General features: G+C 40.6%; 3 protein-coding genes across 3 annotated transcripts; all 3 read left to right on the top strand.

Moving 5' to 3' along the window:
- The first annotated feature begins 8,635 nt into the window (after positions 1 to 8,635).
- On the top strand, positions 8,636 to 20,361 carry ZC3H15 (zinc finger CCCH-type containing 15). The gene is made up of 10 exons (XM_027721054.2): positions 8,636 to 8,834; positions 10,797 to 10,898; positions 13,051 to 13,162; positions 14,769 to 14,921; positions 15,318 to 15,409; positions 16,112 to 16,294; positions 16,989 to 17,135; positions 17,328 to 17,432; positions 17,670 to 17,796; positions 18,484 to 20,361. The coding sequence occupies exons 1-10, from the start codon at positions 8,757 to 8,759 to the stop codon at positions 18,675 to 18,677; spliced, it is 1,293 nt and encodes a 430-aa protein (XP_027576855.1). The 5' UTR covers positions 8,636 to 8,756; the 3' UTR covers positions 18,678 to 20,361.
- A 12,202-nt stretch (positions 20,362 to 32,563) lies between these two features.
- ITGAV (integrin subunit alpha V) lies at positions 32,564 to 77,232 on the top strand. Its single transcript, XM_027721052.2, has 30 exons — positions 32,564 to 32,755; positions 36,202 to 36,329; positions 47,604 to 47,695; positions 48,174 to 48,288; positions 49,513 to 49,574; positions 51,117 to 51,162; positions 52,697 to 52,822; positions 53,506 to 53,550; positions 53,706 to 53,749; positions 53,837 to 53,893; positions 54,300 to 54,352; positions 54,736 to 54,938; positions 57,005 to 57,196; positions 57,317 to 57,362; positions 57,947 to 58,048; positions 58,298 to 58,356; positions 59,342 to 59,496; positions 60,801 to 60,938; positions 61,661 to 61,728; positions 62,875 to 63,022; positions 63,946 to 64,038; positions 65,067 to 65,146; positions 66,261 to 66,341; positions 66,699 to 66,804; positions 67,657 to 67,815; positions 68,672 to 68,785; positions 70,025 to 70,138; positions 70,232 to 70,339; positions 71,353 to 71,475; positions 71,820 to 77,232. Exons 1-30 carry the CDS (start codon positions 32,571 to 32,573, stop codon positions 71,913 to 71,915), a joined length of 3,138 nt encoding a protein of 1,045 aa, XP_027576853.1. The 5' UTR covers positions 32,564 to 32,570; the 3' UTR covers positions 71,916 to 77,232.
- Positions 77,233 to 80,236: 3,004 nt separating this feature from the next.
- On the top strand, positions 80,237 to 114,815 carry FAM171B (family with sequence similarity 171 member B). The gene is made up of 8 exons (XM_027721057.2): positions 80,237 to 80,472; positions 100,517 to 100,750; positions 101,454 to 101,546; positions 101,841 to 101,999; positions 103,778 to 103,945; positions 107,611 to 107,727; positions 108,275 to 108,398; positions 108,669 to 114,815. Exons 1-8 carry the CDS (start codon positions 80,301 to 80,303, stop codon positions 110,002 to 110,004), a joined length of 2,403 nt encoding a protein of 800 aa, XP_027576858.2. The 5' UTR covers positions 80,237 to 80,300; the 3' UTR covers positions 110,005 to 114,815.
- The last annotated feature ends 13,627 nt before the right edge of the window (positions 114,816 to 128,442 follow it).

Here is a 128,442-nt window from a genome sequence, read left to right on the forward strand (position 1 = left end):
GGAAAAAAAACCTTTAACAGCATAAGACATATCTAATTTAAGCAGATGTTTTAGGCTCTAAGACCCAGCAGAAATTACCAGAATTGTATGTTACCAACCCTGGATTGATTTCACCAACACACCTCCCTTGAATTACCTTCAGCAATTGTATGGCTGAGGAACAGCTGTTTGTAGACACAAAAATAATTCTACTACTTGTGTAGCAAGACATGTTCTTTCCCCACAGTGTTTTGCTTAATGATCCAATTAGTGTTGATACCACTGGACTACACCTTCCTAAACCAAATCCTGATTAACTGGAGAATAACTTCTTCCTACAGTCATCTAGGTTTAGACTTGAGTACATATGTGACAAGTCATCACAAACCTTTCCAGCGGGGAAATTCAGTGCTCATTTAATGGGAAGAAGGTACATCAAAGATATCAATATTATTTAAGCATACTTAAATCCATACTTCTCATTTCTGCTGTGGGTTGATGAACAGAACGAGATGATGGCAAACAATGACAGAACTAAGACTAAATAGTTTTATATATGTCTTGCCTATTTGTTGCTCGAGCCTCTTTCAAGGATCCTCCTGCATGTCTCAGAAACAGCGTGAAAATAACAAATGCTATTAATTGCAATGCATCCTAGCCTGGAATGCCCTTATGACAGAAGTCAAGCTTGTCTAGACCCAGCAACATCTTTTTAGAGGATTTCATTCCAGCTGAAAGAATACTTATTTCCACCTACAGGAATGCTAAAAAAATCATTTGAGAAAAAAATAATCACAGAAGTAGCAGAAATGTCATTCATTGAGTGCATTACACCGTGAAAGCAAGTTTCTAAAACACCATTTTTGATAGACACACTGCTACTGCAATAAATATTACTGTAACAATTGAGAGAGTATTCTAACAATTATGGCTCCTTCTAATTGCCCAACATTTTGGCATAATGTAGAAACAAACCTTCCTTTCCCTTTCCTTCAGTCCTGTTCCAGGTGCAATACATTAAGTTCCAAGAATACATCACATGAAAAAATTCACCAGGGAATAAAGTGTAGGTTCATACCTGTTTGGATCTTCCCTGTTAAACTTTGCTCTGGATCCTGGTCTCTGAAATTCCTTTGTTGAACTCCCATTACTTTCATTATGTAACCAGAAACTATCTACTTTCTTCTCTCTGTCTCCTTCCTGGTATAAAAAGACCTTGTCCTAAAGCTAAAAATCGTGTTAAAAATTCACATACATGTGTATGGCAACCATATGACTTTTCAGGAACTCAACTTGCAAATTGTGAACACTTGTGATCACTTTGCAAGTGACAGCAGAGTTTGTACAAGGGACACCAGTTTCTGGGACATGGTCTTGAAACGTGGGACAATTATGACACCTTATTGCTGGTCCTGTAATGACGTCCAACATTTTAAGGGTAAACAGGTAGAAAAAGCAGAGACTTAGGAGTTTTAAATCCTGGTGAGGTCACAGTGTAGAAGTAACTCACCCACTGCCACAGCCCTGTTTGCAGAAGGGTTCCCCAGGGCAGGAGATCCCATTTTGTGCCTGGAGAGCCTTCTCAGAGCTCCCTTCACATTCAGCCACGAGGCTGCTCTGAGCAATGCCCAGCACAAGTGGTTGGCAACAAGCTGGCACCCCAAACATTCCATGACCCCACTGCTACCATAGCAACAGGCTGGCACCCCAAACATTCCATGACCCCACTGCTACCATAGCAACAGGCTGGCACCCCAAACATTCCATGACCCCACTGCTACCATAGCAACAGGCTGGCACCCCAAACATTCCCAGCAGCGCTGCCTCCTGGGAACCAAATGGTGAATCCATGGTTACCACAGGAACAGCCTCTCACCAGAAAGCAAAAATCAAGACTCAATCAAAACACACTCTTCTCATCCTGCTGCCAACTTCCTCTCAACCTCATCATTACTTTCTGGACATTCCTCTACCAACTTGGTTTCATCTTTCTGTATTAAGGGGAAAGGGGAGGGCTCCTCAATTGTTTACAGCATCTTTGCAGCTAATTTCAGTACAACGACTCATGATTATTGTTACCTCAACCTCATCACATACAACACTATGTAAAATGGTCTCTCCACTGGAATAAATTTTCTGTCACCACTGATCAGCCCATTGCAATTTACAACTGTCAGAACAAGACCAATGTTAGATCTACTTATTCTCTCATTCTGATACTGAGACAAATGAAGAGTCAGCTTAAAAACTTATTGCTGGAAAATTAATGTTCTTACAACATTAAATAAAAAGAAAAGACAGATTGCAGCTCACTCAGGAATGTCATTGCTGGGTTACTGGTTCACCTAATTCACACTCTCAAAGAAGCTCACGAATGCTCCCAAATAAAACACATTTTAAAAACGAGAGCCCTGTGGTTTATTCCAGTGCTTAAATGCATCTGAAAACCTTCTAATTACAACTCAAGAAAGAAGTATAAAGGCATTGATAGAGATTGTGCCTATTTCCCATTTTTTTCCCCATCCAGCTCAGAACAGGTCTATATACACACAGCATGTACACATATGCAGCAAGCTCTAACTACTGGATATGATTTATGAGTCTATCAAAGTAAATATAGAATTTTATTACCATTTTAAATCGGCTCCAAGCCACCTAAATTCAATCCAACTGGATGTAAAGCTAAAGAGAGTGCAGAGCACTCAATATTTATGTATGTCTGTATTGGAAAACGTGAGGTGTTTCTCCTTTTCTCAAATGAGTCCACAGCATTACTGGAATAATTCTGAGCTCTAGCAAACCATTGCCTTTATATTTCCATGTACAAGGATTTGGGCTTTGTTAATGGAGATACTTCAAGTTTAAGTCTGTTTTTCTTCATTTACAGCTAAAATATTTCTATGAAGATCAAATCTCTTTCAGATGCCATTTATTCCCATCTTGAATCCAAATCACTCACATATAACATAAAACAAGTTTACTGCATTTCTACTGTAAATGATATCTTTTTCCCACCTGCAAGTTAGTTACAAATACAGACTGTAATTTTTGCTCAAATTTCCAGCCTTGACAAAGCAGAGTTTCATTTGTACTCTGGATTCCCATCTTATGTCTATCCATAGAGTGTAAAAGTAAATATATAATGCATTCAGTTCCCCCGATTTTTTTTATACATTAAAATGAAAAGGAAAAACCACCAAAACACCCCAGACTCCAAAAGCACTGAGAAGTAAGAAAACCTTTTGCATTAGCACAGCTCACTAAGTAGTCCAGTTATTCCACATAGCAACTGCATCTTGCTCATTTACCAAACCAGTCAATTTTTGTCATGCATAGTATATTCATCAATATATAATTATTTCCAGTTGAACAATGAAAATACTCAGAGAGGTGCTCTGCTGGCCTTGGCAGACAATCCTATTTCCCCACAGCATCCACTTCTGTGAGCAATTCTTAGCCAGCTCTTAACACATTTAATGTGGGATAAAGGACCAGAGGAGTTTCACCTTTCTACGTTAGGAAATCACAAGGTATTTAGACCTTTTGAACATTTACAAAACACTATTTTAACCTTTAAAGATCAGAATTTTCAACTTGTGTTGGCAGTGTTCATTAAAATCCTTTCTTTGCAACATCCAATGCTGTTAATATTGCTAATATCCATCAGCTTATAAAGGACAGTCCTACAAACTGTTTGTTCTAAGCCAAACACCACTGAGACTGAACCAACAACATTCTGAAAGATTTGATTTTGCTGTTGCAAATAACACTTAAATCAGATGTTTCAAAAAAATCTACAGTCTTGGAGATGTGAACCTTAGCCAAAAACATTCATTTCAGTTTTAAAATTGATTCATGTTTTAAACCTCTGTTCAAAATGCCTCCCCATTTGTTTATTCTTTCATGTTTAGGGAATGTTACCCTCAAATAATATTGTGAATTTATAATATTCAGTTCTGCAGAGAGATTACAATGTTTTAGGATTCCTCTGTAAGGACAGTGCAAGCCCCGAGAATCCAAACCCAAATTAATATATTCAGAGAGAGAACCCTTAGAGCACTCAGCCTTGTTTGGGAAGTGGTACAAGAACAACACACAAAGGGCACAGCACACTTCCCAGAGCCCAAACCTTGGAATGGTAACACCATCCAGCACAGCACCTCTCAGAAGATCCAGGTTATAACAGGTTTATCCCAGACAGAATGCCAGGCTTATCCCAGGGATGCCACCATCATGCAAATCCAGGGAAAACCACGCTACTGCCTCTGGAGACAGCGACACCTTCTTGGAACGTGGGGCAATTGTGACACCTTATGGCCGTTCCTGTAATGGCCTTCAACATTTTAAGGGTGAACAGATTGAAAACTAAAAAGTTAATAGTTTGAAATGCTGGTTTGGTCACAGGGTACGAGTGACTCACCCACCACCACAGCTCTGTCTCCAGAAGGGGTTCTCCAGGGCAGGAGATCCCACCAAGACCATTTTGTGCCTGAAGAGCCTCCCCAGGGCTTCTTCCACACTCAGCCACGAGGCTGCTCTGGGGAGTGCCCAGCACAACTGGTCAGCAGTGGACTGTCAACCAAACATTCCAGTCACCCACTGTTACCATAGCAACAGGCTGTCACCTGAATATTCACATAGTAACAAAAACGTGTGGGTACCTGGTACATCCTGGGCTCCTCAGCATAGACTGTGGGAGTTCATTCCAGCCTTTCCTCAAGCTTCCCCATAAGTAAAAAGAGATTATCCATAAATTAACATGTAGAAAGTCACCACAATACTCACTCTTCACTAAATTTCTAACAGGAATCACAGGCTACTGCCCCAAGAACACTATTTATACCCTGCCTTTCCCTCAGGCTGTGAATTTACCCATAATATTATGCAGGTGGCTCCCACCATCAGCCAGAATGCCTCCAGCTGACTTAACCAATTAAGTTAGGTTTTAGCTTATAAAACTCTTCACTGGAAGCTGGGGCAGCTTAGGGAAAGGTGGTATGGCTTGAAGAGGTTACTGTACCTTTTTAGGCTATATTAGAGAAAGCTTCTTGAAAGGAGAAGAAACAGTGTCATGTTGTCTTTGTCAGGTTTTATGTAACAGGTTTGAACTTTTACTCAGTTTCACAGGGTAATTTAGGTTGGAAAAGGTGCTGGAGATCAACAAGTCCAACCCCAAACTACACACCAAAGAGCCACATTTTAACTGTGCGCTTTTTAAATCTCTCCAGGAATGCTCACTCTGGTTCCCTGGGCAACCTGTTCCAGTAAAGAAATTCTTCCTAATATCCAATATAAACCTTCCCTGGCACAACTTTAGTCTGTTTGCTTTTGTCCCTGTTAGCTGGGAGAAGACATGAACCCCCAGCTGACTGCAACCTCCTTTCAGGTAGTTGCAGAGAGGGATAAGGTCCCCCCGAGCCTCTTTTTTCCAGGCTAAACACTCCCCATTTGGGGAAATTCTGTCAGTGGGCTAGAGCCCTAAAATATTCTTTAAGCACAAATGTGAGAATGGGCAGCTGGGGAGATGAAGGTTAAATGAGTGTCCTTGCTGGTGGGGGGTGGTGTATTCTACAAATGCAAAAGAAATACTCAGATGACTACGAGTTACAACTCTACAGCTGGTTTCTGACAGAGAAGGAAGGCTCTGAAACCTGCTTCTTGTTCTGATTTGGATGCAAACAGCAGTTCCTTGGCTGTGCTTCTGTAGGTTCATCATCGCTTAATTTTCTCACTTGAAATACATGGCTAGATTTTTATTTGTGGGGGAAGAACAGTACTTTGTATTAAACCAGGTTTATTTTTTTAATTGTGGCAGATGCAAAGGTACCATAATGACACACGACATTAGTAAAGTACAATGGGCTCTTGGACTGCCCATAAACACCTTGAAGTTAATTATTCACTTGTCATTCATTCAGTTATTCATAAAGCAATTCATGTTCATTAGAACTAGAGTAATTGTTGAGGTATGGCAAAGAAAGTGGCAAAAACTCAAGAAGCTTGAGTTACGCTAAGCCTGATATTTCTAAGGTTATTTAGGATTTTTAAATTAAATACTGTAGATATTTCTCACTTGTGTTTGCTCATAATTCTACCCTCAACTTGTTCTAAATCTAATGCTGGATGTAGGTTAAAACGCGGTTGCATAAATTCCTAGAAACTGGAATGGATGGATTAATATTTTAATTATGTGTTTTATTCATGATAATCCTCATTTCCACTGTTTTTTTCAGATCACAATGAGAGGAAGCAACAGCATGGGAATTAATTTTTCCTTTGAGTTGGAAGATACAATGAATTATATCACAAATGAAATATATTTCACAAGAGATTCAGACATTACAGCCTGGCTGCTCATACAGTGGGATCACAGTGACATTAAGGAGAGTGTGACTGACTTAAGGCAGCAAGTTGTCCCAATAGCTCAAACCAAATGGTCTCATTTCTAGACTGAATTCCACCTGTGTTAGGTTCCCACCACTGTGTGCTACCATGTATTTGCTGATGGATCAAGGAATCATTAGTTATTACAGATCTCATCCAATGTAATCAAGCAGGGATGTTAACCAGTTAACCTCTTACACCTTCCATTGCCTCATGCTTCTTTGTGATTCTGAGCTTAAACATGAAACCTGGAATTGTTCTCTGGTATCCTGCAGACTACATAGATCCCAAACTGAAGAACCAAAACATTCCATCCTTTTTGAGCATACAAGCAGTGACATGTGTGACAAATGGCTGTTATGGTTATTTAGCTAAGCACTGTGAAAATTAGGATATTTTATCGAACTCATTGGATCTTTCGTGCTTCAGATCTGTGAGTGCTGAAAGTCTTGTAGGAACAGCTCACTGTTTGCTTACAGAACAGTCTGGTTTTTACCTCCGGCCCACGAGATAATTTTAAAAACATGCCTTGTTATTAAAATATTTTTGGATGCAGATTGTACCAGAAACTGTCAAACTTGGTGAAAAACAGAAGCTTTACTCAATCTACAAGGTATGAAACTACATCCATCACAGCAAGACTGAAGTACCTTACTCAAAATGAGAAAAGGGTATTTGTGCTATAGTGGCTGAAACAGATGGACCTTAAAAATCTGTCATCAGCAACCAATATTTTGATATTGGAACATTTTTCAGAAATCAAAAGTTGGCAAATCTGGATATGTACCATTACACATCCCACTTGTTTTCTTCCAAAGCATTTTTCTTCTAGTATCCAGGTACCACTCTCAAACAGCAAACATAGGACTAAAGTTTTGTATTTCTTCCTGTTGCAGAAATTCCTGTATCTGTGGGAATGAAAGAGCCATGAAAGGCCATCTCATAGAACCAAAGTGAAAATTACACTTGTGGAATGCCCACAGAACGTGCATCCAAGCCATAGCATGAGAAAGCAGCAGTGCACATCAAGGCTAAGAAATCCCACGGGACTTATGTACCAGATCGTGATCCTCCTTAGGCATTTGGAGTCAATCTGGGCTTGTTTCACCCCTTCTACAGAAAGATTTGTGCCATCCTTGGTGAAACCCAAACCCAGTCTTGGCTTTTTGTGAGGAAATGGAGAGGAGAGATGTAAAGCTCGTCTTCGCTCAGGCTGACAGCCCGTTTCACACCCCCAAACCTGACCCGCCCCTCCCGAAGCACAGCTCCCCTCTGCACACAGCTAGGCTGCTTATTTCCAGGGAATGGCTCCTGGGCACAGTTCCCTGGGCTGCAGTAGCTCATGTTCACACACCAGGGCTCCCTGCACTACCAAATCCCCTCCCGTTATTCCCTGGTGAGAGTGTCAGAGCACCCAGCACACAATCGGAGCTCAGCGCTGTGGCTGCCTCCGAGCCTGTCTGAGGGAAAGACTTAGCCCTCAGAGGGAAAACACACCACAGAATACTGCAAGTTGGAAGGGATCCACAAGAATCGTCAGGGTTGGAAGGGACCTCTGCAGATCACCCTGTCCAACTCCCCCGCCAGGGCACGGCCACCTGGAATCGTGGAATCATAGAATCATGGAATCATAGAATCAGCTGGGTTGGAAGGGACCTCCGAGATCATCAAGTCCAACCCCTGATCCACTACCGCCGTGGTTCTCAGACCATGGCGCTAAGTGCCACATCCAGTCTCATCTTAAACCTCCGGGGACGGAGAATCCACCACTTCCCTGGGCAGGTTTGGAATGTCTCCAAGAGAGGGAGACTCCAGGACCTCTCTAGGCAGCTTGTTCCAGCGCTCTGCAATCCTCAGCGTAAAGTTCTTCCTTGTGTTGAGGTCAAACTTCTTGCGTTTTAATTTACGGCGACAAACATGGATCATGAAGCCCCTGAACAGGACCGTCCCCAGCAATCCCAGCCCGTGCCCGAGGGCGCTGTCCAGACGCCCCCTGAGCTCTGCCAGGCTCGGTGCCGCGCCCGCTGCCCAGGCAGGGGCGGGATATATTGACCGCTTAGATGTGCATAGATCCCGTTTTTACCCCGACACGAGGCTCTGCGGTCCGCGTGACCTATAGGACCCTCCGCCCCCTCACACCGCACCCCCTCTGCCCCCACAGAGCTCCGCCCCGTCTGCCCCGCCCATCGGTGACGTCACGCATCCACGCCCCCTCCGCGAACGTCACTGCGCGCGCGCCTTCCCGTCGTGCCCCGCGGGACCCGTTGCGCCTCCCCGGCGGCGGCGGCGCTGCCCGGCCCGGCCTGGTCCCGGCTCCGAGCCACTCCCGGCCTCTTCCCGAGCCGTTCCCGGCCTCTTCCCGCAGTCCCCAGCGGGAGCCGCCCCGCCCCGCCATGCCCCCCAAGAAGCAGCAGCAGCCGGCGGGGGGCAGCAAGAAGGCGGACCAGAAGAAGAAGGAGAAGATCATCGAGGTGAGGGAGGCCCCGGGGCCGCTCTCCCGCCGCGGCCTCGCGCCGGGCCCGGCCCGGCCCGGCCCTCCCGGCTCCCGGCGGCTTTCCCGGCTGGAGCGGCCCGGGGAATGGTCACAGAGCCACGCGCTCGGCGTTCCGGGGGTGCCGGGGCGGTGCCGCAGCGCTGCCCGGGCTGCTCTGGGTCCAGCGGGGCATTTCCAGGCCGGAGCTGCGTTTGCTCCGGCCGTGATCTGGCAGCGGCCCTCGGCCTTCTTCTCCCCTCTCCCTTTCCCACACCCCTCCCGGTGCCCTGCGTGTTCCTGTATTCCCCCAGTCCGGCTCGCCGAGGTGTGGGTTTGCGTCCTTGCGGGTTGGACCAGGTGCTCTCTAGAGGTTCCTTCCAAGCTTCACAACTCTTGTGATTTCTCGCTCAGTTTAAAACACGGGTGTGGTTTGTTTTGCGGCTTCTTGTTACAATTCGACCCATGTGATCAGATTTTTTTAAAAGGCTACAAGAGGGGTGTCTGTGTGTCTATGTGTGTGGCTGGCTGTGTGTCTTGGTTATTAGGACAGTCACACCTTATGCTAACAACGACAGAATTTATGTTGAGAGCACAAGCAAGGCAGTTATAGAAAATTACATATTTACCTGAATTTATTGGCTTAAAAGACAGCAGCTGCTCAGCTGTTAAGGCAGAACATCCATGTGATGTGAGTGTTCTTTGGCATCTGAGGCTGCAGGATGTTGTTTCTGTGCTCTTTGGAAATAAGAGGTTAGAGCAGTTGGTCCTGCCTTCTCTTGGCTTTGGACTTTCTGAGGTTCCTGCAGAATCCAGCTGCATAAGAAAATTCTGCTTATTGCAAAGACATGCAGCTGAAAGGGGAAAAGCTTGCCTTGATTGTTAACAATAACTTACTGTATAATTCAAATATAGAGGGATTATATCTTCCATATGGCATTTACAGTGAAAATCAAGCATGTGAATGATAGGTTTTCTTTCCCAAATGATTATTTCGACTTCTCAGATTAGCACAAAGTAACAGAAGACCAGCTGGTGTTGATAGAGGATATGTTGTAAGTGAATCAGAGCTGTTTATTCTGTAATTATTTTATCACAGATTTTTGGATTGTTAGGGCTTCCAAAATTATGTTTGAACTGAAGTGTTACCACTAGATGGAAGGAAAAGAACGTTGATATCAAATCAAAGGCACAGGTGGTTTTTAATGCAGGTATTTCAGTAACTGCTGCCTCAGATGCTTGTGTGAAAGTGAGATGTATGGGGGGTTTTTTGTAAGTTGTTTTTACTAGGTTTGGTATGGAAACATCTCGTTATCAGTAAAATTGAAGATCTAGAGGAAGAATTGGTTCAGGCAGTAAACAGAAACTTCTGGCAGTGGGGTTTAGGAAGTAGAAACACCTGTCAGGACTTCATGTAGGGGAAAGACTTAACTACAAATTAGTACAGTTAGAAAATGAAAAGCTTAAAATACTTGAAATAAAGAAGTGGTATGTTACATGTGGTAACAGGCATCTGCATAACATACATCACATTTATATGTGAATACTTGAAGACAGAAGTAATAAGTGATTTCAGGTAGATAGAAGGAAAAAAGACAGCATTTATGGCTAATCAGTCTTCATATTTTCCTCAGATATTACTTGGGTAGTGTCCAAAAATATCTTGTCCTGTTGCCTTGAGAATACTGTGTGTACACACTGACACTGGGACACAGGAGAGCTGATCATAAAAACAAGAGCTCACACAAGACAGCATTTAGGAGGTGTGTCAAAGGTTTATTCTCAAGATATTGTGAGGAATCCACATTTTGTCCATACTATTTCTTGGATTGCTTGTGTTGCTGGAGGAAATGATCTGTGTTTCACTGAAAACTTGAAAGGAGTGGCAAGGGTGGGATTTTTTTATTGTTTTGTTTGGTTTGTTTTTTTAATTCACTATGGCTATGTTTATCTCTTGATTTAGGACAAAACGTTTGGCCTAAAGAATAAAAAAGGTGCAAAGCAGCAGAAGTTTATCAAGGCTGTGACTCACCAGGTGAAGTTTGGTCAGCAAAATCCCCGTCAGGTAAGCATTTATTGTCCAGTGTTTATTTTAATTCTAAGTGGAAACAAGTCTGAATCTATTTGGTGTACTGTTTGGTCCAAGAAACTGAAATTCTGAGCCACTGCCTGCTACTTTGCTCTTCTGTATGATGAAATAAAATGAGGTACAATGGTTAGATTATACTTAATCAGAAAACGTGGATTTGGTGGAAATATTATAATGGAAATGATGCAGGTCTCTTATTCTCTCAGTGCTGGGGAGGCTGGTTGTTAATTATTTACAGAGCTTTCTGTTCTATGAATAAGCCTGTAGAATAATTATATTTTGTCAGCTAAAGTCACGAGGTCACGTTGCATTCCTTGAATAACATAAGGATGAACTAACAGATGTCAGGTACAATTTGAAAAGTAAAGCTGATATTCAGGTCATTAGATCTAGGAATTTCTTGTAGTGGAAAAGATTTCTTGGTGTCACTTGAAAAACACTGGTGATGTTCAAACAGTTCTTCTGAAACTTGTCTGTGAAATCCGTGGATCCGTGGCATATATAGGAATACCAGTGTGTAAATGAGCCAGCCTAAAGTCATTTATTTCTTAAATGCTGGTAGCTATGGACTGATGGATGGCAGAAGCAAATTTTTAAACCTGTTTATATTTCTTACCTTATAAAATAGCTTTCAGTTAGGGCTGTCCTTGAGAAAGAAGGCATTTTAAAGCAGTTTTCCTTGTGTCCTGAAATGAAAATGAAAATGCTGTCAGAGTTTTGGCCTTGGTGTTTGGGGGGTTTTTTTGTTGGTTTGTTGTTGGTTTGTATTTTTAGTTTCTTTGGCTTTTGGGGGTTTTGTTTGGTTTTGTTGTTTTATTTCTTTTTTAAGACAAGCTTCATCTTCATGCCTTTAGAACCCGAGGGTGAAACAAAAGCATTCTGAAGTATTACTTTCTGTAGTTGACATACATGGGTCTGCATGTCATATAGAATAGCATTTGTTAACCTTCAGTATAAAAGCTCACCAAGCTGCTAATTCCCTTCTAAAATTTTTTTGAGAAATTCACAGAAATTCTAAGAACAAAGATGCTTTTTTAACATTACACTGTATTTCAGAAAAAAGTACCCCACATACTCGTACAGTGGTGTTAGTCTCACCAACTCCCCATAAGGGTGAGTGTCAAATAATCACAGAATCACTGAGGGTGGAGAAGACCTCTGAGACTGAGTGCAGACATGACCCAGCACTGCTGTGTTCATCACTAAACCTCATTTCCAAGTGCCATATCCACACATTTTTGAACACTTTCAGGGATGATGACTCCACCACTTCCCTGGGCAGCCTGTTCCAATGCTTGACCACCCTTTCAGTGAAGGAATTTTTCCCAATAACCAAGCTAAACATTCTCTGGTGCAACTTGAGGCCATTTCCTCTTATCCTGTCACTTGTTACCTTGGAAAAGAGACTGCCCCCCACCTTGCTACAACCTCCTTTCATATCTAATATAACAATGTTTCTCCCATATCCTCTTCCATCTGGTTTCAACCCACTCTGGCAGGGATACAGGCCTTCTCTGGCTTATCCAAAAAGGGTGAGGCAGAGTCAAGTTTTTTTCTTTATACATAAACTTTTTCTTTCTTGGGTGAGCTTGTTTTCCAGTCCTTGGCCCCCAGGGCCTATAGAACGTGCTGGATTATAGACCACTTGAGACTGTGGGATTGATGTAGATTGCAATGGTGTTTTAAAAGCAGTTCCTAAATTCTGTGGAGAGCTTTCCTGGGACTGCTGCTGGTCTACAGGAAGAGAAAGAGCAAAGCAGCGTGGAGGGGGCTAAAAGGAAAAGGCTTTTTGCACAGTTCTGGAAGGGGCTGCCCTGAGTAGTTGCACTGCAAAAGAACAATGAATCTCTGTCTCTCAGTGACTTTCCTATCTTAAAGGTGGAGTAGAGGTCACTGTGGTGACCTCTAAAGGTATCTGCCAGCATCCCACTGCTCTGACAGATTTGCAGTCCCTCCTGTGTGACAGGTCAGTGGACACAAGGGCAGCAATTCTGAGCCTTCCAGGCATCACAGGTTCTTTCCTTTCTCCCCTCAAAAACTAATTGGCTGTTTTAATGTGCAGTTCTTGTGAAGTCAGTCCTGGCATTCTAATTTTACATTTGTAACTTTGAATTTGGGGTTGTTATAGGCTGCTCAAACAGAAAGTGAGAAGAAATTAAAAAAAGAAGACAAGAAGAAGGAATTACAAGAATTAAATGAGCTCTTCAAGCCTGTGGTTGCTGCACAGAAAATTAGCAAAGGTATGACTAACTGATTTCTCTGCATTTATATTCTCTTATTCATGTAGCTACTTGAGGTAGAATAAACCTTTGAAAACACCAGCTGATATTTTAATAAAGTAAATGTGACTGTTTCCTTCCCCATCTAGTGTACCAAGGAGTTTGTCAGTAATTATTTGACTTTTTTTTGGAAGTTATCTGGGGTCATTAGATCATTAGAATATCAAAAGCTACACTGATATTGACTGGGAAGCTGAAGATACTTTGATGTTTCTGGTTCATCAGTTGGATGTTTCTGGATGTGTAGCATGATTTTTGTGTGTGTGATGGTATTTAAAGCAGCCTGTCTCCTCAGGGAAGTGTGAGCATCCAGGTATTGCAAGGAATATGAGATGGTAACTTGTTTTCACAGAAAACTGCTACTCAAATCAGAACAGTAAAAAATTTCCAGTTCTTTCCGTCTGACCTCACAATTAGCAGTGGTGCTTGGTTTTGGAAGCGTGGTTTGTCTTGAGCTTGGTTATTGAACAAACTCAGTTTTGTGATGAAATCTTAAGTTTTTGTTATAACAATTCTGTGTTTAACACTTGGAGGAAAACTCTACAATTGGCTGCCATGTGTGAGGAAAAAACGTAATACCTGTTGGAGTGAACTAAATGTTTTCAACTCTATTGTTTTCTGGAACACACAAAATCACGTGCAGTACTTTTTGACAAAAGAAGTGTGATTTCCATGCATGTTTTTAAGACAAACCTGATACTTGCTCCTTGTGATCAGCAACAAAGGACAGTTTCCTGTTTATGATCTGCAGTGATCAGCTTTCTCTAAATAAAATAGCTTTTGACTTCAAGTGATTTCAGAAGACTAATGTTGCCTAGATTTTTTTAGATTACATTTTAAACAGGTGTTGCTGTACCTGCTTTTGTCACTGGTGAGTCTCACCAGGAGTGAAAGCAGCAAGGGGAAAAACTAGAGCTTAAAATCTTATATGTGTATTTGCTGAATATTGCAAGTCAAGTATTTCTCATTTGATCATGTCTCATAAATACATTTCTCTCTGCTTTCATTGCTTTTCCTAATGACCTCCTAATGGTCAAATAATTCTTTAGTGCCATGGCTTTTACTTAACCTGTAGTTAGATTGATTGAATTGTTTGTTCTATTATAGAAGTTGTTTACTTTGGGGACTATGAACCCATCTTATTTCTGTTACTGAAGAAAGTGGTCTGAATGGGCACAGGTTAAATTGTTATAATTTTTTCTAGTGATTTCTTGATCTGTTGGGGAAGGGGTAACATTCAGAAGATGCTTTACTGTGTATTAGAGACAAGAATAGGGAAGAAGTTGCACAGTGATCTCTTATGTGTTGTATTATATAAATAAATAATTTGCTCAGGCACACTGCTGTCCATATTGCTTTAAATAGTCAAGTGCCAGCTTTGATACTTAATGCAAATATCATGCAATAAAAGGAAGTATGGCATGTTATTTTAAGAAAGCATATATATTCACGTTATTTTAAAAAGGCATTTTCATTCTCTATAAATCCTAGGTATTTTTCTCAGAATTTCTAATGTATAGATTTTGCTGAAAAATAATGTTAAAATGTAAAAACTTTCTTCACTCAGGTGCTGACCCCAAATCTGTAGTTTGTGCTTTCTTCAAGCAAGGACAGTGCACTAAAGGAGACAAGTGCAAGTTTTCTCATGATTTGTCTTTGGAAAGGAAGTGTGAAAAACGGAGTGTCTACATTGATGCCAGAGATGAAGACCTTGAAAAAGGTAAAATACTTTTAGAAAGTTTGATCCTCAAGTTATATGATCTGACCTTCTGGATGTCGCTCTCCAACCTTACCTTTTTTTCAGTTGTCATTTTTTTTTTTTTATTTCTTTTCCCTTGTTCATGCTGAGTACTGTACAGATGGAATGACACATTATTTAGTCTTTAACTGAAACACATTCTATGCATTTCAAAACTCAGGCTTTTCAGGAAATTGTCTTGTGAGTGGCATTGGGGAATTTGAAAACTTTAAGAGCCTACATTTATTTTCCATTGTATAAGCTAGCTAAAATAGAAGAATTGCATACTTTATAAAACTGTTACTAGGCAGAAAAGCAACTTGACAGCAGTGTTCAGTACTTGGAATTCTTGTGCAACCATCTGTTTTCTTTTTCTAGATACAATGGACAACTGGGATGAGAAGAAGCTGGAAGAAGTGGTGAACAAGAAGCATGGTGAGGCGGAAAAGAAAAAACCCAAAACTCAAATAGTAGGTGGTCTGTCTTTCTTTTCTTTTTTTTTTTTTTTTTTTTTTTTTTGTAATTGAGCTGTAGTAGAGGAAATTAAGTGCAGACTGGTATTAGATATGTTAATCTAAAGATTTTGAATGGAATCTCATAGCTATGTTCTGAGGACTGGGCTGATAGTATCTCTAATAATATTTGTTTTTAAAAAAGGCAGAAAGCCCACAACCCCAAGGCTCTTTTCAGTCATTGTGTGTTCTCATGTAAGTTACAAATGGATAGTAGGTAAAGTGCTTTCAAAATAGAAATGCTAAAGGACTCAGTAATAATCTAAGGCAACCTACTTGGTTAGAAGATTCACATATTGTAATTAATTAAGTCTATCATCTCATTGCAGTGACTGCCATATATATTGGCTTATTTTTGTACTGGGTGACATACAAGCATTAGAAGTTTTAAAATTTTCTCCTTTGTGTTGGAATTTGCTGATTGAGTCATTTGTAATTCCTGGGCTCTAAGTTCAACAATATTCTTCAATTTTGCAGTAAATGGCATAATGTGTTAATCCTTTTCTTGTTCTTCTTCGTTTACTTTTTTAATAGCAACGCATGTCACACGTTCCTTCTGTTTTGAGCACAGCTGACTTCTTGAATTACTCATCTTCTGGGGTGTAAAATGCTGGGGATGAAAAGAGAAAACACAGGGTTAATCACCATTGTTTTATACAGGTCTGCAAATATTTCCTTGATGCTATTGAAAACAACAAATACGGGTGGTTTTGGGTCTGTCCAGGAGGAGGAGACAACTGTATGTATCGCCATGCTCTGCCTCCGGGCTTTGTATTAAAGAAAGACAAAAAGAAGGAGGAAAAGCAAGATGAAATTTCCTTAGAAGACCTAATAGAAAAAGAGGTAAAGTTGTCAGACAGATACCTTTTGGTGGTAGTTGTTTTTACTGTCATTCTACTCGGAAGAGACAGATGTAAAGAACCTGCTAATTTCTAATTAAAAACTGTAAGATGTTGTTACAACTGTAAGAGCCAGGGGGAAGATGTGTACTATTGGTTCATGGCTTTGTTTAGAAAGCATTACCTAGTGAAGAGAACTAACTATAGCAGCATATGCAGCTGTTGCTTATGCTTTTTTAGGAGCCTTCTATTTCTTACTGCTATTTCTCATTTATCTATTACAACAAAGGCTTCTGGGGCCTTTCTCACCCCCAGCTCAGTCTCCTTAGTTCTGCCATAACTCTCTAATGAGGAAGCAACACCAAGAGAACAAGGCCTTCTGAAGGTGTTGCTGCTCTGCTTATTTCTGTCCCCATTGCTTGGCAGTGTCATTGTGACAAGAACTGAGCTATTATTGTTACTTTCTTTCCCCCTTCACTTTCCCTGTTAACTTCCAGGTCAACTCATCTCACTAACTGGAAAATCACATGTTGAGTCAAACAGTAAGATGATGGTGCAGGTTTGACAGTGCAAAGAGTCAAGAAAGAATTGGAAAGAAATGCTTGCTATTGGTTCCTGGGAAAGTGTAATTAAATTTTAATTTGTTAGAGCCTTTGGAAAGAGTTTCTAGCATTAATCAGCCTCTTTCCTTGTGACAGCGTGCTGCCTTAGGACCAAATGTTACCAAAATTACTCTAGAGTGTTTTATTGCATGGAAGAGAAGAAAAAGACAAGAAAAAATTGATAAGGCTGAGCAAGATATGGAGAGGAGGAAAGCAGATTTTAAAGCTGGCAAAGCATTGGTGGTAAGTTCTACAGTCCATGTCTTAATGTAAGGAGAGGGAGTAAATACAGTTTCCTAATAAGGTAGCTGGCCTGGAATTGCTTGGCTTTTTTTGGTGTCCTTTTATTTTCCTTCCTTTTTTGTGGTTTGGGGTATTTTTAAGCAGTATAAATTCCTTGAAGTAATAACTGAAGATTTCTTCTCCTGTGAACAGATTAGTGGACGTGAAGTATTTGAGTTCCGGCCAGAGCTGGTTGATGCAGACGATGAAGAAGCAGATGACACCCATTATGTTCAAGGAGCAGGAGATGATGATGAGGTAAAGAACAGGATTAAATCAAGTAACGTTTCAGTTGCATTCAAATTTGAAAGCTTTTCATTTGAGAACTCTTATTACAGGGCAGTTAATAAGCTTGGTTCTTAATTTAATACTGCCACAGAGTAGATTTGATCAGAATGTTTGTGTCGAAGGTGGGAAAGGTCGTTGGCAATTGTGCAGAAGTGAGGACTTCTGTGGAAAAGCAGTTCCTGCAGAGCACCCTGGTGTATTTTTCAGATGGAAGACCCTGTGTGCATAAATGATGTGGATTTGAACCTGTATGTCCCCAAGGCAGTGGAGGAGACTGGTATTACAGTGGCTAGTCCTGAGCGATTCAGCACGTACACTTCAGTAGAAAAAGATGGTAAGTTCTTCACTGAGGCATCACTAACAGAGCATTGTTAGCTGGGAGATTGCCCAAGGTAATGGCAGTTTGACTCCCCCACCCTTTTTAAACCAATAATTCAGTTCTGTTAGTGGTACATGTAGTTACTAAAGCAAAGGCTTATAGTAAATGCTTTGTACTTATCTTCTTTATGGCCACTTCTAGTACGTCTCTAAGGGGATTGTTATAAGTTCACTTTTTTTTTTTTTGGATTTTTGTAAACCATAGAATGAACAATATAAGAAAGATCCCAGCTTTTATTTGTTTGGGTTTTTTTTTTTCTATTTAGCTTGTAACTTCTTAGAGCAAAGTCCTGGTCTTGGTGCACTTGTGGAATGCATGCCCCGATCTTTAAGAGCAAGAATCTTTCAAGTGCAGACATTGGGTAGGAGCAGCTCATTGTTTGAAAATAGCAGTTTGAGGAGATGGGAGTTGGAGTTTGTTTGTTTGTTTGTTTTTTTTAACCTGTTTTCATAACTGGTTATCCAGACCTGCATGTTAATCAGGTACATGCAATTTAACCAATATAAGTCTACATGAATTTCAAATAAAGTAACTTCTACACAGTCTCAAAACTTGAAAGCAGGTTCAGTAGGATTGTGAGTTCGAATTGGTGATTAGGAAACTTGTGACACTGAAATCCCTAAGAATTATGTTTATTTTCAGATAATAAATTAAGTGAAGCTTCTGGTGGTGATATAAACAGCAGCGAGCAAAATGATTTAGAGGAAGATAATGATGGAGATGGGGAATTGGAAAATGGAGTAATTGATGCTGTTCCAGTTGATGAAAATCTGTTTACTGGAGAGGACTTGGATGAACTAGAAGAAGAACTAAACACTCTTGATTTAGAAGAATGAACTAAAAAGCTCAAGTGAGGAATTAAATCTATGTGACAAAGTGAAAACTGACTACATTTTTTCTCCTTTTTGAATAGAATTCTTAAACAAGATGTTTTTGGTTATGCAGCTGAATATGATGGGCACGTGGTATCCCAGGAATGTTTTCCTTCAATCTCATCTACTCCAGTCTTGACTATGCTCACAGTAAAACTTTCAGAGTAGGTCAGAATTACTCGACAGCTGAATTTGCAGACAGTGAGATTAGAACTTTCAACTAAAAGTAAGAAGTGTAACTGCTTTGCCAGTATGCAAGTGGGCAATTTGACACCAGGTACAGTATAAAAATCCAAGTATTCATTCTTCACAGAAATTGCATTTTTATTAGTGATTGGTGTTGATTTAGAAACTGCCTGAAGTGGTTTTTAGGCAGGACACTCTAATGGAGCTGATGCAGATTATGCTTCTTTAAGTGGTGATTAGCTTTACTTGATCAGCTGGATACTGAAGATTGTCAACTGATAGATCATACAATACAATGTGGTGCCCTCTGTTTAAAATATTTTAAACTTTCTCACCACCTTTTGCCAATAAATCTGTAAATAAAAACTATCAACTTTAAAATACCTGTGTTGATTTTTCTCTGCTGAGTTAGGATATCAAACCAAACCGTTAAGAACTGGATTTTCTAATAGAGTGGTAAATGTTTTTCTCTGCAGTCTTGATACAGAAGTGATGATGTTGGCTTCAGTTAAATTTGGACTACCTGTAATTACAATTTTTTTGCTTACACTTGATGCAGTGTAAAATTCAGCAGCCAGCTTTTCTCCCTTCCTGTTCTTCCTTCCTGCCCACCCGTGTACTGATGTGATACCTGCTGTGCATCACTCCCTGCCATTCCAGCCTCGTCCTTTCCCCACTGTCTTTTGTAGACTGGTGAAGACTCCAGGGATGTTGAGGTGCAGACAATGCCTGGCTTGCCTTTGGAGCGCTGGAAATAGCAGGAGGTTGTGCAGGGCTGAGTTACCTGAGGGCAGAGCAGTGCTGTCAGGCTGCCATCCACTCAGTGTGTCCTTTCCCAAAGGATTGAGGCCCTGCCATAAAGGTTTCTCAGTGGTGGTGCTTTCACAGGCTGTGTCTCCTTGCCATAATACCAGTAATATCTGCAACAATATTGCTGTACTGAAGATACCATTGATATCAATTTTTCTAAAGCCTTTTAAGTGCTACTTAAAGACCATTAAGAGTCGAGGTGTTGTTAGTGAGCTCTCCCGAACTGCTCTTGGGTGGGAATATTGGCTTCATAATGGTTATTTCTGGCACTGCTGAATTGACTCTTGTACCCTGAATGCTATTTCTAAATTAGCTGACTTAGACTTTTTTTTGCCCTTTTTGGGATCTTTGTGGAATTCGTTTTCTCCTGTAGGAACAAGAAGCAGTACTTGGGAGAAAGAGGCCTGCAGAACTTGACTTCTAAATGTAAGTGTTTAAGGAAAAGCTAAATATCGGATGGAACTATTTATTTATGCAGATTTTCCTCCCCGTGGCCATAAATAAACAGTGTTGATGGATTGTTGTATTATACTGGCCAGCAATAAGATACCTGGCTATTGGGACACTTAAGAATGCAATTCATTTGAATGTATGTTGCATAATTTTTCAAAGTTGTATATTTTAAATGGGAATAAAAGTAATTTAATCATTATCAAGGATGAGAATGCCTTTCTATATGTTGTGACTTAAAGGCTGGTTTTTTGCATATAAATACTCATTTCTTTAGTACTGATCTGCTTGACAAGTATAAATAGCTTAAGCCTTTGCCAAAATTGTGTGTTTGTTACTTAAAATTTGTATTTTACAGTGGAGGAATGACAGGATGATTCATACTAATTTCAGCTAATAAAACACAGATGAGCAGAAAGAGAGTGTCCTTTTGGGTCTAAAGGGCTTGGTTGTGGTGCACAACTCCTTTTGTGCAGGTGTTGGTTAAGCACTAGGACAGTCACCTTGCTTAGTCCTGAAATACATTGAATATCCATGAGTTAGTTGAAGAAAACCTGATTTTCCTAGGCAGGAGTTGTTGACATATGGCTTCATGTGGGCAGGAAACAATAGTTCTCTGTTCCTGTTTGGTTTTTACCGTCTTTCCTCTCAGCTTACTCTGGCTGAGCTTGTTCTGGCCCCTTGGCTTGGTTGCTCTGCCTAGATTTCCACCTGTGAAAGCAATGACTGCTTTTAGAGAGTTCCTTGTTAGTGCTTATTCAGACAGACTCCTGAAGGTGAGGTGCAATGTGTTGCTACATGTTCCTTCTGCTCACAGATAGGCTTGAATATAACATGCTAAAGATCCTGAATTTTCAGAGTTAAAGAAGCCCAGATTTGCAGCTGACGGGGAGTTTCAGACAATAAACGTCAATTTTCACGTCAACGTAAAAATGAATGCCAAGGCCTTGCTTGGGGTAGATGAACTATTAATGTTTTGGAAAGGAACACTGTGATAGGAGGGAGTTTACCTGGGTATGACATCACTAAGTTGTTCCTATTGATGCAAACTTCACCAAATTAGTCTGATATCAAGTGAACGAGTCACTTCTGGAAAAACGAGATATAATCTGAATCCTAAAATAATAGTGTTTTCATTTCAGTGACTGTCCGGTTATTATGGGTCAAAAATAGAGTATTTCCTTGTTCCAGGAGCAGGAAGGCTCAGTTCAGGACACACTCTGGGTTCAGGTCAGGCTGTAAAGCACCATAAGTTGGGTAAGTTTGTAGCCCTTGCAGCCTGGGCCCTGTTTGTGTCATCTTGGTGTTCTCCTACCTTAGGTGAGCACTCCATGAGCAATGTGATGGAGCTGTGGTTTGAACATCTCCTGAGGGAACGCACTGGTGTAGCACTGCCTTCACAGCACCTTTGGCACTGGGCACCTGTGGGGACAAAAAACAATTTAAAAAAATGCTGCAGTAAAGCCATGCCTTTGCTTCCTGGTGTTTGCTGTTGTGGGGGTGGAGTATTTGTTGACTTTCAACTTGAGTGTATGTTAAAATCCCATTTCAGTCATGCACACAAACTGCTTGCCCTGCTGTAACTGGCCAGCTTTAAATTCAGTCAAGTTTGGGGGGTTTTTTGAGACCTGTATGATTGAATTTTATGCTTGTCACTGCTTTGTTATTCAGAGCTCCCTGCTTTTTTTTATTTTATAATAAACACTGTGCACAAAGGGCTGGAAAAAATTTGGTTAAAAATTAAAGATAAAAACTGACCTTAAATATTACATTATCTATGAGTTGTTTGTAATAGAAATGTTACTGGTTTTTTAGTGGACAATACTCCCCAGCTGCTTTTTATCAAGGGGAGCTTTTACTATTGATAAACTTTGGACCAAGCAGTGGTACTCTTCTTGGCAATCCGGTATTGTCATAATAGCTTGTGCTTGTTTGGTGTGTTGATTACAGAAAGAATGTACACATACAAACTAGTATGTTTATTCATCTTTCCTTTCACAGTTCTTTAGTCAGATGTGGAATAATAAACCCCTACATCTCAGAGATTCTGAATGCTGAGTTCTAATTCTTTTGCAATGCTAATGCTCCTTTTTAAAAACTACCTGAATGTAGTAAGTAATGCAGGCTTAAATATTTTGTAAGCTTATATATCTTGCAGATAGCCTACTCGGAAGTTTTACAAACAGTGTTTGTTATTCCTGTTCCCTGTGCTGCTTTGTAATAACTTACTGAAACTGCAGAGTGATCAAACAACTAAACTAAAAGATTAAGTCTTTGTTTTCCTCACAGTGAAATTATTGCAGCCCTAAGCTGAGAGGAAGGAATTGCTCTCATATGCAGATATCCCCATATATATTCACCTGAAGTGTCTCAGGAGAAATTCCCTGAATAACATGAATAAGAATTGGAAATACAAGATCTGGGAAGGCCAGAGGAACTGCCCAAAAAACCTGTGATCGCAGCTGCACTGGATCAGCCCAAGAGCCTGTTTATCAAACTCCAAAAAGCAGAGCCATGGCGAGGGAGGAGGTAAGAAAAGCACAAGCCCCTGCACTGCTCAGGAGTGCTTGTCATATGGAGCTTCCAACAGTTCTTAATCTGTAAGATTTCCTCTTCTAGGTGTTACCCTGTGGTGGCTTTCTCTTCTGAGTGTCTTCCCTCTTTCTCCTTTGAATCCTTGTACGTTTTTATCATCTTTTGGAAACTTGAGGGTTCCACAGCTCTACTGCATTTTGTTTTGAACATGACTCCTATTGCTGTTAGATCTCAAGGGAAAAACACTTGAGAAAGTCATATCCTATGCCTTTGGCTTGATGCCAGCTAGAGAAAGTGGCTATAAAAAGAGGAGTTAATGTCTTTCAGTTGTGAAGAACAGAGTCTCTTGATGTATTTCAGTGCTAGAAACAGGGGGGGTTTTTCCAAAATTAAAAGCTTTCTCTCTAAACATGCTTCATTTTTCTGCTACTAATGGGCAAAATAAAGGAAATGCTTCATGAATGAAGTATTTGAATGGAGTCTTTGCTTCTGGTTGGGTACCAGGGGTGTTTTATGTAGCTGTGACCACCTAAAGTGCTTTTGCAGTGATATCTGCAAATCACCCTTCTCTTTTTTTCTCTCACACTAGTATTAGAGGTTCAGAAGAGATCTTGGCTTAGCCTGTCACACTTAGTTCTTTCCTTTCAATAGATGCTCTGTCTCTTTACAGAGAGCAGCTGTTGCTGGTGTTAGCAATAAGGCCAGGATGTTTTATTCATTTATGATGTTACAGCCCTAATATGTGACCACAATAGGCTCCTTCATAGCACATTATTGAAATGAATGCCAAAAATAATCAGTTCTTTCAATCATAAAACAGCAACAGCATCTCATTTGTGTTTAGGGAAAGAGACCTCAGAGATAATCTCATTATCCTACATTTTTGATTTGAAAATGCTTATGGAGTCTTGTAATACATTTGGACATAAATTTGAGCAGGGCTGAATTAATACTGAAGAGATGTTCCTGAAGTTACCCAATCAGACTTTAAAAGCACAGTGCAGTCCTAAATTAAAGGAAGATGAAATGGAAAAGAAAGCATCACGGCTTTCCTTTATTTCTTGAAGGAAAGAAGAGGAAGCAATCCTGAAGGGAAGATAGAGAGAATTACTATAAAGCTTGCCAAGTCTAAACAATATTCATTGGACAGTCAGCCATTAGGGAAGTGTGTTCTACAGATGCTGCATCCTTGGACCTGTGCTGGAATGAAACTGTGGGTGTAGCACATCTCTTGTAGCTGTAGAAATTCAGTTTACACCTTACATTTCTCAAGCCTCTAATGCATTTTGACAGGCTTGCTACTCTAGGGGAACTTTTGTCCTCTTCACATCTCACCTCCATTCCTGTTTTGTTCCTTGGTTTACCTTCTTGTGCTCTTAATATGGTGTACAAAGACTGGATTAAAGACATCCCACGACTTTGGTCTCTGCACAGTAACACAAATCCATTGCAACTCTCATTCACTGTTTTCTACCAATCTTGGTGTCAAGTAGTTCAGCTGTCTGCTTTGGGAGCAGTGGACTACTTCAGAAAGAGATTAATTGACCTCCACTATAAAAATTCCACAGCTACAACTTCAGGCCTCCTTAGAATCAGCCAAGTTTCTGGGCAAGAAACCTTTTTAGTCTTCGCTCTCCATCACTTCCCCCTGCTGTCTTCTCCCTGTGCCAAGGATAAACACTGCAGAAGGGGGGCTCTTCTGACTGACCTCCCTAATCCATCCCAGCTCTCCTGGCAGTGGCTGTGTAATCCAGCTGCTGCCTTCCCCCTCTGGGCTCTCTGCACAGAGCAGGGCACAGTCTCACCCAGCGCTCCAGGGCTTTGGTTATCAAAGGGAGAGAAGGAGGATTAGGGAAGTGGGACAGAATGAATAGAGCAAAGCTCTAGTTCCTCAAATGTCTGGCAGACTAAAGTCAGAATAAGAGGGGACTTATGAACTGTGAGGGAGTAATAGAAGTTTAACTGCTGTTGTCTCATCTTGGTGAACTGTTTCCTTGAATAAGCTTCCAGGAGGTGTCAGAGCTGCACTTTGTGGTGGTGCCACCAGCCCTACACCACGAGCTCTTCAGTTCTTGTCAACACAAAAAGACTATTCTGTAAGCAGTGGTTCCAAATACTGTGTCCCACACAGTGCCTTCCACACACAAATACCGAGCTGCAGTTCTGCACTCTTGTTATACAGGAATAATTGCCCATTCTTTATGTGTTTGGGGGGAGCAGGGAGAGGCAGAATGAGGAATCTTCCCCCAAGACAGCAAGAAGGAGGAAGCTTTTAAATGTGCTCTTTATTCAGGGCACGGAAGTGTCTGCAGTTTTCCACTTCTGATAGCTGTTGTCAGCATTAACTGGCAGACTTCAGTCTGATAGCTGCAAAAATAGTTCTTTCACCGGCAGCACCCAACTGGGAATAGATTGGAGTGACCTCCTGGCCACTGCAGGCTGATGGCCTAGAAGCAAATGGTAAAAACTTTGGGAACAAAACAGATCCACAGCAAACCCCCTCACCCCTCTGGGCAAACCCTCTGTTAGAATGGTTAAAGATCTGATTCTGTATTGGTCAATGTTCTTTAGCTTTATTCCTTGAGAGAAACACTTTTCATTTAACTTGGCAGGCATAGTCACCAGTTCTTGGTCACCATGCCTTGGTTTAGTATTTATGTCAGACAGGACAGGATTCCTTAGACACAAAGGAGCAAAATATAATGGCTTCAAGTTATGGGTGAGTTGGGGTTCTTTGGGGAAAAAAACGGGTATTTTTGCACGGGGAAGAGGGAGGATGTTTGAACTCAGGGGCATTCTGTAAGATGGAAATGTGCCTTCTGAAGGCCAGAGGCTGGAGCTGATGGCTGAGCTGCTCTCAAGGCCTGGGGTGCCTGGGCTGGAACACTTGAAACATTTCTTGAGAGAGAAGGGGAAGGAAATCTCTCTTTCCATGTCAGTTGGTCTTACTGCCATCTTTTAGTGCTTTTGTATTTGAGTAAAAGAATATTCAGAGCATTGGGTAGAAAGGAGCCTCCTCCACTGCCTTTCAATAATACTTGCTCTGCATCCTGTTATTATTTTGCTGTTCAAGTCTTCAACATGTTTTAAGTCTGAGCTTGTTACTAAGCACAGAGCAGTTTGAAGAATTATTTCTTTCCCAGGGAATTCCTAAGTTTAAACTTGGTTTTGTTCCAAATCTTTTGTCAGGAACGTGGAAACATTACAGGAGCACTAGAGGACAGATGCTCCCAGGCAGATGTGGTGGCTTTATGTGCCTGGAATGATAAATTAAAAAATCAAGATGACTGCTCTGTGAGTCTGACCTTTGTTAGATTACTTTGAAAATGCATGATGGAAAAAAAAAATCATGGCAAAAAAAATCAGTGAAAAATTCCCCAAAAATAGAGAGATTAAAAAGTTGTACATAAGAAGCTGTCAGTTGTGCTAAATAGGAGGTTATTTGCACTAAAGACAGGGGTGGCAATATCTCAAGAATATGACAGGAAGCAGTGGTCTCTGGTGTTTCTGTATAACCAGAAGCAGGCAAAAATGTAAGAAAACAAATGTGTTCATTTTCATTGAGGTTGTGCAGAGAATATTACAGAGCTTGGTTTTTTGTTTTGTGTTTGTTTGTTTGGGGTTTGGTTTGTTTTGTTGTTTGGAGTCTTTTTGTTTGGGTTTTTTCTCTGATCTGTTTCTCCCTCATTACATTACTTCCTGTCAATCCTTTATTCTCTGGAGTGAAAAATATTGTTTAAAAATATCTTTTAAAAATATTTAAGTCTTTGGGGGCGTTTACTGAGCGACATCTGGATATGTGTGTTAATCTGCTGAAGTGCTCTGTGATGCAAAAAAAATGAGTCACCCATGTGACTTATAATGACAAACTCATTCTGGCTGAAGAAATACGAATCCCTGGGTATGTCAAGCAGTGTTGTCCCTGCACTGGATGCTGTGGAATCCTAATGTAAAAAAAGGCCTGGTGAGTAAGGAGTATTCTATAAAAGAAAAAAAGGGGATGGTGGGCAGACGTTGACTAACACTGGAGTAATACAGATCTCAGCATTGAGCAAATCAGAGAGGAACCCTGGCACGACTCACTTCCTTTGGAACTGGGAGATTCCAGGCTCTGTGCTGGGAGTTGTTCACCAGCAAATCCAGCCATACCTTTGTTGTCCCAAGGGTATGTCCTTTGTGCCCTATAGCCCTGGGCTAAGGATAGCTTTTGCTGACAGCTGAAGGAGATGGGGCTGATGTGGTGCATTGCTCATAGGAGCAATAAAGCAAATCAAGCCTAAACATCTCTGCTGGTCTTGTGTTTCTCACCCAGTAATGCTTCCACAGCTTTCACATTTATTCCTTCTTCCCGAGGAAATGAACATTAAAGATAATATTAAACAAAACAGAAATAAAAGGCAGCCACAGAGCACACCAGAGTAATATGTAAAGTCCATCTTTTTTGGTTAGGTTAGGCTTATTTTCTACTGCCTTGTTAGAAACTGAGTTATTTCTTGAAAGATCTCTTCAGAGCAGCTGAGCCTCCTCATAAATCCAAGCGTCTGAGTGGCAGGAGAGCAAAATATTTACTGAAACTCTCCCATCAGTGGAAGCTTTTTCTGGGAGAGTAACAGCAGTATTGATGAACAAAGCAGTGGTGATCCTTGCTGTGCTCCAGATATTCATCCTGCTGGGACTGTAAAGCACTGGATCTGCAAAAAGGCTGAAGCTTATTGCTTACACACAAGACATCTTGCTGAGGCTTTTCGGGTAGGACCACTGTGGTTTGCACATGTGCAATTTTTACTGAATTGTAGCACTTTGTCCCTTTCTTGCTGTTGAGTGTAATGCCATGAGAAGGAGATATAATTGCAAAGGAAAATGTTCTGAAATACCTGATCCATGTTGCACACTGAAAATACATGCTGGACACTCAGGCAAAAAGTAGGCAAAAAAATAATACCAAAAGGTGCTTTGCATCTTGCAAAGTTTTATTCAGCTGTCTTAATAACTTATTGTAGAAGTTAAAAACTAACAAGACAGATTCCTTGAGTTTGAGTAAAAATTAGCAAGAGTAATAAGTTGTAACATAAATATTAGTTTCATCTGTTGAATAATGGAAAGCAGTTCTTTGGACACCAAAGAATTCCAAAATAATTGTGTTTAACACTGAACACAGACAAAAATTTTGGTGTCTTAGAAGGAATCCCAATCCTACCCACTTCTTAGTGGTTGATTTTCACCACTGAGTATCTCAGCTTGTCAGTCAGAAACACAGGTAATAGGAAAGTAAATATGGAAGCCTGTAATTCATGTGTTTACATCCTGTGATACGATCTCGGTGGCTGTTGCTTATCTGTTTGTTAGTCACGCTGAGAGCTGAACCAGCCAGGAAAGAAAACTCCCATCCTCGCTAGAGGGGTGTTTCTTGCTCTATGTTAACACCTAAGTCTGTTTTTTGGCTCTATCCATGATTGTGTCAGGCAGAGCAGCTCCATGCAGGCCATGGAATCAATCCCTTGGCTTCTCCTGTAGTAGAAAATACATTCCCTCGACTTATAGATTGGCTTTAATTGAAAGTGTATCCCAAGCCTGGGATATGGAAAAAGTCTTTTTCCCCTGTTGGGGCTGGGGGGTAAAATTTAATGCCATCCAGGGAGCTGTGGCTCCACTCTGGAGCTGTCTGGACTGCTTGGCTCTGGTTGGGCTCTGAATTAAAACTGAATTGGTGGGAGCAGCCAGATATGCACCCAACAGCTGTCCAAAGAGGAGCCATCTGGGAGGGAGGAAATGGTGTGAAAAGAGACTTCCCAAGAGCTGAGTAACCCCTGACTCTGTGTAAAGTCTGAGTTAAGGCTGAGTTACTCCTCTGGCCCGTCTCAGCAATTTGTTGGCAACAAGCAGTAGGGCTGCACAGCCAGTTCCTAGGAAGCCAAAATTTATCATATGGTAAAAAAATTCTAGTGTCTCCAAAAAATTCTAGTGTCTCCAAAAAATTCTAGTGTCTCCAAAAAATTCTAGTGTCTCCAAAAAATTCTAGTGTCTCCAAAAAATTCTAGTGTCTCCAAAAAATTCTAGTGTCTCCAAAAAATTCTAGTGTCTCCAAAAAATTCTAGTGTCTCCAAAAAATTCTAGTGTCTCCAAAAAATTCTAGTGTCCCTCAGAACAATTCTAGTGTCTCACAAAAAATTCTAGTGTCACCAAAAATGCTTAGTGTCTCCAAAAAATTCTAGTGTCTCAAAAATTCGAGTGGTCTCCAAAAATTCTAGGTGGTCTCCAAAAATTCTAGTGGCTCCAACAATTCTAGTGTCCGCAAAAAAATTCTAGTGTCTCCAAAAAATTCTAGTGTCTCCAAAAAATTCTAGTGTCTCCAAAAAATTCTAGTGTCTCCAAAAAATTCTAGTGTCTCCAAAAAATTCTAGTGTCTCCAAAAAATTCTAGTGTCTCCAAAAAATTCTAGTGTCTCCAAAAAATTCTAGTGTCTCCAAAAAATTCTAGTGTCTCCAAAAAATTCTAGTGTCTCCAAAAAATTCTAGTGTCTCCAAAAAATACTTCTCCTTTGCTGCTTGTGTAATGCTATGAAGTTATACAATCAAGTAGAGCAAATAAATCCTCCCTTTCCCTAAGCTACTTTCTCAAGGTACTCATAAAACCCTCTTTTCTCTTTTATTGCCCTATTTGCTAGAGTTTGGGAACTTATTAACTCATATGCTTCGATCAGGTCTGTAGTACAAAAGCTGTGGGAAAAGTTAGTAAATAAAAGTTAATCTTTGGTAATGTTTCTTTTTTTACCAATAAGGAGGCCACAAAGTTATGAAAATTAGTAACAAGTATCAAGTCTAGGTATAGGAACTCTCCCCCATTTCTTGATAATAAATTATTTTTGAGTTGGCTTCCTGAAGGAATTATCATCAATTAATAGGAAGAACGAGTGACTGGAACACAGGATTACCTGGGGGGTTTTGGTGGCTCTGCCATGGATTTACTTGAACAAACCACTTCTCTTCTGTGTGCTGCTGTTTTCCAAGCTGTGACAGACTTTTCTGCAGACAGGGAAGTTGTGGGAGCAAATAAATGAAAATGTTTGGGAGTTCTTCCTTTATAGATCATGAGATTGCTGCTTAAAAACTTACGTTTGAAATATACTTTTCTGGAAGTATAAATATATGAAAATATGTATTCATGTATGTATTAAATATGTCTAAAATATTCTTCCAGTGGACAGTGCCCCAGGGTTGTGTGAGAATGAAGGTGACTCATGTCTGTCTAGATGGGTGGAACCAGATCAGACATAAAGCATTTTTAAAGTGGAAACCCCTTAATTCACAATCTCTTTCCAATGAAATCCTCTCTCGCTTTCTACCCTTCTATTTTTCCCCTTGTATTGGTAATTTTTCTGAATGAACTTGTTAAAAATAACCCAGCAGGTAAGTAGCAGCAGGCAAGAATCCACGGTGTACAATCCAGCATACATATTTTACATCCAGCTTTTCAAAGGTTGCCATGACTCAGTCTCTTAGTCTATTGTGTTTTCTGACAGCTTCAAGACTACTTAATTTAGCTTTCATTGCTAACATAAAATCTGACTGTATTAAAATAGAACAATTAGAGCAACCTAGTGGAAGGTGTCCCTGCCCATCTTTAAAGTCCCTTCCGACACAAACCATTTTATGCTAATATTGAAGTTTTTAAATTAAAGCTATTTTCTTTTTTTGTTTAGTGAGAAACTGAAGAGATCACCCAATATCGGTGTTCAGTGCTTGCACTTGGAACCTTTATACATACCTTTTTCTTGTAAGCCCACCTACCATGGCTGGGTGAATGTAGGCTGATGGCCATCACTAAAGAGGAAGAAAAGCAGGCAGACAGCAGTGACTGTAAATTTCCACTCTGAAGGAAAACAGGAACCTGCTTCTGAGATGTCCTTCTTTGTGTTTTTTTTTTCTGTTAAGTCCTTGGGTTCTTCAAAGGAATAATTAATGAAAAGACAGTGTTAATGCACACAGTTGAAAGTTTTAATATGCTGCTTTTGTCTACGCTGAATTAACCCAATTCCATCATAACTTTGGGAATACTCAATGATTACTAAATCCTGTCTCTTTGGTAGGTTAACTAGCAGTTCTGTGACAAACATCTTTCTTCTGGCTGTATTAAGTGGCCTGCCATTATTCCTGATCATTTTAATTATTTTCTGCCATGATGATTGTTCTCCGTTGAAAGCATTCTCAGTAAGTGGCTTCTAATTTTGCTCACTCTGAATCTCGTTGGCTCTGCCTGATGCATCTGATCTTTTTAGAACTGAGCCTGTAAAAGTCCACTTACAGCCAATTTAACAGATTTAAAAGTAAAATGATCTCTTTAGAATCTCAGTCTAAAACTTCACCAGTGGTACCCATATCCGTATCCAAAGAGTGTGTGGGAGTTATACCAGTATTTTAGGAAGTCTTTCTAACTGGTGTAACTTCCATTCTTTACACAAGCCCCTTAGGATAGAGTTTTCACCTTCTTGTTGCAGCTATTGTGCTACAATTAATCCTCTCTATTAGAGGCCTCAGCACAGACTCTCTACATGATGTTTTCTGAGACTTTTTCTTTGATTATTCTGTGGGTTTTCTTGTACTTATTGCTTAAGTGTTTTTCTTTTGGGACTCCTGTAACACTGAATCTATCCCTTGGTAAATATGTGTGGGATATTTTAAACTTTTATTTAGGGCTCGAAACATCATTATTTATTTTTACTTTTTATCGTGCTCCCATGAAAAAAAAAAGCAAACCTAAAAGTTAAGACTTTTTGTGGCAATAGGGGAAAGATCATTAAACTACAACCCTATTAGGGCATACAAATTAATATTCTGAATTAATATGAACTGTTTCCACTTTATAGGTGTTCCAGCATGGTTTTTCTTACCTGGAACACTGCTGTGCTGAGCACATGTTTGACTGTGTTGGCTGATGCTGGGTTTGATAGCAGCCTCCAGCTGCCTGAGCTTTGCTGATAGTGCTGGAACATTATTAGTGACAGATGATCCGAGGGCCACAAACTGTGACTGCAGAGACTGAGGCTGCACCGGATGCTGCTTCCCCAGGTGGGTAGGAACAGGAGCCAAGATCTCCATTAGGGAGGATTTACAGACTCAGCTCTTCCCAGCTCTGCACCTGCTGCTGGGCATCCCTGTTGCTGAGGAGGAGCTGTGCCCCTGGGATTAAAAATCATTTAATAGCCTTTGTGTTTGAAAATATGTTTTTGGGTGGTTTTTTTTTTCTCCATGGCTGGGTCCACACTGGCCCTTCCTTCACTCTTTGCTTGTGTTAACAGCTTTCCTTAAAGACCATCTCCCAGCCTTGTTCAGAAAGGCTTTACCAGACTTAGTGAGACCAGGCACGGATGTGTCCCACTCTTCTTATTTCTAGCGCTGCTTTACAGACTCACAGAATGGTCTGGGTTGGGAGGGGGGACTTTAAAGATTATCTATTTCCATCCCCCGTGCCGTGGGCAGGGACACCTTCCACTGGGCCAGGTTGCTCAGAGCCCCATCCAACCTGGCCTTGAGCACTGCCAGGGATGGGGCAGACACAGCGCCTCAGGGAAGAATTTCCTGGACTTCTCCCAGCCTTCTGCTCCGGCCCCATCCCGGTGCGGGCAGGGCCGTGCCCCCCCGCGCTCCCGGCGGAAGGAGCGGCGGCCCGGGCGCGGAGCGGAGCAGGGCCCGCCCCCGGCACCACATGATGCCGCCTCTCCTTCCTGCCGGCCCGTCCCGAGCCGAAAGGGGAAGTGGCTGCGCTCCCTCCCGTCCCCGCCCCGCCGCGGGAAACGCGGCCCCTCCGCCCCCTCGGCCCGGGGCCGGCGCGTCCCGTCCCGTCCCGGCAGAACCGCGCCCGGAGCAGCGGGGCCGGGCCATGGCGCGGCGGGGGGCGATGCCGCTCCGGCTGGAGGCGATGCCGGTCCTGCTGGTCCTGCTGGGCGCCGCGCTGTGCCCGGCCGGTGCCTTCAACCTGGACGTGGAGCGCCCGGCCGTCTACTCGGGCCCGGCGGGCAGCTACTTCGGCTTCGCCGTGGACTTCTTCGCTCCCGACCCGTCTTCGTAAGTGCCCGTCCCGCTCCTGCCCCCGCCGAGCCGCTCCGGCGGCGCTGGAGCCGGGGCGGTGTTGTCCTGGCGGAGGATGGGCAGGGCGATGCGGCGGCCGGAGCAGCCCCGGTGCCGCTGGTCCAGCCGGGCCGGGAGCGCCGGGATGCTTTGCTCAGGCCCCCCCCGGAGGCTCGGATGGAGCCGCGCCCGTCCCCGGCCGTGCCCAGCAGGGACCGGTCCGCATCCCTCCCTCCCCGGGGCGGCTCTGGATGCCCAGACCCCCTTCCCGGGGAGCCAGACCCAGTCCCGGGCTACGGCACTGTGGGATTTTCTGCGTAGCCTGGTCTCATGCAGATGGTGGTAATGGTAAATACAGTGTAGGAAGGTGAATTTATGAGATTTTGCTTTCTGAGGTGGCATTTCAGGAGTTCTGCCGTTCTCTGGTTTGACTGCTTTGCGGCGGTGCCGAGTTTGGGTTGTGCGGTGTCTGTGCGGGTCACTGACCTGCTGAGGAGGCAGCAAGGGGAAGGAAAAGTTCCATGTAAGCACCTTCCACATCTACTTCCTCCGTATGTTCCCGTTTCATGTTAAAGATTAGGCAGTGGGTAGTAGCTGGTGCGTTTCAGACCTTTGAATCCTCGTGTTGCCAGAATGAATCAGGCTGTGGTTCTCAAGCGCGAGGCTGCAGTAACATCCAGATTTTGCCACTTTCCCCCCCACACACACTCCTTTCCGATCTTATGAAAGTGCTGTAAAACTGGAAAAGCTGCTGGCTTTTGTCGTGCTGAGGGGATATTCTCTCTCTCCCTCTTAATCTTTAGCTCATAAACAAGTATATAAGTATTGAGCAAGTCTTTTTGCAGTACATCGTCTAGCCTTGTTTGCATTTCATTAATGCCTACATATATTAGAAGCCGTCCTGTCTTAACTTGCACGAATTGCACCATCTTTCTGTGCTATCTTAACCCTGTAAGTCTGTAAGTCTTTGTACTAAAAGAAAAAAGGTTCTATTTTTGTCCCTCCCTGTATTTTTAAGTCAGCATGTGTGGCTGCAGTTATCAAGAGACTGGTAAATGCCCGTAATAAACTTTCTTACTTGCTTTCTGATAAGGAATTATGTGACTCAGGTCTCCATGAAATCATTATTTGGAAGCTTTCCATTATTTTTATAAGAACTATTGACCTTAAAATGCACTGCTGTAAAAGAGAACAGTGTGGTTTTCACGCAGCATGGTAGACTCCTGCGTATTTGTAGGGGAATTTTCTCCTCAGCTTTTTTGTTGTCACTGAATGTTTGTACTTGCTAAGCTAAGCACTTTATCTTACATTTAAGCTCTTAGTTGAAACAAAGTAGCTATGCAACTTTTACGGGAACAGACTCCAGTGGTGTTCAATTTTGAGTTTGTTCCCGTGGACACTGATATTTTGCCTCCTGAAGTAGCCAGAAATACTTGTATGCAGGGTTTTGTTGAGCATCATGTGTGTCACTTGGTTGGTTCCTATGCCTTTCTCTTTGCTTTGGTGAATTTTTATCACCTCGTTCTTTACACGAGTGCGAGAGATCAAGTCAGTTTAGCCAAGCTAAAGCCTGACTAAAGGATTGGCTAGCCTGACAACAAAGACATGTTATTAGATCTCGAATGCTCTAACTGCTGTTTCATAGTCTATTTTGACCTGCTGGATGCCCAACCAAAGCATATTTAGAAGTCCAGGATGGAAGTCCTATTCCAGGAGTGATAAAATCTGCTTGTTTGGTCTATGCTGATAGAAATGCAGTTTTTTTACTTTGGGAAATGACGTGACTAAAGCTTTGTTGTGTCCCATAATGATTCCCGTGTTTTTAATCTTATTAATAAACTTCATCACAAAGATTATCCTAAGAAAAATTTAAAATGTATTATGAGAATGGTAAAGATTTAAGTCTTTAAACACACGTTTCATTTGGGGGTCTTCTGAGAAGCTAGTGGTGCAAGAGTAAAACAGGAGGCAAGCTTGGTAGCTTGTTTAATGGATTGTAATTATAGTAATTGATGTTTTTCTTTACTTGGCATTATGGTGTTTATTTTTAAGCACAGAGAGAACATTATAAGTTGATTAAAGCGTTTTAAATTCCTGTTCTTGAAATCTAGACAGTCTATGAATGGCAACTAAGGAAAACAAATGGGTTGCCAATGAGCCTGGATTTTCTGTCAGGGTGCACACCAGGAAATTTTTGAATTCACGCAGGTTGAAAACTAGTAGCTTGTGTTGGTCTTTGTCTGAATTGAGCTTTGATGAGGTGCTAGGTGTTTATACCTGGTATTTACGTGTTAAGAAACATAAACTCAGCTGCGTACCAAAAACAACTTGGAGCTCTTTCCATCTCCAAGCCTGGGGATGACTGTGAAACCAGAGCAAGTTTGATAAGCCTGGATTTGCTTGCCTGTAGACATTCTCTCCAACCAGTCCTGCAGCTTGTTCAGCTAAACCAATTTCAAAACTAAAGAACCATAGTGCCTGATAAGACTTGCTCTTGGAAGCTGGATCCTCTCTTAGGCACTCTAAGGGGAAGCAGAAAGGAGCAGACAGGTTCTGAGGAAAGGAAGCATTTAATTTTATGTCTTCTATACACTTCTTTATGCTTCAAATTGACTTCCTCAGTAAGTGCTGATGAGTGAAGTGCATCTCAGACGTTCTGAGGTTCCTGGAAGATTTTGGAAGACACCAAGAACCTCGTTTGATCCGTTTCTTGCTTTGCAACTTCTGAATTTTGCCACCTGTGCAGGCGCAGTTCCTGCTCAGGGTGTGCTGAACCCGCCTGTGCAAGCAGAGATGTAGGAAAGCACAGCAGATCCTAATAAGAAAACGATGACTGCGTAATGAATTTCGGTAACGACTCATTAACATACAAATCTGCGGCTGACGGTCGCTTGGGGATTGTTTTTACCAGAGCACTCTCTCACAGGAGGCTGACTCATCACATTCGGGACGTGCTGAGCTCAGAGTGCGCTCCTGCTTTGTTTATACATCGCTTCCATTTTTGACTGATTTCCTCGAACTACCCTTACACACAAAATTAACCAGAAATTATGTCAACTGATGACTTTGGTAAATTACAGAAGTACATGGTTTCCTGTTCTGCTGCATACACAGGGGGTTTTTTAAAGAAAAAAAAAAGAATATAAAAGGTTTTTATTTAATTTTAGGTATCATTTTAAGTAGGATCTATCTTCTTTGTCTTCTTCTTCTCTATCTTCTTTGTCTCTTCTTTATGGTAAACATTTCTGGGGGTTTTTTTGCCTCCTTAAGGACCCAAGATCTAAGACCTCCTATGAATTTTTCTGAAACTCAGAGTAGTTCTACTCAGATTTATATTTGAGTGGGCAAGGCTTTTGCTGTATTAACTCTTCAGGTGTCATAAAGTGATAACACCTGTGCCTTAGTTGTCTAAACTTTTGTTTTATTTCTTCTTTTTACTGCAGGACATATCTTCTGGTGGGAGCTCCGAAGGCAAACACCACCCAGCAGAACATCGTGGAAGGAGGGCAGGTGCTCAAATGTAACTGGAACTCCAACAGGAACTGCCAGCCCATCATATTTGATGACACAGGTAACCTGGGGGTCACTGTGAGGGGAGATGGGCTGTCTCTGCTCTACTGCTGCTGTGGGGAAGCAGAAGGGATCCAGGTTCATGGGGGATTTCTTCATGGTCAGTGTTAATGAGGCCATTTTTTGACTGACAACTCATCAAGGCCTGTTTGTTTTTTCTTTTTCCTCTACTCTCTTTTTTAGAATTTTGTTGCCCTTGGTGTGTGCTGAAAGCCTGAGTGAGCAAACATTGTTCTTCTTGTGTTTTAATCTATTTATATTTCCCCTCTGTACTTTACAACAATCTTAAAACATTTGGCAACCTAATTAATTTCCAATAAACCCCAAGGGATTTTTTGCCTGTTAAGAACGTGACATGTGAGAAAAGATACTTTTCAATATCAGCAAAGGTAGTATGGGCAGAAATAGAAGTTTCATCTGAAACCAGGAGCATAAACTAACAACTGTGGAAAAATATGGGATTTTTTAGTTTTTTCCCCTCAGATGTAGCATCATAATATTTGTGGCATCTGTGATAGCAGCACTCAGGTGCCTCAGGTCAGAGGCATTCCTCACCCATTTTCTGAAGCCCAGAAAAGTCAAGCAGCAACAATGTGGACATTAAAGATTTCAGTCACTCTTCATGCTCTGGTGCACCCAGTGATTCCCACAAGCTGTGGCAGGTCATGTGAGAACACACTGCATGTGCTTTTCTGCTCCAGCCACTCAGGGTTGGATCCTGTTTTCCAGTGGAAAAACCTTCCCGTGTCATGGGAGTGGATTAGCAAGACCCATGTGGTGAAGGAGAGGAAGCACCTGTGCTGTTAAGGTCTGGTTGGTTAAAATTCCTTCTTACCTCTGCTTCTGTTTTGACTTGTCAGTCTAAAGGATCTTAGCTTGATGCAGCCTTTGTAAATCCTGATGATGCAGAGGAGAAGCTCTTCTTCTTACCCATTTGCCAAGGTGTGCCACAAAATGTTGTTGGTGTTCAGATTCAATTCTCTTGCAAAAAGAAAGAAAAAGAAGGTGGTACATAATGGTACAGACAAAACCCAAGTTGTCATCGGTCTCCTTAGTTCACTCTGCAGGAACATTTCTGTCGCATTACTGAAGATCTCTCCTAAGCTGCTAAGCGTGACATTTTGTCTGATCAGTGTCAGGCAGAAAAGTTGCTTTTAATTTATTGTTTGTTGTTTTGTTTATTTCACTTTGGGCTTATTGTTAAACAACACGTTTGTAGTCTAGGAGGTTGGGTTTTTTTTCTTTAAAGAAAGAACCTAGCTGTCCCTAATTATTAAACATCACTAATATTATAGCAAAAAAAAAACTTTTGGTGGGGAAGGATGAGCTGCTCAGGTAGGTTGTAGATGCATCTTCCAATGGGAATTGCAGTGCATTTGTCTGTTTATACTGTGAATATTTGCTTTTACATGTGCTAGGCAGAGTAGGCAGCCACAGAGGCTGGGCTGCTTTCCTGTGTGTCTGTGTTTAAGGTATTTGCTACTGGGCAAACAAACAGTGTTTTGCTCATCATTTGCCTTTAAGTACCAGGCACATTAATCACTTGAAATTTAACAGTAAAAATAGCAGGTCATAACAGGCTTGAGAGGATTTATTTCGGGCCTACTTTAACTCATTCCAGCTCTGAGGCAGCGGATGGGGAAATAATGCATTTGTCAATTATTCTCCCAGTGAAAAGGGGCATTGTATTTCAGCACCATAAAATAATAAAGACCCTGAGACAAAAAAAAATGTGTTTTTCTCTGTACATAATGACAATGGTCGATTCCCTGCGTTCTGGTGACAGTGTCACTGCCCACACAGTGTAAACCCCCACTCCTGCCTGTCCCTGCCTCCGGAGGGAGCAGGGGCTGGGGAACACTTGGGATCCACTTTGAGGAAGCAGGAAGTGGAAGATTTGACCACTGACTTGTGGTGCTGATGCAAAGGGGATTTTGGCAGATGACTAAATGCAACCTCTGCAAGAATTCAGGTTCATCCATCACTGCTTGAAATGGCTGTAATATGATTTGTAACTCCAGAGGTATTGCTTAGTCCTGCAATACAAGGCAGATTTTTTTATCCCCCTCCCCAGATTATTTAGCTGTTTTGTTAATGGAAGAAGCAGCACAGGTTCTGCATCATTACTTACATATGTTTCTTCAGAGTTCTTTTCTGATTTTTTACAGCTAGTGGGGAACCTGACATGTGAAAATAGGTTGTACTCATGACTTTCCCCTGTTTACTTGTCAATGCCAAACCCCATATGTGGAGCTGGATCCCCCATAATTAGTAGAAGTCATGCCCATATTCCTTCTCCTGCTCCCCTCTGCCAGGTGGCACAGCTGGAGGTCCTGGGCCAGTCCAAGGCACTGTGTCTTGGGTGGCAGTGTGTGAGCACAGGGCAAGGCCATGGTTCTGTGCTGGAAACAGGGGAATGGAGGAGAGAGCAAGGCTTGTTCTGTGTGACGTTATGTTTGTCCCCTTTGTCTCATGGTTGTATCACAAATAAATATGAGAGTAGGGTTTTAGAGCAGTCCAGCAAGCAAGTTTTTTTTCTCTATATATTGTTATTAATACTAATAGTATTACTATTACTTCTTCTTGAGCATTCCATGGTTTTTATTGGAGCTTTTCTCTAGCTTTATGGGTCCTTTTCTCTTCCCCATCTCTACAAAGGCCACACTGAACTCAGCTGCACAGCAGTGACTGCATGGAACTGGGTTTTATTTTCTAACTCTTGCTTTTGTCTTTAATGTATTTGCACAGCAGAGTGGTCATTTATGGGAGCAAATGCCAAAGCTCTTACGTAGCCCAGGAGGGAAGGTACCAGCTGCTTGATGTTAATCTTTGGAGGAGTTGTTCCAGCCCTTAGGTTGCTTGTTGCTTGCATTTGCCCTCACCTCAGCTCCCCTGGAGGAAGGGGATAAGTCATTAAGCTGATATTTCCTGTAGTATGGAATTTACTACTTTGTTTATTCCTTCCTGTGGGTGACCGCTCAGCTCTACCAGGATGGAGCTGGGCAGCAGGAGTCCATTAGTGGAACTTGTGCAGCTCTTGTCCTGAAAATATATGTATTTCCCTCTTTCTCATGCTCTCCTCCCTGCCCCCCACCTGTGACATAAACAAAACCCCAACATTAAAGCATATATTATAATTTTTAAACTTCTGGCTAAAAAAAAAAAAGAATGTTTTTTCACTGTTCCTACACAGCATATTTTCTCAGTTGAAAAAGCAATATGTTTCATAGAATCGTAGAATGGTTTGGGTTGGAAAGGACCTTAAAGATCATCTAGTCCCAACCTCCTGCTGCCAGGGAAAATTCTCAAAGGGGAAGGGGGATCTCCCAGCACAATGGTTACACTCACATAAAAAAGTACACTGGAGAATCCTCTTGTCTGTGTGTCTGTGTGTGCTGCTGTGCATATTATACTAATTGCTTTTGGCATTCTGGTCTCTTATGGTGGCTTTGGAAGGCAAAATGTTTGTATCACACATTAACACTTCCCAAATGTAAAGATGCTTCGCTGTGGGGCTTCTCAGCGTTTGAGCACTGCCATCAGTTGGGTTTGATTTAACGGAGTCACGATGACTGCGTGAAAATTGCACAGAGGACACGTGTGGTAGAACGTGCCCTCAAATTCAGGGGTGCCTAGAGCTGTGCTGCATGTGCTCATGTCTAGGTGGCCAGAAAGGGAGGATATTTTCTAAAAAAAAAGGCTTCCAAGTATCATTAGGCATCTCCTTCAGGCTGCCTTTTGCTCTTAGAAGCATGTAAAGATTAAGACTGAGAAAGGACCCAACCACCAGAACCAGCTTTCTCACATGCACCACGCACACCTTGGTTGGTCCTGGTGCCAAACTGAGCTATGAGGCAGGGCTGCTGTTACAGTAACAGGTAATCCTGCAAGGTAATTCTACCTCCAATGAGGTACAATCTCATTGGAAAACTCTTTTTTTACTTTGTTTCTGTTTACCTCCTTAATTCGATAGCTGAGCGTGGCTCTGTCCCAGAACTGAAGTTTCTGCTCTTTGTGTTCTTGTGTATCTTGACCTCTTGCTACAATTGCCTCGGCATTACCACAATTTCAATTGAATCATTGTGTAAAATCCTTGGGATTTTTCCCCCTCTTTCTCAGTTAACTTTCAGAGTTTCAGAACGTGTAGGAGGCTGCATTCTTTCAGGACAACCACTGAGGGGAAATTTATATATACTCAAGGTGGCATGTTCTTCATAATTGTAACAAGCAGAATCAATAGCAATAAATCCCTTTCTTTGCAAGATGTTGCAGAGATTTCACATTCAAATTATCAAAAATCATGGGTTATAGCTCAAGGTGGGTAAATATTTATCTTCATGCATTCTTATCCGTTCTCCACACTAGATAAATTTGTGACAGAAAATTTAGTTTATTTTTTTGTTTGTTTGTTTTAATCTACAGAAATAGGGAAATGTTCTGAATTTTGTCAAAAAGAAAGTATCTGGGAAAGCAATTGGTGAAAAAGCTGTTCTTATTGCTGGCCAAGCCCTTGTACTACTCTTTCTGCAAGGCTGACTGGAGAGGTGGCTCCACTCTTAGAAAGCTGAACAGTTGCTTCATCTGGCAGCTGCTTCACAGCTTTTTCCAGGAAAAACACACTTCTTGTGGATGAACTGTAACGGGAATTCACTTCATACAGCAGCCCATTTTCTGTTTCTGATCAGTTCTGAGAAAAAGGTCCAAAACCATTTTTAAAGACATGTCAATCTCGCTTCCCTTGGGTCCTTCCACAGCCTTCGTGGGCTGCAGAGCACAGTTTTCACAGGTACTACCAAATATTCCCAACAGGTTTTCAGTAATCTTGCTCAGGAAAGAGATTCTTCAAAACTGAAAAGGTTTCCCACAAGCTTAACTTAATTTGTATACCTGTCCATTTTTTGTGTATAAAATTAAACGTGTCTTTTTATGTGCAAGAGGAGGATCAAAAGTTCACTGAGCCAGACAACAAAACCAGTGAGCAGAGGGGTGGTCAAATGTGCTTTTTAGGAAAAAATCGACAACTCAACTTTATGTTTTTACCAATGTGCTTTACAGTTTGGCATGCAAGGAATGGCAGGGTTGGTGCACTTAGCTGATTGTCTGACATCTAGATAAATACCTCCATTGTTTGGCCATGGAATTTTAGAGAGCAGAATCACCCTGAGTTTCCATTCCAACAAACAAACAAAAAAATTCTTCACAGGCCCATGTAACCAGTTGGAGTTAATCAGGCTGTACACACGTTTAGCAAATTAATGTAAATCAAAAGAGTTTCCTATGTGCTTGTTTCCCAAAAGGAAATAATCTTTGTAATTATTCATATTATTTCTCTTTTCATCTTTGGGGTCCTAGCTCTTCATCAGTCAAGAATGGGTTGGTAGAAATAGCATTTGTTCATGTTCCTGTGGCTTTTCGTAAAAATATAACAAAGTTATTTTGTTACCTGCTGCTTTTTTAAAAGAAAACCTCAAGTGAGAAATGTACCTGCTGCATTACAGGATGCTTGAAAACACAGCTCTTTGTGTCAGCATCACAAAGTGCAGTGCTGAGACTGTTTCAAGAGCTGCTGCATTCAGAATGATGAAATGCAGACAGCTCTACGAACTGTTACAGAGGAAAATATGCTCATAAAACAACTTTGAACTTCTATGCTAATGAATTGCAGATTTCTCGAGCAGATTTCGTGTTTAGCCCAGAAAGATTTGCTTGCTCAGACAATGCATTGTCTTGCTCTTCTGAGATGTTTGGTAAACCATGGATGCACGGCTGGGTGGTCTTCCCTTCTCCTGAGGAAAGCTTTCCCTGCTGCCTTCATTCTCCGTGGCACATCTCAAAATTCAAGATTGGGGAAACTTAACAGGAGCTGTTGAATACTAAAAACTAGGAGCATTTCAAATGTTTTCAGCTCTACGCGGTGTGTTTTCATTACTTTGGGAAAAGAATTCAGTGTGCCCTGTGGCTGGAGAAAGTTTTGTCCCTGACAATTGTACTGTCCCTCCCTCCTCTTGCCCCTTCCCATGTGTTTTGACACAGCAGAGTGATTTTTAGGGAAATGGCTTGTTCTTCAATGCTTTTGGATAAAATTCGTTGGAGACTGGTTGTTTTGATCTGTGCTGATGGAGGAGAAGGAGGCTTTCGAAAAGGAAAATGTTTATAAAGAACTCTCCTGATTCCTCCTTATGTTTACACATTTGCCTTTTTTCTATCCCCAAGTGGGTGATTCTAAACAATAGAAGGCTTTGTTTGGAGGCCTAAACCACCAGTTTGGCATGGCTGGATCTATCTGTGACCTATTTAGCTTGAAGTGGGTATTTTAACTGCCTTGGGCAGCTTTGAGCTGTAGGATTGCTCAGCCTAAGACCTGCTGAAGTTGTCGAAGTTGTGACTGGAGCGGGTGCCACGAGCTTACATTTGCCTCGTGGAGATTTTGACTGTTCCTAACTCCATCATCTCCACTTATGGAATGAGGAAGAGTGGGATGGGTGAAAACAGCTTGCTTTAACGAAGTGCTTTTTATTTTTAGCTGGTAGTTGTATTGGTATCAGTGTGATTTCAATCTCCAAGGCTATTGGTTTGGCCAACAACAGAGCGATAAATCTTGTGAAGCCCATTCATTCATCTGTACTGAAGTGGATTGCTTTTTATCTTGCTAAAATCTGCCATTGCCTCAGTCCCACTGAAGTTTGGTTGCTATCCTTATCGAGTGTGCTTTGGGATTTGGGAGCTGCTCCGAATGCAGAAGAGGGCGGCAGAACATATCAAACCTCCTCCGCGCCTTGTCAGAGCTGACAGCGGAGAAATGCTCGTGCTTTTGTGATTAGGTAGACTCCTGCATGAATACTCTTGGCTCTGTCTGTGGGTGGCTGGATCTCAATGGTATGACTAGTTGGAAAAAAAAAAGTAGCTTACTTATATTAGACTCTGTTCCAGCACCGCCCGGGGAAAAAATGCGGGATTCTTACCTCAGAAGAGGGAAGGGGAGTAGTGGGAAGGTCTGTTTTCTCCCTGAGTCATCACAAAACACTGGCTAAACCCAGGCTGCTAAACCATCAGCTGTCTCGAAGCACGAGGAGTTTCTAGTGAAGATGTATAAAAACATGCTGGCTCCTGCTGCGTTTACTGAGGTTTGGGATGGAAGGTGCTTTATATACCGCATAAAGTTCCCATATTGTGAGAGCGGGGCTTTTTCTTTTGACTGGCTACGTAGTTTCCTTTTACCTCGAAGTGGCAACATCGTTCACTTTGAAATGGCATAGTTACAAAGGTTTATTTTAACCTGAATTCCGTGAATTAGGTGACTACTTGCGTTTTACAACTTCTTAAGTGTTCTTGGTATGATGACACTGAACCAGGTTTCATCAGTTCAGTGCCTCTCGACTCGTAATTATCTCAGTTAAGTCCCGCACAAAAGATCAGGGGCAAGTGTTTTAGCTGAGTTTGCTCATTACCATAAAAACAGGCGGGCTGCAAGTTACAACTCGATCCACTTACTCAACAACGGAGGCATTTTGTAGTAACTCCATTGTTTCTGTAACTGATAACATTTACCTTGGGAAAAGAAGGTGCCAACTATCCAAAGCTGATAACTAAAAGAAACTCGGCAGTGAAAAAACTTTTGATCTTTTAATTACATTTGGAAGATGGGTAAGACTATTTTTTTTTCTTTTCTTTTCTGCAATTTCTACCCAGCATCTCTCCACATGAATTTTCATTTACAAATTTAAACCCTACGTAGTGCAGTAAAATGAAAATGTTCCATTGGTCCATCAGCAACAACACATCTATTTTTTTGAAGGAAAAAAAAAATCTGTTGCTGCCTTGAGTACCCCATCACCCCACCTGGAAACTACTTTGTGAGACACAGCACTGTTGGCTTGACATGTCAGCCCTTTTTCCCTGATGGAAGAGTCATGTAAAATCATCATGTGATGCCTACTACCATGAGAAGGAGCAAAGGAAAAACCACAGCAGAAGCTGCCTTTAAAGATAGGAAATAATACCCTCTGGTCAAATGACATAATCCTGGAATTAATGACCCGTGCAGGAGAAGTTCATGCAGTGGCTGCATTTTAGTCTTGACAAATAGCATTGTATAAAAGCTCTGAACGTTTTCCTGAGTAAATCTAGTCAGAACATAGTTTGTCTTGCCTAGATCTATTTGTTTGAATGCCTTTTAAAGGCCTCTTCAAGGCCAGGCTGGATGGAGCTCTGAGCATCATGGCCTAGTGAAAGGTGTCCTACTTTATGGTGTAGCTAAACTACTTTACTTAACTGTGGTTTGTTTCAGTGAGGGCTCACATTTAAGTGTTTTTATGTTTATTTTTCCCAGTCATTTCTTGTTTAAATCGAAGGGGATTTTTGACAAAGAGGCATTTTCGGGATTCCCTCAGAAAATCAGTTTCTCTTCTGGATCTGAGGGAAAAGCTTATAATCTGTTTACACTGTTCTTCCTGGGGAGAATTTTAAATGAGTCTCAGTAAATAAAGGTTACTTTTCTTCTTAAATGGAGAGTTAACATCAGATTTGGACTGTATTTAAAGTTTGCAATTTTTTTTGTTGGAGGCATCTGTCAATGTTTCCAATGTCAATACTTTCTACCTGATCTATTTTTTTATGTCCTAATGCACTTTCCAGTGTTACAGCCAATTTCAAGGCCCTCTCCCTAAGACCCCCCCCTTCCCCATTTGGCTTTACAGAACCCAAAGAGGCTTTGAAAACAAGATAAAGTCAATATAAGGCATCTTAACCTTGGAGCACGTATTGGTTTGTTATGTGCTGACATTGGACAGTTTGACTGAGATGTTGGCAAAATATTTTTTATGATAGTTGTGTGCTATACATCAATAAAATCCATTTAGCCAAATTGCCTGGTGGGCCACATTTTACCAGGGGGTGTGGAGGGGCTTTGCAAGCATAAGAATTCCTAATTTGTTATTTAGGCATTCAGAAATTATGGTGCTGGCTTCTGAAGCCATGACACTTGGAACATAAAGTGCATTTGGCACATAATCAGCTTTGTGGTCATGTTAATTTGCTCTTTGGTTTGGAGATTTTGGGGTTTTACATGCCAGCTTCTGACTAGCTCAAAGCCCAGAGGTTTCGAACATTATCCTCCATTTCCAGCTGAATCAGGGATCTTTCAGTGCTGTAGAAAAATATTTTTGTCCCCTAAAGGCTAAGGGAGAGACAGGTTGTTAAAGCTGCTGTCCTGGACACAGATCCTTCCCTGCAACTCAGGAGTGCACAAGGAAAAGGCACAGAGGGGATGTTTTGGCAGCAGGTGCTGGTTAATCTGCTGGTTCCCCTCTTCTTCAGAGTAGTCAGCACAGACTATGGGCAGGGGGGCACCAGTAATCAGTACTCCTGTCTTTTTTCTTTGATTATAATTTCAATTTTTATTTTCATTTTTATTATTGCTTTGTGATGATGTGTTCAGCTGAAACTGGAAGGAACTAATTTCCTGAACATCTGTGATAAAATCACATTGCTGATAATGCCAAATGGCTGCTGCTGCAACATGACCTTTCCTTTTACTTGCTGCCTTTAAATTTAAATGGGAAGTTGGCTTCTTAGACACTTTTATAGTACCTAGGACAGTGGCATTCTGCTTGACACATGGAACTGTTACACCAGCTTTCATTTTTGTCATAGATAACTAGTGTTGTATAAGTGTGCAACAGTAGGAAAAAGTATAAAACGTCCCTCTGTAATTATTCCCAAGTTTTAAATTGTTTAAAGCTTTGTTTGGCGAGTGAAACCGAGAGATCTTTTTGTATCCAAGAGGAGCTGGAGGAGTAGAGGGCAGAAGCCAAATGTGTCTTTTCAGGGCTACGTAACCTTGGGTGTGGTTACAAGATGAATTAACCATTTTGAAGTCCTTGATGCTGCCAAAAAGGATATGGTTCCCAGTCCCTGGTTCTCCCCAGCAGGTTAGCACTGCTTCCCTCCCCAGGCAGGGTTGGACTCTCCTCCAGCAGAATGTTTTCTTAGGAGGGTTGGAGGAATGGAAAAAAAAAAGGGTGATAAAACACCGGGATTTGGGTTTGCTGAAGACAATTCCCTTTTTGGAAAGCATCTTGGTCTGCTTTTGGTTTCCTGTACCTTGAGAAGGTGACTTGCAAGTCTTCAAACCACATTTTGGTCTGTGCAAGGGTGAGAGTGTAAATGTTCAAGGTGCAGAAATCTGTGCAGATGTGCCAATCCATCAGACCCTTCGTGTCTTTAACACCAGTCCAGTAAGAATGGAGGGAGGGCAACAGAAGGAAATGGGGTTTTTAATCACCTTTGATGAAATTAGAAAAAAAAACCCGCAATAGTTCTCTGGTTGCAACACCCTTGGCAGTGATTTCTGCCTGGTTCTAACCTGAGAGCAAAAATAGTCCAGATATTTGCTTGTTTTGGCTGAGTCGGCGGATTAGAATCTCTTTTGTCTTTCTCATGGGATTTTCCTAAAGGAAGTAACACAATCTCTGGAGACAAAACATTCTTTACAAGGTGTAAAACCAGCAAGGAAATTTGGATTCAGTGGTCACAGGTCTCTGATTCATCGTGGGCTTGGGTCTGGGGATCCCCCTGGCAATCTGGGAGTGACTTATGGCTGTTGATCTCATCTGTTCCTGTAGCTTCAGGCTCTGGAACCCAGTGGTTTAGGGGACCTCTAAGATATGTTTTTCAGAGTGTTACAGTCATTTTCTCATCAGGCTGTCAAAGCTGCCATCAGTTTTCTGATGAAAGTACACAAGAAACACTGGATGATTGAAGTTGCTGTGCTCTGTGCACTGCAGTGACATCCAGAGTCGAGATGTCACCAGAATAGGGGAAGAATCTCAGTCCCTGTTCCAACCAAAGTCAGAGCTCACATGATTCCTTGGGGGCAATATTTCTTCTAGAAGTGTTAGTCCTGACTGGGCTTTGGCACTGCTGGAGCAGTGCTGTCATCTGCTTGGAAGTCAGATGTTGTCTCAAGTATGAGGTATTTACTGTGTCGCTCTCAAACACGCTTTAAACTTTCTGCTCTTGTAACAAACCAGCCTTGCACTAAGGCTTCACATGTAAAAATGGCTGCATTTGGCCCTAGATGTAAAAAAGAATGATAAATCCTTGATAAAAACTTTCTCCATCAAAGTTATCCTCCAATGCTACTGCTTTCTGATTTTCACTGTATATGTCAAAACCAATGACTTAGGGTTTGGTTGTTTGGTTGGGTTTCTTTTTTTTCCTTTTTTTGTGTGGTTTCCTGTGAAATTATGTTTCTTTTTTATTTTTTTTTTTGTAGGTAACAGAGATTTCGCTCCCGATGATCCACTGGAATTTAAGTCTCATCAGTGGTTTGGAGCCTCTGTGAGATCCCAAAATGATAAAATTCTGGTGGGTTTTCAGTGCCCTTTCGGTGCCTCAGTACAGAGATACTGTAGTGGAAAAAATGTGAAAAGATAACTTAGAATTTAAACAAAATCACACTAATCAGCATGACTTGTCTTTTTTTCAGGATTTCTTAGCTAGGCTTTGCTTAACTCTTTATAAACAAAGGCTGTAGCATTTTTGTCTTGTTTTAAGGAAAGTAGTAGAGTTAATTTGATGAAGTTAGAATGTGTTATAGATTCTCAATGCACTCTTTTCAAAATATTATTTCTGAAATTCCTGATGTAAATTGTCTATTTACAAAGTACAAACTGGTGATACTGGTGCCCCAGTGCTGAAGGTATAAATCTCCTCTAACAACACATGATACATCTCTCAAACTTTTTTTTTTTTTTTGTTGCTGTTCCATAGAAAATTGGAATTCTATACCCCACTGCATCTGGAAAGGGAGTTTGTTTCCTCATTGCTCTGTGTTCTTCCCTAGGCCTGTGCCCCACTGTACCACTGGAGAACTGAAACAAAACAAGAGAGAGAGCCTGTAGGAACTTGTTACCTGCTTGCTGGGTCGAAATTCGTGGAATATGCTCCCTGCAGGTCAAGTAAGCCCAGAGCACCTGTGTTTCTTTTCTGTTTGGAATTCCTGTGTCATATTTCGTGTACACTTTAAAGTTTTAGAGTTATTGCCCCCTTCCACGTGTAGCAATTAGAACAAAACCTAAGCTAGACCCAGACACCTGAATCCTCCTTCAGTTGGTGTTCAAGGTGCTTTCTTCTAGGGGGAACATCCTAAATCCAAGTGTCGTTGGAATTGAGGACTTCTGGTTTCGAAGGCGCCAGTTCTGTAGTAATCATTCAAGAAAAATTATGTAACAAGTGCTTTTTCAGAGACCAACCCTAAAATTTTATGAAGCTCAAGTATTATATTGTCACTCAAGTACTTTCAAGTGTAAGCTCATTTTAGAAGACAAGGTTTTGCACAAGTAGTTTCTGAACTGTGTGTACACATACACAGATAGTGATGCATTGTTTTAATTATATTAACTGTTGAACATTTTGAGTCTTATTTTCCAAGTGCTTTGCATCCGTGTCTTCTAGTTGGGTTGGTATATTATTCAGAGGCTTAGAGCCTTTTTTAAAATACAAAAGTCTAAAAGTTGAATGTTGAAGCTAGGATTGTCTTTTTATTTGCTGAAAGTCATTTTTTAACTGCAGGAATAAAATCCAGTGTGGTCCAACATAACAAAAAGTTAAATAAACATATATTAAATTAAATCATGCTAGTTCAGTAGTCACACTTTCAGTTAAGGGGATCTCAACATTTCTACTCTAGAGCTGTATAATCCTAAGATTAACTCAGTCATAACAATTCTTGCTGGGATGAGTCTCAGTAGAGAGATATTTTTTTCAGCCAGGTATGCCTTTTTTGTTTTAAGCCAATTCAGATTTTTATTCCATACCAAAAGAAAAGCTTGTTCCCTGTTTTCCATATACCTTATTTCCTGAATATAAATTGCAAATATTTTTCCCCCTAAATTTTGAAGATGAAATGGAAAAGGAATATGGAGTTGCTGTTCACTTTGACTGCGGCAGGCTGGAACACGTTAGTGTTACAGGTAGCCAGACCTGAAGTTGTTACAGCATTTGGTTGTGAACTGTTGATAAAGACAACATACTGATTTAGGAGTAAAGTATTCCAAGGTTCAAGTTCAGGAGAGAAAGTTTACTTAGGAAGAAAAGCATCCACAGAATCATCTGATCTAGTACTGATAATACTTATTTATTTTTCTCCTCTTTCTTTTCTGTCCTTTTTTTTTTTTTGTCAGCAACTATTGATGCAGATGGGCAGGGATTTTGTCAAGGTGGATTTAGTATTGACTTTACAAAGGTATGTGGTTCTTTCTCAGTTCCTGTGGGTCAGCAGACAAAACACCCCTGATGCAGAGTACTGACAAGCCCAGCTATTATGAAGCCAAATGTAAAAACCCCACAACCAACCAAAATCTGTAAATAGAACAAAAATAGCTTCAAACCACTCAAACAGCTGTTCTAAACCTGTTTCTGCCTGTATTTTCACAGCAGCACACTTTCACCTCCTGTAGGAATCACATCCCGAGCAAATAATCTGCTTTTCCAGCTTCCTTCCATGAAGCTCTGCTGGAGCTGCAGTAGTCAGGATTTTTGAGACATGTGCTTTGAAGGGATTGGTGCACAGTAGTGTTACTTCTTCAGGAATAATAACTTAGGGAAGTTAGGTAAACAATGTTCTTGTGGGTCATGTTTGTTTTTCTCATCAGCCAGCAGAAGTGCACTTAAGTTTCTTCTCCTTTCGTGTTCTCCCTGCCTTTTAGAGTTCTTTTTTATTGTTCTTAAATTCATGATTACTTCTTAAATCCAAGCACAACAAAACTGTGCACAGATCTGAGAACTTACTGTAGTTTTCTTGTTGTACAGTGAAGTTGTTTAGCACAGTCTGGACATGTCAAGACCATGCAAGTCCTACTTGTGATGTGACTGTTTTTTTGGTAATTCACATCTTATGATTAGGTCTTGTCCCTTCGCTCTTTGCCCAAGACCACTCTTGTTTTTCCTCCAGAGGAAACTGCAAAATGCAGGATAGGACTGTAAGTGTTTGAATTATTTTACACACACCCCTCAGGGCTACTGTGCAGACTCCAGCCCCAGTTAAAACCAACCTCAGGCTCTAACCCCAAACCCTCACTGAGTGGGCAAGCCTGGCTCTGAGGTATCTCCAAATCTCTGACCTAGATTTTTCCGAGTGGTGAATATGAGACATTTTAGGATTAAAATCTGAATAAGTACTTTAATTATTTAGCAAAGCCTGTGGCCTAATCCAATACTTACAGAGCAAGTTCCCAACACTGGGATAGCTAACGTGGTTAAGTTTCATAAAATGGCTTGTGGATTGCAGTTGGGCCAAGGAATATGGAATGGGGGAATTAGGTCACAGTTATTCTAGGTTAAACTTTACTAATCATAAGTTAAGAAAAGTGGCAGAGGCAGAAGATGAAACTAGTTTTGGGTGCTGACCTAAAAACATGTTATGGTTGTCATGTAGCAGTCCTAAATTTTTCTCCTAACTGTATTCCTGTTGCCTTAGATTTATGTAGTAAGAGGGGTCTCTCATAACAAAAGCATAATTCTGCCTAGAATTTTAAATGGATGAAACAGAGCCACAAGTCACTGAAGGCAGATAGTTTGTTATCTTACCAGTTTGCAAGATGCATTTGTAATTAATCACTCCTTCAAAAAGTAAAATGTACTGGGGTTCAGTGAAGCTACAGTGATGTAGAAGCATGGGATTACTTCCCATAAACATAAGACATGTTCTCTTGATTTTAGATGTGCTTAATGTGTTTCTAATTTTTGTTTTCTGTCTTTTTGTTTTTTTCTCCCCTTCCCTTCCAAGGGAGACAGGGTGCTGCTTGGAGGACCCGGAAGTTTTTACTGGCAAGGTGAGATATATTATTTAAATCACAGAGAAGCTGATCTCTGATTTTTCTTTTTGTTCTCTTAGTCATTTTTATCCACACTCTTCCAATCACTATCAGGGTCTTTGCCAGTAAGAAAACTAACAGAAATACGTTCCTTCATCCTTCAGAATATCTCCTGAATAATCAGGGCAACCACAGATTAAATCTGAACTGATAATTGTGTAGATGTCCTTTGTCTTTTAAGTAACTCTGTGATAATTTTAAAGGCATTTTCCCAGGAAGGTAGGATTTGTTTCCATCAGCAGGATGAGTTTCATTTAGGATATTTTGCTTCAAAACCTACACGCTTTGTAATTTCTGACATACACATACAAAGTGTGCATTTTCAAGGACAAATGTCCCCTCCAAAGAGAACTGCATTATTTTCAAGGGGAAATGTCCCCTGCAAAGAGAACTGCATTATTTTCCTCTGACAGCAGAGATGTTTTGTGTTGCTATCAGTTGGTTTGTGCCACGGGGCACGTTCTGCCTTTCCCTGCACTTCTTGCACAGAGCATTACCTGTACACTTTCCAAATGTGGACTTGGTCAGTATTTGCAGGATAATTGAGCCTTTAGCTACAGCTCTCCACTCCAAAGAGGGAGCTGCTGCAATCAGGACACGGCTGCCACACTCTGCTGCCTGCTTTTAATGTAAATACCAACGTTTATTAATAGACTTTCTGTATCAAACCAGCCTACACTTAGATGCAGCAGCACAGGAGGCTTGTTCTAGTCCTGTGCTTTAAATTCTGAACAGAATGGAATGATTGAAGCTAAAACTGCAGCTACAATACAATATAGATTATGGCCCATTTTTGGCTGAAGTGACCCCTCATCTGCCAAAACAACCTTATTCTCTCATACTGCTTCCAGAAAAGAACAATCTTGGCTCTGAATAGAAGACAATACTGTACTCCTAAAAACTAGATTTTTCATCCTAAACTTTTATTCCACATTCTGAGGTGCTGGAGGAGTAGTTTTCCCTATGCTTCGTTATATGTTCGAATATGTATGTGAAGTAAGTGTTATTCTGAGAATTTTTTTGTGATGATTCAAGTTTTATTTTAAATTCAGAGTAAAGAACGTAGTGCAGTCACCACCTAGTGGCTAGTGAAGTGAGAATGGAGGATGTGGGAATGCACTGTGCTCTCCTCATTTGTGGTCATCTTCTCGGCCTCCTGTCTGCCAAAATAAGCTCTTGTGTTATGGGGTTTGGGAGCAATGACTCAGTTCTGTGATGCCATCAGCATATGATAACTGAGCGTTCCCATTTAAGTCCTGCCTTATATGTAGGAGTAGCTTCTATTTTCAGTGAGAGCTTTTCTTTGTCAATATGTGCATACTTTTTTTTGAGGTGGGATGCAAAGTTCCTCTTATACCCCTCCTGGTGCTGCTGCAGTGTTGTGGAAGAGTTGTTGCTTTAGAAGGCAGCATCCTGTAAATGAGTCCTGTAACTTTACTGGCTGAGGTCACACCTTCTGTTTGTGGTTTTAAGCTGTTTTCTCTCTCTTTAGGCCAGCTTATTTCTGATCGAGTGACGGAGATTGTGGCTAAATACGACTCCAAGGTCTACAGCACCAAGTATGATGACCAGCTGGCAACCAGACCTGCCAGTGCTGCTTTTGATGACAGCTACTTGGGTGGGTAGTGGGAAACAGGAACACTCAGGTGTACCTGGAAAACTCCCTGGCACTGTTCATATTTCAGTTTCAATCGCAGCACCATTAGCTCAGCATTGGACAGAAAACTGAAGAGCAACATACCTGAAAATGCAGTAATTTATGTATGATGGAACCTTAGTTGTCTTGCCACAGGCTTGACTGAAAAAGCACCTGATGACAAAATAAATGGAAATATTTCCATGATTTTTCATGCTCTTTGATTCAGGCTGAACACGGGAATGGCCAAGGTGTGATTTTTATGTGAGAAGTTAGTCACATACCTGTTTTTTTGAAAAGCAGCTGCTTCTAAATAATCTACCAAAACAAAATAAAAATGGAAAATAATTACGTTTGGGAAGAAAAACCATGAAGAGGGTCCCATAGAGGAGTGGGCCATCATAATTTAGCTTCATAGATGTGTAACCAGGTTCAGAAAAAAACAAGGAATAGACCAGGGCAATTCCCAGGATGATAATTTTAACATTTTCACGTTCTGATCTCAAATTCCTGGAGCTGTTCATAGTCTAAGCTGCTTTGACACAATATTTATTCCATTGCATTTTAAGAAGAAGAAGGGAGGACTGTGCACAGAGACTTGTGAAGAGTATGGAGAGAGATGAAAGGTTTGATGAGGTTTTTAAAGTCTCCTCTTGTCTGTTCAGGTTACTCGGTGGCTGTCGGAGACTTCAATGGTGATGGCATAGAAGGTAAGACCACTTGCTTTGCTTAAAATCATATTAATAGGCTGGGCAGATCTTTCAAATAAATGATACAATGCACAGGAAAATGCATCAGGCACTAGGAATGAGCTGCTCTGTGCTTTGGGACCTGAATGTTACCTGTGTTTTGCTTTATGTTCCAGACTTTGTATCAGGAGTCCCAAGAGCAGCGAGAACTCTGGGAATGGTAGGAAATTTGAAACATTCAACTTTAAAATAAGTGCAAAAGGTGAATATTGCTGGTGTGCTCTAATGTGTGTTCTTTCATGTGCAGGTGTCCATTTACAATGGGAAGAACATGTCTTCCATGTACAACTTCACTGGAGAGCAGGTGTGTAGCTTGACTGAGTGTAGTGGGTGACCTGGAGCCTGTTCCTATGTTGAGACAGTATTTAGGGGACTAGATAATATGATACTCTCTGTGTTATTGGCTTAATTGCCAAAGCAAAATTTTATATAATCTGTAGGAATTCCAACCTTATTTTTAAATAAAAGAAATGCTGCCTATTTTGAGAGTTGGGAGAGAGGACTGGATCGTGAAAGGGGAGAATGGGGAAGGGAACTGATCTGTTTACTTTCTGAGTAAGAAACAGAAAGGAAAATACAAGGAGAAAGGAGACCAAAAAAATGTTGTGGTGTATATTATCATCTCCCCGAGGTATTTTCTATACAAATTTGTATAAACTTGTGTTTGTATCACTGCAACTCACAAGTTTGGTTTGAATTTTGTTTTTCAGATGGCTGCCTATTTTGGGTATTCGGTGGCTGCCACAGACATCGACGGGGACAAGTAAGTGCCCTCCTCTCACCACTGCCACCCAACTTGTTTCTGGAAAGAAAAAAAAAAGATGCTTTTATTAAAAAGTCTTTCCCACAATCTAGATTTCTGTCTTCATTACTGGTTTAGCACGTATCTGCACAACACTCTTACTAACGCTCAGCATTTGTTTTAACAATTGCAGGTTTATATCAACACACGTGCATTCACATACTTGAAATGCATTAAATTCTGATATATTTGTGCTTACTCTGTCAATAAATATTTGCCTTCAGTGGAAATTTAAAGACAGTTAATTTGGATCTTAGTATTGACTTCAGTGCTGAGTTAATCAGATGCTTAAAAAAATGAGGTTTTATGCTGCCGCTGAAGAACCTTGTCCTTCTTTGGCCCAGTTTTACAGATCTGTTTATTGGAGCCCCCCTTTTTATGGATCGAGGCTCAGATGGGAAGCTTCAGGAGGTCGGCCAAGTGTCCATTTGCCTCCAGAGATCCTCTGGAGGGTTCCAGACCTCCAAGCTGAACGGCTTCGAGATCTTCGCGCGGTTCGGCAGCTCCATCGCCCCTCTGGGGGACCTGGACCAGGACGGCTTCAACGGTAGGACATCCCTGATTGCTCAGGGGTTCCCCTTGGTAGGGGGCTCAGAGCCAGCACCCTCCCTGGCTGTGGATTCTGCACACAAACACTCGGCATTTGTGCCACGGCTGGGTGTTGGACACCGAGGTCTAGACTCCTTTCGATGCTTGTATGCTACTCCCAGGAATGCGAACAGGAGTTCCATGGATGCATCGAGCAGAGACTATGCCACTGCAGCTGCAGATGGATGACTTGAGCTGTCACACTGGGCAGCTCATTGCTTTCTGAGTGACAACTATAACAGAAACTTTGATGAAATACTCAACTCTCCCCTTTTTGACTTGTTAGGACATCTGCAGTAGAATTTTCCCGTTTCTGTTGCTTAAAGCTGACTTTCTGCTCCAGGAACACAATGGTGACTGAAAGGAAGGTTTTGTTTCAGAGAGCTGGTTAAAAATGTTCTGATAAAAGTGATTTTCCTGGGACAAGTCCATTTCAAAATGGAAAGGTTTGGTGAAAATATTTCATTTCTGTCCCAAGAACTGAGTGTCTCAAGCAAGTAATTGGATGAGAAGTCTGAGTCTGACACAACTGAAGCTGAGGACTCTCAAACTCATTGCTTGTGCTTCTTGTTACTTTAGGAACTTGCTACTTTCACTTAGGAATTCAGAGCAGTGAAACAGGCAAGAATCATGTAGTTTTGGGATGGAGACTTCCAGGAGTCCCAGGGAGAACACCTTGTTACACACATCATACTCCAGTGTTGCCTTAAGAGTTGTAGGAATTTGAGTTTCACCAAAAATGCTCATTCTTTTCATTCTGCTTGCAAGATAAGTATTTTCTGAAAGATCAAAAATTACAATAGGCCGATATTTCAAATCCTCAGGTGGCTCTTAATTTATTTTCTATGAAATCATAATGTCATAGAATAGTTGGAGTTGGAAGGGACCTTTTTAGTTGCTAATAATATGCAGAATCAGTGTGAAGATGTGATATCACTGCAACTGTTTACAGAAGACAGTGGAAAGGTTACAGCTGATAACCAAAACTCTAGTGCCCTGATGAAGTTATCCCAAAAATGTTTCCATCATACTTCAATCTGAAATAAACTGTAGGCTAGAAAATCATAGCAAAAGCTACCTCTTTTTAATTACTTTGCTGTTATTTAGTCTATTTGTTTTGTTTATTGCTCTGCCTCACTTTGGGAGTGTTAATTAAAATACTTTCCATCACAGTATGGTGTAAGATTGGAATTTTTACTGGTGTCATAAAGTTTGTAAATATAAGTCAAAAATACAAACCAGTAAATTTTGAGTCCTTACTCTCTTCATCAAACTTTCTCAAATTTAAGTAAAGAGGAAGGAAAAATGAAATTACTCTGTATAGTGTTTCATGTTTGGTCTTTGACTTTTGGTTGTTGAATGTACATTATATTTGCACTTCTAAAGCTGTCCTTACAGTCTAATTAACATTTTGTTTATTACTGTTTCTTAGTCATGGAAAATGAGTACTCTTAAATTTATTAAGCTTTAACAGATAGAATAATTGCACTAACTGGGAGTTCTCCATAAAACATATTGCCAAGCCATGATCAGGATAGACTGGAATTTCATATTTACCATTGGTTTAGGATGATTTGAATTTTCCAGAATTATTAAAATGTCACACCCTTTGGAGGAACATGAGCATGTTAACGAAATGGGAAGATAGCCCCACTTAGTTTTGTGGTTTGGCACCAACAATTACTCATTCTGGTTGTTTTAGTAATCTCACAAACATCTCAAATCCATAAGATTTGGCTGCAAGTCAGTCATTGAGGTGCAGAACTATTTCTTTCCCTCCTTCCCCTCCCTTCCAGTCTGTGACGGGTTCTTGTTAAACGTTTATACTTTCTAGAAAAAAACAGCATCCAGTTAATAAAATAAACAAACACGGGTTGTTGATGAGGGTTTTAAAGGCTGGTTGCATTTCCTCCCTCCTGACACACCTTGAAACTGTAAAGTCAGAAAGGATTGACTGATGTGAGCAGAAATATATTCCCCTGCTCTGAGCCTGGAGACGCTGATGGTTCTTCTCTTGGTTTTCAGATATTGCAGTGGCTGCACCGTACGGTGGAGAGGACAAGAGAGGACTTGTCTATATCTACAATGGAAGAGCAAGTGGTTTGAATGCAGTGCCATCCCAGATTCTGGAAGGGCAGTGGGCCGCTCGCACGATGCCACCCAGCTTTGGGTACTCGCTGAAAGGAGCCACGGACGTGGACAAAAATGGATATCCAGGTCCTTTGCTCCAAATGCCTTGCAAATCACTCAACCCAAATAGCAGACCCGCCTCTGACAAACAGCAGATTTTAAAAAAATAAATTGTAATGTGTAATAATGTGTCTCCTTTCTTCCTAGACTTGATTGTTGGAGCCTTTGGTGTTGACACAGCTGTTCTGTACAGGTGAGGATCCTGCCGTACCTCTACCCAAGTGCAAGCAGAGGCAAAGCTCGGGGGGTTCTTGAGCTAAAAAAGAAGGCAGGCTCAGTCTGAAATTCTGCTGCCCCACTCCATGCCAAAACGCTGGAGGTGAAAAAAAGGTTATACTGCTGTTTTCACTGAGTATACCTACAGTCTGCTCTCTAGAATTCATCATTATCAATATAGTCAAGAGGAAATATAAATGAGCTGCCTTCAAGGCTTTCTGAGTGACAGTTCCCTAGATTCTGACACATACAGGGTGCTGCTAGTTATTACACTGAAATCCCAATGTTCTCATCCAAATTTGCTCATTTTGGGACAATACCTTATTTGTTAGTGCTAGAAAGAGATAGGACTTCCTCTTTACACAGTTGTCCATGTTCTGACTGATGGGAATGAAAGGGCAGAGAAAAGCTTCCCACTTTTCCCTCCTCTGCTCAGTGATTATTTGTTTTTCTTGCGGTTTCACTAAATATTGTGTGTTTGTATATATTTCACAATGCGATGGGGAGGGTATTGTCTAATGTGGTGTTGAATGCTGTTCCAAGAGGATGTTTTCTTTGCAGGGCTAGACCAGTTATTAGAGTAAATGCTGCTCTGGAAGTCAATCCAACCATTCTAAACCCAGAAAACAAAGCCTGTTCACTGGGAGATGTAAAAGTTTCTTGGTAAGCAGGGTGTCTATGTTTTCCTTTGAGGGGAGGGACTTTCTTGGGTTTTATTTTTGTAAGCTTCCAGTTTTAAAGGATTCAGGAAGTCCAGTCAGCTAATAAGGAAAAAGACAGACACGGATTTTTTTTCTGAAAGAACAGACAATACGAAGTAAGACCTTTGAACAGAAATAAACAGTGAAGAATTTTAGAAGAAAACAGGAGAAAAAGTGCGTGAAATAAGTATTTTCTTTTCCTCCAAAACAGCTTCAAAGTCAAGTTCTGCTTAAAAGCGGATGGCAAAGGAAAGCTCCCCAACTCACTCAGTAAGTTCTGCTTGTTTCAAAACTTTAAAGCCTTTGTGTACTGTTAGCAGACATGAGCACAGGTCACTGTTATTTTCATTATTGAAACAATTGGCTGCCCTTTCCAGCACACTCCTACCCCTTGGTAGGAGTACATCTATGTGACTGTCTTCAGCAGGGTTTTTTGGCTGTGGTTGTGTAGAAGTTGGTGGCATTTGGTCATACTTTAAGCATATGTTCAACCATGTGGTTAACTAGTGTTGGAAAGCCCTTTGTATTTTACGGATTGGAGAGTAACTCTCACTGAGGGGAGTTTTAGACAAGAATATTCAGGTATTGTTAGGCCTGGGAGATACAGACAAGCCACAGGGGACTTCTCCCATCTCTGTTGAAATCATAACCTTCAGATTGATTTCACTGACTTGTTCTCATCAGATTGTCTGGATCAGAATCAGGAAAAGATTGTTTCCAACAGGTTTTTTTAGTGGTCTCCATGAGATTTTGTAGAGTGGCAGGCAGCCTGCTGCAATCAGGTTTTGTCTACTGATTCTAAAAGCTTTTTCTTGTTATCTGTATGGCATATATAGAGGTGCTGTGATTTGAGAAAGCTCATATTTTGAATTTTATTATCTGTATCAAATATTTGAAGTAATTAGATTAGCAGTAGAGTTTAAATATATAATTGCTATATGCAAGATTGCTTTAAAGATTTCTGGGAGGGAAAGATTTGACTTTTGTTCTTGCATTGCTATAGCAATTATAAATTATAAATGTGTCAGTGCTCTTCCATGTTTCTAGATTTTAAGGAAAAAGCAGAGGACAGCAACAGTGCTTGAGAACTAATGTAGTAACAGATTTTACACTGGAAGAACTTGAAGTTTTAAAAGTGGCAAGTACTGGGTTGTCATTGTAGCTGAAATCAGTGTTCAGCTCCATTCCTGATGGGAATCTGCACTGTGTTTAATGGAATGAAACATGCCTAACCTAAACACTTTGCCTTGGACAGATTTCCAAGTGGAGCTGCTGTTGGATAAACTTAAACAGAAAGGAGCTATAAGGAGAGCTCTCTTTCTCCACAGCAAACAGCCCAGCCACTCTAAAAACATGACTATTACAAAGGGGGGCAAAATGAACTGCGAAGAACTTGATGCCTTCTTGAGGGTAAGTAGCCATTTGTGGTTTTTTTAGGCAAATAGTTTTTGATGCCCTGTCTATTACAAGTTCCTTGTGTCAGTTGTTAAAAAAAAAAAAAAAAAAAAAAAATGGAGAAACTTTATATTACTGGGACTGAGGTCCTGGTCCCTAAATGAATTGGAATTTTAATTCAGAATTATGTTAACAAACTTCTTGAATGAATCATCTAAGCACCAAATTAATTGTGATTTCCAAGGAATATGAAACTCAATAACCAAAAGTTGTCCATCTACTTTGGAGGTAAAAAAATAAAGAAAAATATGGATCTGCAACTAAAAAGCCAAGACCAGCAAATAACAGAGGAGACAGAGAAAGTTAAAATATTAAGCTTGCTTTTTCTCAGTCTTTCTGTTTTAGTCCCCACAAATGTGCACAGATACTAACACAATTAAAAAGTGTAACCCCATAGAAGAAACACTGTGTGTAGCTATGTAAGTTATATGCAGCTGAGATGTATCTCTGAGTCCCTATAAATCAAACATAAACACTACTTACTTTCCTCTCAAGAAAGCACTAATAAGCCAATAAAAATACTAGTAATCATTAAGGATTCATGGAGGATAGGTAAAACCTTTCTTTCACCTGCCTTGTGTGTGGGATGTAGACGGAATTAGACCTCTCAGGTCTCAGTGTCAGTAAAGCTTTAACATATTTCCACCTGAAATTTTCATAAAGAAAGTAAAGATACATGACCTCCATGAAGTTACCTTAAATGGGATGCAAAACCAGTTGAAGACTATATGTAATCAATGGGTTTCTGCCCACAGAAGATGTGTTCTGAGGTAAGATCCTGAAATGAGCTGTTCCACAGTCAGTAATTTCCATTGGTCTCAGAAACGAAGCAGAGTTTACACTGATCTAACATAAAGCTAAGAGCTGGTTTGTAACTAATCTGAAAGGCAGGATCAACATTTGACAAACAGGATGATTTGAAATTATCAAGATGAAAGTCAGCAGCTCCAGAGCACAAAGCAATGATTTTAGGATAGAAAAAAAATCCTAAGTCCGAAAGTGAGGATCTTGGAAGCCAATGGAATTTTGCCTGACAGGAAAGTGTGGAATTGTTGTAGCCCTTGGTTTCCTTGCTATTAGAGTTCTGTGACTGAATATTCCTGTATGCTCCAGTTTTCCATTTGTTAAACAGGAATTTTGCTGCAGGTTTCCTGATAGGAGATTTTTGTAGTTTGGAAAGAGCTCAGAAGTTTTCGTGTTGTTTTGGCCTCCTCGTTCCTACTATGTTTTAATTGTCCTGTTAAATTGCTTTTCCTCAGGATGAATCTGAATTTAGAGACAAGCTAACTCCCATCACTATCTTCATGGAATATCGTCTGGATTACAGAACAGCTGCAGATGCAACAGGATTGCACCCTATCCTCAACCAGTTCACCCCTGCTAATATGAGCAGACAGGTATATATTGCTCACACAGCCTGTGGTGACAGAACTTGGCCTTCAAAACTCATGTTTACCTTAGGACTTCTGAAAAATTAAGATACCTAAATATACATCTAGGCTTTGGTCTTTGAATTACGGAAATATTGATGGTTATTGTAAATTTGGTCTGCTCTCTTTGATTTTTTTTTTTTTTTGGTTGTTTTTTTCATCTCTCTCTGTATCAAATTTCTTTTAGCACTGGACTTCCTTTTCACACATCCTATTTAACAGTTTCCTGGAGAACAGCAGTTAGAGTAGTACTGAAAGTGTTAATCTTGAAGGCTTGGAGTGTTTCATCCATTGCTCATACTGTGCTGCTCTATGTACATTCTGTTTATCCCTCTAGTTCTCTTAAGGTAATAAACATAGTTTTTTCTACTTCTGCCCTTTACACAAATTTTTTTCACTTGATTGTAAAGAGGATAGTGGAGGAGCAACTCCAATATGAACAGATTATTCAAAGTATGGAAAGATGGTTAAGGTGTAGACACTAGTCCTAGAATTGCAGCGGGGTAGGATGAGGCACAGTGCCCTCTATGTACTCATTTGTTCTCTTCTGAGACTAATGACATGAAAATATCTCCTAGCCAGCTATTCAGAATGTTTTTTTCTTGTGGTGGTGAAACAATATTATTGGAAATGTATGTTGGAACGGATGCAGGAATTACTACAACAATATGCCTTTGATTTCTGCATAGGCACACATTCTGCTGGACTGTGGAGATGATAATATCTGCAAACCAAAGCTGGAGGTGTCAGTAGAAAGGTAAATACACGACAAAAATACCACAAGGAAAAGGAATTTCCCTGCTTGAATTCTAAAACTCAAGACCTTATAATACTTTTGTTTGAAGGATGTGTTGAAATAAGGAGGACTCCTCAATGTGTTCTATCCAAACTCATCCTTATATATTTTAAAGAAAACCCATTTTCTGCTTTGCAACCTAAAGTCTTTAGCATGTAATGCTGGGAGAGCATACCCCTCACTCCCACCTGGCTTCCACTCTAATGTTTATTTGTCCATTTGCTAAGCAGGACATGCATAGCAAGAATGACCCAGCGTTGGCTTCCATTGTACCACTGTTCTGTTGTTTAATACTAGATAAAATCACAAACTCACGTGTCTATCCAGGAAAGGGAGAACAAGGCTCTCTAGTCAGATGTATAAAAAAACCCCAGTCACTGGTATTGCTAATATCTTTTCTCAAACCTGGAAAAAAGAAACAAGTTTTAAGTGATAATTCATGAATCTGAGCATTCTGTGCTTTGCATGCCCTAAAGCAACTCTTAGTGTCTTATCTCTACTCATAACCTGTTTTTTTATGCCCTTAGTGCAGTGCTATAGCATGTGCACACATAGGATACTTCCCCAACACATTCATTCATGCAAACACTTCAGAAACATTGTATGTACATCAGTGCAGCTACAGTCAGGTTTCCTTGTAGCTGGTGAAATGAAAATACATTGTTTGGACAGACAGTCTCTTTGTATCTGGAACAAACCCATTGCAGAGGTCTTGACTGTATTCTGCAGTTGAGTTTTGTTATAAATATGTGCTTGTACCTCTTCAAAGTGGGCATGTAATTCCAAATGTGCACAGGGATTTAGCTGCCCACAGTTGTTTGTTCCTCCTTACAGAAAGGCGTCGGTGGTTTGCTGTAATTTGTAATTTTGTAGAAAGGATTCTTACAAAACAGCATGTAATATTTGCTCCATTTTTGTGATTGTAGATATGGGATTTTTTTTTAAACAATGTAGAGCTTTCCTGATGCTCCTGAAGCATAGGTACTGCCTCGAGATTTCTCTGATTTCCTGGTGCGATTTCAGAACGTCTCTTGTTTCTGTAGGCTCAGCTACTTCAGTAGCCTTTAAAATGTGAACGCAGAGCTCATTTTTACCCTGTTTTTGTAGTGACCAGAAGCAGATCTACATTGGTGATGACAACCCCTTGACCCTCATTGTCAGTGCTCAGAACCAAGGGGAAGGAGCCTATGAAGCAGAACTCTTTGTCGTTGTCCCGCCCCAAGCGGATTTCATCGGAGTTGTTCGTAACAACGAGGTACAATTCCAGCTGGCTTCTTGGGATCATCCTGTTTCATCTGCCACAAGTCTTGGTCTGAACAGTGCCCTTGTTCATTTAATTTAATTTAGACTTAGCCTGTCATGTGCTGGGTAAAGAGCTGGGCAGCTGTGAGGCAAGAAGTGATGTTGGGTATCACTGTCCTCCTTCCACCTAAATGTGTGGAAAGTCGTGGGTTATCCTGACTACACAGAATATTAAAATCTTTTTCCTGGCTTTTCTTATGTCCTGGGCCATGCTTTGGTTTGGTTCTCCAGTTTATCTCTGCTACTCATGTTATTTTACCTTCCAATCTTTGGATTTGAAGCCAGGTAACACCTGAGAAGTGAATTTAGTAAAGCAATGTAAGGATTAGAGAGAGTTAAGCACAAATGCAGGCTTTCTCGTTGGAGTAGGCTGTCCAGGGCGACTTGGCTGCTCCCCGGCCGCTCCCCGGCCGTAAATAAATACCTCCTGCTTATAGACTGAAAATTCTGTCTCTGAGCAGTTCTTCCGCGCCTTTTTGGGGGCACAAATTGGCATCAGATTGGAGATTCAGTTGCCTTCCCATCTTTATTTTCCTACTGAGAGTTTGCCCAACTGCCAAAGTTCTTCACACAGGTTATAAAGAATCATGTGGAGAAATGCTTTATGTCAGAGAAATCATAATTGCTAACCAATATAACAGTATTGGAATTTCTCTTTTTATAACCTTGGAAAGAGATCTATCTTGTGTCAAGACCATTTGGCTTAAGGGAAGCTTTCACACTCAGATTTTATTTGACTTTAGTGCTTGACTGACTTAGGGCTGAGAAGTTACATTTAAATTAATGCAGAATATCTAAAACTTCTCTCCAGATTTCATCCAGGTGTCCAGGTGTAAAAAATCATATTCCTTAACATTTCTTTCTGGTTTCTTGCAGGCTTTAGCCAGACTGTCCTGTGCATTTAAAACAGAGAACGAGACTCGCCTGGTGGTTTGTGACCTGGGAAATCCCATGAAAGCAGGAACTAAGGTGGGGGTTGGTCCCACAGGTGCCTGGTGGCTCAAACAGGAGGGCAGGTGGCATTTCTCTTAATCACAGTATTGTTTGGGCAGGATGTTTACTCACAGGAAATTAAGATTTGATCTAGCTGGCATTTAGCTACCCACATGTTTGGTTAGTACAGTGGTAGCTGGTTTCAACTTTCCAGATAAATTAAAGGCTGAAAGGAGTGGTCATGAGTTTTATGATGCAACTCAAAATAAGTAGTTCATTAAATACTGGAATTAATGAATTCTGGTCCCTCATGAGTTTGTCTTTATATTTATCTGATATGTATTTTTCAATATATAATAAAGAGTTCGCTCATGGCACACCTTTCTCTTAGATCATCTCTCTTCTGCTTAATTTTGTGAAGACTGAGAGGGAGTTTTGTCTAGTTGAGGCCTCTACAATTCCACCAAATGTAGCTGATATTGGAAGAATTAAAAAACTATCGGTGGGACCTGACAGATTTTATGATGATATGATGCAATACGTCACGATTATAAACACTTTGATGATACTTTTCTTCCAAGGGAGGTTTTGTATAGATGAATATAGATGAATTGTTTCCAAAGTTTTTTGAAGTATATCAAGCTGAAGGGTACAGATATTAAAGCAACTATCAATCACTGACTTAGTACAAACCTTGGGAATGAATTTGGAATCATTTAAGTGTGTCCTGTTCTTTAAACTGCAGTGGTTTTTGCAACACACAGGGAGGCTCAGCTATGTGTAAAAATGGCTGAAGCAAGGGCAAGGAGCATGATGTAACCCTTACTTTTCTGTTTTATGGCAGTGATGCCTTGGCTTTGATCTGCAGAAAGGGAGGTGCATGTCCAGCCTTGAGGAACTGAGCGGGTTTTATTTGCCAGTTCTACGTGTGCTCTCTCATGGCCTCAAGTCTCAAGCATCATATTAATAATATTATTTATTGTTGTAATATTAAGAGCATCAAGAAGCTGTTTATTGTGTGTTTTGTGGTGCTTCCACTGACCCCTGGTGATGTTTTTCTCCAGCTGTTGGCTGGCCTGCGTTTCAGTGTGCACCAGCAGTCCGAGATGGACACCTCTGTGAAGTTTGACTTGCAAATCCGAAGGTATGGAAATCTCTGTGTACCTCACCTGGTGGAAAACATGCACAGTAAATAGACTGTGAACTACTCAGGTTCACTCTGGACTAATCCCCTGGTCTTTGCCTCATATTTGTTTGAAAAATAAACACAGAACTCGTTTGTACCCACATACCATTGTGCTGCCTTGGCACTCCTGCAGTGCCACAGAATGACTTTGGGTTTACAGCCTTCTTTTAAAACTGGGGTTTGAACTCTGAATTCCTTCTGATGTCAAGCCAGAATTTCACATTTTATAGATTTTGAGGGTGAGAGTCTCTCAGAAGTGGCAGTGCAGAAGCAGCATGCAGTGAACCATCACAGCAGACAGCATGAAAGAGTCTGACCATTAAATGGAGCAAAAGAGTTGTGTTTGTGTTAATTATCAGAGAAGCACAGCACTGTCATATTCATATGATATTTATAAACCTGAATTTATACCTTCTGGAGATGATGTTTAAGATTTGGAGGTATGATCATTGGGAGTATCTTTACCTAGCACAGTTTTATGTTGCTTAGTGGACAGCACAAATTCAGCTGTTTTGTTTTTTCCCCACGTTGAACCAAAAGCTTTTATTTTTTTTTTCCTTTTTAGGGCTTCATTTTTTTTTATACTGTAGTGACTAAATTATTCTCATCCACAGATGCATTTTTCACCTACGAGAGTTAAATAAATTTAAACCTGCCATTCTGTTTTAATGGTATAAATAGATCAAAGGCCTTGGCAGCTGTCTTTAAACTCACAAAGCTCCATTTCCAAGGCTGGCACAGTTCCTAGCAGAGCAACTCGAGTCTCTCTAAAAGAGTGAGGTAATTACAGGTCAGGAGGAAAGCCCTGTTGCATGTATGTTTTAATTACAGCAGGAGCAAAGAATAATTAGGGGATTTAAGAAGGCCTTTCTAAAGGCAATTGTTTGATTAGGTAGACAGAATAATCAGATGTGTCATTTAGGTGAGCACTTACTTGACTCTGCTCCTTAGTTTTTAGCAGTTGTGCTCACGAGTCGTGTTATGATGTTACAGAGAATTATTTTAACATGTGGGGGTTTTTTTTATTAAATACTTTGTTTATTTAATAAATTACCTTTTATTTTCTCTGCAGTTCCAACCTGTATGACAATCTAAGCCCAGTAGCATTCTATCAGGCTGACCTTGCCATTTTAGCAGCTGTTGAAATTAGAGGGTAAGCACTGATACTATTTTAATAAACATTGTTAATGAGATTTGCATATTTTCTTCTTTATATTCACGGAACTTTCAGGTCTGAATAAATTTTCAGGAAGTCTTAGGGAATTTTTGATCATAAAGACAACATGGTTCTCTCTAACCACCCTTCGGATTTTCAGATCTTAAATAATTCTAAATAATTAAAAAATCAATTCCAAAAAAGGAATGTTGTGCCTCCATTACTAGACATTTTTTTTTGAAGAAAAAAACTACTCCAAGCATGCTGATTTTTTTAATTTTTTTTAGATACTCTAGAGAGTAATGTTTATGGTTTCATACCTGATAATAACAACTTCTTTGCTCCCCTTTTTAGTGTTTCATCTCCTGATCACATATTCCTTCCCATTGCAAATTGGCAGCCGAAGGAGAACCCAGAAACAGAAGAGGATATTGGGCCTCTAGTTCAGCATATTTATGAGGTATGGAATTACTGCTAATTTCAATGATACGGTGCTGTGATAAATTAAATCTTCTGTTGTAGTTTTTCTCTGTAGTAAATTATGATTTTTTTTTTCTTTATTGTCATCTTGCATGGAAAGAAAGATGTTATTTTTTTAATGCTGGGTCAATAACTGCTGTCTGTAAGAAGGGGTGGAACAAACAGAAGGGGCTGGTTACTTACATAATTACACATATTTTACTTTCTCAGCTTTTAATTCTAGGTAAAACATCTGAAGTAACTTTTTCTGCTCAGGAAATGGCTCATGGCTGTAAATTATTCAGTTATCCTCAGTTGTACTGCAGTTGTTCTAAATCATTCTTGTGAAGTCTTTTTGCCTTGAAAAAATTCAAGTATTTAAAATTTCCACACAAGAATGATCACAGCTTTAATCTAGATTGTTTAATTAAACAAAACTTATTGAGAGCTGTGTGAATAGTAATAGCTAAAAGTTGTCCTAGAACTTAAGAGACCATTTATCTGATGAAACTTGCTGCTGTATGTATCTGTGCTCAGAGTATCTTGGCTCAGGCTGTGATTCATTTAAGCGACTTAAAAAAAAACCAACCCATGTTTTATCAACGAAAAATTACATTAATTCAAGGCAAAAAGCCCTAATGCCATATAGCTTTTCTTCAAGTTACATTTTATCAGATTACAGAAGTAATTTGAAGTTTTGCCTGTTGGGGAACTGCAGTTTGGCAGGCACTTTTAGGTGAAGTTGTTGATGCTATTGCTCAAATATCAAATAACAAACTCCATGCACGTTAACAGAGAAAGTAGCATTGTTTGGGTGGGTTTTTTTACAAAAAAATTTTATTTTCATAATCAGCTGAGAAATAATGGTCCAAGTGCATTCAGCAAGGTGATGATGACCCTGCAGTGGCCCTACAAGTACAAAAACAACACACTGCTCTACATTGTTCAGTATGAGATCGATGGTCCCATGAACTGCACTTCTGACATGGAAATCAATCCCTTGAAAATTAAGGTAAGCAGGACTTTTCTTTTTTTTTTTTGAGTGGAATGAAGTATGTTTGGTTGGTTTGTAAGCCCTCAAAACAGCCAAATCCCTGAGAATATCTAACACTGAGTTGGTTTTTTGTCTCTTGCTGATGAATAAGGCAGCACTCTTTGATAGTACATGTTAACGTATACAGCTGAATTTTAAGACAGTTTAGAACAAGTAGTAAAAATCAGTATATTAAATTTAAGCAAACAGGGAAACAATTCCATGTATAGAACAACAAAGAATAATACTCTTGTATCTTTGACAATCAGGAAGCAACTTTAGTGAATATATATAAATAAAAATCTTCTGTGCTTCTGCTAGACCATTTGCAGTAATATATTTTTTACAACTCTTTTGAGTTTTCTCATAGAGATTTGTTGTGTAGAGGGTAAGGAGCATGGCTCTGCCTAGTCCCATATGTAAATTTGTAATTTTTGCATTGGGAATTTCTAAGGGATTAATGAAATAATTAATTAATCTACTGTACACTTCTTCAAGCCCCTGTTAAAAAAGTTTTTGTGTATGTGTGATCATGTGTACACATGTACAGTGCTGTAATACTGCTGTGCAAAACTGAATTATCTGTTGCAGTCTAAGAGCAATTTTTTTTTCTATCAGTGAAAAAGTTTTGGGTTGAAAAAGAATTAAGATACCTGAGGTTCTGGGTTAGCTTCTGGTATAAATTTCCACCAGTGATCTAGAAAAGACAGGAGTAGCATTTTATTTACAGCTGTTGGAACAGCCAGGATAGAAAGAGAGAAACCTGCAGTTATATGTTTTCTTGAAGTCTGCAAATGTCTAATTTATTGTTTGGGTTCCCTTGGTTGTACCTCAGATTTCTGCTTCTAAGGATGATGATAAGAATGACACAGTTGCCAGGGAAGATAACCGCGACCATCGCATCAGCCGGAGGGATTTGGCTGCCGCCGAGGGGGACGTGCAGACCTTGGTGAGCTCTTCTAAGCCCTTTAAGCTCAATTTGGGCTCTTCATTCTGGGTCAGTCTTCTGTATGGAGCTATTTGGAAATCAATACTTAAAGAAGCAAGGCTGGTAAAACAGGGCAGCTGGAGGGAGCAGGGGAGTGCTGCAGGCAGCACCTCTGCCCCAAGGCACAGCTGAGTTCACAGCACGTGTTTCCCAGAGGGTCAGTGGACCCTGCAGTCAGCCACGTGGAGGACCTGGCCTTGCTGAACAATACTGGAAATAATCATAAAATCATAGAATCAGCTGGGTTGGAAGGGACCTCCAAGATCATCAAGTCCAACCCTTGATCCAACCTCGCCGTGGTTCCCAGCCCATGGCACTGATGCCACATCCAGTCTTATCTTAAACACCTCCAGGGGTGGAGAATCCACCACTTCCCTGGGCAGCCCATTCCCATGCTTGATTACCCTCTCTGGGAAGAAATTCTTCCTAATATCCAACCTAAACCTCCCCTGGCACAGCTTAGACCGAGCCCTCTTGTCTTACTGAGAGTTGCCTGGGAAAAGAGACCAACCCCCCCCGGCTACAACCTCCTTTCAGGGAGTTGTAGAGAGTGAGAAGGTCTCCCCTGAGCCTCCTCTTCTCCAGGCTGAACAGCCCCAGCTCCCTCAGCCTCTCCTCATAGGACTTGTGCTTGAGTCCCTTCACCAGCCTTGTTGCCCTTCTCTGGACCTGCTCCAGCCCCTCCATGTCCTTCCTGAGCTGAGGGCCCAGAACTGGACACAGCACTCCAGGGGTGGCCTCACCAGTGCTGAGTCCAGGGCAAGAATCACTTCCCTGGTCTTGCTGGCCACACTGTTCCTGAGCCAGGCCAGGATCCATTGGCCTTCTTGGCCACCTGGGCACACTTTGGCTCATGTTCAGCTTCCTGTCAATCCAGACTCCCAGGTCCATTCCTGCCTGGCTGCTCTCCAGCCACTCTGTCCCCAGCCTGTAGCACTTCATGGGGTTGTTGTGGCCAAATCTGTCGTAGGAAGCAAACATGTTGCCATATCACTGTCTTTCTAACTGCAAACTATAAGTAATTATCTGGTACTGCAGGTTATGTAATATATTGGAATAGTTTATGGTGCTTTACCAGGAAAAGAGGACAGTAGGGTATGTGTATGTATGTAAAGTAAATGGGATTGAGTAAATGTCATGCCATTAATGGCTTTTCAGATATTTTCATACTTGGGATATCTGTCCTGTTTTTATGTGCAGGGCTGTGGAACTGCTGACTGTTTGAAGATTGTGTGTCAAGTTGGCCACCTGGAAAGGGGAAAGAGTGCAATATTGTATTTAAAATCACGCCTTTGGACCCAAACTTTCATGAATGTGAGTGACTGTAAATATTCTGTCCTTGTTTCTGAAACATTAAAAGTGACTTTTGTATCCACATGCAGTACTAATTTTGTTTTTCTCACACAGAAGGAGAATCAGAATCACTCCTACTCCCTCAAATCATCTGCTTCTTTTAGTGTTATCGAGTTCCCTTATAAGAACCTCTCCTTTGAAGATATCCACAACTCCACAGTTGTAAGTCATTTACATCCAGCTTGAGTTAATCACTTAAAAACTAATACAAAGACAACTATTGTTGAGGAGCATTTTTGTGGCTTGCTCTAATTGTAATTTTACCAGCTATCTGATTCATGTATTCATTTCAGTTATACACATAAAATTGAGGGTAAAACTAAGACTAGAGTTGACAATATTTGTATCTTGAAAGACTTAATTGAAAATGAAAAGAAACGATGGTGAACAGTCCTAATGTTCTTGTTAATGCCATTGTTGTTAGAGAAATATTTTACCTGAAATTTGTTTTCTGCTATAGTAGCACTTAGAGCTTGAATAATGGACCTTTATTATATTTTATGAAGTATTATGTGAATGAGGAACAAAAAGAGCATCTGTGCCCCAGAGGGTTTCCAAGAGAAAGCAGACAGGGTGCAAACAGAAAGGAATATATAGGCCAGTTGTTTGGACTGCCAAATTAAAAGTTTTTGGTAAGCACTATAGCATTTAAAGGTCTGAAGAAAAAGGTTGAAAAGGACTGTGATGGATTTATTTTTGAATATGGTTCCTAATGTCTATTATTAACTGGTTTTTTTCTCTCATAAGCCTTGTGGAGTTGATTTTTGTTTCGAAGAATACCACTTTTTAAGAAAAAAAAAACCCAAACAAAAAGCTCTGAATTATTTTTCTCTCACTCCCAAATATTTCCAGATTCCTACAGTTTTACTGAAAATCATCAAGCATTACAGAAGACACGTTGCCACATTATCACTGATGGCAAAAATGCAAAACCAAGCCAAACAAACCCCAACCCCCCGTTTTCATTTAATTTTAAAATCCCATTAAACTTGGGTCAGCAAAGGCTTTATGTCACCATTAATCTGTAGCTTTTTACTCACGTTGGGTGAAAAAGTAATTTATACTGGATTAAGATTATAATGTCTACAGGATCAAGATACACAAGACTTAAAGTGCATGAATGAGCTCAGTTTGTCATGGGGTGCAGAGTGTGATTTATTGTGTTTTTCTGTCAGGTTACTACAAATATTACCTGGGGCATTCAACCACAGCCTATGCCGGTGCCCGTGTGGGTTATAATTTTGGCTGTCCTGGCAGGGTTACTGCTCTTGGCTGTTCTAGTGTTTGTTATGTACAGGGTAAGTATTGTCTTTTTTTTCCCCTACTAGTGATGTGTTATTTCCTAGAGTACCAGCAGTTTGCAGAAGTGCCTTGGTCCCCTAATCATCTGAAGCAGTGAAGTTTTTGGATAACTAAAAGCTTTTCAGCTTTGTCAGGAAGAAGCTGAATAAAAGAGGATGTGTCTGTGATTGTGCTGACTTATTTGGTTTAATTTTTCAGCTGATATTTGCTGCCTTTGGAGGTCAAAAATCAGGAAAAAAGGAGTAGGAAATAAAAGTAACGTAATCAGCTAAGAAGGAAAGAGAAAGGAAGTGTATATTTGGCAAATCACAACGCAATTTCTTTATTCTCTTAATCACAGATGGGCTTTTTCAAACGTGTGAGGCCACCTCAGGAAGAACAAGAAAGAGAACAACTGCAACCACATGAGAATGGGGAAGGAACATCAGAAGCTTAAGCAGAGTTTTATCTGTGAGACATTCTGAAATTTCAAATTGCCTGCATCTTGGTTACAAATATTGGCTTCCCCATCAACAACAACAAAAAAAACACTCACAACTGCAGAGCTGCTGGTCTAAGCATCAGCACCTGCAAAATAAGAGCAATATATTTAAATCCTTCTTTTTGTATTAATTTCTGTTCATGCCTGCAAATAATGCAGCTGCACTGAGTGGTGGGTGAGAAAAACTCACCTGCTATGTAGTGCTTTGACTTTGCTTACTGGGATACAGGAGACATCATCTTTTTTGGTTCACGTACCGACTTTCCATGAATTTCTACATGGATTCTGCATTTGCTCTTGAAGCCAACAGTTTCTATAGGTACTTGTTGCATTACATGTTTAGTTTTGGTTGATTTTTGTTGGAGTACACTACATTTCGTTTTCTAGCTCTTCAGAGTTAGTTGCACAAAAAAAAAATGAATGTAGCTTGTTTTACAGAACTGAAGAATGTTCTTTGACCCATTAACTCTGATGACAGTTTTTTCTCCTGCTCAAAAAAATATGAAATATTCAGTGGAATCATTCACATCTGATACCTATTCTTGTTGCCCTGCCTGCTTAGTGATCTGTCTTGTGGTTTCCCTCTAGATTTTACAAATACTCTTCTCCCTGGGTTTCTGACTGTGGGGATTGAGCCTACAAACACAAAATGAGCAGTAGGAAGCTGGGGCTGATGTCCTTTCTGTGGGACCTAGGGAAAAGATTCAGGGCAAGATCCGAAGACTCTTCTGTGTGTTTCCACAGAGCAGGATCCAGGCGTTGCACAGAATTCTTGGCAGCACAGACTCATTCACGTACTGCCAGGGACAAGATGTTGGATTGTGGTTGCCCACAGACATGTCTGAGAAAATCCATAGCCTGAATGTCCACAAGACAAACCTCCACAGGGTTTGAAATGAAGTCTCTATATTACTTGGATTGAGTTTCAGTTTGTGGCAGTGGAGGGAATACCCTGTGACAGGTTACCTGATGCAGGAGCTGTTGTTCATTCTCACATTTTGTGATTGGCCATGCCTGAGTGCAGGATGGAATAACATAGGGAATGTTTGAACCAGGCTACCTGCCAGCCATGTGGATCCTGGCCACACTCACACCTGCCTTGCCTCCTGCCCTGAGAGAACAGTGAGCTTGTCAAATGAGGCAAAGCAGAGCTGGCAACATGAAAGGATTTGAAAAGAGAAGGTTTGAGGTGGCTTATTTAATTTCACTCATTCATTGTTTCATTGGCTTGTTTCATTTCACTCATTTATTGGATGTTCCACTGCACAAAAGACATTTCATTGCACAAGACATTTCATTATGTTCAGTACATTTCATTACCAGAAAAGACACTAAATATTTTGTTTCATTGCTGTTTCTTTAAACTTACCAGAAGGTCAGTGGTTGAAAGCCACAGCCTTACATCATTCTTAGCCTATTTCCCTCACCACTGGTGTAGTAAAGTGAAGCTTCTTACACTTCTGAGAGAACACAAGAATATTGTCTGTGCTCTTCAGTAAACAAGTAACTACAGATTAGGAGGTGGTTCGGCTTGTAACCACAGGTAAGTGTGTTGCACAGATCTTAGAGTGGACATAAACTGTTACAAAGGTGCCATCTATGAGAAGTTTATAATGTAATTTATTCCCTTCTGGGAATAAATTACGTTATGAACTCGCTGTGTGCAGCCCACATACACAAAGGAAGTCTTCTACTGTATTTACACCACTGAGATTTATGTAGACAAGCTCTTAAAAGGACAAAAAATCTAGTTGGTTTGGTTTTGTACCTTGGGGTTTTTGTTCAAAGCTGCTTCTCCCCCATAAATACTGCAAATCCTGCTAAACCCAGAATTCTCTGAAATGAACAGTTTGATTCAAGTCTTATTTCTGCATCCTTTCAGAGATTTAAAATCCACAAATGGATTTTGTTGTTAAGTCCATTCTTACTCGCTGAACCACGATGGCATCTGAGCCCTTAAGGAAGACAGCACAAAGTCTGTGGGGGCCAGTAGGTACACCAGATATAGGCTTGCATATTTATCCATTTACATGGGTTTGTTTTAGACAGTTTGTTTAGATATGATTACTTTATATGAAAGGCCATAGGGCATAATTTTGTTTTAACTGAATTTGTGTGGCCAAAAATGTTTTATTTTTTGCCTTTACTTTTAGTGTTGTTACTAGTTTTGTAGTAAAGCATCAGGAGTGAGGCTTTAATCCTGGCCTCAAAATGTGTCTTTGATAGAACAGCATTTCACTTCCTTGTAGTTCACACACTTTGTCAACTGATTATCTGTGTGCAGGGAGATTGGTTTTACCCAGTCTTAATCTTAGTAGGTTAAGAGGTTTAAGAGACTGGCAGACAGATTATAGCTCTAATTCTTACATGTGTGCTTTCATTACATGTACACACCACGTTGACTTGAAATTTATGAGACTACTTGCATGTCCAGGCGTTATAAGGAGATTAAAAAACTGTTTTAGAAAAGCACCATCAAGATCTCTCCAGCTCACATGGAAGGGGTACTGCAGCATTGTTAATGCCAGTGCTAACTGCATCCTCATTTTACTGTGCAAACTGGAAACTCATTTTGCTGACTTTCAGGATAAAAAGGTACATTTTATTGGTACAACTACTGTAGCTACAGAAAGTTTCTTCCATTTTTGAAGTTACATAAAGTAGTACTTATTTAAGTGATTTTTTTTATTTCCTGCATCCTACTGGAGAGTAAAAGCAAATAGTTGCTTCTCTTACCTCCACTGATTTCCAGTTTGGTTAAAAACCCCACAGGAGCACAGGAGGGTACAGGTTACTTGGTGAACACAGATGTAAAACCTCAAATTCAGGTTAAAGTAACATTTGTGTTTCAGGGAGGTTCCGAACTGGAAGTTGTCCCGAGTGGGGATGCAGGAAACATTTGGCAGCAATAAGATTCCAGACTTTGTATGTCCTCGTGTCAGTATAAATTTCATACTGACTTCCAGGCGTCGATGTAGTCTTATAGCAAATATTGTAGAACAATGGTAAATTTTTTAAAGAAACTTTTAGAAAATGTGTTTTGGAATGAAATTAATGTCTTTGAGTGAAAATTGATGTGCATAAGATGCATACTGGAAGCATTTAAAAAAAATACAAGTACAGAAACAGAGAATTAGCCTTCTTTTGAGAGTTCTGTTTCAGAAGCATATTTTTTATGAATATAAAATCAACAGCTATGTAATTATTTAGACAATAAAAACATTTTAAAAGAGCTATATCTTTTATAATGGAATATGAATTTATATAAGTACTCCAGTTTGCAATTACTGCAGCATCTCATGATCAGTGAAGTGATTTGTATTACAAAATGCATATTGTCTATTACTATATCTGACAATATTTTAAACCTAATTTATAGGTTTACATCTCTTTCGAGAAATGATGAAATTGTGGAGAAAGCTTTTTTTTTTTAAGCGTGACTGTAAAGTCAAGTATGGTCTATGTTTATCAATATAATTTGAAATCTTTGAGGAAATTTTTGGTATCAAGTTCATAATTTTATTTGTCCCATTTTTCTGTTTTAAATTTTGATTTATGTGTTGAACTTTGATTTGCATAGTGTTTGTGGAAACTTTAAGAAAGTTTATTACATGTGCTCTTTCTTTATAAAGCATTTATTCCAAGGCAATATTTTAAATATTTAATTGTTTCTAAACTTGTGTTCACACTTAAATAATCTTTAAGGTACCCTGTCACGGGTATATTGAGAATATTTTGGCCATAATCAGCATTCTCTTGGTTTTGAAGGATTCATGTTGCACTTATATTTTTGCAACGTTTGGCTTTGTTGGTGGTTACCCTGATGGTATTTTTTTCCTACACCCTCACAGTCACAGAGCAGTGAAAATTGGGTCAGGTTTTGTCTTTGGTCCAGACTAACGTGATCCTTCGCATTCAACGCTGCTGGCTGTTAACGAGGGGGGAAAAAAAGGGTTTTATAAGAGCAAAATGGAAATCCAAACAACGCAAAGGTAGTGGCAGACACCCCACATGAGCCTCACAGCAAAAAGGCTGTGGTTTGTCTGTCTGGGAGGTGGGAAGAACCCGTTGGTTCTCCGTTGGCAGTGGCCTCCTGGCAGGACCAAATGCCAGTTTGGATGACGACGATGTGCTGTGCTCGGACCTGGGTGCGATCGGAACTCTTTGGTACTGAATCTCTCCGTTCTAATTCCCACACGAGCAGCTCTAGTTGGCTGCCAAGTTGTTCATTTTTGTTTGCCTGCGAAGGGATGTGGCATTTGTTGGCCTACACTGTCTGCAAGGACAAACAAACCCAGTGTGTCCAGCTGAGGTGAGGAATGAACAGAACAGGATGTTTTTGATCGCCCACATTGGGTGAAACACGATGTATATTCTCAAGGACTGGTACAATTAAGTCCATTGTGGAAAGTTCGAGTAGAGGCTGTACAACAGTGGGTTTGAATCTGTAATGTTACTGCTGTTTCATATGTGATTATGGTATTTAGGATTTTGGTGTATTTTTTTTCCCAGCGTGTAGAATTTTAATGTAACACAGGAACTCTAACCTTTCATGCAATGACCTTCTCCAGATATGCTGCATTAAAGTTGAGTAACTTGACCCCTGGCTTTTGCAAAGTGATTGAAGATTTAACGTAGCATTCGAATCTTCAAAAAAAACTTGGACAGGTTTTACTTTTCTAGTCCACGAAGGAAACCTGTATTTGCTATTATACAAATATGCTGAAAATGTAACGTTATTTCTTTGTAATGGAATTTTTTTGCCTTTTTTGTTGTTTTTTTGTTTTGTTTTTGCTCGTGCATTAAATCAGAAGAGCATTGTTTGCACAAGCAGGAACTTAACACACTAACAAGAGTGCTGCATTTTGTGTTTCTTAGTCATGTAGTTAATATTTGTAAAATAAATGGGAATATTTTCAGTTACTCTGAACTTGTTTCCAAGGTCTTCGGTACATTTAAGGAGAGCAATATACATTTGAAGTCACCTTATTTTGTATTAAATTATAAATTTTTGAAAAAAAAACAAAAACAAGTGGGTATTGTGGCACAGTAATTTTGTACTGGTATGAAATATATAGCTATTAAGCTATGGTTTTCCTTTCAACCCATTTGTTTCATCCTAATGCAAATCTGATTGTTTTTATTAGGTTGTATTTTTCTACATATGTATACAATTTCCAAATATTATGATTGGGTAAATTACGAAATGTAAGCATTGACTTGATTCTGATATTTAGAATTTTGGAATAAAATACCTCTTAATCAACAGGAATTCTGTGTTTGGTTTTTGTTTTTTGTTTTTTTTTAATCTGAGGTGTATTTTTTTAAATGCATTAATTCACCAGCAAATATTTTGTAGTATATGTTTGTAATATAAAGATATCTGCTCAATACAGAAAGATCACATTTACACAACTTTTACATTCTCAGCTCAAGTGGCACATATTAACCTTGAGTCAAAAAAATTTCTAATCACAAGCAAGAAAGAGGATCTATTCGCAAATTATATTCTGCCATGAGAAAATTTGATTTCCGACAACAATTTTTTACATACTGCAAATTAACAGTTTAGATTTTATAGCTGCCATATCACTGCAGAAAATGGTGACAGCTTGTCCTTTGGTTAGGAAAATTCCCAGAGAACCAGTGTTTCTTTTCTTGTTGTATTATTAGCCTAATTTGATCTTAGCATTACATTTTCTTTTTCTGATTTACAGTCATACCTTTGTGAGTGGGCTGGCAGTAACTATTTGGTGTCACAATGAAGGCATACATGTTTGTTACATTGCTAGAACACATATTTAGAAATCAATTTTGATACTTTTGAACCCTTTAGAAAAACTCCAAACTGCTGAGTTCCCTTAATCACTATTAGAGAATTTGTTAACCTGAAGAAAACTGTCCATGTCTTGAGGTTATTTCTGTTTACACAACCCCACTGCCTCCACTGGAGCTGTGCTGCTTTACACTGTCTGGATTTCTGACTCCTTGCATACATGGATGATACTTTATTGCATGCTTTGACAATTAGTTTGTAAATGAATTACTGATGCATTAATACTTTATGACATATTACTACGTTAATGTTTTTAAATTGCCAGTTCAAGAACTTTTAAGAACACAGAGAACAACTGAAAATATTTTTTTTTAAGTATTTGTATGAACTTCTCATCAATATATTGTCTCATACAAAGAATTAAGGTCAGTGCTGCCAGCCCATCTGAGTAGCCTTGAAAGACTGCAGGAGTTACTGCTGGACATAATTCCTCTGGGAAATACTCAGGTAGTTGAAATAAATTACTTACTATCAGCTTTCATCTCTTTTTCAAAGAAAAGTTGGTTGAGAAAATATAATCTTGATTATATTTTTGCTGGAATGAGTGTTATTTTGTCCTCTAGTTTTTCTTTGTGATCGATCTAAATATAGTACAAACAATTAATTTCCACATGTGTTATTCCCCCTTTTGGAGCCATTTGCAAGAGAGCTTTTATGAAACATTTAACAGATTATTTTTTTTCCTCCCAGACCTTTATAAATGAATAATTGCTCATATTCATGTCATCAACTTTAATTTAAAATGTTCCAGCTGCCAAGTTGGTTCAACTATTCCTCTCAAAATGAGATTTTATCTTGTTAAAAGCCCAAGCCTGCAAACATTTGGAAGTGAACATGTATGTGATCCACCCTTTCTCAATACCACAGATACTCATCAGATAAATTCATAAAGAAAGGAAGCAAATTGCTCAAAGCATGAGCAAGTAGACCCTTTTCTTCTACCTGAGACCACACAATGTTGCAGGGAATCCAAAATGACTTCAATTGTAACAGTGGCTGTGCAGAAACAGGGGCTTTTTCTGTGCAGTGCCCAGATAAAAGGTTGAAAAAGGAAGCTTGGTGAGAGGATGTTAATTAGGATGTTAATTCTATGTCAATCCCAAATTTATTTGAAGTAATTGTTAATGGCAATGAATTTATTACCTTGGACTTTACAGAATGACATTACATTATAAGGAAAAATACATTAGATTTTTTTTTTTAGATTTTATAACAGATGTGTTGGAAATATGCACGGTAACCTGGCAGTTTTTCCTTTCAGTATGGGAAAATTTATACTCCTCTATAGTTTGTAACTCTATTCCTCTTTTTTTCCCTGCAATGAAGAAATGTTCTGCGATCTGAAAACTACAGAATTCGGCCTAGTCTGTTATTGTGGATAAAATTAAAAATTTTATTTGGCTAGTCTTTTCTTATTAAAGGCCAAATTAAGCGATCTTATACTTTTCAAAGAAGTTTATATTCACTGCTCAAACATACATTAAAAATTTAGTATCACCCAGTTCTGTGACACTAACAGTCATCATAACTGTATTTGTATCTCCTAAAGCTTTGATTCTCCACACAGGCATCTCTTTACCTTATTTACATGTTTACTCCCATTAACAGTCCTGATGCCAAACATTACACGTATTTCAGGACAACGGGTGCACATGAGTAAAATCGGAGTGGGGGTATGTTCGTGAAGGCAAGTCCAGAGAAGGGCAAGGAAGCTGGGGAAGGGTCTGGAGCACAAGTGTGATGAGGAGCGGCTGAGGGAGCTGGGGGTGTTCACCTGGAGAAGAGGAGGCTCAGGTGGGACCTCATCGCTCTCTGCAACTCCCTGCCAGGAGGGTGCAGCCAGGTGGGCGTCGGGCCCTGCTCCCAGGCGACAGGACGAGAGGACATAGTGTAAAGCTGCACCGGGGGAGGTTTAGGTTGGACGTTAGGAGGAATTTCTTCATGGAAAGGGTGATTAGACATTGGAACGGGCCGCCCGGGAAGGCGGAGGAGTCACCGTCGCTGGAGGTGTTTAAGGAAAGACAGGACAAGGTGGTGGTCGGTCACGGTTTGAACTTGATGATCTCGGAGGTCTTTTCCAACCTAACCCACTGTGTGATTCTCTGAACCGGCGGTTCAGTGACCGCCGGCGCCAGAGCGAAGGCGCTTTCCGAGCCGCCACCAGGCAGCGCCGGCCCCGCAGCGCCGGGGCCGCCACACGCGCCCTGCCCTCGGCAGCGAGCGCTGGGACCGCCGCGAACGCCGCCGCTCCTCGGGGGGCTGAAAGGAACCGAGCACGGTGAGCGAACCCCCGCTACCGGGGCGTGAGGCGGCCCCGCGGCCTCCCCTTCCCTCCCCTCCCCTCCCCTCACAGCGGCCCCGCCCGCCGCGGGCCCCGCCCCGGCACGTCCGTGGGCGGGCGGTGCTGCCGCCGCAGTGCCGGGGCCGCGGCCGCCGGAGCTGCCGGAGCCGCGGGAGCCGCCGGCCCCCCGCAATATGCCTCCGCTGCCCTGGGGCTGCTCGCCATGCCGGGCTCCTGCGGGCGCCTCTCCCCGCTGCTCCCGGCGCTGGCGGCCGCGATGCTGCTGCTGCTGCTGACGGGGCGGCCGCCCCCCTCCGCCGCCGCCGCCGCCGCCGCCCCCCGCCCGCAGCAGCAGCGGGCGGCGCTGCCCGGGGGCGCCCCCGCCGCGGCCTCAGGTACCGAATCCCCTCCTGCCCCCCGTCCCACCCTCCCCGAGGGGATGGCTCCGATCTCCCCGCGGTCCTGCTCGCCCGCGGAACCGGGCGGGGGGCGGGCGGAGGTCCCGCAGCCCGGCATGGACCGCTCCGGTTGGAGGGAGCGGGATCTCCGTGTGCCGCCGCGGTGGGATGGTGCGGCCGGGGTGGCCGGGAATGGCCCCCACGACCGGGCAGTGACCTGGATGGGGATGCGCCCTCGGGCGCCGGGAGAGTGGCCTCGAGTGATGGGGCTCCAGGGATTCCTGTGGGCTCGCAGCAAGGTGTCTGTGTGTACATAAATATATATATATAATATTAATATATTTGTTTCTATATATATTTATATCACTGTAAAAATAAACACATCTCGTACGTGTTCAAGCGTCTTGAGCCTGTCAAATGAGTGATGGGGCTGGTGAGCTCATTAGTTTTTGCATCCCTTCTGCAAAACAGAGAAATACATCGTTTATCAAAGAGTATAAAAATAATGTGCTTACTTCAGTGTTAGGCTTTAGTAATGTGGTCAAATATGTGAGGTTATCCATTTGCATGACTGAAGCAAGTGATAAGGTGTCTGTTCTGTCACTTAGTTTAAAAAATATGTGTATATCCTGAAGTTTAGTGGCTCAAATTAGGATAAACCCAGAATTTTTCTTTCACTGAAGAATTTCAAGATGGTTTCAAACATGAATTATTTAAGACCTCTTAACACCATGGCTCCGTTTGGGCATATCACCAGAACATATGTTTCATTTTTAACATATATGCATGCTCCTGTTTCCATTTCACTTCAAGAAGGTATAAAATGTGCTTAGCTTTAGGCAGATGGTTAATATTTTTCTGAATTGAAACCAATTTGCAAAGCTGCCAAAGTATGTGGGTTAATTAGGAAATATAAGCAAAGATATTAAATTATGGTATTTGCTTGTAATTTCTTAAAGATTTAGAACAAGTAACTAGAATATGAACAGGCTTAATTTTTCCTGATACACTCTTGAAATGCCTTCGTTTGCTTATTGGTTTCTTTCTTGTGTAGGTTTGGGGTTTGGGGGGGTTGTTATTTTCTTTCTTTTCCGAAGATTTAAACTGTAGAACTTTGAAGAACACCTTGGGTCTTGTTTTTCCTTTTGAACTGTTGATTTCTCATTAGTTTGTTTCTTAGCACGCTTTTAGTAGGATATACCATTAATCACCAGCAAACCCCACTTAAAAGGCATTGGCAGCATTTCTAAGTTGTACAGTGAACATTTTGCTCATTAAAAATTGAGAGGCAAGAAAAAAAAAAAAAGGACAGTTTTTGTAATGCAATGAATCCTCTTTGGTTTCAGGTATTGATTTCTATTCGAGAAGCTCTGTTCCCTCGTTGCCTTCAGCCCTGGCCAAAGTCTTTGTTGGTGTCTAACGTTTTGATGTCGATGCTATTGGTTTGCTGTTGTTGCTGTTGCAGACCCACGTGCCCCGTTGCTGCTGCTTTCTTTTATTTGCTTATTTTGCTTCATAGGTTTTGAGGTGTGAGAGTCAAGAAGTATCTTACAGCACACAAGCTGTAATGATCGGTCTCAGTTTATGACTGTTAAAAATTACCACTCGAGCTGGCCGTGGTTGTTTGTTTGTTTGTTGTGCTTAAATACAGTTAAAGCTTTATTTCACTTGTTGGCTGGATTTCTAAATGATCTTGATTAATTTTTTCCATTATGAAAATCGAAAAAAAAAAAAGGGAGCAATCTTTTAAAAAGATTAGCTAATTACTGCTATTGAAGGTTTTATTATTCTGAAGAAGCTGCTGAGCACCTTTATTTTCTGTGAGGTATTTTCTTTCAGGAAAGCGTGTAAGTAGTTTTTGCTTTATTTGTAGAAGAAGAGCCTGACTCCAGGTCTACGTATTTAACAGATACTAATGTCTTTTTAAGTGAAATCATCGCCTGGTGGTTTACAGCTGTAAGGTAGGCAGGACAAATGGCTGTTGCCTTTCCAGCAGAAGACTGGCAGCAGAGTAATCCCTAAGGGAAATGCTCTGAAGAGGCCACTCCTGCAGCAGCTGCAGGTCCTGCACTGGGAACTGCCAGGCACGCAGTGGCTTCTGGAAGTGAGGAGGAGTCTGTCTGATTTTTGGATTTATGCAGCGTGTTTGTGACCCCAGTGTTGCTAAAGCAAAGGAGGCTTATCCTCCTTAACTAGGCAGGGTGCAGAGCTAAGGCTGGAGTTCACAACCTTCTGTCACTTGACGTGTGTCCCGTATCGATGTCCCTGTTCTGTCGAAGCTCATTATACCGTTTTACAGATCAATTCCCCCCCTGGATTAACTGACTCCTGCCAGTGTGATTACTGTGCTGTCTGAGGAGAGCTGCTGAAGCCAGCACAGCTGTGTTCCAAGGTTTGAGGGGTACACTCTGCTCCTAATGTCTCAGTGCAGCAGTGAGAAGGTAGTTTGCACATCACCACTGAGAAGGGGTTTTTGTTCATCTCTTTCTCTTCCCTTAAAAACAACAGCAAACTTACTACTGCTGAGAGAAATAAATTCTTATGACAAGGCAGAGAACATGTACAGGAGGGACCCAGTTCATGGATCTGCTCTGACTCATGTCCTCTAACAGATACAGGCATTCTTCCACATTTTAAGAAAAAATAATAATAAATTTGGAGATAGAGAGAGAGAGAGAGACAGTCTGGCTTGGGTGATGGTTGCTGAAGTGGAGAACCTGCCTTGCTTCTTCCTTCATCGAAGTGAGTTTCTCCATTTTCTGTGTGGCAGTTTAGAAATCTGGACTCTGGGCAGGAGCAGTTGAAGAGAAGTCGCTGGTAGCTTTGAATATTCAGCATTAAGGTCAGCGGGCTTGAGCATGGAATTCAGTAAATTATAGTCCTGGCTTTGATCCAGGCAAATCTGGTTTTGTTTTCCATGTTCCCTTCTCTTTATCTTTATTGAGATGCATTCTTTACAGGAGATGAGGGCTGTGTTCTTTCATGTTCACGGGATATTCTGATGTGGTGCATTATTATTCTCTTTATAATGCAGATATTGTGCTATAAACAGAGCAGAGACCACTAATTGAATAAGTATACTTATCTACATCAGTTCTATGGCAGGTCTGACATGTGCTGAATGAACAAGATGCTTCTGCAAAAAAAAAAAGCAACTGTGTAAGTGGAAACTGGCACATTACATATAGACAGCACATGGGATGACAGACAGCATCTTAATGTTGGATTTTTTTTTTAAATAAGTGTTGTTTCTTCAAGTTTCTGTCATATACCTTTTGTGATCCTGGCATAAGCAAGAAAAGACATGTCATGCTATTTGTTTTAGACCATTCTCAATCTGCCTCACATTCCAGAATTCAGGGGGAAATTCAGTTTATTTGTTTGTGGTCTGGGTTTTTTTTTTCTTTTAGGCAGACGGATTTGCACAGGATGGGAAGATGAGCTTGGTTCTGTAGGGTGAAATTCGAAAGCAGCAGCAGCAGCAGCTAACAGAGGTGCTGAACAAAGGAGAGGGGAGAATTGGAATTGCTGTGTGTATTTATGGAGTTAGTCCTATCTGTTGAGACAGATGGGATAAATACGTGATTGTTGACCAACTCAGAAGAAAATCAGAGATTACTTTTTTACCTGCAGGAGACAAATATACTGTGTGGATACTGCCTGTGGAATTTGATTTTGAGCCCATTTCTCAATACAGTCCTGCTTGCATGTGATGATAGGTTGCTGTGTAATGCAAAGCCCTGTTGTAGACAGGACATCTCTAATTAAGAGTTTTCCTAAACTCTTTTGTAGGTTATCTTATTCTTCCTGATCATTCCAGAAGGATGAAACTTTCCCATGCAGAAATATTTCCCCCAACACATTGTTGTATGACTGACTGCTTTTCTGACCTTGGTTTTCCGTGGTTTTTACTGTAGAATATTTTTCCTAATGACTTGTATATCGGTGTGCAGTTGGTACTTAGGTATTTAGAGGAGCATTTGGTTATGATAATTTGTTGTACTAGGCTGGGTTTGAATTTAAGCAATAATACATAATAATGCACTTAAAAAAACCCCAAAACATAGTGCAGTGTGACTGGCCTGTTGGTCACTTGATGGAACAATCCTTGTGGTTTACTCTCTCCATAGTCACTGGATTGGGGGTTAGTATGGCAGCAATAAATCCAGTTTTGTTTTGGAACTTTTGTTGCACTCAGATACCCCAAGAAAATGAGTGAGGAGATAAAAGCTGTATGGGAGATTGTTTAGCATTCCAGTAAAGAAGGAAATTCAGTAATTTTCATGGCTGAGTGATTATGTAGGATACAGTTCCTGCTCGAGAAGTCAGGGCTGTCTAACTAGGGTCTTCTGGTCAGAACTGGCATTGTTTGATACAACCAGCAACACAACCTTCTTATCCTGTAGATTTTGGAATGTAATTGGTGTCAGGGAAAAGGTTTATTTTCAAGTTAGAAGTGTTATATGCACACTCCAGCAAAATGATTTAGTGCAAGCAGTTAACTCCACCTGTAGAAATAAGCTCAGAAAATGTCCTTTGCTTTGCTGTTCAGTTTTCTCAGGGTTCTCAGCCTCTTCACAATAGTGTTTTTTCAGCTAGGCGAGGAAGAATGCAACACTTACACTTGCTCTGATTTATTGGAGCTGATGTGTCTTAGCTTTCCATGCTGATCTAAGACTTAGCAATGCAACAAAATATCAGGAAGGGCATTAGGACACTGAGAGGTGATAAAGCATTTGCAGTTTGAAATAGAAATTAGTAATGAAAAAGAAATATTCATGGATTCACGTGTTCCATTATTTAGGTCACTTTGTTGCTAATACAAGAAGAGGAATTTGGGGTTTTCCGCAGTGAAGCACACATACAAAAAATAAGTACTTTTTTATTCTGCCAGAAGAGAATCCACATAAACACAAAGGTGCTGAGGAGTTCTGGAAACTTGGACATCTGTCCTGAGCTGAAAGCTGACTTTTACTGAAGCCTGTAACACATTATACAGCATCATGCTCTGAGCTTCCGAAAACTTGACTTCGAGAAACCTGCACTGAGAGTGGCTTTCATTACAAAGAACTGAGAGACAAGGGCAGGCAGTGCCAATGTTTGAGCATTCACTGAGACAGAACCCCCAGTTACCTGGTGAGAAGGGGCAGGAGGCAGTGAGGGACGATGGCAGGAAGCTCCCTGTTGCAAGGTGATAGTTTTTGTGCTTCTTATTTGTTTTGCTAAAGTTTCCTGACTTCTTGTCGATCTGTTGGCAGAGAATACATCATCAAAGGCAAATTGCTATGTAAAAACATTCACAGAGTTGCTGTGAGGCTGAGAAAAAGGCAGGTTCAGGAATTGGAATGCAGCTGCTATCTGGGTCACTGGGGATCTGTAGCATGCTGTCTGTGTGAAGTAGCTCAGTAGATGAAGCCTTTGAAGATAGAGGCAAAGGTCTGAGAGGGAAGCTTATTCAAAATAAACTTAATTTTTGGCATGTGAGACTTGGAAAAACACTGCAGGTTACTTTGTTGTCTTGAAAGTTGCATAGTTTTATACTGCTATATCCTTTAATGAATGGGGATTCAAGGCACAGAGCAAATGAGCCCTCTTTATTACTCCTGTTAGATTTAATTCCTAATTCATAGATCTGGCATCTGGTGTGCTGTGAGAGCACCCAGGTTCTGTGATCAAGAATTTCCATTACCCTATAGGAGTTAGTGTACTTTTGAGTAACTCTTTTGTGTTCAGCAGGATGAGACTACCAGACCTGGCTCCTCCTACCTAATCCTGGCTTGCCAGAGGTGTTCCAGCACACTCCCTGCATGCTCTTAAACTGTCACCTTCCACACAATGTCCACAAGAAGCTGTATTCAGCAGGTTTGAAAGCAGCTATTACAGTTCTTACTTTGCTTTTCTGGCACTAGTTGTAGTAGAGAAAACATGAGGCTTGAAAGCACTTTCGTGCTAGCACATGTTTGAGGGTGGGGGGTAACACGTGGCACCAGCAGTTCTGTCCGGTGAAAACCTGTGTGTATCCTGTGCTGTGAACTTCACAGGCAGTTGTCAGTTGTTTGTAGATGATGTGAAGAAAGTCTCCTTCTCCCATCTCAGCTGGACCAGCTGCTGTAACTTTCCAAATGCTTCAGTGTGCTGTCTCGTAAGCATGTGTCCTTGTCTGATGGAGCTCCTGGAAGCCATCCCAGCAATCCCAGTGTGAGCTGCTGGGCTTGGCAGGAGTGATGTTCTTGCCTGTCTGTGACTGCACAAGCCCCTTAAGGCTCACTAAGTGAATCCTGATCCTTTCCCCTCGATTTCTTGTCCTTCTTTCTCTTCCCTGAGGTTGTGATTATGCTCCATCATGTGGACTCGAAGAGAGTCTCTTCTGTCTGCAAGATGTCAGACTTCTGGGCACACTTGTCGTGATGTGGAAATGAGACAGTTGAAGGAGATGGATTACAGGGTCAGTTCCTCCTGCTGGACTTCCCACATGGCCCTTTTCCAGCATTCTGCATGTACTGTTGATAGTGCCAGGGACCTGAGACAGTGCAGTCCTACCAGTGGAAGAGGCAAGAGGTGGCCTCTCATTGAGATTACATGGAAAGAAATCGTGGCTTCTGGTGGGTTAGAGGGCAAACAAAATCCTGACCCTTTACCTTCTGGTTTTCCTAGTCCCATTTTGAAAACTCTGGTTGTTTTGGTGTGGGTCTTACCTGAGCTAATGGCAGCTCTAAGAGGTAAAGCTGCACGTGGGGCCATAAAGCTGTGGTGGGGAGTGTCGGGGTTTTGTGTGTGTGCTGAACACGATGCAGTGCTTATAGGTGCAGGTGTCAGGCACCTATTGAGCCATGGGCATTAGGAGGTCATGAAGCAGGAAAATACAGAGAATTTGGGAGGGAAGAGTTGAATTTAGGTATTGGTTTTTTGTTCATCTGCCTCGTCTGAAATGTTTTTTTGTATTCAGCATACTTTTATTTCTTTATTTATCGTGATTCCTTTGCCTGTATTCAATGACAGCTTTCCCAGTGCAGTGTGCACATAGCTTTCAGCTTATTTTAGTTTCAGGTCTGAGCAACCCTTTAGTGATTTGACTTTCAGAGTCATCATTATTACTGTTTTCATTGACTGCAGGTGTTATCAAGTAAGACCATGCTAAATAAAATGTATCTTTTTCATCCCATTTCCTTAATGAACCATCGAATATGCCTCAAGTTGTGAGCCTCAAATTATGATAGGATGATGATGTTCTGGTAAAACATCCAGCCAGATTTGCCTAATGTATTAAAACTAGCAGCTGAAACAAACCACAGTCAAGTGAAGATGAACTTTGTTGGCTTTTCCCTCTGTGTTTTCTGTGGTTTGAAAGTGCCTGAGGATCTGAAACGTGGTGGGGCAGTTTAGGCTGGAGGGAATATCAGAAGCATTCCAGTCCAACCTGCTCAAAGCGGGGTTGGCACTGAGTTCAGACCTGGGAGCTCTTTCCTGTCAGACCATGAAAGGCTTCAAGATTGAAGAACCTCTCTGGGCAACCATTCCAGTGACTGTTTATCCTTACAGAGAAAAAGAAATTCCCTCGTGTCCAATCAGATCATTCCCTGCAGATTTTTACTGTTGCCTTTCGTTGCCCTGCCCTGCATTTCAACAGAGAACTTGGCTTTCTCTTCTTGGTCAGCTCCTGGGTGGTAGGAGATTGTTTTTTGGGTCCCCCAAAGCCTTTGCTTTGCAAGGTTAAACGAGGCTCACGTCTTTCATGTACTTTCCCTTGACACATGTAAATTAGAAGGAAGTGGAATTACATCCTCTGCTGCAGATTTGAGGCTGTTTTTATAAATATGATGCATACAGTTGGCTCAGTCTGTTGGAACAGATACAAGTGTGTAGCATGGTTACGAAATTTGGCAAGATGCCAAATTTATTTATTATTAACAACTCTACATGGGCAAGGCTCCCAAATGAAACTGGTTGGAACATTCTCATGCAAGTTATTTTCTGTGAGGTGGCAAATCTGGTTGATAATTTGTCTGTGCTAATGTGAGCCTAACTGGAGAAAAGGTCAGTGGTGGCGAGATATTTGAAATTATAGGCTATTTTGCTGGGATGAATAAGGAGGTGTTTGCCCCCTCCAACTATTGTAGACTCTAATGGAGTTATAAAGAGCTTTTTCATGTGACTGTGGAAAATATTTTTGCTCTGGTTCAAAGTATATTTCATTAAGGGACTGAAGAGGAGAAATGAATAGTTTTACGTTGGGTAAATGCAGGACATCAACAGAGTGTATTTTTGAACAATAAAAGCTGTTAATAATATGAATTAGGCCTCGTGATAAATATCAAAGGGACTTACTCCATTTTTTTATGTGAGCAGGGGAGAAAACTTTCACTGGGCTGCAGTAGAGATTTGCTTTGGATTATGGACCACTGATGTTGAGAAAATCCTCTAATTAAATTGAATGGAATTGAGACCCAGCAAAACATTTGTGAGATCCTGCACAGTTTTGGTGCAGTGTTGGGCAAAAGAGACTGTCATGGCTGTTTGCCTTTTAATTAGTTGTCAGGTTCCTTTTCCCCCCCATCTGTGTTTTTGTTGTTTTTTCCCTAAGCACAGTATAGAAAACCTGGCCATTCACGAGTCTGTCTGCTGGATTCCTCAGTGTTTCATGGAACAGAATGTCTCAGGAATACTGAAGTGGATTTGTTTCCCCCCAGTCCAGCTGGCACAATATCAGAGGTGCTGAATGAATCTCGAGTATTTGTGGGGAAGGAAAAAGTGTTTACTGTCCTGCTTTTAGTCTTGGTGTCAATGAAACCATTTTTCTCATCCTAGAAAGGTTTCCATGGTGCTAAGTTGTTTTCCAATTACTTCCCTGCAGGACTTTGGCCACTTGCTGAGAAGGGAGAACTTGTGTGTGTGTGTTGGTGGTGCTTGTGCTGGAGACAACACAGCTGGTGGGCAACGTGTTCATCCATGACAACTGTCCTTTGGCTGGATCCTGGAGCCCTTCCTCTGGTGCTGAGCTGTGGGCAGGCAATAATGATTCCAAGCAGAATCATGATTATGTTCAATTTTGACCCTTACCTGGGTGGCATCCTTGTAGGCAGAGGACTTCTATTATTGTCTTGATTCAATTGTTTTGCTTTATGCTGTGATCTGATTTGACAGAACTTTCTCTTTTTTTTTTTTTTTTTATTTCCCAAACTCTTTTTATGACATCCAAGGAATTTTACTTATTTCAAATTAGCGAGAATCTACCATTGTTTTTCTAATACCCAGTGTCACATTTATTGATTTGTGCTTTTTGATCACTCGATCATTAAACCCAACTCCAATGAAAATTTACTTGTGAAAGAGGCTGTGGCTTGTTGGGGGCTCGTTTTGTCCCTGCAATCTGGATTTCCCAACTAGTGCATTAAAATTTCCCATCCCACGTGTACAGAGCTAAACCTGGGACGTGTTGTCCTGCAAACTTTGATTTCTGTTTTCTCCTTCTGTGTCTCTACAAATGGGCTTCCTTCAAGGGGTTGGATGATCTTTTCCTATAAGTTAAAGAGAGACATTGCTGGGATGTGCAAATACCTTTCTTTAAGTGGGAATGTGAGATTTTTGCGGCTTTGGGGGGGGCGGAAGTATTTTCAGCCAAGAATAGTGACCACTGTGTTATTGAAAATGAACTCCTGAGTGCAGCAGGGCTTTTCCTTCCTGATCAGTGAATAATGTTCCCTTATGCTTGAATTACTGCTTGGTGGGTTGTATTAGACCAGAGAGTTTATGGACACATATCTGTGTTAGGTTTTCACAGCATTAAATGTCATATTTTAACAGGGTATTGCCTTTTTTTCCTGTGATCTTGTTCTGCAAAATTAAGGAGATGTTTGAAATTGCACAACTTTTTTTTTTTTCAGCTAATTTCTCTCACTAACCACCACTTAGAATTCCACAAGACAAATCCTGTACCTTACCCATTAGGATAAAAAAAACAAAAAAAAAGACGATTCATGGTTCAAGGATACTGGAATATTCTTCCTATCTGAGTATATTGACCATTAAAGGGATGGTTTGACAAATCATTAGAAATTCTCTATAAGAAATGGTCTCGTTTTGTCAAGGAGATGATGCTGAATGATTTATTTTTTCCATTTAAATAATGAAGGTTTAATTGTAAAGTTGCCTTAATAGGCACTTGCCCATTTTTCTTGAGGGTGTGTGACATAGTGTGGGTATTTAAAATAGCATATTTAAAAGAGAGTATTATGCAGATTTTAGTTTTCCCCTTCTGTACTTTTTTTCCCATTATTCTTTAACAAAGTGTGAATTTTTAATGTTCTTTCTTTTTCATGCCCTCGACTCTGATGCAAGGTAAAATGATAATGGTAGTCATTTAACAAAATGAAAGAGCAGCATTACAGGTTTAGCATTAGCTGGTGGAGTAAACTGAAATGAAAAAAATAATCTTATAATGGCCTCTGAAATGCCTGGGGAAAGCTGTTCTATTTTCCAGGCCTCAGGAGCTCTTAGTAGTATTTACTTGCTCATTTAAATCTTCCACTTGCAAATTTATCTTAATTTGAAATAAGTTTTATATAAGATTTTTTTTGTCATGTAATACTGATAATTTATCCCACTTATCTAGAATTGCAGAGAACGATATTTAAATAATATTTAAAGAAGTGAAGCAGCATTTCATCTTGTCTGCTGCCTATCTCTCTTGCCCCAGGAAGATGAATTTCAGCTTCAATCTTCCACAGTAACCACAGTGCTGAGAACCAGGCTGGCTGATTCAACAGCACAGCAGCAAATAGAAATGCAAAGTTGCTATGGTAATTGTAATTCTCAGAGGTTTATTGTATCCTGTGAGTTCTGTCCGGGGGAAGGGGGGGGGGGTTATGAAACAGTCTGATTTTAACACGTCAGTGGAGTGAAAAAGGCATCTAATGGTGAAAAACCATCTTGCAGCTACTTACCAAATGAGTCCTTTCCAACAGGTACATGTTATGCACTTAAAAATATTCCAGATGATTTTTTTTCATGACACATGTATATGGCATAGAGGACAAAAAAAAAAAATCCCATCTAACCTTCACAGCTGCTTGCATGTCTGAATTTCATAGCTCTTGCTTGGGTGGCCCTTAAAAGTTGGTAAAGGAGAATGTGCATTTCCTTTCTATTTAATACATCTTACTTGGAAGTGTTTGAGGGTGTGTTCTCAGTGGATGGGTGAGTGAGTCATTAGCAGCTTCATGGATTAGCCTGCTGACATTCTTGTGTAGTTCTTACAAGCATGATCCTTCTGGAAAGGTGTTTATTGATTATGCAGCAGTAATAATGACTGATACAGCCTGTAATGATCTGGTTTATTTTATGGATTTTTTCAGAACCCTAATTTCATCGATATTTGGTTCCTGTCAGCATTTGTGGTGTGATTATTGTGCTTACTCAGTTTCTTTATGCATCTTTCCTGAGATCTTGGTTGGAAGTGTAACCACTTCTAACGGCAGGACACAGCTGTTGGTCGTGGAAGAGGGTTGTTTTCGTTTATTTATTTCAATAACTCATTAAATTAATCCATTCCTGTATACAACAGGAATACAACACATCTGCAGATTGAAAAAGCCGAAATGTTGATTTGCCTGTGCAGTAGTACAGATTTGGAACTCTGAGGCCATCCAGATCGTAAAATAATCTAAACCCAGCAAAATAATTAACATTAAAAGTTTGAATTTTTTTGAAATGTGGTTAATTTTTTTTTTATTTTTTTTTTAAATGTGAACTCAAGGTAGTGCTGCTGTATCTGTACAAGTGTGTCATGGAATGAGATAGGTGGGATGCAGTGCAGTGTCTGTTGGAAAGTACTGGGAGTGTCCGAAATCTCTGCCTCTGAAGAATTAGCTCACACTGGGCAAATATCACATCAAAATGTGAAAGCTCAGGTTTGCCAGTGTTGAACGTTGGTCATGTTTAGTCCTGATTAAATTTAGTCTTTCTTTTAAGTGACCTCTGAATTGGGAGGAACTGATTCCAAAAGTTGTGGGGAGAGCAGTTTATTGATTTACACTGACATAATACTTTGGAAATTATTTCAGTACCTGAGTACTAATGAGGCATAAGTTAATATTTCTCAACTAAGATTTGAGGACAAGATTTCTATTAAGATTTTTTTTTTGTCATTTCCTTTACCTCCCTCTTTGAAAAGTGAACATCCTGTTCCTTTTGTTATTTGGTTAAGATTTGTGTTTATATGTGCACACACACACACACACAAAATGTAACCCCCTGAAATATGTTGGTATAAATGAAAAATAATTATTCTGTTTAAGTGAAAGAAAGAAAACAATTCTTCTGCTGGAGTGAAACAAAATCGTTCTAAGCAAAGAAATTCAATTAGCAATGTTGGGTTTTTTTGTTGTTGTTTTGTTTGTTTGTTTGTTTGTTTTTGTAAAAGCATCAGTAAAAATTGAGTGTTAATTCTATGTAAAGAAGTGGTGCCAAGTCTATAAATACTTTTGCTGGGAAAAATCCTACAAGGTATGACTGAGAAAAAGTTTCTTTTGTGTGCTGGGTTTTATTCTGTCTTAATTTATTTCTCCTTACTTCCAAAATCCCTTTCAAAAGGGAAAGCAGCCTTGTTCTCATCTGTAAAATAAATTAACACTTGCTGCAGTATGTCAGTTGATGGTCAGCTTCTCCACACTATCTGATACACTTTTATTATAACATGAAACTGGATTTTGGGTCTGTTTTGAACGAAATCAATAATTAGTCTTTGACCTACTAATTTACTTAGAACCTTGAATTTCCTCTGGATCATGTGCTAATTTGCTAGAGGCAATCCCCTGCAGTTTTTCACTCTGCTGGATTAAAAGTGTCCCTTTAAAATGCTCATCCTGAAGGGTTTGATTCAATGCATTTAATTTCATGTAATACATTTATCACTCTTTTTAGTTGGAGGCTTGCAAAAAAAAAACCCCTAAACCTCATCTTTAGAAAAGTATTGATCTTTCTTCATGATCAGTGACAAATATGACAAGGACTCGTCATCCCAGAGATTACTTCAGGATGGGATGAACTCTGGGAGGAAGGAGACTGAGCAGAGCCCTGCCAAGGAAAGGAGACAGTATGAAAGGCAAGGAGAAATAGGAAGTGGGAAAGAGAGTTTTCAGAGCACAGTGGATGAGCAGAGAGCAGACATTTTTATTTGTGATGGCAGCAGATGTAGTATGTGCTTGAGTGCATTGTCAGGAATGAGCTTCTAGGAAATAATTTCCATTTTTTTTCTTACCCATGTACAGATGCTTGAGGACTGTGGTCTGTATGTGCCTATCACAGTGTATGGTAGTGAAGTAAGGAAGTGTTTCCATGTCAAACAATGCTTTATTTGAAGCAAATATAACAAAAAAAAAAGAAAACATCTCAGTGTTAGAATATAATTTTTTTTTTCCAGCAGAACTCATCAGAGTAGCCTGATGGGTGACAAATCCCTCGTGTGGGTAACAGTGTCTTCAAATTTTGCCTAATTTTAATCTGTTTAAGTTTCTCTTGACTATGAAGTGCCTACTTGCTGGTGACACCTGGATCTGACTACATTGGGTTAAACTGTCTCCTGTAAAATAACTGTAACAGCCTTTATCTGTGTAAAAGGCACTGCTTGTCCCCCCAGGATGCAGCCTTAGCTCCTCCATAATTGAGATTTTGTTGATGGCTTCTGTGAAAATTGGACCAGAAATAGGGCAGTTGGGAATACTGTGATGTCCTACTTTCCCAGACCCTGTTATGCTGCTTTGTCTCTGGAAATTGGTGATGTGTTCTGTGTCGCTGCAAAACATTTTGGCCAAAGCTCTTCTTTTAAAACATTGTAATGCAAAATCCATCATTAGGATGTATATTTAAGGGAGTGCAGAGCTACAGAACTGCACTGTGTAGGTTGTGTGGGTTGGCAGTTCATATAGAAATGCAGCAAATGCTGATTAGCTCTGAGCTCTGGTTTATTTAATATTTAATTTTTTTCCAATACCTTTGCATCGTCTAAAAGCAGTTTTCTGTAAGTCTCTGTAGTCGAACCCTATTGACCAGCACCCCCTGACATGTGGCAGTAAAACATCAATATCTTTTCTCCAAAGTGCATTTCAAGGAGCAGCTTGTACTTGCTTTAAAATCAGAGCAACGATGCTGCCATTCTGCCCAAAGGTCAACCTAATCAAGGGCAATTTTTATCTATTGTTGCCATTGGGTCTGTCCTTCTGCACCCCTGTGACTTACCCAGCACTTCGGGGTTAGAGTTCCTTCCCTGGCTGGAATGTTTCGTCTCCCAGAGTTGTTCTGGAGAGGGGTGGTGCAAATTTAACCTTCTGCCGAGTGCAAGAATGAAACTGTGTCAACTAGTTGTCAACTTTGAAGTGTTTTCTTTTTTTTCAGCCAGGTGGAATGGTTATATTTATATTATGTTTATATCCCAAGTGTGTGTTGTTCTTATCTGAATCTACGGTTCTCTTTTCCCGAGAAATTGATTTTTACAGCTGGTTAGATATTTCCTGAATTTCCCCAGACCTTTTGTGAACAGTGTAAGGTTCTTTGTTTCTCAATTCAATCATAGGTTGTTGAAAATAAAATAGGTAGATTGTACTTAAAACTAACTAGGAAAGATAAAATTTCACAGGGCAAAACATTTGTGGCATATTTTTTATTTTAGTAGTGTTCCTGTGACACTTAATAGAAGAAAAAATATTTTTCTGCTATTTATTTTATGCTAATATTTTAAATCAGAGGAAGAGCATATAAATAGCATATAAACATCTTTATAAGAAATCACATAATTACTTTTTAAATGAGATATTGTTTTCAATTTGAGAGATAGAATTGTTTGTGTGGAGTTAGAAAGGTCTTTATACATGTATGTGCCCATCTGTATTTTGATGTATAAATGACTGCCTGGAGTATGACAGGGTAAAAGAACAGTGATAGCTAACAAATTATGACTGCATTTGGCTGTGGGGTTATTAATTAGATTTGCAGGTTATTTGATAGCTACGAGAGGCATAATTGAAAACTGGTCAGAGTGCTTACCCTGCTATCTGACAATATCTGTCACAGCACAGCCATAAAATAGTTATTGGAGTTTAGGGGTCACCTATTAGGGCATGTTAATGCACTCTGCAAGGCAGGAAAATCCACCCTGTGTCAGTGCTTTGGGCATTAATAAAGAACAAAGGTAACTGCAGACTGAGGGTGTGCTGTGGGGAGGAGGGCTTGGGCCGGCATTAAATCATCTCCACAACATCACAGACGGGGATTTTTTAATGAGCTTTAAAGGTGTAACAGGCTTTTAATTTTTCTAGATATGCTTTTGTAGTTTGTCACTGGTGCTAGTGTAGTTTTAAGGGAATTTTAAGTAGTAATGATTGATTTCTGTGGGCAGGAGGATGGATTGCTTTTACATGGCCTTTTTTTACTAAAGCCAGATGCATGTTGACTGTGTACTTTATATGTTTCATTGATTTCCACCCCCCGTGGCAATAGCCATTGCAATGCTGCATCTGTAGTAAAACCTGATATTCTTATAACTCGTGGTTTCTTCTTTACAGGTCGGTGCACATTTCACACCCCTAATTGTATTAAGCCAAAAAATGTGGTGTTCTATGAATGTAAAAGATGAGAAAAGGATTGCTCAGGAAGCTGAGAGCAAGCAAATTGCACAGCCCACATTTTTCTCTGCCTGGTTAGTGGGGAGCCTGATAGAGCTGTGTAGGCAGTTTCCATGAAATTCATGAAGTGCTTGACTTTTCTGGTGGGGGTTTAAACACCTCTAGGCAAGGGTGAGAGGAATCTCCTCCGAAGGAAGGAACTAATGAATAATTTAATTGTAGTTACTGTTCAATCCATAAGATAATTGCTTAATTGGGTAGTTGTCTGTGTGTTTGAGAAGAGTAACTGCCTCCTTCAACGTGTAGAACCTTTTTGGCTATAGGGAGATAAATAGGAAAAGGGATTTAGGACTGAGTTGCAGGATGTGTAGGAATTGTTCCAGGCATTGCCCTGTGTGTGTGTGTGTTCACTGCCATGTCTCACAGTTAATGACACGTGAAGTTTGGAATGTATTGGTGCCTGTATTGGCCTTGGCTGTGTTAATTAAATCTCACAGAAATGGTAACCAGATGACACACTTATCTGCAAGGAAGAATTAAGAACAAATTACACGGGGTATAATAGAGATTTTTCGCGCTGTTACGTTTGTACCCAGCTTGCAGTTCCAAGCAGTTCTTTGCCTTAATTCTGGGATATGAAGCCAAATTCATATCCAAATTCATATAACACCAGGTATTTCGTGGTGTTGCTCAAAGAAATAAGGTGTCATTTTAATGGCCAGGATGTTTCTCAAGTAGCTAAATGTGGTGGAAGGCTTTGTTTCCCTCTGTGTATATAACTGCTGCAGTTGTGTGGATGTTTTCAGCAAAGGTTGTAAATGCTGTAGGAGCTGGCATTTCCAGGGGACCTGCCAGGAGAGGAATCTCCTTCCTCTGAGGCAGCACAAATCAAATTAGCGAAGACTGAGTTCTTTCTTCTAGTTGTGGGAGTTCTGTCAAATCTGTTTAATATTGAGATGCAGCTGACCCACTTGTGTTTGGCACGTGTTAGTGACCAGGAAAAAAAGCACAAGTTTCAACTATTGTGGAAGTTTTCAGCTTTGGTTTTGTTAAACACATAACCTGCAGTTTGGTTTTTTTGCAACTGAAATGGTTTTTTTGGGTATATTTTAGTGTGGTTAAAATATCCAATGGCAGCCACTGTCATATTTGAGACTTAAAAGTGTCCTTAAGGACTTGCAAATTAAGATCTTTGCAAATCAGAAGTCACAAGTGTTAATATGACCTTGTTAATAGCTCAGTGCCATTAAATGTGTGATAAATTGGCATGTTAAATGCACACAAAGGTGTGTGAGGGGGTTGGTTTAAGGAGAGAATTGTCAGGTTTGGAAAGACACAGGTCAGGGCTGTAGGACCAGCACTGCACACACAGTCTGAGCTCTTAGGACCTTATGGTTGTTTTGCTTTTCCCTAGACTGCAGCTACTGGTGGGATACTCTGTGGGACACTCTGGTACACTCCATTTTATACAGAACAATAGTGAGCGTGGCTGTGCCAGTGGGAAGTTGTTGTTATTATTGGATTCTGACTTTTTTTGACTAGGATTTTTAACCTATAATTTCCCAAGCATTTGGATAGGGGCACAGTGTGTGCTTGTGTCTTCTGTACTGTTACTGCTGAGGAATGGAAAGATTCGATTAAAAAAAAAGGTCTCTCCAAAATTATTGCACGCAAATTTCGAGTGACTCGCTGGCAGAGTATATTCTGCTTGATACTAGAAAATCCAAATGATTTGCTCATCTGCATTACTTGCAGGGAGGACACAACTCCCAGCCATCAGCATACTTGCTCTTGTCAGGAAGGCTCTTGTGTTAGCACAAAAGATAAGGCCAAAAGCACCAAGAGCCAGGGATTGAGTCTCCTTTAATCTGTGCCTGAACATTACTGGGCATGAAGTGAGTGTTTTGCACTGGAGGAGCTGCTGCCGTGGTGTGACAGTCACACCCAGGCAGGGACTCCTGCAGAGCCTTCACTGCAGAGCCGTGTCAGGAACCCCCGGGATTTCAGTCCGCATTTACAGCCACACATCTGCGGCTTCCCAACAGCCTTCCAGACACGGCAGCCCTTCTGGGAAAAGCTGTGGCAATTCCTATACCCACAGGAGAAGGAAGTAATCAAAGTTGAGTGTGGCTAAAAGCAGCCAGTGATATTTGTCATTCCCTGTTTCATTTGCTAATGAAAACTGTACAGCTTTCGGCAGTTTTACACTCTGGTTTTTTCAACCCAAAGAAAGTGGGATTTTATATATGGCTGTAACTGAAGGAGATGAGAGGAAGAAATATTTGTGCACAAAACAACCCTTGAATTTACTAACAGCTGGAAGGGAACTGTGGCGATTGGCCCCATCCCTGTTTTCTTCTGTTGGGCTTTCTGATAGCAGGAAATGGGAAATACACATTAAAAGTGAGAAATGATTGGAGAGAAAATATCTTTCTGAATACATTCTAGGTTTTAATTTTTCTGTGTCTTAAGGCAAAACTTTTTTATGATTTATGACCAGGCTCTTTTTCTCCTGACTTGATCCCAGCTGTTAAAATACTAGTTCAGAACAGGCATTTCTGGTATTGGTTCCTACTGGCATGAGCTTGAATTTCTTATTTTTTAAATACCATTTCATGAGATACTCTTGGCTTCCAAGTGATTCCTGGATAAGAATATTGTACACAGCCTGTTTTCCCTCTTCAGTAGCCTTTTAACTAAGGGCAAAGGACCTGTTTTTCAAGTTTTGGAAACCACTGGAATGATGCAAGTATGTGTGTAATTGGATCGATGCCTGGAAGAGCTGTTTAGAAACCATAATTTGCTGACATGACATAAATTTTTTTTCCAATCATGACGTGATTTGAAACCCCTCTAGCACAGCAATTTAAAGCAATTTTATTCTTGAAATATCACACGTAAGGAAAAATAAGTCAGACGACATTGTTCTAAGATTATCGTGCATTTTCTGTCAAATACATTGAGTACCACTGAGATTTTTTTTCCTTTTTGTGAAAGTATAGATTAATTTGCACAAGGAAATGTAGATTTTTATATAACACTGTAGAGAATCAATCTGGCACAGCTGGTAAGGTTTTGCTGTGTATGTGATAAATAGTAAATTGAGGCCAGTGGAGCTTTTGTTGTCTGCAGGCCATTTTTTGCATTAATATATGGGGTGCCCCATGCATACAATAGACCTAAAGAAATACTTGGTTCAGAGAGGCCTAACTTGGATGTCTTCACTGCATAGTGGGTTTTTTTTGATGGGTTGCATTCGGCTTCTCAAGGCCTATTCATTTAAATCAAGGTCAGTGGTAGTAATCTCTTGGTGCAGTGTCAATCTCAATTATAGTGGAGGTAACAAAATGAAATGGAACTATGATTTTAGGTAGATAAGTTCCAGTAACTTAGCCTGACATTTGACCTAAATAGAAATGTGTGTTCGTAATGAAGGTATTTGAAAATATTAGGGTATAAAGCAGTGCAGTGATATTGTATAGTAGCATGTCTGTAGCCAAAATACTGGAAAATTGATGGTTTTTTTCAAATACTTTTAACAGTGGTCCATAGAGATTTTCATTTATAATAATAACTTAATTCCTACCTGGAAATAATGTGGAATTCTGTCCTTTTGCATGTACCTGCTGTGAAAAGGCTCCCTAATAGTTTATTTACAATCAAAGTGGGAGAGAAACAACCTTGACACTGTTGTTTGAGTGGATTTATTATTGTCAACACGCTGCTCAGTCACTGTCATTATGATCTCTGCAGGACACTGGCTATTGTATGGAATAGCAGATCCCCTAATTAGCAGTAGAAAAATACTGTTTAGAAGGTGCAATACAGGAAGGTGAAAACTAGCCCAGTGTAAGTCTGGTGGGAGAAGGTAGATTAAAACAGTCTGGATGCATTCTGTTACTGTATAATAATTTTACACATGTAAATACAAAAATGTTATCCCACTGCCTGTAAGACATTAGGTTCCTGTTTTCAGAAACTCAAGGTGCCTCTTTAAATGTGTGACCCGAGCCAAGGGTTGGGTAACAACACCATCTGTGTTATCAGTGTGATATTGCAGAGCACATTAAATCTCACATTGTCACAGGTGCATTGTTCAAGCTTAAACAAAAAAGGGAAGATTTTTTTTTGTTTGGTTTGGGGTTTTGGGTTTGATTTTTTTTTTTTTTGTTTAATTGGTTAAGTATTATATTTGCTGAGTTTGATAAGCACTTTTTGACACCTTTGTGCCCCATCTTCAGGCTTTTTGCTTCCTTCTTCCCCGTGGTCTAAAATTGCAAGGTTATCCCTCATTCTGGCCAGAGATAGAGGTCCACTGTAGAGTGGATGAACAGCAAAGACATGAACTCTGGGACTTCTTTACAAATTTAAATCAGATCCTTAATTATGATGTATTATGACTTCCTGTCTTCTCTTTTTGTTAACAGGATCTGTTTTTACCCTCAAAGTCCAAGTCAATGACATCATCAGTCACCAGTACCTGCGACAAGCGGTGGTGGAAGTGTTTGTGAACTACACGAAGACAAACTCTACTCTCACTGGAAACAATGGAGCAGTGTTAATAAAAGTGCCCTACAAACTGGGATTAAGCCTCACCATTGTCTCCTACAAGGATGGCTACATGCTGACACCTCTGCCTTGGAAGACTGCGAGGATGCCAAGTGCGTAAGCATCTTACAATCCTATTATTAAACTCGATCTGCCTGTAATTAAATTTCTCCACTAAGCTGTCTGGGTAGTTGCTGTCAGCTCAACGTGGAGTGAAGTCAGTCAAGGGAGGCAGAGCATGTCAGTGTGCATCTAAGGGTGAAGGATCTGTTAGTCTTGTCAAAATTCTTGTTAACGGAAGACAGAAAATAGCCCTTTTTTAGCTCTGAGTAGGTTATGTGGTGATACAGAGTGAATTCTGAGAAATTGTTTGCCTAGAGTTAGCAAAGAGCTGGTAGTGTGTTTAGACAAAAAATCCTGTTGGCTTGAGTAATTCCTGGAGTGCCAATGCTTTGTGTCCTGTATAACAGGTACAACCTGTTGTTACACCTCCCTTTCGGAAGTGTTTCCTCACAAGTTTTCCTTTTAACTATTGCATACTCTTAAAAAGGCACATGATTTTTTTTTTTAAAGAAATAGACTTTTAAGAATTCTAGCCTCCATAGAAGGCATAAGACAGGAAACATTCAACAGAATTCTTCCTGCCTAAACACTAAAATTCCTGCTCTGGACAACAGGAGTAATTTATTTATTCAGTCTTCATATGCTCTTTGTTTTTTTTTTAATTGCTCTGTTCAGTATTCCTTCAGAATCAGGGGTCTTAGAGGATTTTTTGTTTTGGTTGCACTCTGTAACAGATATTATCATTTTCCACAGTATACTCGTCCGTGACACTTTCATTATTCCCACAAAATCAAGCTAATATATGGCTGTTTGAAGATACTGTCTTAATTACTGGAAAACTGTCTGGTAAGTTGAGTGTATGAAGACTCTAATTAAACACTTTGTGATAACCATCTGTACACACACCAACAAAAATTAGGCATGTTCATATTCTCATATAATACCTGTCTACTGTGAGCCAGATTTTCAGTTAATTATGGATTTCTATGTGAGGGTGTGACAAGTGCTAGACTAGAAATGCACAAATCATGGAAAAAATGGGTGAAAACGGGTTGTTATGCTAAGTGGATTTCTGAAGGGTAATAAAAACACTGTTGGTGTGTTTTACCGTGGCTAAGATAAAATATTACTCTTTTACAGATGCCAAATCTCAGCCAAGTGTTCAATTTCCAAAATTTTTAATAAAGCTTCCAACAAATCACCATATTACAAATGTTACAGCCTATCTGACAGTGCCAGAGCAATTTCTGAAAGTGGACAGCTTTCTCTATACAACAGGAATTCTTCTAAATAAATCAGGTATGTAAATATGTTGTTTAAGAATTTTTTTTAAAATAGAAATCTTCAAATTACAATGCATATCAGTGTCCAGTGTTTCAGAAAAACATCTGCTTAATTTAAAAGGTCCTGAACCTGCTTCCATTGTATTGTATCACAAAGCTTTGTTCCTTAGGAGTAAGCTATAAACACAATAAGCAATATCACTCTTTTCTTTTGTTTCGTGGAGTACAGAACATAACATACCTTGCTGCACTGAAATACTCCCTCAGAGTCTACTTTTAACATGTACGTTCAGGATTTCACAAGGCTGTGGAATTGGTTTAAACACCTTAAAAATCAGATTATGGCCAGCGTAAGCTAGATGAATATAAAGCAATCAGTGAAACTGCAGCAGTTGGGGTTTTCTGCATTTTCACTGCAGTGATTGGTTCTAGGAGCTTTACACCCCTCACAAAGACTGTGTGGAATCTCTTGCTTGGCTCACAGTCAGTCTGTGCAAGCCTGTGTGGGACCAAGTGGCCACTTGCACAATTGTGTCACAGAGCACAACTGGAATCATGTTTTCTGTGCATCTGTTTCACTGGAGAAGCACTAAGTGGTTTCATGAGTCATAACACCCTGCTGTTCTACCAACAGATTCTTTAGTGTTTGTTTAGTATTTTAGTATTTTTTAGTATTAGTATTCTATCAGATAGTTTTCCAATGTGCCTAAACACAGTAATCTCTGTTAGGTTGTACTGTGTGCAGTCCCATCTTTCTTTTGTTCTTTCTATTCCCAGCAGATCTGAAGCAATGAGGCTCTTAAATTCATTGCAGTGCATGAGAAGGCCACTACATGGCTTATTTGAACTTGACATGCTCTCTTCTTTAATATTAATTGAATTAAATTCATCATATATACTGATATTTTGACGTGCATATTTTAAAATCTCTCATCTATATTTTACCTCTTCAAATGGAAAGCAGAAGGGAAGAAGCACAAGAGAATAAGCAGTGTTTCTCCTCTTTGAGTTTTCCTTTCAATCTGTCTGGCATGTGTTTTAAATTATTCATACACTCCTAAAAGAATAGGCTTCCTTTTAGGGCAGGTGGAAGCTAATTGATATCTGATGTGCCAGGAGTTCTCTCACAACCAGCTTCGAACAGCTTGCCTGGATTTAACATTATTCTGCTACTTGCTAATTCTCTTTCAGCTTCTTTCACCATCTTGTCATATTGTGCATTCTGAAGTATTTGCAAACTGGTGAAAGGAAAACAAACTTTCAGACTGCTTTGTAAAGCTTTGTATATGAAACATTTCCTTTTGAGTGCTTTGACCAGCCTCATGATTCAGTTAATTATAACTGCCACTCTGGAAACTTAATCCTTACAGGAGAGTTTGCACACATCTTCGGTTTGATTCAATGTTATGTACATTGCAACTGTACAAAAATTCTTGTCTTATCTATCTTTCACATGAGGTAGCTAGTTTGTAATCTGATTATCTGAGGGGAAAAACCCTTCTTCTGCCCAAACTGTGTTTTACTTCATCATTAGTTCTGCAGTCAGCATTGAACCTCGATATCACAAGTCTCTTTCTCTTACAGCACTGGGTTTTATTTTAATCATAAGATTTTGGAAGTCCAAAAGAAAAGAAAAGTTGTTTATTTGACCGAGTTGGTGACAGCTGACTGCAGAGCTGGATGTGGAGGAGGACTTGAGTTTAGTTACAATGAGGATAGATTCTTAATCCTAAATATTTTTTTTAAAACAAACTGTAATTGGAGAATTACAGACAAGCTTTTTCTCACCTTTAGGTTTTAAAAGCATGGAGTTAACTCCTCTTGCTGCCATATGTGTAAATGTTCTTTTGACTGGGAAAGAACTGAAAGTAAACGGTCCCATTCAGATTACACTTCCTCTCCCCTCAACTACTGTAAAACCAGGAGATGCTGTACCTGCATGGACATTTGATATGAAAACTGGTAAGTGGGCTGAGTTATTTGTTATTCTGCCTTCTAACACATGCCTTTGTTTTTGGACACGTGACACTGTGGGTCAGGGAACACCGATAGCACTAAGATATGAAGTGGTGGTCAACAAGTTCTATTAGAGGTTCAGTTTTTGGTTTTTTTTTTTTAAATGGACTAGCTTGAATTGTTCAGAAGTATTTCCCTGCTTTCACTAGTTAAAAAAAACTTTGGTAAAATTCATTAGCATTCCTGTTGCCCAAATTTTTAGTATACTGGATTTTTATTTGTATGGGAGTCTAAGTATTCACGGAACGTACATTTTAGGTGACGATAAATTTTAAGCCTGGTAATTTTGTGAATGCCTTCTTAAAAGCAAACCAGTCAGAATTGAAGGTTTGGCTGCTTTGTTTCCTAGAGCGTAGCTCTGAAGCTGCTTTGACGTTCGAACTGGAATAGATGTTACTTCAGTTAACAAAAGCAATTGAGAAAGTGAAATGAAGGGGAAATAGGAGTTATCAAAGGGAACAACGTAGTTCTTGCAGTGTACATGCAAAGAGGAGGCTGGGGATTAGTCATTCTGAACCTTTTGTCATCCCTTCATGTCTAATTTTAGTCAAGAGTGAGTAATGAGCTGTGTACACTTAACCCTTTTAGGTGTCCTGTGTTAGGTGTGTGTGCATTAGTGTCCTGATTACAGTGCACCTTAAACTTGCCATCACACTTGGTCTTGAAAACTGCAAGTGAGTGAAGAGGTGTGTCTGCTCCTTGTTAAGGCAAAAAGTTTTTATTCAGCTGTTGGAAGGACAGGAGAGGACACCAACTCCAACCAAGTGTTGTTTACATGTTCAAGAAAGAAATGGATCATCCTAATAAAGAACAACTAACCTTTAGTTCTTTGGTTGAATTTGAATTAAGAACATGCTAATAAAAAATTGTGGGGAAAGAGTAAATAAGATAAGTTTTGGCATAGAAGGTTAACTCTGTCTAAACACTTGGGAGGCTTCAGAGGGGCAACTGATGGTACAAGATGGCATTTTTCATCAAAGAAAGGGTTTTAGTCTGATGTGGTAAAATAACACAAGGGGTTTTAATTGCTTACTGCCACAGCCACTTTTGCCAGCTCCTGTGCCCACCTGTGCAGAGTTGTTTTAACTTACTAAACAAAGCTAAGTCAACGATGTTATTAAAATAAAAAGTTGACAGAACTGGACCAACTTGGCACAGGGTCGGGTTAGAGTATAAACCAGTGCAAAGTGTGTATGTGGTGTTGAGGGGCCTACTCAGCATCCCTACTTAGGCATGTTGGCCCTGGGGTAGGGCAAGAGCAGGGAGCATGGTATACTGACCCATAAAAATAAAACCAGTTGGCTTTTTCCTCCTCTGACAGAGGTTCCATAAAGGTAAACCATTTGTAATGGATGCTCACTGAGGGGTGGTGTTCACACTGCTGCTTGCTGAGGAGAGCACAAGGAGGGCTGTGAAAAAGGAGAGGAACTGCTGGGGCATTACTCTTAACTTCCACGTTTTCTTCCATTTCCTCCTCTCTACAGTGAAAATTTGCAATTGTATTCACTCTTCTGGAATTTTTATACCTAAATACGTTTATTTAAGTTTTACCTTTTGATTTGACACATGCAAAATGACAAATGAAGGTTGTAGAGACAACCTGTGGAGCTGAACAGCTCAGCTCTCCAGCAAGCATTCCAGAGCATCCATAAGTAGCAGTAGGCCCCCATCTGAGCTGAATGCAGAGCTCCTGCTGCATGGAATAATGAGGCTCTGGCATCCAACCTGTGGCATGTGGGATGTCCCCAGCAGGACACTGCCACACGTTTAAACCCTGAAGTCCTTGGGTGATGTGTGGGGATGGTAATCAGAGCTCCCGTGTCCATATTGGTAGCGGGAAGGGAACGTGTCTGTGTGTGGTGTGGGCTGATCCATATGCACCAGGAAGAAGACAGAAGCAGTGTTCCCTGGGGTTACTGCAAGTGTAGTAGTGCTGAGACTGTTGCTGGAAAATGAGCTTTGGTAATTATATTCCAGCTGCTGTGAATGCAGAATTTATTGGAGGATACTGAATGTGGCTTCCTTCTCTCTAAATATTTTGCTGTATTAGCGCTAAAAGTACTTTGTGGTTTTTAATAAAATTACACAAAACCAGAAAGCTTGTATTGCAACATTAAATTGAGAATTATATCCTCCTGTTTGAATGGCAGTAAATCAAGAGAAAATGAGCTTACTCATAAGTCACATTTCAATGTTTTCCTTAATACCCAGTATTTTCTATGGAGTATATTGGGGGGAGATGTAATTTACTGAAGAGGACAGCAAAGACTGTATAACTACTTATAGATTTGTTCAATCAGGATAGAACTTCTGGACACCTAGAAAACTTTTTTACCTTCTGTATGTGGTGTTTTATGCTGGTTTTTATCTGCCTGTAAGTAGCCCACTGTCTGTATTTGTAAAGCAATAGTCGTGCAGGGTAGTGTCCACTTGCCCTAGAGTAGGCAGGACAGAGAATTTGAGGATCTGTCTGTCTGTAAGAGAGGTAGGGATGGAAGACTTTTCCAGCTGGTCTTTCTCCCAACTCTGGACAGGAGATTTATCAGGTAGCTGAGAAACTAGCACTTCTAGGGCTTTGGGTGGTTGCTGCTGCTCTTCCCCTCTGCCAGCCATCACCAGCAGCAGGAGAAGGCTGCATGTTTTACTGCCAGGTGATATTTGCTCTGTGTGTCCCTGTGTGTGTTTGCATCTGTGGCAGGTGTCAGTTCTCATCTTTACATCCTGGTTGGCAGATATTTACTTTTCTGCTTTGCTGAAAAGAAGGGTCCTGGAAGAAAATTGGATTAAATTCATATAAGCTCCAGCTTATAGTTTTGATGCTGTGGTTATTGTTCTTTTAAAAAAGCTGGTGGTTCTCTCTCCCTCTCTGTATTTATATTTGTTGGAAATATAAGGCTGTTTATATGAGGTTGTTTCATGTCCTTAGAATTTCACAGATGGCCCACAGTAAATGTATTCAAGTGAGTTAAATATAATTCTGTCTCTTCTAAGGGATGCTTTATTAATTGTAGAAGCTGGCATACCATAATACCTGTCCTTTGAGTGTCCAAACAGATGGTGTGGAATCTGTGTCCTAACAACAGCCCTTCCTTGGGCTAACTGAACTGTTATTGCCTTGGGGCAGGGAGGAGGAGAGAAACATTCAAGACAAACATTTTTTATTCTATTGTAGTTTATCAGATTAAAGTGGTTTCCCACTAAATTCTGCTAGCCAGTGTTAAAATTGTGTTCATATGCTTCAGTTACCTGCTCCTTCATTTTTCAGTCTTGGCCTTCATACATGCTTAAGCTCATATTAAGCTCATTTCTCAAATTATCTGTGTGCATATCTATGAAAAATGTTTATTAACAGAAAAAGAATGATATTAAGCTTACCTTTGGTAAGTAATGCTGATGCTTTGTTTCAGAGTAAATGACCACAGAGGGACATTTGCAATGAAAATGTGAGCACAGAAAGTTTGCACGTTTAGATAAAGGTGTGGAATAAATAGTGTCTAGGTCAGAAGTTTCAATTTTTCTTGTGTATTTTTGGTAATAGCTTCATGGCTGATGGTTTGAGGGCTAAGAGAATTCTGCATGGCACGTGCAATATTTTGTCCTTGTTGTTGCAGGCGCTTGGGTGAACCGCGGGCTGGGAATGGTGAAGGAGGCAGATGGTCAGTTGGTGTGGACATACACTGCTCAGCACCTGGGCTACTGGATAGCAGCTCCACTGCCTGGAACCAGAGGTACTGCCACAACTGCCAGCAAGGGAGCTGTGACCAGGGAAATCTAAAAAGGAGCAGGATTTGATCCCTTGCTGCTGAGGGTCATGTGCGACAGGAGGAGATACAACAAGAACATGAGTCTTGGGTAAAACAGACCCATTTTATGTAGACTTGTGGCATGTGTTGCAAATTAGCATGAAGGGATCTATCAGAGAAATAGTTTGTCTAATTGTAAACATAAGACATCATTAGACATCATTAAAAAAGACCATTTTTCTAAGTCAGTTTGGACAATTAATACAAATGTCATCTGACCGGAATCAAGTAGATGTCATGGTAAGGCTTTAGTTCTTGAGATGAGCCTTTGAAGGTGCATTATATTGTAACCACTGTATATTTTCTAGTTTGCTGAAATAGCAAGGTGAAAAGGGAAGGATGAGCATAGAGGCAATGGAACTCAAAATCACTGGAAAAGGACAGTTCAATTTATTAGCTCCAGCTCTGCCCATCAAGAGGAATTATTTGTTTTTGAGATCTAATTCTTGTTTGGTTTTGTTTGACAATCTAGAATCCATTATTAGTGCAGTTTCCAAGGACATAACAGCCTATCACACAGTGTTCCTTACGGCCATACTGGGAGGTACTGTTGTCATCATCGTCGGATTTTTTGCTGTTCTTCTCTGTTACTGCAGGTAAGCAAAAAGAGAAACTCTAGTAAGTTTGTCAGGAAGGGAATTTAAGGTTGATAAAATAGTCTTTTGAAGTTGAGACTTGTTTCATTAGCAATAATGTGTAGCCTAATATTTCTTCAAAAATTCCTGTTATTACAGAACTTCATTTTAAGTTTGTGATGTCACATTACACTGTAATTTTTTAATCAAAATGCAGTCTTCAGCTTTGTTGGTGAACAGTCTAATATTTCCTAGTGTGCTCTGCAGTCACTTTGCATCTCTTTTCCATAGGGATAAATGTCATCGGACACAAAAGAAGGAGAAAAACACGACTAAGCTGGAGGTCATCAAAAGAGACCAGACAACATCAACAACTCACATAAATCACATCAACGCTGTCAAAGGCTCTTTAAAGTTGGAGGATAACTCCCAACTGTACACACCGAAGATTTCCTCGTACAGCCCTCCGAGAAGGGTGTCCACAGACACAGAAGATGGAAAATCACGGGACAACTTTAAAATCTACACCGAGGATGCTTCTTACCAGTCATCCTGTCAGACTGGCCCGTCCAGAAGTTCAGCCCATTCACTGGAGCCTAGTGCTGGAGTGAGGCATTTACAGCAGCCAAAGCTCAGTAACAGTGCTATTTCCCAGGCTCCCCGGGACATTCCAGACCCAAACAGGTACCTTTCAGTGAAAGAGGAGATGTATGGGCTTTCCCATATCCCTGAACATCTCATGCATATTTACAATCAACCTATTGCTATTCTTCAGCCCTCTGACCTTTTCCACTCCCCGGAACAACTACATCCTGCTAAATCAGCCACTTTGCCAAGGAAAGGGCAGCTGGTGTATGGCCCCATGATGGAGCCCATGGACCGGGACAGTTACATGCAGACACTGCCGAAAATGCCAGGGCATTCCCACCCCCAGCCTGCTGCCTGCAGGGATGAGAGCAGTGCCCTGGATGGGGAAGAGGGCCTGCCTTCCCAAACCTCCAACTGGGGCCGCTACACCAACAGCTTGCTGGAGTCTGTCTCTGTTCCCGGGACGTTGAATGAAGCAGTTGTAATGACTCCGTTTTCATCTGAACTCCAAGGAATTTCAGAACAAACGTTGCTGGAACTCTCCAAAGGAAAACCATCTCCACACCCTCGAGCGTGGTTTGTGTCCTTGGACGGGAAACCAATAGCTCAAGTGAGGCATTCTTTCATAGATCTGAAAAAAGGCAGAAAAACAGAGAGTAATGATACCAGTCTGGACTCTGGTGTGGACATGAATGAGCATCATCCTAGCAGGAAACTGGAGAGAGAGAAAACTTTCATTAAAAGTATGCCACATTCTAAGATTCTTTACTTGGAAGATCTGGATCTGAGTAGCAGTGAAAGCGGGACCACTGTTTGCACTCCAGAGGACCAGGCTGTGAGGCACATTATGGAAGGAGGGAATGGGCCAGTTGTAGAACAGCATGATGAGGAAGGTCTAAGAAAAAAATCTGTATCAGGAAGTCATGAATCTGGTATCCTTTCTGCTAAAAAAAGGGATAGACCACCTCTCACAAAAAGAGATAGCAAAACCAATATCTGGAAGAAAAGAGAGGAGAGGCCGCTTATTCCTATAAATTAAAACACAATGTGCTTTGTGGTGTTGCTCTCCCTGCTAGTCGTTGACCTCTTGGCTGCTTCTGTAATTCTGCAGTGTTGGGTTTACAAGGAAAATGTTGCTTTCTAGTATCAAGAAAAGTTTCATTTTTGTAACGTACAGATTGAGGTACGAAACTTCAAGTGGGCAATTGATATTCAACGTGAATTGAAAACAGGGAAATGCTACCACTAAAATTTTGCATTTCCTAATTTTACTGGCAGTGTGGAGAAGGCCCACATTTTAATTAGCCCGTCATTCTTGGATACACCCCTGGGAATGCGCAGCGAGAAATGTAGGCACATGCTTTAATTTTTTTGTACTTGTTGCTAATGCATTGGTAGCCTAGTTAAAGCCATTCCTCAGCCTTGTTCCTAATCTATGTGACCATCTGTACAGTATTTTATATGTGAACTTTTCTAGGGATCTGTTACTACTTCTTTGTATGACGTAAAACGTTCCATCCGTCGGTCCCACGACACCAGCAGAGGAGCTCTGCTGGATTTCTCAGCGGAGCTCTGTGGCATTCCTGCCCTCCCTGTGTGCCCATCCATGTGCAAATTGCACGCAGCAGTGGCAGAAGGGGGCAGTGCACGAGGTCTGTGGCCGCTGCAGTTCCCGGTCCTCGCTGTCTGAGGTGTTTCCCATCTGCTTTGTTATGAACCCTGGAGGTCGAAGACTGAGATCTGCTGGGAGGTGTCCACGTCCGGCAGGAAAGGACTGGTTCTGGTAGCATTTGGAGCTGCAGTTGCTGCTGAGCCCAGTGTCTTGTTTTGGCTTCTTTTCCAGTTCAAATCTGCATGCTGTTGGGCCAGCTGTGCCCCACAATCTTGAATCCCTGCTTATTTATAAGAGAAAGGTTGGTCCATGATGAAAAAGTGTGCGAGTTTAGACAAACCAACACCTTTGAAATAGTTTCTTTATCAGGAAAGTTTGGCAGCATTGCTTTTTATTTTATGTTCAGAATGATGGAAGATCACTGGAGGTTTATGTGCCTACATTTTTGCCAGCCTGAGCTGCTTTTGTCTAGGTTTGCAGAGGAGTTAAACAGTCTTTAAAAGTTGGGGGGGAGGGTTATGAGCATGAGAGCAGATGGCAAAATTTGGTCTATAATGCAATATAAATACTACTTATGACTCATCTTAGAGTTAAATTTACCAAAAGTCATGAATGCATGAATTGTAACAAAGATATGTATAGAGGAAGGAAAGGCCATCAGAATATTCTTTATTTTTAATGTTCATCTTGTCAAAGTGATCATTTCAGCTTTGGCTAACAGAAAAGTAGATGTATCTCTTAATGTGCTTCATGTAGTATACAGAATGTATTTCTGTGGCTTTGAAGCTGTTTCCCTGATGAAATAAGTTCCAGCATTTTGGCTTTGGCAGTTTGATTATAAATCATCCTAAAGAAAGCTTTATGAATATTTCCCTTATAGCTTGGTTAAAGTTCTGTACCAAGACCCAAACATAGAATGCCTTTATGTGAATTGTGGGGTGAGATGTGCTGGGTTGTCTGCCCTGTAGTACACTCAAGAGTTAGGGAGTATCCTATGCAGCTGGGCTTCTGGGAATATTTACTCAGGAAATGTTAATGTGAAATATGTCTGTTATGTTGGGATTGTCAAGTGTGTAATTAAATTGGCCTAAAGAATCTGATTTAATTATACAGTTCATCTACTTCAGAGGTGAAGATGGCTTGTCATATCAGCATGCCTTTGGTTCTCTTTTTAGGTAACTGGAATTCAATTGTCCTATACAAAATACATTTTCACAATACTTTTTTTTTTAATATGCAGTTTCATTGGACTTTGTGTATGACTCTCTAGCCCCAGATATTGATATTTTCATCCCTTGCTTTGTTATATACATTAGTAGAAATCAATTTATATATGCACATTTCTTCTGAAAGCTGCTGTGACTTTTGAGGTTCAATATTGCCCTGTTTGCATCGTTTCTGGTGGCTCCCTTTTCAAAAAGAGACTATTATATATTCTGTTGCACATAACAGAAAATCCTTGACAAGCTAATAGTTTTGAGGAGTTAATATTAAATTACTGTGTCTCTACTTGAAATTTCAGATTTTTTTTAATGCATTTTTTCATTGTATATACCAAAAAGACTGAATTTCTCAAACTCACTTGTATCATTAAAACATATGGACTACTGTAAATGGCTTTATTTGTGAGTTCAAAGGAAGGAAGTTTGGCACTCCATTGTTCTTGTTCTGCACCAGGATATCTGGTCATCAAAGAAAAAAGATTGGAAATCCAACTCTAAAATTCTTACAATTATATTCAGTATTTACAGAATGTGTTGAGTCTTCATGTTCCAGCTGCATGTTGGAATTTATGCACTGGAAGAACCTGTGACTAAAATTCTTTTTGGTTTTAGATCATTTAAAAAAGGAGTTCGACTCCACTGAGCTCTAAAATTTTTAATTCCACAGATAACCAGACAGTATGTGTAACGTGGAAAAGACAGAATATCACAATGAAATTTGTATTCGTGGTCAAACTAGTGATTTTCTGTATATGACTTCAACATACAAATTTATAGGAATCACTGAAATGATTTTTTGAAGAACACAAATGTTTGCAAGAATTACATCTCAGTTCTTCCCAAGGCACTTCTCTGAGCTGTCAGCTCTTGCACATCCAGGTAGATACAGTTTTAAGTGCAAGGTGTCAGGTAAACACAGAACACTCAGGACCAAATTCGGTCATATATTTAAGGTGAAAAGCAGTTTTAATAAACTTCAGGAAAGTTTCCCCACCATGGTTATGATACATGATGTTGAGGGGGTTCTTGGAGAAGGATATATGGCTTCCAGATCTTACCTGTTTTTAATAAGGTGATTAGTGGAGTTATAGCCAAGACTCGTTTTTGTTAATTAACTCATGTGGCTTAGGGCCAGTACTTTGATGTAAGTTAAATCAGGCTGAACAGTGTGCAGCTGTATGCACTGTAATCTGGATATGGGACTTAGAATAAGCTAACTGCCAGTATTTTTCAGATTGTTAGCAAATGCTAGATATTAGAGAATAAAAAAAAAAAAAGGTGGGGGAATCACTTAAAGGAGGGACATTATTAACCAACACAGAGCTAGAGGTGACACGCCAAAAATAATTCAGGATGGAGGAGTGTTTAGTTGTCTGCTTTGTTTTATGCAGTAATTTGTACCAAAGAGGATGAAATGAAGGGGCACCAGTCTGAACTCTTCTGGTTGGTTCAAAAGTGGCACAGGTTCACCACACTGCTGCTCTAACACTGTGCAGATGAAAAGGCAGTACACTACATCCAGTGCTGCATATTAAATAAAATCTGAAGATTAATTAGCCTGCTGAAGTGCCTTTCTCTTTCATCAGACTTATTTTATCAGTGGGACACCTGACTATCTGAAAAGCACATTTTGCTTTTTTTTTTTTTTTCTGTTAGCCAAAAAAAGCCTCGATTCATACAGTTATGTAGCTTTTATAATATTTTAAAAGACAGATCTAGTGGTTTTTTTTAATGTTGGAATACTGACTCCTGCATGTTGATGATGATGGTAATTGTTGTAAGCCCTAGTTTTTGTATCTTCTGTTTGAAAAGAAATTAAAAAAAATATATCTTTAGCAATCTGAACAGTAGTATCTTTTAAAAAATGCACAGATGGGATTTGATTCAACTTCATATGTCAAGAGTGAGTGTTTTGAAGGCACTGGACTTACAGATATCAAACTGACTGGGATTTTAACTTCAAAAATGAAATTAATATATGTTTATATATAAAAACTAATATAAAAATCCTTTTTTTTCAGCTGCTAACCTCCTTGCCAGTAGCAGCACAGACTTTATGGAGATGGGTATTTAAGTCTTATTTTCTAGAATCAATTTTTATCTCAATTTGGGGCCTAATCTGCATTGTTTATATAACCTAAGCTTCTGGTTTTTAAGTATTTTTTTTTAAATTCAGTAGAATTATGCAAAACACAGTACTATGCCTACAGAGTTAAAATGAGCATTCTTTTGTAGTAGTTGGCACTAATTGGTGCCAAGTTCTAACAGTAGGCAGCTACATTTGTGTTAAAGAATTTATATGAAGGGGGGGGTTAATGATTTGAATCTGAGCTTCATATTCTTTTAAAAGCAGCATTCATTGTGTTCTGATTACAAAACAAAAAAAAAAACTTCAGGTTTTTTTTTTTAAGACTGGCAGGGGAAAACTGTGTCATTATTTTTCTCGTTAGCACTCTAAGCTTGAAAACTGTTTTACCAAATGCATTTTTTTTCTGTCGGTTTAAGACTTGCTGAACATTCCTATAATTCCTTCTCCCCAAAATGTCCTGGTACTTTATTTCCCAGTTAACTGATTTAATTCCTTTGAAGCACTTGTTGCACTTCAGCCCATGTTAGAACAGTAATATTTTTACATGTTATTGTGTAGAAAGGCAGTTTTTAGTGCTCATTAGAGCATGGAGTTCATACAAAGCCTGGCTCTGGATGGTGCAAGGCAGGGGAACTGATGGCACTGACTGTGCTCCCCACCTTGCATTTTGGAGCCTTATCTTCAACAAACACTTCATTACCTTGGCAATCATTTTCAAAAACCCCCTGGTATAGATATTGTTTATGTAAAGCATTCCTGATATTCGGCATCCTGGTTTGCAGTATTTCTACCTTTTTATATTTTGTCAGAGGTGTCTTTTCATCTCTGTATTTAAATTCAGTATCAGTGTATCTGTTGCTGAAAATGTAACTAAGATTTGTAAAATGTTATACCTTATGCAATATAATAAAAATTTTGAAAAGTTCTCTGTGCCATAACTTTGATTTGAGTATCTTTGAAGTCATACGTTGTTTAGGAACATACACCTCTCAACATTTTTTTTTTTTTAAATATCAATTAAAAAAATGTGTATTCCTCTCATCACCATAATTGCAATGACAAAAGAGTGTTATCCTTAAGGGTACCACTTCTAATGCAGTCACATTCTCTGTTCCATTTCTTGTGAAGAAAGACTTCTGTATCCACCATTAAATCTGATTCTTGAGTCCTGATTAGTGCAGCTACGATCATTCCTCATGTAAATTGATTTTGTTGCAATTGGAAAGGGGTACACAGAGAAGAATATTACTTCAAGTTTTGTTCTTATGTCTAATCTCTATCTTCTCCGTTCTTTTATTTAGAGACTTTCTGTCACTTAGAGACTCTAAGAACAAGTAAAAGATTATTTCTGTATGTCTGCACAGTCAGAGGCATCAGTTCCAGCTACAAATAAGATCAAAGCCCCTAAATCCAGGGTGAAGAACACGACAGTATTATGATATGGAAAAGGTTAAGCTAAACTTCAGCATGTAATATCCTATTCTTAATTGCATCTAACACGGATTTTTCTCAAGCTTTTTTCTTTTCTGTGCTTCACAAAAGCCACATTGGAGTGTTTACACCATCATTCAGAAACCCTGCAAGACTGCAGACAAGCACATTGCAAAGGTTTCCCTGCCTCAGGGGGCATTTGCATGGTTTTTTTAACCATTGCAAACCCGTTAGGTACTTTAAAATAAGAGTTCCTAAACTACATGAGGAGAATTAGTTCCCAGGTACATTTAGTTTTAACTACGTTCAGGTGAATTGTTGCTTTATTAGTATTCTTGATTGCTGTCTGCTCTTATTCAAACTCCTTTTATTGCCCTTTCTGTTGAAGTAAAGAAACTGTTAAAAGAATATTTCATGTTTGTCATAATGGACAGTGTGGAAAAAGGCAGGCATCTTGTTTCTCCTGAAGATACAGTATCTCCAGAATTATTTTCCGAGTTAAAGCTTTTAAATATTCTTCCTTGAGCTGATGATTCTGAAAGTTGTGGAAGACCCCTAGGTTTCTTATTTTTCTTCTGTAACATGCCAAATAATTGAGGTAAATTGAACTCAAGATGGAAACAATGAACACTCTTGTAAATTATGAAAAGAGCAGCTGAGAACAATTCAGTGGATGTGTTTCCTAACTCTTTCTGGTGTGGCAAATACGATTAACCACCTTAAGTGAAATCTCTTATTCAGACTTATGCAAAGCCTGGAGCAAAGAATGGCTACTTGAAGTCTTTAGCTGGGACTTGTCTCATGAACAATGAGATTGTTTCCAGCCTCACACTTGAAATACTGCTATGTCTGGAAATCTAGATACAACATAGCAGAAAAATTAACTTCTAAAACATAACTATACCTGTAACTGATGGGTTATGCCCGTGTCCTTCACAAGCAGAGTCCAAAGAACCTCCAAAATATTCCCAGTTAATGTTGGTTACTGTGGCCCCTTTTTTTTTGCACCACATTGTCAACTGCAAGGGCTTATCTACATAAAGATGTGAGAAAGGTAGGTTAAGGTAGGATATATGTGCACCTGCTGTCTCTATAAGGGTGCCACAGTGCAAGGTATACAGGGAGAGGATGATCAAACTTTCTTATTTTATTGTGCTATTTTTGCTTATCTTTCTGTGGCTACTTAGTTTTTAGCTAAGTAAATTCAGTGTGAGGTCTACATGATTTGCAAATGAGGAATTAAAGTAAATTATTATATAGAACAGAGTAGGAGACAAAAAAGAAAATATGTTTGGTACCTGTCTAAAAACAAAGAAAGGAGGATGGCAAAAGCCAGTGAAAGATTTGTGTCACAGGTGCCAGTCAACACACGTGGTACACCTCAAAGGAAAAACAAAAACAACTGAATAAAGAGCTGAGTTAACAAGCACCTCACACTTCATGATAAAGTAGTACCTGAATTATTGGCAAAGACCAGTCCGAATATTTACTACAGAATTGTTTGGAGATGCACTGCACTAAAAGCAAGTTTAAAACCCCTTTGCTTTATTTACCATGGATATTTGTTTGTTTACAAAGAACATGTTGTCTGCCCTCTGGGTGAGATCAAGTACTCTGTCAAATATTTGCAGGGTGTTTCAGATCAAAAAAGTTGTGAATTGTTTTTTTCTAACTTGCACAGAAACAGTGTTGCATGTGCAAGTTCTTACCTGAAGTGGTGTCCTAGACAGTTATTTATCAAAAATGTTTCTGTATGTGAAGTTTTCAGTAAGGTAAATTTTGTTCACTGAATATACTGAGCAAGTCAGCATTTTATCCCAAAAGGCCTTTATAAATATGTTTAAGTCAGAGTAAAAATGTTTTTGCTTCTAAGTACTGGACATGAACTATGGAGTATTTTCTAGGAAAATATTTCTTCAAAAATTAAACAGCATAGTGCTTTTCTCTTCTTTTTTCTTGTTGTTTTTTTTTTTTCCTTTTTTTCCCCTTTATTTTCTTTTTTCTTTTTTTTTTTAACATGAGAGAGGGAGAGGAAAAACAAGACTATAAAGGAACAACAAGACTATAAAGACTATATGATCTATAAAGAAGGCTTTGCTTCATGAATTTAAAGTTCATAAGCTCTACATGCAAGAGAGGCCAACACTTAAACTCATGATCTGTTGGTAATTGATACTTTTTCTGCAATATGCTAGAATTTATAATGAAAATATCCAATATGTAAAAGCATCAGTGAAAAATGTTGTTCGTTTAACTTTACAATTTAAATGGAGCAGACTTGTAATAATCTTCAGCAGTTTTACAGAGGATGCAAATTGTGTGATTAGATGACAGAAACTGAGTAATCTTACTGTAGTAAATTTAGTTTAAAAACATTTAAATTGGTTTTAAAATTAATTTAAATCAAGGGCTTCGTCTTACTCCTAGTTTATATTCTTCAGTCACCTGGCCCCACTCTTTAAACTGCCAAAATAACTAACCTAGCCAAACCCAGTAATTTTCTGTTGATGTGGTGGGTTCTGATTCAGCCTATTGAATCCAGAGGTAAGGAATGTATCCCAGTGAGGAGAGAATGGGATAACTTGAATTATGTGATGCTGCATGTCCGGGTGGGGGTTCATGGGTCCATTTGGGGTGTGTCAGGGGCTCAGGTGGGAGCTGCGGGGGTTTCTTTTGAAGTGTGAAATGGGTCTTGCCTGACAGTTTTTGACACCAGGGTTGTCTTTGCTCCAACTTAAACACACCTGCTCTTGTATATAAACATCATCATCATGGCTAGGCTTCGCGAACGAAGATTTGGGAAGGCTCTATCCACATTTGTTACAGGCACGCTGGTGGCTTATGAGGCCAATACGTGACAGACATATCCGATTGCAAAAGGCACAGCAGAAAGACTCCTTAGATGGTGTATTCTGCAATGCACGGTTCTTTCTGCGTTGCCTTTTTTCCTCAAGAGTGATCCTGCGTGTGTTCTCAAAGGAGACAGCTGCGTTATAGATGGTGTGTCTCCAGGCCTCCCGATTGGAGGCCAGAGTGGACCAGTTATGGTGATCAATATGGCCAAGGCTGAGATGTTGTTTCAGGGAGTCCTTGTATCTTTTCTTCGGGGCTCCTCTCATGCGGCAGCCAGTGGCAAGTTCACCGTAAAGCAAGATCTTAGGGAGGCAGTGGTCCTTCATCCTTGAGACGTGTCCTGCCCAGCGCAGCTGTGTTCTCAGTAACATGGCCTCAATACTTGTGACAGCTGCTTGCTCTAGAACAGATGTGTTGGTCACATAATCTGACCAGTGGATGTTTAGGATTGTGCGGAGGCAGCGTTGATGGAAGCGTTCTAGGAGACGCAGGTGGTGGTGGTAGATGACCCATGATTTGGATCCATATAAGAGAGTAGACAGCACTATGGCTTTGTAAACACTGATCTTGGTGCTTTTCTTCAAGTGTTTATTACACCATACTCTTTTGTGGAGTTTTTTATATAAACATATATGTTTGATGTACAAACATCTCCAGTCCAGAGAAGGGCAAAGAAGCTGGGGAAGGGTCTGCAGCACGAGGGTGATGAGGAGAGGCTGAGGGAGCTGGGGGGGGCTCAGCCTGGAGAAGAGGAGGCTCAGGGGAGACCTCCTCGCTCTCTACAACTCCCGGCCAGGAGGGTGCAGCCAGGTGGGCACCGGGCTCTGCCCCAGGTAACCAGGGTCTAAAGTTGCGGGGCATCGCTGAGATGTAGCTGAGAGGACATAGTGTAACGGTGCGCCAGGGGAGGTTTAGGTTTGTGATAAATTGAGAAAATAATTCGAGTTGATTAAGAGGAGACAGTGAAGGGTCAATATGACCTGGAGAGAAAAGAAAAACAAGTCGTAAAACTTAATTGGGGCCCTATAAAGAGATAAAACAAGTCACCTCCCTTTTTACCTTGTGTAGGATTTATAGTGAGACAATTTTGTTTAGTTAGATAGATAATAGGACCTTTCTTGAAATTTATAACTTTGTAGCAAGCAAACATCTGCAGAATGTCTGATTTGACAATATATTATGGATGCTAGATAATAGGACCTTTCTTGAAATCTATAACTTTGTAGCAAGCAAATATCTGCAGAGTGTCTGATTTGACAATATATTCTTGTTAAAAGAAAAACATCTGTTGAATGTCTGACTCAACAATGTGTAATGTTTATGCTTATGTATAATGAATATTCATGAAGTAGCTGGAAATAAATGTAGGACAACTATCTTCTTTGGGTGTGACAGGCGTTGGGAGTTGTTGAACCCCTTCCCTGATCACCCAGCGCTGAATTTGCTTTTATCATATAATAAAATTCTGATTGGAAATTGCCCGATTGGGTTTCTATTTCTCACAAACTTGGTGACTTCGCCCGACGTGATACCCTTTGTGTTCTGGGAGATACTTAGCGCCTGAGATAGGAGCGCGCCCGCTGCTTTTCAGCGGCCTATTCACAGGCCTAATATTTCAACAAGGACCAAGGGTAACACATGTATATGATAAAAGCAAGGAATTAAAAAGCTCCTGGAGTGCTGCAGCAAAAAGCCCATAATTCTTGTGCACGAAGACCCGAGTGAGAACAACGGACTGTGAGTATCACTTCGGGGGGCGGATAAAGAGGTCGGAGTGAATGATGAATGAGACGCAGCGTAGCTGCGAAGCGATAGTGGAGTCCTTCTAACCTCGTTTCCGTTTTTCCGCGAGGAATGCGGCAGGTGAAGGGACGAAGCGGTTGAATTGATGAGTGGACCTCTGGGGTCGGTGGGAGTTTTTCAGAAGGGACCACTGAGTCGGTGAAAAATCTTAGAGGGGATCCCAGAGGATCGGTGGAAAGGTAGGAAAACTTTAGAAGGGACCTCGGGAATATGGGGCAGGGAATTAGTAAATTAAGTTGCCCCAGGAAGGAAAGGAGCAGGCAGACATTGCCGGATATACCCTTAGACAGTCCGCTAGGGGTAATGATCTTAAACTGGGAAAAGAGGGAGAGTACTAAAAATAAGGAAAAACCAAAAATGATTCAGTACTGCATGATTGAGTGGACTAAAGAAAAATAAGGAAACGGTACCTATCTGGTTAGTTAGCAGCTGCGGGAAAGTTTTGTGTCCTGGGATAGGGGGCACGGATTCCTGAAAATTTTGACTTGGGCCCTCGGAACAGTCTAGAGAGTCAATTTTCAGGGGAGGCGAACGGGGGTTCGCCAGTTACCCAGGTCAGAGCGGGTCAGCCTAGGGCTGTGTGGTTTGGAGGGGACGCCCTCCGGTGCTCTGACGCTGTGGGAGAGCCAGTGGGGCTCTGGAGTCGGTGTGACTCGGTAAATAGCTGAGAGGTTGCGAAACAGCCTTCTAACCTAAAGGTAGCAAGTTCGAAACCCAGTGTGTGACTGTGGTTTGCTTTTGTTTTGCAAGCATGGGTGGTGTGGATTCAAAATTTAAGATCCCTAAAGAATCCCCCCCGAGTTTGGTTTTAAAAACATTGGAAGACGTTAGCTGGTTCTGAGACATCTTTAAAGAAGGAAGAGCTGTGTAGGCTGTCTCTAAATGCTTGGCCGTTGTTTGGACAAATGAGAGGGGTAGCATGGCCGGAATTTGGTCCGTTTGAACTGAACACAGTGTTTCAATTAATCTCGCTTTTACATGTAGAACAGAGGTGGCGGGAAATTCAATACGCAGAGTTGTTTTTGTTCCTATTAACACGCCCTGGATTAGGGTGGAAGGTAAGAGAAACGAAAGCTCAGAAAGGGCAGAAAAATCGGAAATAGAGTTAGAAAAAGAGGGAAAAAGAAAGATTGAGTCAAAGCTGCTCCTATCCCACAAATCCTATTTAAGAACACCAGAGAGGATGATTTAGATATGTTGATATCACCTGACAGGAGAGAGAGTAGCCCGGGAGTTCCACAAATCGGACTCCCTGCTGCAGCAGCGGTGGGGGGAGTTGGAGCTGCCGGGGTTGGTGGTTGCTCCTCCTGGACCGGCTCTGGCTGAGCAGGAAGGAGCCATTGAAGGACCCCCTGGTGCGGATCTGGCTGCACCGGGAGGGATTAGGCAAATTAAAGCCTCTGGAGAAGTTAGCTCGGGTCCAGCGGGAGTGAGTCCTGTCGGTTTAGTTGGAGTACGCACAGAAGTGCAGGTGAAATCAACTTTTGTTGAAGCCGCTTTCAGCGCGGCAGAGCAGAGGGAGGCTTACGCAGACGCTGCGGGGCTGGCTAGCCCAGAAATAACATCTAGTTTGATTGCAACGGGAGTAACAGCAAGAGAAACTCCCGGCCCCACAGGGGCAATGGCTGCGGGGTCTGCCCTGTCTGTTCCACCGAGCAGGGAAGCAGTCTGTAACTCTGCAGCAGCTGGCAGCTTTGCCGAGGTAGATAAAGTTGCCATAACAACGGCAGAAGTGAGCTCAAAAGTAGAGAAACTAGTAACAGCTAAGGTTGATAGTTGTATCAGTAGCAGTGAAGAGAAGGCGTCGGCCCCAGGGGGGGCGACGGCCCCAAATGTAGAGGTGTTTCTGAGAACGAGTAGCCCAGCACCACTGATGGGTGCTCAGGCAGTTGATTCTGTCGGTGACGCTACTGATATGAGAGCTGTAAGAAAGTGCAAGAGAGTGTAAGAGAGTGCAAGAGAGTGTAAGAAAGTGCAAGAGAGTGTAAGAGAGTGCAAGAGAGACCCCAAAGTTTGCTGCGGGCTGTACTGTTGTAGAGGAAACGACAAGAGAAATAAGTTGGGTCAAAATGTATGAAGCCAGACAAAAAGCAGATGAGTCGCCCACAGACTTTTTGAGCAGATTGAAAGATGCTGTTAGAGAATATATTGATATTGATTTAGAATCAGACTTGGGAAAGAAACAGCTGGTATACCTGTTTGTGGGGCAGTCCACAAACGATATAGAGAAGAAATTATTAGAGATAGCTTGGGCAGTATATCAGAACAGAAAGCAGAAAGTTAGTACGGTGGGCGGTGAGGCGATTATAAGAACAGCCGTTACTGCGGCAACAGAACTCCCGGCTCAGAGAGCAGGGGAGGCTTCGGGAATGGCCGTTACCATGGCGACAGAACTGGTTGGCGCCGTGAAGAAAAAAGTGTTACCTGTGTGTGATACAGTGAGAATGCGTGTGACAGGAAAAGATCTGGGGACAGAGAGAGCGAAATTAGAGCAGAAAGCAATCCCGAAGTTTAAAACTGTGGCGAGCACAATAAAGCGAAGACAGGAAAAACTAGTCCTAGTTGTTGCTCTGACTAGTGAAGAAGTTTTAGTTCCTGCTATTGTGGTCCAGGCAGAGACAGCAGATGCGAGTGCCGGGACAGCGTTAACCACGCGCACAGAAAGGATAAATCCAACTGTGGGACAGGCAAAATCTAAGTTTAGTACAGGAGCTGCTGCTACCTTCGCAGACAGAGCGGGGGCCATAGCAGGGGCAAAGGCAAATTATTTCCTGGCTGTGGCCAACACGAGCGGAGCAACTCATAACACCTTAGCGGCTGCGAGCAAGAGATCGACTGGGGTGCAGAGGCTGCAAGAGAACAAAAGAGCGGTGTTAGTAGCTAGAGTCCCAGTCCAGTCTAACTCGGGACCCTCCCCTCCCCCATCAGACCGAACGGGGAGGGAAGACAAAAGCAGTGTAAATTCCCGGCGAACACAAAAACTAAAACCCGCCGGTGCAATATATATATCATAAGGTAATAAGGTGATGCTTTGAAAACTGTGAGAACTGTCTAAGGGAAAAGAAACTATTTACTAACCCTTGCATCCCCTGTCTTTTAAAACTGCCGCAGGCTCATAACCTGTGAAAGAATATTTCCTACCCTAACTCGGAAAGGGGTTTTGTCTTGAATGTAAACTAACAATGTGTCAGAAGTTAAATGTTCACAGGCAGTTTGTTCCAGCAAACAACCCTGGAAGCTGTACCACTAAAATTCAAACTGAGAAGCCAAGAGAACAACTTTTATGCAGGAGTAGACACATGTCTCAACTGCAAATGCAAACACGCGACCAGAGTGAAGGGACTTGTTGCTCCATCACCTCTGAAAGAGTGGACGGTGTCGTCAACGCCTGGGGACGTTTAAGTGGACTTAAACTCCAAAAAGGACCTTTATGAATCCATCACCTGAATGGAGAAAACATATCGAAGGCTGGAATGAGTTATCCCCAGAACAAAGAGACTTAAAGACCCGAGACGTATTTCCTGAAAGTTTCTGTATAAAACCTAGCCTGAGATCTTGGTTTCAATTAGTCCCAGGACAAATTCTTAGGAGACAGCGTTTTGTTTCTTGGAAAGAAGGAGCCATCCCCTGGCAGAGTGGAGGGGCAGGTGCATATTTTACTAATCGTTTAGTTAACCCAATCCTTGTGTTAGCTTGTGACCTGGAAAAAGAAGATCCCCTAACTCCTGGACCACCACCACCAGATCGTATACGCTGTATAAAACATCCGTGGGCTCAGCATGATGGTTGGGTAGAGTGTCAGTGTAGGCACTGTCACCGTAAATGGTCCTGTGTGGCCTTTAACCGACATATACATTGCCCTGTGTGTCGTGACACACAAGGAGGTCAACCCCAATTGGAGTCAGTACAGATAAATAAGCTGTTCTGTGGGTGAGAATTGTTATTACCAGTGAATTAGGAAATATTTGAAACTGACTGGTATGCAGCATTAAGATACAGTGCAGAGAAATTCTCGGAAGAAACAGCCCAAATTGACTGCCCGTTGGATGACTTTAACTTTATAGACCCCATGTAAAGAATGTCACAATGGCTAACGATTTATATATTGACTAATTAGTGGGAACAATAATTTTGTTGACAGAATCCGTTGTTGTGAGATGAAGTGAACCTTTACCTGGAAACGGAAAACTGGACCTTAATTAAATTAGAAAATCTAAAAGGGGCAAGACCAGGTTAACCTCTGAACCTGCCACTGACAGCCAGCCACGGGATGCAACCCCGTTTGGGCATAGGCCGTGGAGGCTTAAGTTATGCTGGACCCTTTTGGATACTCTGCTGCCTTTGGGCTCATGCCCTGTCTGATGAGTGTGCAAAATGCTACCAAATTACACGATATAATTCAAAGCTTAAGCTACCACTCATTTGTCAACAAAGTCTGCTATAACTCTAGAGAAATGAATACTTGCAACACGGATTCTCGGCAAATATGGGTGGCAAAAAATTTAGGAAAAGGGGGAACCAGGCTGAGACTTAGCTGTCCTAAGGGAGAGGAATGGATTTGTTTCACTCAAGAAGGCCATTGGGACATTTCTGACGGTGGTGGAATGCAGGACATGAAAAGGGAGGAAATAATAAAACAGAGGGTGCAAACTACATTGAAAGAAACCACACAAAGAAAGCCTTCCAACATAGGTGACTTGTACCAGAAATTGAAAGACAAACTAGGAGAGGATTGGCAACTCCCGGGTTATGGAACTAATCTATATATTGACCTAATGGAACATATTGTTCAAACCCTGAATTTACCTAAGTGCTGGATTTGTAGTGGACCTTTGATGACAGAAGAGTGGCCCTGGAAAGGTACTGGTCTCACCCCATGGGAAATTTTAAAATGGAATCACTCCCAGAGAGCATCAGAATCTAGGCCCCAAGGTTGGATTCTAATTTCTGATGTAATTGGGCAAGAATGCATTGAACGAAGAGGTAGGGAAACATATAAAACTAAAGTAGGAGAGTCCCCATGCCTATCAGTAAAAATAATAAATACCACAGGAGAATACTGGTGGCCAAAGAAACCGTTAGGATATTGGACTAACAATATGACTGCAGATTGTACTTGGCATGATGAAGCTCAAAGCTGGTGGTGTAATGACACAGATGTGAAAAACCCTTTTGAGAGCATAGAAGAATTAAAAATATATTGAGACCAAGCAAGTAGTACTGATTTAGAATGGGCAGCTCCAGAAAGATTATTTTGGATATGTGGAAAGCGAGCATATACACAGCTCCCTAAAGACTGGAGAGGAGTCTGTACACTAGGTATAATCCAACCAGGGTTCTTTTTGCTGCCCCCTGAAAAAGGTATGAGTTTAGGTGTACCTTTGTATGATGATTATGGAACCATACGCCGAGAAAAAAGGGAAGACATTGGGGGAACGCAAAAGTGGTACGATGATGAATGGCCTCCTGAACGGATCATTGCTACTTACGGACCAGCTACTTGGGCCCAAGATGGGTCCTGGGGTTATCGAACCCCCATATACATGCTAAATAGGATTATCCGCCTCCAAGCAGTCATGGAAATAGTAGCCAATAAGACAGTTCAAACTCTGGATCTAATCACAAGTCAGCAATCAAAAACCCGAGCAGCTGTGTACCAGAATAGGCTCGCCTTAGATTATCTGTTAGCCGAGGAAGGGGGGGTGTGTGGTAAATTTAACACTTCGGATTGTTGCTTACAAATTGATGATAATAGACAGGCAGTTATAGATATTGCAAAAGATATCAGAAAACTAACTCATGTACCAGTACAAAAATGGAACTCCATGCTTGACAGCAAATGGTGGGATAACTTGTTAGGAACAGCTTGGTGGAAGAAAGTAGGATTCTTTCTATTATGCGCGTTGGCCAGTATAATATTTTTACCATGTTTAATCCCTTGTTTCATTAGATTGATAGTTTCTGTAGTACAAGGAATGCAAATATCCACAATGCCGATAGATCAAAAGACGGCTCAAAGTGCTAAGATACTGTTGGTCACCAGAACTCCACCTTCTCGGGACGAAGAAAATGTCAAATTAGTATTGTCCAGATTAGAACAAAAAACTCGAATTAATAATTTTATGGAAAGAGGGGAGGGATTGTGATAAATTGAGAAAATAATTCGAGTTGATTAAGAGGAGACAGTGAAGGGTCAATATGACCTGGAGAGAAAAGAAAAACAAGTCGTAAAACTTAATTGGGGCCCTATAAAGAGATAAAACAAGTCACCTCCCTTTTTACCTTGTGTAGGATTTATAGTGAGACAATTTTGTTTAGTTAGATAGATAATAGGACCTTTCTTGAAATTTATAACTTTGTAGCAAGCAAACATCTGCAGAATGTCTGATTTGACAATATATTATGGATGCTAGATAATAGGACCTTTCTTGAAATCTATAACTTTGTAGCAAGCAAATATCTGCAGAGTGTCTGATTTGACAATATATTCTTGTTAAAAGAAAAACATCTGTTGAATGTCTGACTCAACAATGTGTAATGTTTATGCTTATGTATAATGAATATTCATGAAGTAGCTGGAAATAAATGTAGGACAACTATCTTCTTTGGGTGTGACAGGCGTTGGGAGTTGTTGAACCCCTTCCCTGATCACCCAGCGCTGAATTTGCTTTTATCATATAATAAAATTCTGATTGGAAATTGCCCGATTGGGTTTCTATTTCTCACAGGTTGGACATTAGGAAGAATTTCTGCGCAGAAAGGGTGATTAGACGACGGAACGGGCTGCCCGGGGAGGCGGTGCTGTCCCGGTGCCTGGAGGCATTTAAAGGAAGACCGCACGTGGCTCTCAATGCCACGGTCCGGCCGACACGGTGATGTTCGGTCGTAGGCTGGACCCGATGATCCCGGCGGTCTTTTCCAGCCGGGCCGGTTCTCCGATTTGCACACACACCCGCGATTCCCGAGGGGAATGTGCCCCACCCGGCCCGCACGGCCCGGCCGAGCTGTCGGGCAGTCGCCATGGCGACGGCGCGGCCGCCATTGCGCGGAGGCGGCTCCGCCTCAGGGTCTTCAGAGAGCGAAGGGGCCGCCGCTCTGTTCCCCTCCCTCGGCGCTCCTTTTCCGCGTTCGGAACACACGTGTTTTATTTTATTTTTATTTTTCAAAGCAGACCAGCTTTGAGAGCGCTGACCGGCTTTCTGCTCCCCGCGGCAGCCGCCAGAGGGAGCTGTTGCACTCCCCGTAAAAATGCACTGCTTTTCACTTCGTGCTAAACGTTTGAACAGTTCTTCCAACGATTGATGGTTACGAGTCTTTTGGTAACAGAAGAGTAATTTGTTTCGTTTTTACTGGATATATAAAATATACAAAAATAAGTATATTGTTATATATCATAATACGTATATTACGATATATATTATATGTAATATATACCATAATATGTATATCATGATATATATAATATAATATAATATAATAATATTATATATAATATCGTATATAATATCATATAAGATATAATATATGTAATTTAATATTATATTAATATTATATATATTTATATATATAATAAATATATATAAATAAATATTTAAATATATATAGATATATGTATAAATATATATTATATATATATAATATTATAATATATATTTATATTATATATAATGTATTATTATAAATAATATGTAATATATTATTATATGTATTATATAATAATATTATAATATATTATATAATGTAATAATATTATATATAAGATTATATATAATAATACAATATATAATATTAGGGAAATGATATATGATGGGTATAAAATTCGGAAAAAGTTTTCCCTGTGAGGGTGGTGAGGCCCTGGCACAAATTGCCCAGAGAAGCTGTGGCTGCCCCATCCCTGGAAGTGTCCAAGGCCAGACTGGACGGGGCTTGGAGCAACCTGGGCTAGTGGAAGGTGTCCCTGCCCATGGCAGCAGGGTTGGAACAAGATGGTCTTTGAAGTCCCCTTCCAACCCAGGCCATCCCATGATTCCAAGATAAAGTGTTAATGGAAGTTTAAGTCCCATGTATGTTTTTTTAAGGCATAATAAATCCTTTCTGTCCTGTGCTCGGCGTCTCTGAAGTGCCCTCTCATGTCAGAAGTGACTTGAGCCCTGCTGGGATGTGAATGGGGTGGGGGAGTCCTCAAGGTGTAATTTTTAGCTGGGTATCACAGACTTTGTATTAAATCTGCTGGACCAGCTTGCTCATGTCCTTTTCCTTGTCTTTACTCCTGTGTTATCTCTCCTGAATGATGTTTTAGGAAATAAAAAATTATATTTCACTTTTTTCCCCCCACTAGACATGAGATGCCATTCAGTTAAAAGCCTTTCAGAAATTTGTAGTATCTGCTCTGAGGGAAGAGGAATTCTAAGAGTAGTTAAGGCCAAACCATGGTTTTGTGATGTATACAATTCTTAATGCTAGGTT

This window comes from Pipra filicauda, unplaced genomic scaffold (genome assembly GCF_003945595.2).
Source record: "Pipra filicauda isolate LSUMZ 115617 unplaced genomic scaffold, ASM394559v2 scaffold653_size182594_pilon, whole genome shotgun sequence".
NCBI classification, from domain to species: Eukaryota; Metazoa; Chordata; class Aves; order Passeriformes; family Pipridae; genus Pipra; species Pipra filicauda.

What these genes read in the sequence shown, in the direction of transcription:
- ZC3H15 (XM_027721054.2), top strand. Translation starts at nt 8,757, where the DNA reads ATGCCCCCCAAGAAGCAGCAGCAGCCGGCGGGGGGCAGCAAGAAGGCG. An exon ending in GTCAGCAAAATCCCCGTCAG is followed by an intron (nt 10,899 to 13,050) that starts GTAAGCATTTAT and finishes GGGTTGTTATAG; the next exon opens with GCTGCTCAAACAGAAAGTGA. An exon ending in AAAAACCCAAAACTCAAATA is followed by an intron (nt 15,410 to 16,111) that starts GTAGGTGGTCTG and finishes TGTTTTATACAG; the next exon opens with GTCTGCAAATATTTCCTTGA.
- ITGAV (XM_027721052.2), top strand. Translation starts at nt 32,571, where the DNA reads ATGGCGCGGCGGGGGGCGATGCCGCTCCGGCTGGAGGCGATGCCGGTC. An exon ending in AGGGGGACGTGCAGACCTTG is followed by an intron (nt 68,786 to 70,024) that starts GTGAGCTCTTCT and finishes TTTTATGTGCAG; the next exon opens with GGCTGTGGAACTGCTGACTG. An exon ending in GGACCCAAACTTTCATGAAT is followed by an intron (nt 70,139 to 70,231) that starts GTGAGTGACTGT and finishes TTTCTCACACAG; the next exon opens with AAGGAGAATCAGAATCACTC.
- FAM171B (XM_027721057.2), top strand. Translation starts at nt 80,301, where the DNA reads ATGCCGGGCTCCTGCGGGCGCCTCTCCCCGCTGCTCCCGGCGCTGGCG. An exon ending in AATTCTTCTAAATAAATCAG is followed by an intron (nt 102,000 to 103,777) that starts GTATGTAAATAT and finishes TCTCACCTTTAG; the next exon opens with GTTTTAAAAGCATGGAGTTA. An exon ending in GTTCTTCTCTGTTACTGCAG is followed by an intron (nt 108,399 to 108,668) that starts GTAAGCAAAAAG and finishes TCTTTTCCATAG; the next exon opens with GGATAAATGTCATCGGACAC.